Here is a 144179-nt window from a genome sequence, read left to right on the forward strand (position 1 = left end):
GGGGAGGGGAAAGAAGCAGGGGGGTAATTGTCATTCCAGTGAATCAGCTACTCTGGGAATTTCCAAAAGGTGCGGTTAGCTCGGAAGACTGTGGTGTTTGCCACATTTTTCCTTCCTAAGGCTAATCTTTGTAATTCGAATTAATTTGCAACCATTTAGTTTTGAATCTAGAGTTAATATAGTTGATTAAGCCCTATTATTCATAAATCCACCAAAGGCACAGACAATGGCAACAACTATAGAAAAAGACTAGGTATTAAGTGGAATCCATTTATTACGAATTCTGAGATTTGCCAGACAGTTCAACACTCCACATTTATCCAGCAAGAAAATGAGACTATCCAGATCATGGGTAGAAGATGAAGCCAGCACATCTGCAACTTGAGGGTGCCACCAGGCAGTGGGGAGAACACAGAAAAGGGACTGACCAGATGAGTCCCTGAAGCGAACACCACTCGGGAAAGGAAAATTTAAGGGAACTAGTCACATGGAATACATGCAAAGAGTAACTTCAAATAGCCAGAGATTGCAGTGGCTTGTTCACCTCCCAAGTGGGAAGAAGTCATACAGAAAATGGCAGTATTTTTCTTTCTACTGTGAATGTCTAACTTTTAAGAAAGAAATTGTCTTCAGAAGTGTAGCAGGAGCAACATTTTAACTATTACCCATATATATTTGACTAAGAAACTACTATTGTTAGTGTCCAAGAAACATGGCAAATTCTTCCCAGCTGTATTATTGTATTATAATAATTTTCCATTACAGAGGTGACTGTTGCTCCAAGCCAGAGTATGTAAAGCAGCCAAGATTTGACTCTCCAGGCTCTGCCATGCCAACGCTAAGCACCTCATGCATGATGCTGACGTCTCTCCATACTTATAGACGTCCCTGGGAGTTGAAGGCGCTCAATACTGCCTGGGAGGAAGAGATCTGTGTGTGGCAGAAAATGTTAGCGTATTAGGAAAGTAAATGGAGATGATTTAATGATGAGACTACTGCTTCTCATGCTGACCAGCATTGTTTCATTGTTTCCTTGTTCCCTCATCAGTCGGCATCTATCTTGTGCCTCATGGTGAGTGCAGTCTGCAAGGTCTCTGGGGCAAGCACTGACCTTCGGCGTGGTGGTTGTACGGAGCAATAGCTAGGTGCCTCAATCACAGCAACCACAAGCTCCTGCAATCACGCAACGGCTGCTTCCTTCCTTCGTGTGATTGCTCAGCCTGTTTACATCTGTCAAGCCTTTTATAAAAGCTGTGCTGCTAGCAAGGGCTGTTTTGGGGCTGTTGGGTTTTTTTTGATTTTTTTTTTTTAAATTGTTTTGAAGGCTCTTTTTAGCTAAAAAGTGTTTGCCACCACAGTTAAGACATGGACTGGATTAAAGTTCAAAACCAGCTCACGTCAGCAAGTAGATGGAAATTGTTACCATCTGACAGCTGGTGGCCTGGAAGGAAAATGTAAAAGTCATTGCATGAAGGATTGGTTCAGGGCAGTGCCACAAGAAGTGACATGGCTTTGTTTTATATCCTAGGAGCACAGCGCTCAGTTCTGCCTGAGTTGTGCTCAGAGGAAGTAGGCATGGAGACTAGCGAAACTTGCTGCACCTCTCTGACTGCAGTGGCTGAGCCTTACAACGTATTAAACCTGTGCAGGAGAAGTTGTAGATTGTGCCACTGGTCATATGTGGCAAGACAGCAGGGTGGCAGGCCTGGTTCAGGCCACCAAGATTTCTCTGCTGCTTTTCAACCCCCTAAGTCCTCCTCCCAGCCCTTGTCTCATCAACTTTGACCAGCAAACAACTGAATTAAAGAGGAAAAATTATTTTCTTTTCACCTCTGGCTGCTTTAATAATGGACCAGTTTTTATTATTTAAGAATACCCAAGAAATGTTAACTGCCAGAATGTCTCATACTAACTAGAGTGCATTTAAATACCTGTTAGACTCCATTACAGAGTGCGTAGTACAGATAAGACAGACCAGACAAAGGCTGCAGGATTAACCCACCCACCTGAGGTCACCCAGGGAATAAATGACAACACTAGGAATGGCACTGGGATTGCAGATTGCACATTGCAGATGCATGCCTTCTGGCCCCAGCATGCCAGCTAAAGAAATGACTGCTTTGAACTTCTGATGTGCCAGAGGGTCGTGCTGCCATCCAGAGGGACCCCCCAACAGGCTGGAGAAATAGGCTGACAGGAACATCATCGAGTTCAACAAGGGGAAGTGCAAAGTCCTGCACCTGGGGAGGAATAACCCAGGTTACTCCCAGGCACCAGTACATGCTGGGAGCTGACCAGCTGGAAAACAGCTTTGCAGAGCAAAGGCCCTGGTGGACACCAAGTTGAACATGAGCCAGCAATGTCACATTACAGAAAAGAAGGCAAACTCTGTCCTGGGCTGCATTAGGAGAAGTGTTGCCAGCAGGTCGAGGGAGGTGATCCTTCCCCTCCATTCAGCACTGCTGAGGCTACACCCAGAGTACTGTCTCCAGTTCTGGGATCCTCAGTACAAAAGAGAGACGAACATACTGGAGAGAGGCCAGTGAAGGGCCACTAAGATGATTAAGGGTCTGGAGCAAGAAATGGCAAAGGCTCAAACAGCACATCTTTACTGCTGCTAAAGACATCTCAAAGCAAAAGCGGGGACCAGACCAGCTCTCGTGTAAGGAAAGGCTGAGAGAGCTGGGACTGTTCAGCCTGGAGAAGAGAAGACTTGGGGGCCATCTCATCAATGTATATAAATACCTGAAGGGAGGGTGCAAAGATGATGGGGCCAGGCCCTTTTCAGTGACAGGACCAGAGGCAACAGGCACAAACTGGAACGCAGGAGGTTCTGTCTGAACATCAGGAAACACTTTTTTATTGTTAGGGTGACTGAGCACTGGCCTAGGTTGCCCAGAAAGGTTGTGGAGCCTCCCTCCTTGGCAATATTCAAAAGTCATCTGGACATGGTCCTGGGCAACCTTGCTCTAGGTGACCCTGCTTCAGCAAGGGGTTAGACCAGATGACCTCCAGAGGTGCCTTCCAACCTCAGCCACCCTGTGATTATGTGTTTCTGTGAACCCACACCTAGAAGCTATGCAGCACCTTTCACCCTGCCAGCACACATTACTGCCTTCCCAAAATGTACAAGCAAGCTGCAGATGTGAAGACCTCCCAATGAATATCAATCATAGTGAGCTGCATTATCTTAAGCAGCAATTTTTTGTTGACCCAGGTTATTTTCACTGAAACCGTTTAAGTAGCAAACATAAAAGCATTTGAAGAGGCTGACAGAACAAGAGGTGACTTCCGGATGGAGGATGGTGGCCAGTGGCCAGGGCTAGGCTGGGTCCAGTTACCTGTTACCTCTGTAACCAGCACATTTTCATTAGAAAGGCGTATATGGGCTCAGTGCCCTCACCTGAGGTGCTGTGTTAAACACGTACTAGGAAATGGAAGCCAGAAGAACAAGAGAACCAACAAACTACTGCAAAACTCAAGAACTTTCCAAATGAGCTAAGGAAAACAAACTTCAAGACAATAAACTGTAGTGACAGCATTTACTCCTGATTTAAGACGTTTGGGGATGGAAGGGGTGAAATAAATCATTGCCTGTGGCTTCCTTACTGCAAAGGATGTGTTGAAATGTTCAAGAGTGAAGGTATAGGCAGCCTGCTTATGTAATCAGGCAGACTACATGAAGTTAGAAAGCACATCCATGTATTTCAGGAGGAAATATGTTTTCTTAGAGGAAAAGAGATTGACATGATAACTGACAAAAACACTTCATCCCGGATGAACCCTGAAATAAAGTTCTTTGGAATGCAGATCACCTTTTAATGATGAAATAAGAAATATCATAGACTATTTGATCTGGTAACTGGCATATAGGGCGACTGTTTTATCATTGCTGTCCATGCTCTGCCCACAAGTGTCTACAGGGTACATGTTTCCGTAAGTCATATTTGCATTGAGAAAAGTAATCCCTGATTTTTGTGTGTGATCCACTCCTATAGAGGTTTGCATTCTGCATTGTTTACATATTTTGGGATACCCAGTGTTTTAAAAGGCAGCTCTCAGAATCTTAATCCTAAAGCAGACATAGCTTGTTGTGAGGTTTTTCTAATGAGGTGGACAAAAATATCTGGCATCTCTTCCTTTGGATTTTAAATAATAAATTCATAATAAATACAGGTTAACTTACTCTCCTTGTGCTACCTTGCCTTCTGCAAAACCTAATCTGTTGTTTCCAGATTTGTGTCAGTGTCAGTCAGTAATGCTAGATAGGAAAAGCAGGTTTGTTGTCCAAAAAAAAAGGACAAGACAGGACTTGTAACAGACACCAAAAAACAAAGCACGTGATTTCTTCTCCGTGTATGATTTACTTTGTGGTAACTGGAGGTCATTACTACCTGTAGGCTGCCTGCTGTTTTCATTCCATTTCCTAATGGGAAAAAAGTCTTAGAAAAGTCAACATTCAACTTAATCTTAATAATCACTTTTGTCTCCAGAAAGGCTGGAAAATTATCTCAAAGATTGTGGTTTTTTTTCTCTGGGACAGATATAAAACATCCCAGGCAGGGAAAAGGGGTCTTTCCCTCTGATGTGCCTTCTTGGTATGTAAAGCAGGAGTCAGCACCTTTGAACACTCATAAATGCACCAAGAATGATATTTAAAAATAAAGAAATAGTTGAATGTGACCTGCTATGTATGTTTCTAGTCCAGAGGTGTAGTGAACATACAATGCAAAAATCCATTGCTTTGTCTTGTTATTCTTATATGTACCATGGTAGAACCCAGGGGTAGTGATGCCTTGGCAGTGGGTGCAGAGCAGTGCCTGTGAGTATATAAAAATTACCCTTCACAACATTCTAAAATAGTACTGCAGGGTTCATGTCTACTAAGGCTCTGAGGTGAGCTAGAGTGCAAGGCCACAATCAGTTCTCTTTTTGAAAACATGGCCTAAGTAATGGGAGAAAAAAATTATGTTGCCATGCCTCTTCTTTTACCCAGTAGCTCATTGTTGAGGACAGTCTCTCAGGACGAGCGATTTAGGTGGTGAAGTCTCATCTGTTTGAGGACCTAAATCCACATCAGCTACCACTCAAACAGCCCTAAATGTGAGACTACTGGGGGGGGTGGGGGGGTGGGGAGGAAGAGGGGTGATGGAGAAGTCTGCCATTTCATTTTATGGAAGCTGTTCCTTGAAGTAAATGTTCATTCAGCAAGATGTGACTATAGCACACCTCCATTACCCAGTGCACTCACATGCAAAATGAGAGCCCTTAGCTTCATTCTTTGTTCCATTGCTGTCTTACCGTTGTATACATTGTGATGAGCGGAACAGGCATAGAGGCCACCTTCCCATATTAAATGTCCCTCCTCCAGGCTGGGGAGTCATACTCACATGTTTGTTCTCTCTCCTTTTCTCCCTCTTTTATAGAATTGAAGTGTGGGAAAGGTTGAGGACCTGTGCTAAAGATAAAGGTCACCAGCATCAGCAGTTGGGAACAGTCACAGAATCATAGAATCACGGAATCACTAAGGTTGGAAAAGACCTGTAAGATCATCAAGTCCAACCATCAACCAAAAAAACACCACCATGTCCATTAAACCATGTCCCACAATGCCACGTCCACATGTTCCTTGAATACCTCCAGGGAGGGCGACTCCACCACTTCCCTGGGCAGTTTATTCCAGTGTGTCGTGGGAGGGCACCTGCTTGAATTTCCTTAGAAGATTGACTCTAACCTCTTACACCATTGCTCACCAGTGACTAGCCATAGTCGGGGGAAGGCATAACCCTTCTTTTGTTGGCCACATTTCGGGTGGTGAGTGATATTTCAGGTATTTTCTAAAAGGCTGCTGGGGTGAGGATCTCAGAAGACACTCTCCCTATCAATACCAAGGAAGCATAACATAGATAAGATCAGGGCTCTTACTGCTGGAGCACATGGGCATCTGAGGAATTCACTGCTGAAAACCTAGGCATTTAGAAGGCCTTCAGGATTAGGTGGTGGCTTACCAAGGGTGTTGGAGGTTGGCAATTTTAGACTCGGGTGTTTAAAGCCAAAGTTGAATATAGAAATGACCCTTCTCTTGCAGATTTAGCCTTCAGCTCTTCAGATTGGTTCAAAAGCCTGACCCAATGCATTCATGTTACTGAGACTTATTTTCTTATTTATTTCTATTTTTAAAAAGGGGATGTAAAATGCACATACAGGATGATAGTATTAATTTTCTTTTGGATTTTAAAAAAGTGACTAAGACAACTTCACAAATGATGAAGATAAAATAATAGAGTGTCACTAATGGTATTAATTACAGTGAATGCCACAGGAGGATCCCCCGTGCAGAGTTCATTTTCTTTTGTTGTTAAATGAGTCTCAATGCTAGTTATTGTTAAACTGTGGGAATCAACATGGACTGTTGGCAAAACAGGCAGTCTGCACTTTCTGCATAGTAGTGTTGCCCCTTTTTATAAGCCCTTGACCTCACCTAATTCTGCTCTGTTCTGCCATTTGAAAACTCTAGAAGACGTTAACTCACTATTTAAAGAGCTTTTGGTATATGCAACTGTAAGGGGCTGTAGAAGTGTAAACAAGGATGTTGCTATTGTTGTCGCAGAGGTGGTAAATGTTAACCACAGTCCAAATTAATATTTTAATTCTTCTTTGTAAGCAATTCGCCTTACTCTTTCAAAGAAAACATCATCTTTTCTAAGTATTTCTATTATTCCTGGTCAGACTGGAAATTCTTCACCAGGGAACACTGTGTTCACTTCATAAAGCCAAAAGACCAGCCACTTTAAGGGGCATTTTCTAATGCCCTTGACTATACAGTGGAGACAAGAGATATACCCTTCAGCAAAGCCACAATTCTCTCCCTACATTTCTGTCTTTACTAGTCACTTCCACTGTCAGTGCTCTCAGAGGAAGGGGGGTGTACAAGCAGGATCTGAAGTGCTCACGCCAAGCACCAGCACTGGAACCTCCATGCAAACACAAACAGTACCTGGGCACCCGCATGCAGCCCTGGAAACAAACAGGCACTAAAAATGTCAGTGCATCAGTAATACAGTAGTGCACATTTTATGGAGCTCTGTTAAGACCTGCCACTGGCGCAAGGCCATTGTTCCACCTTTTACTTCCTCCCTAATTACTTGTATTGTGCAATAACTTTCGTGGGGCTTTCTCTTTGAAGGCAGTTATGGATAGACTCAGTAGGAATTTATCCACCATAATGTTCCTAATATTGATTTAACCTAATAGTTTCATTGCAAATACTGAAACCTGTTATCTGGGCTCTACACTTGAGTATGACTACATGTGTCAGCAGACAGCTCTTCTGCCTCCTTATTCTGTGCTGAATGTAGTCCTTGTACTATAGCTTTATTTTTGCTACTCTTCTCTGAATCCTTTCCAATGAGCCTGCACATATTTTGTTCAAATGTGGTGCCCAGAACAAAATCCAATGCCCTCTATGAAGCTAGCCTACTGTATGATCTAGATACTGCTAAACGTTGGACTTGACTGTGAGTTTTTGCACTTACAACAAATTACAGGAAAGACTCAGAAATGTGGTAAGAAGATAAAAACAAGGGTAGAATTAGAACACTCTCCACCTCCCACCTGCTTTGTAATTGGCTAAGCAAGATAGGAAAAATCAAGACGTCTCAGATTCACTTAATTTCCATGCCCAGTCAAGGGCATTAGTGTTGCTGTCCTGCACAGCACAGGAATCCATTAATTGCTAAATCAATCAGTCAGTCAGTTCATCCCTCTGCCCTCATGAGCCAGAGAGGGATGAAAATTAACTGGGATAGTCTCAACATCTGATTCTACATTGATAGTGATGCTCAGATCACAGACTTCTGAGTTTACAGGGGTCAGAGACATGAAGAAAATGTTTTCCTCAGCGTAAAGGTTGTCTAGGTGTATTTGGGAGCCTAGAGAAGAGCGAAGAGAAATCTAGTCTTCACTGTGGCATCGATGACTGGCTGCTGGCATTAACTGGGGTAGCAGGTGGCCACGGTTGGCTGATGTTTCTCACTGTTTGGAAGTAGGGAGAGATTTCTTTTCCCTTATCAGAGGGGCAAGGGTTGCAAGGTTTTTCATCTTCCTTATTAGCATGTTTGCTAGGATGATGAGGATCTTTGGACATTGGTGGCACCTCAGTCTTTCTTGTCCTCTGCCTGAGGCATGTAGCACTTCAAAGAAGAGAATGCTTCAAGAAATCGTTCTGCTCAGAACAGACCTACATCTATTATAGAGATATATAACAACTCTACTATAGAGACTGAAGAAAGGATTTCACCAGCCCTCTGGGCTCTAGTGAAAAATAAAAGTGGGGTACAGTGTAATGTTACCCATGCTACTACCAATGTCTTGCTCCCATCTAGATCTCTTTAAAGAAGGCCTCCTGAGTTGTTACAGGAGTATGTGGTAAAAGTAAGAGATTATTAAAAGGTAGGTATGCTTAGGGAGGCTACTAAAAATGAGTGGGAAATCTAGTCTTTTGTTTAGTATATTTTCATAGACAAAAAGAGGAGCTGTACTTTTTAACCTTTGGACCTAGCTTAATTAGTATTGCACTGTATATTTAAAATGTTAGACTTCCAATAGAGAAAGACCAATTCCATCAGCCAACATTTGTTTCAACCAGCGCAGAACCAACACAATTGTGTGCTCACAGCATAAAACCCAACTCATGGCTTTAGCATTAGACAACTGACTGAATGAGAGCAGAGCGGTGCCATTACTTAGCTTCCAAGTTGTAGTAACGTCTGAGTTTCATTCATGTATTTACTGTTGCCTTGATCATCTCTTTTAATAGAAAGAACTGCAGGAGGAGGAAATATACTCCAAAAGTACTGTGAGTAGCTGTTTGTGGTTATCTCACATCATCATCCCCGACTCAAAAAGTCACTCAGACAGAGGATCTGAAAGAAACTTAATTTTAAACCACATGGACCCTTTGACCACACAACTAGAGCAGCTGACTCACATAACATGAGAGCAACCCTACCTTGGCTCACCAGCAGGTCTTTGTCCTCTCCTACTGCCAATGGCATTCCCATCCCAGCTGAGAGGACAACATCAGACACACAGATTCATTGCTAATGTAGAGAAGTTCACCTGGTTGGGACCAGGTTTCAACTACAGAGCAACCTGTCCCTGCCTTTAAGGTGCATGCCAGGTTATAATGGTTATACCCCTATTCTGCCAGGCTGTGAAACCACAGCCTTTGTACGCTCCAAAGAATCAAGTGTAGGAGGAATATGAAAACACAAACTCTGTGTCCTGATGCTGCTCTTGCTCCTGTCTTCTCAGGCAGTGAAACGAGTATCCAAGGATCCATGAAAGGATAGATCCAATGATCTATCCATAACAAATGGTGCTACCGGCAGTGCGAGCATTTTATGACTGTACCACAAGCACCAGCCACAGAGTGATTTCCACTCTTGTCCATATTAAGTTGGCCACATATGGTCTGTCTGCTGTGAGGACAGTCTCTTGCTTTCCCTCTGGTCCTGCAGCAACCCCAGCATGTAGGAGTGGTGAAAGAATTATGACTTTGGTGCTGCTGCAACATTCTTCCTTAGGGCAGATGTATACTGTACACTAAGAAAAAAGGCTCTATCTATGATAGCCAGAGTCTGCAAAGTTGCTCGGGAAGTGAGGCTGGTGAGAGATTTCCAGAGGCTAGTAGGGCGAGAGAGGCAAAATAGTGACAGGATATGCTGGTGCCGCCATCCAGCCGGCTGGTGCACAGGAGGCGGCATGGCTCTGGCATCCTGAGGCTTTTGCAGCCTATCAAGAGCCATAAGGATATTCCTGCCTTCTCCCTCTCTGTGGCCCCAGGCCCACAGTCACACTGTTATTGCCCCACACCAAGCTCACCTTCCCCTCCTGAGCTGGCCAGCACCTCCCTGTGCCCTGGCAGCTGGTCTTGTGGTAACGTTGCTACACAGGGGCTGCTCAGCTCACTGCTCCCTGAGACTCATCCATGGCTCAGCCTCAGTCAGCTCTTTTGATTTATTTTCCCTTCAGTCAAATACTTCTGCCATGAGCATTAGCATAACATTAACAAAATTTCTATTTCCATTCAGTTCTGTGTTGTTGTGAACTGCATTTCTCTGGTAGGTATTTGTTTTTGCAATCATAGTGATGAAACACATTTACTGGCTGTAGCAGTTACAGGAATTCTAAATAAATATCTGTCTTTGTTTAATTTCAGTAAATCGGGACATTTCACTAGCATCATAATAATAGGGATTTGGGGAATACTATGTGTCCATGAAATAATTCTTGAAGCCATTTATTCTTGCATCAGCACAAAACCCTCTTCAATTTGGGCTATTCCCAGAAGATAAGGGACTAGTTTTCTAAACTAGAGGATTTTTTTTTCCCAGATTTTGCTCTGGGTTTTGTACCTGTTTTGTTTTTGCAACTTTGGAGTGTGAAAATATACAATTGCAGTTTTCCACTGGATGTAAGTGATACTATTTATAGCAGTTAGCCCTCCTAACCTTCAGGTTAGTTTTCATCTCCAAAAGGTATCAATACTGCCGGTGTGATCAATATCACCTTATCACTCCCTAGAAAAACATACAGATGTTGAACACAGTGTAAGTGAGCTTGGTTTTGGTAATATTGTTACCCTGGCTTCCCTTTTGAATTTACTTTTTATGTATTTCCAGACAGTAGGCTGATGCTGTCCAGATTTATACCTTGTTAACCCTTACCAGCTGAATGGGAATGAATACATGTAACTGAGAGGTGAATTTAGGAGGATATGAAGGGGACTGCAAACTGGTGAAAACATAGGTAATGTTTGCTCAGTGTTTTCTCTTTAAAAAATTACCCTCTTTGTTTGTGCTTCTTGTTGCAGTGGTACGAATGATGTTGATTTTATTCCATCGTTTGGCGCAGTCTTTCTTAACTTTAAAAAAAATATATATATTATTTAAAAAGTAATTTCAAATTACATTGCAAATGTAGAAAAGCTATGCAGTTGTGAAATATTGTTTGGCAATGCTGACCATTTTCATAGATTGAGGCATTTCATTGATTTCATACATCTGAAATCCAGGGATTAGTTTCTGAGAAATTATTTCCCCACCACTCCCACTTTGATGGAAGGGATCTATTGTTTTGGGGGCATGTCTGAACACATGGGATGCCTGTTTCTGGGAGAACTCTATCATTGAAATGAGATGATATGAAAGGCAGAGTGTGAAAAATACATCTGTGGAGAAGCAGATTACAGCTAATGGATCCAGATTTTGCCGGGACTCATCTGGATAACTTGACTTTGCATTGGGCTGCTGCAAACAACAATAACAACAAACGCCTTGCCATGTACTCTTGATTTGGAGTGTTTCTTAAATCTGCCTATGGAAATGTGTCCACCAAACTCTTCTCAAAAGCACCTAAATTAATTATGTAATTTTTTTCAGGACAATTAGGATCCATAACAGTAGAGAATATGGGCTTTATTATGTTGCTTTTTTTAGGTATGGGTATCTACCAGTGAAATCTATGAGGATTGTTCTGCAAGAAAACTCCTCAGGACCCTGCCTAAAAAGTTGCATGTTTTAGGGTTGCAAATGGTGTATATTAATAGGAAAATTCAATTTGTTTTTCTTTTCATCCTTCAATAACATGAGAAGAAAACAACATGGTCTAAACCTAAGTACAGTATTCGTGCTGGCCAACAACCCGCTATTGCGCCACACACTCAATTCCCATTGAGGTCAATGGAAGTGCCCTGAGCAGAGTGTCTCTTGGACTGAGCCCGTTTTTGTGTGCGTGTATATGTGCGTGCATGTGTGTGTGTGTGTGTGTGTGTTGAGTAATAATTTTCCACACCAGAAAAAAAAACCCAAATCCAAAACTTTGTTGTCATGCTATCTTACAAGGAAGCTAGTTTCACCCACACAGAGTTGAAAGCACATACCACTCTGTTACAGCACATAAACACTGTTATCACGCTAGTTGCAGAAAGAGCACTGTCACTGGGACATTTTATAGGCATGGGCTTTTATACTATTCAGCAAGCTATTGAAAATTAAAATGTAATTAGTGTAGCAAAACAATAGTTTGCATCTTTTAATTACTGCTCCATTTTTTTGACAGAATGTTTTAATTATTGTTTTTTCTTCTGTTCTGTTTTTATTGATTTGGTGCCAGTTCAATTGTGTTACCAAGACCTCCCAGTACTCAATGAGTTTACCTCAGGGGATTCTGCCTTCTTCATTGTTTTAAAATAAACCAGATCTCCAACTACCTACAAAACAGAATTAGAAGTGGAGGAGGAAAGAAAGAAAGGCAGAAAGAATGGGAGAAAGATGGAAAGAGGGGCAGGAAGGGAAGGAGGGAAAGAGGGAGGGCAAGAGGGTAGAAAGAAGGACAGAAAGAAAGAAAGAAAGAGGAAAGAAAGGAAAGAAGAAAGAGAAAAATGGAGAAAAAGCAAGAAGGAGCAAGAGGAAGGAAACGAGAGAAAGGAATGAAACAGAGGAAAAGAGAGAAGGAAAGAAAGGGAGCAAACGAGAAAAATATCTGCTATTATTATATGCTTGATTTTTTCATTCATATGTGTGCTAGTATAAAACTGTCATTTAGCTATAGTATCAGGTTTGTTTCAATTATTTTAGTTTAAAATATTGTTCTGATTTTTTGAAAAGTAGTAGGAAAACTCAACTTACAAACAAATTACATCGATCAAAATTTTAACATTAAAATCACAGTAAAAAACACCAAAAATACCCCACTTTGATATCTTTTCGATATAGTCCCTTGGGGAAGAAAATACACGTCCTGAGAGGCTAGGTTATGGTAGTACTGTCATTCTCTGTGGGTGTGCATGCACTCAATTTATTGAAGCCTTTCAGCTGTCAGAAAAGTGCAAAGTAAGTGGGAAATGACACAGAGCACTGATTTAGAACACTTTCATCTCTATATGGTCTGTTTTTGTTAGTGATCAAGAGAGAGGAAAGTAGTGGTTAGGCACTATCTGTACTACAAAGCAAACGCTGCAGAGGCTATATAGCACATGGTCTTTTGAATGACTGTATACCTCTAACTAGAAACAAACAAACACAGAAGGCACTGTATTTATTTGAGAGACTTTAATAGCTCCTTTGCAGCCATTTTGTACATAACAGGAAGCAAACCATTCCAATTTCCAGTGTGCTTTATCCTGAAGTATTTTCACCCAAGGGGTTAGTCACCATGTATTTTGTCTTACTTTTTACTTACTACATATTTGTAAAATGTAACAAGTCTTACTTACTTCTTGCATATTTGAGCCTTTATGAGACAAGACATTATTTATTTACTATGCTGTTATTTGATTACTTAATAAACAGCTCACGGAGGCAAATAACAAGAAACCCAAACCCAAGAAGACCAACACTGCATTTTTCAATAGCAAGATCCCTTGGGAGCCAGGCTCTGGAATGTTCATAGCAGAAAAATGTGGTCATGCCACTCAGAGGCATTGGCAGTGGCTGGGAGGCACTGGGTGGTGGTAGACGTAAGCCCAAACAAGGAGGAACTAGTGGAGAACCTGATGAAGTCAGGAGGATTAACACTGTATGTCTCCTGGGGATTCATAGTTTTGAGTTCCCTCCCTTACATGAAACACCTGGTTGCCTTTCTTCAGGGAGGATGGCCTCCAGTTGCCTCCCTCCAAGTAAGCAAAGGAAGTCCACTTTGCCACTTCTACTCTTTCAGGGAAAGAAAGACAGGGGTCTTGCAGTTCATTGCTACTCCTCAGCACTGTCAGCCACTCCTGGGTGCAGGGTTTGGTACTGGACATGCCTTTTATTCCAAAGGTGTGAAACACTACCTTCAGTCAATTTGACAAGCATTTTTCTTCCAGAATTTAGCCTTCGAAACAACAAATAGCAGCAGCAAGTACCACACAAATCTTTACAATTGGGCAGTGGGTAGGACCTGCTGCTTTTAATTCTTTTTTAACCTTTCCTAAGCTGCTGTTCTTTAAATTGCTGCTTAATGTCCCTCTTCAGCATTATCAGTTATTGGGGTTTTGCATGTTTGTTTGTTTCTTCTCACTGAAATGGTAGAATAGCTATGTCACAGTGATGCACCAGCTCTGGTGATGTCATGGTTATGTCACAGCAGGCAGCCACCAGCTCCTGGCATTAGCCCTGGTGATGTTGTGGCCGTGTCGCAGCAGGTAGAATGTTGGAGGCTGGTGACACAGTCAGCCCTGGAAGGGTATAAAAGGGCTGCACCAGCCCAGGCTGGCAGACAATGAGCTGGGTGAGCGAGGGCAGGGAGGAGAGGGCAGGGAGGCAGGGGCTGCCCATGGCGATGGAAGGTGGCTGCTCCTCCTTTGTTGCTTCTCCTGTGTATTACATCTGTATGCTGAGACAGGGATGTTACCTGATCATGTCACTGTGCCTGTGCTCTACCTCCTCTGTCACTCAGGTGGAGGATTGTTAGTGCTCTACAGCACAGATAAGATAGCCCCAGCCTGTGCCCCATCACATTTTTGCAGGGAGCTGGAAGCTCCCCACAGCTGTGGGCTAAGGGAGCTCCCCAGCTTTTCTGTGGGTTAGTCGAGGGCTGGGCCCCACATGAACTACTGGCACCAGCCCTAGTGAAGCAGTGGGCAGAACACTGGTGGTGGCACATGTCACACTGGGGTTGGTGGCATGGTTGGTCCAGGACAGGTGTCTCCTGGCTGCAAGGGACTTGTGGGATGGACAGCCTTGGTGTGAGGCTGGGGGAGCCCTGTGCAGGGGGGCAGGGGCTGCCCTGTACTAACAGAGGGGGGGGTGCTCCTGTTGTTGGGTCTCCTGTCTTTGACAGCCATAGCCCTGGATAGGGACATGACCAAGTCATAACACACTCCTCTGTTTCCTCTGCCACTCAGCTGGAAAGCGTAGCAGCTTTCTGCAAGGACATTGACCTAAGGATAAGGAAGCACACGTGGCCCCAGTCTGTACTCTGTCATGATCCTACAGGCAGCTGGAAGGTCCCCCCAGCTGTGGACAACGGCAGTTCCACACCACCCACCTTCTCTGTGTGAAACTTCCCTGTGTGCAACCTCCTTACAAAAATGTGAGGGAAAACTGCAATTTACTTCACCAGGAAGACAAATCCTAAACTTCTTCAGCATTGTTTGTAATAAATAAATACTTAAATAAATAAACTTCATCAGCATTAAACATATGTATTGAGAGTCATTGTGAACGACATACTAGCACTAAAATTTTGACCTTAGCTGTTTCCTGATATTTTCTAGATGTTCTCCCAGAGAGTGCAATCAAAATTTATTAATACCCATTTTTCAACCCTGGGGACATATTTACACTTCCCATCTTTTCTATGCATAAAATATTGAAGTATAAACTTGGAGGCTGCTTCTGCACATACGTCTGGAGTGAATATCTTTCTGAAGAACTCCCAACACCTCACTCTAGACATTTGTAATATAGAGGTCTACATCTGAGGCCAGGCTTCCTTTATAGTCAGTGGAAAGAAATACTCACAGGAGATGATTCATCTGACCTATTTTAGATATCTACATGAGGACAAGATTAACCATGCCCTAGAAGTATCTATTTCCACTTTATTGTCTGTGGAGAACTCACTGCACTGCAAATATCTCAAGTTGGATGCAGTGAATCCTCCTCTAAATGCAAAGACCAATTATCCTGAGAAATCCCATGCTACTGTCTGCCTTTTCTCCCTACCAGCACCACAAGCTTATAACCACTGTGAAGCTCAAAAGTTGTAGATGAACATCTTAATAGCAACATGTCTGGATTTCTATTAATGCGTGAGGCCTGGCTCCCATCTCTTCCAAGAGCTTGAGATACAAAAGCTGTGGGTGTGGAGCTCCATGTAGGAGAGCTTTTACAGCGCAGGACAATGGAGCAGCTCCTCCACTGCTGGCATAGCTTTAGAGCTCAGCCACATGTGTGTGTACAACCTTTGGCTCCATGTATCACCCCTCCACAGGCCATGAGATCACACTGATAAGCTTGTTTCCTTTCTCCCTTCAATTCGCAGCTCCAGGGACTGTAGCTTTAAGCATTGGCATGCTGCTTATGTCACCCTTCTATGCAGAGTCCTTGCATTTTGCATCCCTTGCTTCAGTCCACTGGGACCATGAACTCCCTCAGAAGCCAGAACTTATATTGCTGTCTCGAGGTACTTCTGAAGAGTATGAATTTTGTACACGTACAGTCCCTGCACCAAATGCTTTATGTGCTAAGAAGTCAGAGAAGGTGGAGTAAAAGAAATCATGGCATGCCAACATTTCAATATTAATTTGCAGGTGTGAGGAGGGCAAAACTGGAGTGAAGGAGGAAAAAAAAGAAAGAAATATGATTAGAAATAATCCATTAGCTGTCATTTTTGCATACAAGACCCACCCATGCTTATCAGAGTAAAAGCAACTGTTCAACAATATTAAGCCTCACAATACTATCTTTGTTTTCATATCATTAGCAAGACAGCCTAAGTGGCTCCCTCCAACAAAGTGTGGTGTTTCTGCCTGGAGCTTTGCTCAGCCGGCTCACATCAGCTCTGATGTTTACTTACATGCACACTGTTGTGAAATTGTTATGCTGTGAACAGAAGTGCTGGAGAAACTGTGGAACATTAATCTGCCCAATACTGTTGTCATAAGTAGGCCCCAACCTTGTGGTCTGCTCAAGATGGGCAGACCCCTGTGCTGGGGCAAAACATGATGCAGGCTGGAGGTCTTACACAAGTGGTACAGCAAGGATGAGCTTTCATTTCCGATTATGATTTCACAAATGTTTGTTGTACTCTTTCCCAGAGAGCTGTGTTTGGCAATCCATGGACCAGCATGCCAGGACTCCAACAAGATGGTGTGATAGTGGCCAGGCTTTTTTTTTTTGAGAAATGGAAGCTGTGGTGTAGGACACTCCTCCTTCGCCAGAAGCTTCAGCATAGTTGTTTTTCCTCTCAAGAATGTTAGTCTGGCAGCACCCACTGCCTTGCCAGCAGCAGGTAAGGCTCTACTTGCCTAGAAAGGACGGCCATTGTATTATCTTTCTTCCTCTGTCCTGTACAATGTTCCCAGGGTGGGTTGTGTCAGCAGCATCTCAGGACAGTAAAACTTGGAGTAAATACCTCCTGGAGATGGAGGGAAAGAGCTGCATCTCTGGAATGATTGTTTTAGGCTATCTGCTGACTCAAGAAAGCATATCTACATCTATATCATAGGCTGTTCACAGCTCCAAAGTATTTTATTGAGCAGTAAAAGGTAGAAAAGCATTCAGAAACAAGGTTGAGCCTGATGTAATTGGATGGCTCCAAAGCTGGAGCCCTGAACAAGAGCAGCTTGCTTAAATTCAGCCCCAGTTTCCCCTTCACATGAAATCAATCATATCCTTGCTATACTACAATAAAGCTTATATGTCTTCATGCATGTACATCTGAAGCCTCTTGCATCTTCCCCCCTACCTCCACCTATTCCTATGCCTCTGGTCCTTCATATTTTCTACAGAGGGAGTGCCTGATGTTTGGGAAATATTGGAATAAACTAACATGGGGTTTGTATAATGCTTATTCTTGTCATGTGTGTTTTTTCCTTCTCCAAGTTTATGAAGGCCAGACCAGGATTAAAAGACTTAGCTTCACATTCCTAAGAGCAGTGCAAAACTTTCCACCCAAATTAGCTGGCAACTCCTCTTTGGATATCATGAACATAAAAATGTGTTTTAAAAGATGAATCATCTCTGGACAGCTCAGGTGAGGAGTAGCAACTTGGTAGCAGGAGTCGCAACTTGGTAGCAGCACAGAGAGCTCTCAAGCTCGTTTAATTTATTGGAAACATAAGAGACAAACTCTCACCAGGCAGAGCTGCCTGCTTTTGGACAAAAAAACAGCCTGTCTTTTTTGCATTCTCCTTATATTTGTTATTTGGACTCTGTCATGGCATTCAAATAGATATCAAATACTTGGTGTCAACAGGAAGGACACAAAAAAGCAATTATGTGCGTGTACCATCTAACTTCTCCTAGAACCGAACAGCGATGTGGAATGAAATCTGCAATTCTGGGCTGTGCAGTCATTTAAAAGGAGTGAACACATTATTACATTGTATTAGTAAGTTAGCAAGAGTCCTGGATGCACAGGTGGCATTTCCTCTGCTCACTACCAAGCTATCTCACAGCTCTTCCCCAGATGCCTTACTCTAAGGACAATATTACCATCCCTTGTAAGTGTTCTCACGACTCCCACTACTGCAGGCTATGAGGAACCTACCCATGAGGAACTGAGACACACAAGGCTGGAGCCAACAGTCTACCTGAGGCGTGATCCAGGCACTCAGGCACCCAACACAAGGCAGGCAGGGGTGTGTTACAGTGAGTTTGAAACCCACCCGCACACCAAACAGGGAGCACCTGAGAGCTGCCCCGTAGGAAACACCGGGGCACAGGGCGAGTCTGTAACTCTACCCGGCACCGTCCTGCAGAAGACGGGCCCCAAGCTGCCACAGAAATTTGCAAAATCTGCTTTAAAGCATAAGCCCTGAGCTCCTAAAATTCTTGAAAGTGCGGTCCCCGGTGTCTGTCTTCAGGGCAGAAGGAAGATGTGAGCCGCAACAAGAAATTGGCCCGAACGGCTGAAGAGCCTTCCTGTGCCTTGCAGCAACCCCGTGCCGCTGGGTGTCCGAGCGGTCCCAGGAGGATGGAGCCTGCTGCGGCGCTCAGCTTTTTTTTCCACGTATTTGCATGTGGCAGTCATTTAAATCTTTGATTGAAACAATCAGCTTGTCCAGGGCCGAGCTGTGATCCTCTGCCTCCACAAACAGCTCCGGTACTTCAAAGGGATGGCTGACATGAGTCAATTGCTTGTGGGCCCAAAATCTTAAAGAGCTGCTTGCTCCTTTTTTTTTCCCCCTTCTTTCACATGGAGAAGGCAGAAACTGAGGAGTGAACCCAGCGCGGGAGGCAGGGAGGAGAGGCCCGGCGTTACGAGCCAGGTGACCCGTTGGCCGTCTCCCACCAGTGGCAGCCCAGCCCGTGCACCTCACGAGCCGCCCGCTGCGTCTCCCTCTCCTGAAAGGTGCGCGGCACAGAGCGGCTCTTTATAGTGACCCGAGCCCAGAGGGACGGGGAGGCCACAGACCCCACTTCCCCTGAGGCCCTCCGTGTGGCATCCCAGAGGGCCCGTGGCCCTCCAGCAGCTAAAACGCTGGCGATCCCAGGCGGTGTTTCACCATTGCTAATCCTTACGAAGTGCCCGAACCTGAGCCTCGTCCCATGTGGGCACATCTCTGCATTTCCATCAAATTAAGCTAAGCACGTGATATCACATTCATGCTGTTTTATGCTGGCTTTCTCCTGGCTGTGAGAGCACAGATAATGCCAAGTCTGGAGCAAGACCTGCTGATAAAAAGTCAAGCCATCAAAAAATGTTACCGCATTTAGGCTGGAGCCCTAAGGCGGTATTTGCTGTACAGCTGAACTGCAGCCTTGGCCTAACCTTATCACCCCAAGCCGCGTCCTCATTTGGCAGAGAGAAATATGTGTTTCTGGAAAGCTGTTCTCATCCTAAAAGATGTTTCTGAGAGAGGAGAGCCAAACGGCCTCCTGAAGGTGCTGCTATTTATGAAGAAGCCCCAGGTCATTAGCTCAGCCTGGGACAACCAACTTTCAGACAGCTGAAGCCAGCTGAGGTGGGGTCCCCTGGAATGCTAAACAAACGCGTTATACTGCAGGGCAGTCTTTTTACCTGGCTTGATGGGTTTGCTTTTCGTTGTTACCAGATTCTTGGATGACTGCTGAAGACAATATCAAAACCAAATACATTATCATGCACTGCTGATTTCTGAAACAGAAAGTGTTTTTTCTTCACTTTAAGTGATCTATTTGGACTCATTTTTAGTCTTCCATTACTGGTGGGATTTGTAAAGATTGTTTCCAAAGCGAGTAATGAGGAAAACAGTCCTTACCAGTATCCCTTGTGGGAGCCGTTGGCATAAATTATTCTGTTCATGAGCAAATTAAATAGCCACTGTTCCTCTGTGTTCTGAACATCTTCTGCATTCAGTATCATGAACGAAATGTATGAGTACAGGTTGTACTTCCCATCGTCAAGATAAATGTGTTTGGTTTTTTTTCCCTTCTGGTGAGGACACGGCAGAAATTGGTTGTAATTAAGGAGAGAGAAATTGGCAGCAGCCTCAGCTCTTGCTTGGATCCATTTTCAATAATTCGAAGCTTGTCAAGATCTGTTTTCAACTCAAAGGATGATCTGAGAGTGCTTGAAATGCCTCCTTTGCCATCTATTCTGTGGGTTTCAATACTTGCTTTTTTTTTTTTTTTTTTTTTTTTTTTTGCAGTAGGGTGCCAGTATCAAGACAGCTTGTCTCCTTTTGCTGAGTTGTGGGGCAGGAATTTGAGTGGGTGAGGTCTGAGGAGACATTGTTTAGCCTTGCAGTTTTGAAACTCTGTCTTCCTTAGATCTTTACTTTTCCCTTCATGTGTTTCCATTCACACCTGAATCATTCATTATACTGGCAAGCTGGGAAGATCCCTCTCTTCTTCAAGGTAACCACACATTTCTGAAGTAAATTATAGGTGTGGAGATTATAGAAATTTGTCGTCTAAGCACACACCCTGGCTCCTTTCCTTTTCCAAAGCATGTAATAATGATTTGTTTTTCTTTTTTTCCCCATAGCTAATGTATGCCTAATGTGGGAACAGTTGTTTTCTTTGGTTTGATGCAACATTAAAGCAGGCTGTGTAACTAGGGAGGAAGTCTAAGAAGTGGCATTTTGCTTTTAAACACAGCTTTGAAAGTAAGTGGCAAGTCAGTGATGGTGCTGCATTGGTGTAATCGCCTTTGTGATTTTCTGCTGGACTGTCAGCTTAGACATAGATTAAGCTTCGGACAAAAGCCCAGAAGTCCCTTTTGAATTTTGGGCTTGAATGCAAATGTTCAAGGTCACCTCTCCATTCCCACCCTGTGATGTTTTCAACCCAGGTTCTGAGTCCTCTCTAAGAAAGGACAAATTAACCATTGCCATGTTATTTTGACCCAAAGCAATAGCAAAAATAATTAACTAGCCACTTTTATGATGCTGAAGCCATGAAATACATTCTACTACTCAAACACACTATGGACGGATTCTGGAGACTGAAAACATGATGCCTTATTGGGAAATATTCATGTTCACGGTTATCATTCTCTTATACTTCCCAGACTTTAGTGTTCTATGCATAAAGAAATGGAAAAGATCCAACCCACTAAATTAAGTACAATATGAAGCACAGAAGGCAAAGCACCTGTTGGAGATGTTTCCACAGAAGTAGATGAGCTGTAGAACTGCCAGATAATGAGAAACTGGGGTGTAGTGGCAGGAGTACTTAGATCTTGAGAAAATATTCAGTGTTTGCAACCAAGTCTTGCTCATAGTCACTTGCAAGCAACAGCAGAAGGAATTGGTCTGGCAGCTCTCTCTCAGCCCTGTCTGTCAGATCTGACCTTAGCAGATAGGAGTATTACATAAAGGATGAGGGCCAGGGCAACGAGAGAGGGAAACAAAACATGAGAATGAGGAGAACCCTTGACACAGAAAGTTTCAGAGGAAAAGTTTTGTCTCATTTTGTTCTCCACAGAAGAAAAAAAAATCAAAAAATGGGGAAAAGGGAAATAGAAAAGTGAAAGGAAGTGTCCAAGTCAGACATAGGAAAGAGCAGTTCTCTTCTACAATTTTTTTCTGATCAAATTTACTAAGCGAATAAAAATGCTTAGGTGCACTTTTATTTGGGGAAAAACATTGTCTCTTGAAAAAAGAAATATTTTCCCAAAGAAAAATTTGAAGATAATCACACGTTTTGTTAAAGAATATGGTAGAAAATGGTGAATGCACTGAGGTTGAAAGAGGCAGCTGAAAAAGGCAGAGACAAAATAGTCTCTGACCAGGACATTCAGGAAGAAAGGCACTGCTACGCCATGAGGCTGGTGCTGAAAATCATGTATATGAGCCACATCCTCTGCAGCTATGTTTCTGGAAACCCCAAACTGTGATACCTGGGAACAGGCAAACTCAGAACAGCCAGCAGCAAAAGCTTTGCAAGCAAATTAGTCCCAAACCTTTGTTGTAACAAACTTAAATGGGATATTTGAAGCCTAGAGGTAAAAGGGCATACAACATTAGGCACACTTCAGTTCTTTACTTAAGCAAATAATTATTTCAAATCCTTTATTCCAGAAAAGGGACCTTTCAAGTCCTTCCTTTGGAGCATCTGTGATGACCTAGATGCATTTGCTAATTGCTATGTAATGGACTAAATGTGTTTATTAGGTTAAGTTCGTTTAACAGGGGGGAAATAAAGGTTGTTAAAGTTTGTTGTAGCGAGGAATGAAAATTGCAGTTCTTTTTTCCCCCTGCTCTCCCTACAGTGATAAATTCCAGAAAATACATCTCGGTTCCCTCCAGTCTGAGCCATCTACAGATGCATGTTTTCTTTCTATAACCAGCTGTAGCTAATTGCATCAGTGCCGCCTTTACTGTTGCACATGAAAAAGAAACCTGTAATTTATTGCAACAGACCATACTATTTCTGCTGTACATCTTGCCCATTCTGTCATTCCAGTGAACGGATTTCTCATGGTAAATTGGCAGTTCAGAAGTGGAAAACAACCTTGCTCAGAAGAAAGCTTTCAAAAACTCCTCCATATGTTCTATCCAGATATTGATAAAAGAACAAACAGAAAACATATTGTTTATCTGTAGACCATGATTTCCCCATCAGCCAAAGAAATACTGAGTCAAATTCATGCCTCATGTACCTTTGTTGTAGCCAACACATGTACAGCGCTCACAATAATGATCCCTTCATTTTATTATTGCTTGAATGACAACATGGTGCCTTGAAAAACATGCACAGGTGAGGTGGTGCAAATTAGTGTCAAAATCAGTGGAGCTGTGCCAGTTTATACCAGCAACAGATCTGGCTCCAGTCTCTGCCTCGGGGAATTTATGAATCATAATGTAACCCTAAGTAGATCTAGTGGCTGTAAAATTCAATCCTGTCTTTAATAGCAGTGAGGCAGGAGAAGGCGAAAGGTGAGCCCTAACCTACTTTTGAAAGGGTCATGTCAAGGGCATGGAAAAAAGCCTTTTAATTGTTCTTACAACTCTGGGGAATAAAACAGTAATGAAAGGCAGTAAAATCTTAATCACAACTGCATTGCTGGAGTTCGGAATTAAATGTAATTTTGCCTAAACCTGTGGTTTAACAATATGAAGGCTTCAGGGACTGCACTGCTGCAAAGACCTCCCTTCCCTTTCCTCTGTTATCGACACCATCAACATCTAGGTACTAACGCTCATGTAACTATGTGTGGGGCTATGTTGTGAGCTGGATGAAGGAACTGCTCCAGGTTAAAAATAACCCAGAAAAAATAAACTAATTAATAAGCTCACGGGATGCACACTTAATAGCAGAGGTTAGCTTTTGCAAAATGCTGGGAGAGCCTCGTATGACTGGCATTATATAAGTGTAAAGCACTTAGTAATTCCCAGCTATTATTATGTAGTGTTGCTATTTATTACTGAGGGTTCAGCCTCTTGTCTGCATCTAGGTGTACATCAAAAAGACATCACGCACAGGCTGTGCAGCCAGGCGGTTGGCTCACAGCTCTGCCTCCTTCACTCACCCAGGTTGGCTCAGCTCAGACTTCCCTATGGCCCAGCCGCAACTGCTCACTCCAGTTTAGCAGGCGTAGAGGCTGAAGCCTCAAGTGTTAATTGCTCTATTACGTTAATGTGAAACTAGAGGGATGGAGCGGAAAATCACAGCCATTGTCTTTTCATTTACCCTAATTGACCAAGCGACAGTAAAAGAGTGGCCTGGAGAAAGCTGCTTCTTATAATACATTGGCACTAATTAGGATTTTTAACAGAGGGATTTTTAAAATTCTTTACATCCCCTTATTAATGTAGCTTCAAAGCTGTCACTGAGAGAGGGGTTTGTGCCATTTAGGTAGTTAGCAGCGAAAGGCAGAGATCGCAGCTGTACAGCTCAACGTCGGCAGCAGGTCTGCAGCTGACCCTGGAGAAGGCCCAGCACTGTTGATGGCCACAGTCATGCCCAAACCATGAGGGCGTTCTCCCTTCGTATGCTGTATCTGGATCAAAGAGCAGAGGGAAAACAGATTTCCTATGGGATGGAGCAAATTTTGTGGCTTGTATTACGTCACCGTAGCCCAGAGAGTTGCTCTGTGACACATCCAAGGACTGCCCTTCAGACCAGAGGTATGTTCTTCCTCTGAACATAGGTCACCAGAGAATAGTTTTGCATTTAAAGAAAGAATCACGAAAAATGTGGTATGTGGCTTCATTATTGTTTGTCTTCCTCTGTGTATATGTATTCTTTTCCCCATATTACCTTAGGATTAGACCCTGTAAGTTTACTGCGGCAAGACCCCATTAGCTTCAATGGGAAGGGTTTTCTTTCAAATAAAGTCTGAGGGCTTCTATTTCGGTTCCTGCAGCGAGGAGTAACTGGGCACAGGGCACTCCATCACTTTGTCGTGATCCATTACTGTCCCCGTTCTCCAGCCACACAGCTTGGTGAAGGAAAAGCGGGGAGAAAGAGACTTCACTTTCTCCGATGCAAAACGTTTAAGAGCAAAAATGGCTGTGTAAAGCTGACAGCTACTTGTCTCATGGAGCAATGGGAAGGCAGCACCAGTGGCCTGGGGCTTTGGGCTGGGAATGACATTTGCAGACAGGATGAGCTGTTGAGCTTGCAGCCCTCAGTTTCAAGGTGGCCTTAAACACACGAAATTATTCCCTTCTAAAGTGTTACGCCTCAGAAAATACAACCACTAATGTGACTCATTGAGTAGAGTGTCAAAGCAGCATATAAGCGAAGAGACTATATACTAGTAGAAACTAAGTTAGATGTTGTTCCAGCTATGTATTTTGTGCTGTTGCTAATGTATTTTATGCCCTGGTGCATGTCCATGACTTGTGCGTGCCACAATTAAATAAGCAGTTCTGCCATGCAACTTTTGCTCCCCTAAGAAAATGTGAAGAGGATAATATAAGGGCTATGTTTACAGCCTATAGCACAGCAGACTGTCTACTTACTGCATACTAGGCTTTTCAAATAACCCCTAGGGACAGGCTGCAATTACAGCTCTTCCTTTGCAGTAACATATTGCACATTTTGTTGCTTAACAGATTTCTTTCTTTTAAGGAGGTTTGTAACAGGGAAGGTTGAATTGAAAGCTGCTGATTTAACCAAGGCAGAATGGGCCATAGTACATTCTTAGGTTATGTCAGCTAAAAGCCGAACTCAGCTGGTCTCAAGTCAAGGCCTTGAGCATTCTTGACTATTTTCAGGGTGTAGTTACATGAATATTTTCTTCAGCATTCTGTCCAGCACAGGAAGTTCCCACTCTCTTCTCCTACCCCACCTGTTTGTCCCGTCCCTATGCTGCTCTTTTCTGTCTCCTCAGTGCCAACTGGCAATGAAAGTGCCGATGCAACTTTCTGGGGGCCGATGCTGTAGAATGAATCCTAGCAATGACCCTGATTGATTAAAAAATGAAATCCTCCATACACTGTGTTCTCAGGAGTGTGTGCAGGCCAAACTGAAATATCTCTGGATACAAAGGGCCTGAATGAGATGGAATTCTAGTAGACGTTCATGTTCTTACTGATAGCATCAAGATGGATGAGAGAGAAGCGCGACCAATGGCACATTTAGAGATGCTGAATTTGGTTCTACATAAGCACAAAGCTAGTGCTTTTCATTTGACCTCGTCCTGGCATTAAACCAATTAATGTGACTTGGAAACACACAGGTTTTTAAGATAGCCACTCTCTCAAATTTACATTTCAGATGGCTATTAATTTTGCTGTGTGGATGTAACGCTGCATATGCAGGGAACATAGAGAATAGAAGAAAGCTTGTAGGATAAAGCAAGGTCCTGGGTCAGCCTGGTCACGGACACCTTCTCGGTTTGTGCTGTGACTAGGTGCGTGAGTCTAGATACACCTGTATATGCCTGGCTTAACAAATGATCTAGCTAAAAGCAAGCCAGCAATAGTGAGGATGCAGCGGGTCAGTCTCTTGAAGGGAGGGCAGGTTTCTGTTGAATCCCATCCTCTAGATGATTCACTGCTGATTATCTTCAAGCCATCTACATATATGCAAGCTACAGTCCTATCTTAAATTTGAGTGCTCGTGCAGCCTCAGACCCCATCACTTCTTTTTCACAGGGATGAGCTGGAACAAACACAAATACACCGTGACTTCTGTAAGGGTCCTCTTTACTCTGCAGTATATTCACACCAAGGAAGAATTTATATATCTTTTATCCTTTAAGGAATTCTTTTTACAACTTGTAAAATAACTAATGTTTTGTAAAGATAGCAAAAACAATGTAAAAAGGTGGCTAAAAGTTGATGTGACCCAGGGTAAATATGGTGATGATTATGCATGGTATATAAATAACCTATATAAAGGGTACCAATACATAAAATGCATATTTCTCTTTAAAGAGAGATGAAGAAAATATTTACCACCTTATTAAATCAAAAGAAATATGTAATTAAAAAGCAATCACTAGCTTCAGAGCTGTAATAAGCCTCTTTATTAGGTATTAATAATTTTACTAGGTACTGGATTGCTGGAGGGCTGGGACCATATGAGTTGGTAATAAACCATCTTGATACATCATGTTCTTTCAATCTTGCCAATGTGACATTTGCTGTGCAGGCACCAGGAATGTTATACATCTGAAGAAAGCAAGTGAAAAGACCCTACCGATCCTGAAATCCTCTTACAGGCCTGGGCAAATTAATATCGAGGGCAATGACTTAAGAATAAAAGATGCATTTTGATGTGTATTCATATGAGAAAAAATGTAGCACACAGTAAAATTTACTCTTGGTCAAAAATTAGAGAGGTATTCCTAAAACCTTCTAAATACAAGAGGGTTTATGGGGCCCTGTGTTCTCTATTGGTCAGTATAGCCATTCCTGCTGGACAATACTTATCAGGTGGTATCAGTGTCGTATGCCGTATGAAAACTGTTGAGATTTTGTATTAAGCTCTAATTCTGACCAAAAAATGAGTCACAAACTAAAACCAGTCTGATGCTAGATCCAAACATGTTCTGTGTAGTTCATTATTGCTGATGACTCCTGGGAAGAAAAATGGCCATTAAGAATTGATCCCACACATCCCATTTCCCCCACTCCCTCCAACCATGAAAACAGATCTGGACATGTGGGCCCTCCTCGTTCTGGAAAAAACAGCTCTTGGCTTTCAGTGGGATTATGGCCCATGTATCCAAATCTGTTAGCAAGATGACATCAATGAATTTGAAATGTTGTTCTTATGTTAATGCTTCTCTAATTAGCAATGTTTGAAGTAGCTCTGCTAAACTAAGAACATATCCTAACCTCAAGCCAAAACCCAATCCAATCCCTCTTTTGAAAAAATTCAGTTTACCATTATTTTCTTTGTCAACATTATCTTCCAGAGCACAACCCACAACTCCCAAGAAAGAAGACAAATCATCTATAAGCATCTTCTGCTTTAACATAAAATAATCATGTATACATTAGGCCATCAAAACATTTCTGCAAGCATTTTCATCTATGACTCAGTAGTTTCAAAAACATTTTCAGCTTCTACAAGTGACTTACCAATATCTCAATGCAATAAAAAGTACTAAAGAGCAAAGGAGTTCAGCAACAACTCCTGTACCTGCAAATCATTTTTTGTCTGTGGGAGGACTGTAACTGAAACAGCAGCAGTGACATAAAAGAATCAAAAAACTGCAGTTTGGACTTTCCATTATGGCAGCAGTTGTGGAGGTGGGGCACTCTAGAAACATCCTCTCTTGGGCTTGTTCATACAGACATGTTTACTTTCAAGCTGATGTATTTCAGTATCTGTGTTACTAATACATCTTTCCAGGAGTGTACTCATAATCTGTTCAAGGTTAGCAATAAAAACTCACTCAGAAAGATAGAGATGCAGAATAGACATAGTAGCTGAGTTTTTATAATAGCAAATCAAGCAGAAACCTACACATATATGCAAAAATTATACAGCTAAGCAAATCTGCCTGACAGAAGGGTAAGAAAGTGACAATCTGCTTGCTGTGCTGTCGCGGAAAGCCGCTTTTGATGGGAGTAGCTAAGGGTAATACGAATTATCGACAGGTTGATGTATACTTTTTCTCCCCTTTGCTGTGGCGTGCTACCCTAGTAGTTCAACTACCCTAGTAGTTCAACTTTGATAGAAACGTTATGTGTTTTAGAACCATTTTGTCATGTAGACTTCATTTGCTTTCTTGTATATTTTAAGAACTGTGTGTTTATTCTCTTTGTATCTATTGTTTTTACAGAGAGTGTCTTGTTCTTTTTTTCTTCAGAAATTTGACATGGATGTGGCAGTCTTGATTAGAGATAAAAATAAAGCAATGAAGTGTGTTCAAGAGAGAGTGACCCACTATCCATTATGTGAGATATGCATAATAGGAAGATTTTTATCTTAAAACATGGATTGCCAGTAATCTTGAATCAGCTAGATTCCACATTGTTGTACAAAGGGCATCAGCTCCTGGTAAGCCCACCTTATTATTACTAATAGTTTCTTGGCCTAGATAGGGTTTTGATCGCCGTCTAAGTGAATATTCAAATCAGGTATATGTGGAGATGAACATCTTAGGCAATTAGTCACTTAACCAGGTTACAAAGCCATGTATGAATGTGTATGAAGACGTGCTCTGCAAGTAACCAAACCACTTGTCTAATTATATGACAATCATTGTGGCAAACCATACACAATTGTTCAAACCACTGCATATGTTTTTTCTATAAAAAGAAATACAAAGGAAAATACATTTTATGACACTGCCTTTTACAATATTATGTCATGCTGCATAAGCACTCATTTGATGTCTAGAAGTAAGTCATAACATCTCTCCTCATCTTTGGTTGGTTTTAGCCATTATTCATTTCAATCCTGAAGAGTCACAAAGTATTACTAATATTAAAAGATACTGAAAAGCTAGGCCAGGGGCAGGGTTTTTTTCCAAAATCGTAAAAAGTAGTTTCCTTTTACTTTCTGAATTCTGGAGTTCATTATGATCCTTTCTTTTTGTCCAGAGACTCTCACAGAACTGCAGTAGCTCTTCACCATAGCCCCATTTTGAAAAATGCATGTGTTTTAAAATTTGTCTGTTAGGGAACAGGCAGGTGAGTTACTACTTCTGCTATCGCCTGCAATCCCAGTGATTATACACTTGCCTCAGCTGGACGATTCAAAGAGGTTCCCTAAGCTTGTCGGGCCCCTGTATCTTCCGAGAAGAGAAGGGCCTTCAGATTTGCCTCCAAAGGGTCTGAATAAAGTACCTTCACTCTCAGATAGGCACTCTTCATCTGATCTGTTTTAGCTACTTACTTCAGGATGAGAGGAGGTGTACTGTAAGCCTGCCTCTCCCTTGACTGATAAGGACGCCTGGACAAGTAGTTCACATGTAGAAGTCTATACTGCAGACATCTGCACACGGTCAGACAAAGCTCTCTCTGAATTAGAGATTCACAGAAATTATGGTAAGATGCATATACATTCTTGAGACCAAAGCCACACACAGTTGGATCACATGTATTGGATCACAGTCTGGGATACAAGAAAAGATAGAGCTGGGCTTTTGCGTTCTGTGCTATGTAATCCAGGGAACAAGGAAAGAAACTGAAGAGATTCTGATATTTTATTACAATTATGCTCTCTTTCTGGTGTCATTATGACAGTATTGGCACAGCTTAGTTCCTTAGTGGGGCATGACAAATAATATTTGCTGATAATTACACAAAACTGTAAATCTTATTGGAGCTTTCATATTTCCTGATACTAAATGTATGCAACTAATTTGACTCATGGCACTGTGCAGATGTGGAGACACTTATTCAAGTGATACCTGTCTTATTCACATTCTGATAAGCATGCTTACGACTGAAACCATGTAGCAACTCAGTCACACCACAAACTATCACTTAGTCTCAAATAAACTGTAGCATTTGACACAGTAATTCCTGCTGTGGAGCAAATTAATCCTTTCTAGTTTACCAGAAATTACTTTTTTCCCTATTTATTATTTGGCTGATCATACCACATGTTAGAAAGAACAAGAGAAAAGTTACATAGTTCTTTTCCTACGTGTTGACAAGTGAAAAGTTTCAGAGGTTCTCCTCAGTCATGGTTCACATTTAAGCATCCACAGAAATTCTTCCCTGAGCATCAGAGACATGTCCTTGATAAACAGGAACAAATAAACAAACTGAGTCACATGTAATTGGAAACAAAGGTTACAATCCTCAATTAAAGCTGATTAGAGTTTGTAAATCCCAATTCTCATCCTTACCCTGCTTTCTGCATTTTTTTTTCTTCCAAGTCCTCACAACAGTTTTACCGCTTTAAAAAACAGTGCTGTTAAGCAAAGTGAAATGTTCATTCATTGTTTAGATAGCATATGTAAAGCCCTTTCTCCTGGGTAATGATTGAAATCATTGCAGGCTGATCACCTGCCTGCCAATGGGAAGTAGTGGATGAATTCTGGATTTTGCTTTGCTTGCACATGCAGCTTTTTCTTTACCTATTAAACTGTCTTTATCTTAACCCATGAGTTTTCCCACTTTTACACTTCTGATTCTCTCCTCCATCCTGCTGGGGGTGGGGGACTGATGGTGGGCAAGCGGCTGTGAGGTATTTAGCTGCCAACTAGGGTTAAACCACAACAGATAGGCATGGTCATGGGCAAACAAAATGTGAGGATATAGCAAGACATTGCTAGCCTAGGATGGTTCTGGTGAAGACACAGGAGCAAACAGTTTCCAGAAGCTTGCCCTCGGAAATATCATTAAATAGATTCCAGTGGTATTTTGATGGAGATCCTTCTTCAGCATGGGCTGACCAGAAGCCCAAGTTATACTTGGGCTTATATATCAAGTTATACTACGTGAGACAGAAACTTGCTTACAAGCATGCACTTGCTGCTGGAAGTGGGAACACCCTTAGAATAGTTTTTTCCTTTTAACTTTTTCCTTTTTCAATGTGTAATGGACAAGGGACAATTATGGCAAGTAGTAACCAAAGTAACTGAGGTCAGGAAATGTGTCAGTAAACATTAGCTGACCAGGGGACAGCAATTCTGCTACATGACTACTTTGAGGTTTAAGAATTTGTTTTTGTTCTATGTTGAAATGAAACCGGAAATGTTCCATTGGTTGTGTGTGCTGGAGGGATGAATGTGTCACTTTAATAGCTGGGTGGTGAAGGGACAAGGCAGGCAGACGGAAGACCCAGGTGCAGCTTCCGGCTCTACCTGATTCAGGACAGGGATTTTCCATTCTACATCAGGGATTTGAACATGCTTCTCCCACATACTCACTCGGCACCATAGTCAACCAGCTCTGGAGTTTTTCTTTTGCATCTTCTCTCTTACTGTGAAACTGGATAGTTCAGTGCAAATATTTTGAGAAGATGTGAAGAAGGTTTTTGTATAAGATTTTATGTTCCTCTGCCTTTACAGCCTGCAAGATAAATGATGCTCTCATGATTATTGCAAATCAGGAAAATGCTGAGAATGGCAGACATCTTACCATCCTAAGAGCATGGCTCTATAGGTAGCAGTTGCAGAGTGTGTTTTCTGTAGAGGGCACATTTGCACAAAATTGTGGCCATGTTGCAGAAGTTCGTGCAAATTCAGGACACAGCTGCTGATAAACTGGAGAGGGAACAACAGAATTTTGCCAAGAGAGTTAGGAGCACATGACCTGCAAGGAGAAACTGAGGGAGCTGGACTGGTTTACCCTGGGGAAGAGGAGGCTAAGAGGCAATCCTGTAGTAGCCTACACTTGCCTAGAGAGGACATGCAACCGAGCCAAACTCATCTTGGCAACCTCAGACATAAGCAAGAGGTGACAGCCCCAAGTTGCAGGTTGCAAAATTCAGGTCAGATATTAGAAAAAAATGTTTGTTTTTTTTCATTAGGAAGGTGATGCAACACTTGAGCAGGTCACCAGAGAAGCTACATCCTTCCACGAGTTGTTCAAGACTCAAAGAGACAAAACCAAGGGTGACCTGATGCTGAGTGGGAGGTAGTCTTAGACTGCATGGGAGGCTGGACTAGACTGTCTATAGAAGTCCATTCTAATAAACATTTCTCTGATTCTGTTAATATGGCAGTGGAAATGCCCGGCATGGTAAAGAATAGAGAAAACTCTCTTGTAGAGAGAATGAAAAGAAGCAGCTGGACACCACCTAAACATAGTTAAACTACCCTGAATCACCATCCTGAACCTGCCCAGTGGCAAAATAAAGGACAGGTGGCCTCTTGGTACAGAAAAGCTGGTTTAAGTGCCCTCTTGGATTGCTGTATACTATGTATATTGGGTTCGTCCAGTGTCACAGATGTAGTTAAAAATCTCCAGGTAATTCTCTACAGCGACACAGCTTGGAGGACAGGAATATGCCTTGTGCTTCTCTCTCTGAGACCTCCCATGACCTAAACAGTTCATCCAGCAACCTGAATGATCTCTGCCATTCACGGTACAGAATGTTGTGAGACTCACAAGGTGTCAGCTGAGATGGATAAGCAACATAAATGGTTGACCAGGAAAGAATAGGACTACTAACACCACTTATTAGATTAAAGGAATAGAAGATGCATGATGAGAAACTCTAAGTTGGTTTGGATAGCCTGATGTTCAGCCAAGCCTTGACAACATCTCTATTATTTCACAAAGGCGTGTCTGGTCTCTCCTGAGTCTGAGTGCTGCTGGCATCCCCTCTTCATAGTGAGATAAGACCAGTGTAGTACGTCCTTCCCCTGCATCCAACTCTCACACAACATATGCTTAAATTCCTGGAATTTAAGATCAAAAAAAGTAGTCCACACAACGAAGCGAGCAGAGATGGACTGGGCACTTAGCTACCTTATGTGAGGACACTGGTCTGTAAGAAACTGGGACACTACAAGAGACAAATGAGACTATAAGATGTGCCTCCAGTGCACACCATGCTGGACCTGGGAAGCGCAGTGATGGGTCTTATCTCAGCAGCAACACAGTCATGTCAGCAGAGCTATAACTGATCATGCCACTGAACTCATAAGAAGAGCCAAGCTGATAAGGGATTTCCCCATTCTCTGATATCTCACAGAATGACATTTCTGACCACCAGATGACATATAATTCATTGTTTGGATTTTCTATCACAGGGTTAAGATTGAACCATCCCATCTTCAAGCTTAGGTGTCTAGATAAGCCTACGTGTCAGGAAGGTGTCTAGATGGTAGGGGGAACTTTCAACAGCCTGTGAAATCACTTCAGGGCTATTGCCTCAGACTATTCAAGATCATTCCAAAGTGTAATTTCTCCAGCAGAGCTGGAGAACGCAGGGCATCCAGGCAGCATGGGTGATCCTAGCTGTCCTTTTCTCTGACTTGAACGGTATTTCCTCCTGCTCATGAAACTACGTATGTGTTGATACCTATCATCCTGTACAATTGCACCTATATCTAAGTACGCATTTATTTTATCAGCATTGATAGTTATTTATTTACAATTTATTTGCTGTCACTGAGATGGCTGCTGTGTCGTGGGTTGGTCTCTATGTGGTTAGGTGAATTACCACCTGAGGATTTTATCTGAGTTTCTGAATGTTGAGAGTAAATGTCATGAGAAATAAAGTCACAAGGTTATCCTTCCTTCGTGTTATTGTAGTTTGAAATGGGTTGTGACTGTGGCAAGTGTCTGCGACTTTCTGTAAGAATGAACCACATCTGATAAAGACGACAATCACTATGGTGTTAGAAAGTTAACTGAAAAGTAGGATGGTCAGCATGAGTCATGCTGTCAGGGGAAATAGTTCTACCCATTTATTTTGTTTTATTATTTGGTGCATCAGCTTCTCAAAGGATATTCCAAGATAGTATACAACTTGAAAGATGACTAAGTGCATTCTGCATGCTGCTGAGTGCTCTTCAGCCCCCAGTGATGGCAGTTATTATTGAGGAAGCACAGTACTTTTCCAAATTTGGCTATAAATCCACAGCGGCAGGCTGACAGAGGGGCTCTTCCCTTTTGATACAACAGCAGGAAATACAGCACAGAAACTGCCTTTTTCTTCTCCTAGCTGCCAGTAGGACTAACCCCTTTAGGAACTTCTTGTCTGTCTTTTTGTTGCTGATGCTTTAAATCAGACAAGCAGCTTCAAACCTGAGTGGCCATTTCACAAATAGCAGCCACTTGCTCCATGTTTTTCCATTGGAAGTCAACATATCCCAACTTTCTCTTACTTCTGCCCAGGTATATGGCCTGCATACTTGCTACCTTCTTGTACAGATGGAAGGCAAAATCAATAGCACATGTTTTTCTCAAGGCAAGCAAGCAAGCAAATGAGGAAAACCTACTAATCTTGCTTAATTTGCAACTGGATTCCATCTTGTGTTTTAAGGTCAGGATCCCATGGTCTTCAGAGAAGCTACAATGATGTATGTCACTGATGTATGACAATTTAGTCCACTACAGTTACTACTGTCTTTTCTAATGTGCTTGAACTTTCCATGTTTTATTTAAGCTTTTTCCTGCCTTTACCTTGCAGCAAGCTCTAGAGCTTGCTAAACCTCGGTGTCTGTGCAAAACTATAATGGATTTGGGGGGAGGTTATGGATGCCTCACCCTAGAGTTTGTAGCTATTAGCACAACTTCTTTTGGAGCGTATTATAGAGGAGCAAAACAGGATGAACCAGAATAAGAATGGTGTTTGTAGCAGATTTTGTCATCTCCACTTGTAACACATTTTAGTTCCTTGAAAATTTGTAAGGCAGGAAAACTAGTGTCAAATAAGACTCCTGAACTTCTGAACATAGTTGCCTTGTTATTATTATTATTTTTTCCTGAAGTGTGATAGAATCTCATAAAATTAGTCTGGAATATTTATTCCTCATCAATTAAAATAATGTCTTTTCAGAAAGAAAAAAAGGTGCTGGCCACATTCTAACCCATCAATGCAAGTGGTATGCTTGCAGAGGGCAGCTTGCATATACCATATAGACTTTGTTTCCTCTCTGAACTAACTGAGATTTACTCCAAACTGGGTCAGTAGAATCTGTGTAAATTCAACTCCATTTGGACTCAGTGAACTGCAGAGGTTAGTCAAAGACAGAGTTAGTTATAATCGGTCTGAAGGAGTGGCAGCTAGGTTGGATGATCTTCCCCAGTGAAAATTCCCACAGGTCCATGTTGGTATTCATGTAGTGCTGACGGTGCGTGACGCACCATAAAGCCTTGCCACCTGTGATAAGTACACTCACCCTCACTTCAGAATGCGCCATTCTGTGCAAAGAATTGCTATGCCAGGTCTAAACAGTGAGTTAGCTTCAGTCATGTATGCACCCCTCATGAAACACAGCAGCAGTCATTTCCATACTGACTAAACAGACTCCTAATAGATGGGTCTGCTTTTTTCTGTTGAAACTGTGATACAAAGCATACTAATCATCCCACACACAGGGCCAGTGGAGGAAGGAGGTTTTCCATGGAAAGCAGTAACTGGATATCTTAATACTCTTGGGCTTTCAAAGCTATTAAATCATAAAACTAACACCATATAGCTTCACACTCTTTTTAATAAGAAATAAGCTTCACTAGCTAAAATAAACCACTAAAGACCCTTTGTTCATTCTTTGCAAGCTTGCAAGTGTACATGTGATATTAACAGAATCTCTTTGGGGTAAACGTGCCTGGGTTTTACGATAAGAACTCATATAGGTGACATGTCCTGTTTTGTTAACCAGCCTGATTAGCACTCAGTAGTAAGTAGACAAGCAGAGAAAATAGAGTAACATAATATTACTGATTCTGTAAGAAAAAACTCAATGGCTGTATAAGATATGTGACCTGAATGGTCAACAACCAAGGAGTGTTTGTTCGGAGTACCTCATAAATCCTTGCAGCAGTACTTACAGTTTTATGTCTTTCTGAACTAATTTCTAGAACTGGATAGTAAATCACTGCCGAACAATTGTCTTCTTCTTCATTGTGTAAAAATAGATCTTACTGGTCTATGCAGCAAAGAAACTGGTGCATAAGGAAGTACTGATGTCTCCCATATAAACTTAGAATATAACTGGGCATGGAGGATAGTCACCTTATGAGCTAGAGTCTGTGGTGGCTTTGAGTGACCAGCTCTAAAATGGGTAGTCTATGTACAGCTCATACATAAAAATTCAAGTAGAAATGTTTGACATGGGAGGTTGCAAGAGATAATGACATTTCTCATTTTTCAGTCTGAGAAAGCCATAAGTTTTGTTCACTAAAGTGCGTAGGGAGCTCATTTTTAGAAAGTTTACAAATATTTGGCTGCTAAGATGCCTTTTATCTGCACCAACCTAGGATAGATTTCGCTCTGAAGAATAGAAGAATAAAACCACCTTCGTTTGGAAACATCAGAGTATTGGTGAGGTCTGAATCTAGCTTGTAACAGAGCCAGTAAGCACTGGCATATCTCACTCCTACTTTGCTGTTAGTATTCATTCGATGCCAACACTGTTTTACAAAAGATGTTGAAAGGGTTACCTACTGTCCCAAAGAACCCACTGTTTTTAAAAAGTAGGCATGTGATGGTTACATCCACATCAGTCTTAAAATACTGACATAAAGTTACCCTGTGGCTAGCAATCATCCAGAGAGAAAAGGTGTGCATCACCAAAATCGTGAAAAGGAGACTTACAATTTTCCTTCCCTGTGATAAAGAAGATCTAAACTGAGATGAACCTGCCCTTGGTAAGAAAATAAGCCCTCTTGCTGGCAGAAGGTCTAGACAGAGATGACTTCAGACAGTGTAGGGTCCCAGCTCATGTGCTGCAGAGGCAAGCCAGCTCTGTCCTCTGCACTCTGGAAAACATTGTACAATGAACAGGAGTAAGGATTCAGAAAGGGACCTCATTGTTCCTTTTCTTTTGCACCAGGACTCAGGCAAAGTAAATGCATGATACGCAATGAAAGAAGAATGGCCTGGGTAGTCCAGAAAAAGGAGGAGCTTCATTACTGCCTTTTATTTTTGGACTTAAAATTTTGTAACATAGTATTTTTTCTAAGATCAACATACTAACTTCAGTAGAGACAATAGCAAGAACGGGAACACTAAATCAGTTTGAACATTCATTAAATTGTGCTACAAAAAGAATAAAAGATCTTCATCAGTGACAACTACCTATTAAAACACATCCTCTATGTTCTGTTTTCTTAAAAACCTTGCAAGAAAGCCCAAAAGATTGCATGATATGCTGGCATGTCTATTTCTGTAAATGTTGTTTTGTTTTCCCAGCCCCAACTTTGCCAATGGGAAATGATGATTCCCCAAGGGAAAGTTAGCGTGCATTGGGACGTGCCAGAAGATGGGTGAGTAAAACCTCTGTGCTTGTCCACTACGTATGTGTGTAAGTCATTGCTTTTCTGGAGCTCCAGATAGCTTGCACAACCTCCTCTTCGGTGGTTTTATTTTCTTAATAAAAACTTATTGGAACAAGCACAACATTTTAACTGGGGACTGGATCACATTAGAAACGAATGCAGAGATGAGAGACTAGCACTCAACCTTGCTCTCTGAGCACCTCCTTTCTGGCCTGCCTCCCTCCCCTTCATCTTGGATACCTCAGCTGCCTACAAATTATCTCAAAACCAGAAAGCCACTCTATTATGATATCTTTTCAGATAATGTATCGTTAATAGTGTCTTGGGGGGACGCAGCATCCTCATGCCCAGGGTTAATTGTTAAACCTTTCAAGTGCTCTTTGGGATACATTTTGGGTCTGAACCTTGTATCCAATGCCAAGTGTACAGCGATTTATAACAAAGCACTCAAACCAAATAGAAATGGAGCAATTCCATGAAAATTTCTCTGCATATCTTCTTGTTCTTTTCCTTTTTTCTCTGTCTCAGAAGTGCTGGTTATTGAATGCTCATACTGTAGCCACCAGTTTTGTCCCATCCATCTCCTAGGTAAACATGGTAGTGTCCGTGGACGAAGGTCAGCACTTGTAACACTGCCTGGAAATACTTCTTCATAGCAGCATGTTTTATGTAATACAGAAAGTGTGATCTTTGTTCATGCTAGAGAGTGTTATGAGTAGTGACCTGTAACAGATCTGAAAAAGCAATGCTGGCTGCTTTAACAAGAGTAAATCCTGATTATGCCAATAGGCTGTGTCACAACAGGACTTTCTCAATGCCTTAATCCAAGTTTGTGGAATCACCTCTTACAGAATTTCAGCTCCCCAAGGTGCTCTTACCTCTGCTCTTAGAGGAAGCGAACTTCTTTGACCCAGCTTTTAATAATAAAATCACACAGTAAAGAAGCTATAAATACACATTTTAAAAACCCACAATTTTCCCCTGGGAGGAGAAAGAACTTAACATGACAGATATTAGTCACCTTGCTCACATAACTATTAGAAGGTGGTCTGGTATCATAGTGATGGGTACCATATAAAAACAGAACACGAAATCTGAAAACTTTCAAAACATATTTAGACTTTTTCAAACCTACCTTTTGTCTCACCCCTCATCTTTCTCTATCTATTCTTAGAGGCAGGATTATTTTTCTCTACAAGTCTCAACACCATGGTATTTGAACACTTACCAGGAATGGGAGAGTGGGGAGAATCCTGTAGCAACCTGTTAACGGAAGTGCTTCTTCATCCCTGATTGACAGATGGAGAACCAGTAACACGGAGAGGTTATCTGTCCCTCACAAATTCACGTAGTACATTTGTGGCAGTCCTGGGAGAAAACTCAGTGATTGATTTCTTGCCCAGTGAGAAACCGTAAGAGCTTAACCATAACCATCTCAACATCCATTCTTGCCTTCTGTTAAATCTCTGTATTCCTCCTTCCATCACTCAGCATGTTCTCATTTAACTGACAGTACCATTTCCTTCTCTGCTCCCAAGCATCTTGCCAAATATCATAGCGGCTGTTCTTTACCAAAGCCCATTTCACACAAATTCTTTCCCTACTAAGTTGTTCTCCTGTATGTGAAAGGAGGAGTAGGGTGTTCACATCTATCACAGTCCCTGTAGGGCTCTGTTCTCATCAGCCCTTGTGGTTCAGGTTTTCCACAAGTTTAATTTATTCTTAATGGATCACTTTATAATGTTTTGCCCCTTCATTTTCTACTATTGCCACTCAGCAAATTGCTAGTAGAAAATAGCCACTCAGTATCAGCACTCTCTTGAATTGATTATTGAATTAAACCAGCCTTTTGAAAAATGTTATAGATTCAGTCTGCATCACACAGAAGTCAGAAGTTAATGTAACTTTCATTAATAAGTCTCCTAAATTATTGCACAGGAAAGAGAAAAGATTAAAGAGGAGCTGCTCAGTAAATATGGCTGTTCTTAAACATTGTCTAGTGGGAAAGATGCTCCAAGCTTCCATGAGCAAAGCTTCATCTAAGCTAAGGTCAGAGATACAGTTGCAGAATTGAACTGATGCAGAAGAACCAGCTGTGAGGTTCAGCTGTTCCTCAAGTGAGCTGTTTCTATACGGTGCATGAGCCATAGGAAACACCTAACAACTTGTTAGCCGCCTTAAGGAAGTGGATGGTCTTGACTGCTTTTTGTTTGAGGGTTTTATATCTAGTTTGGCCAGAAGGGATAATTTTGTGGAATTCATAATTTGTATCAACTTTGCCTTTTTCTTTTTCCTTTTTTAAAGATTTTCCACTAGGTTTTCGTGGACTGCAGGGATAAAAAAGTGCACTATTCAATATTGTTATTTAAAGTTTTGGCTGTAACTAGCTATACAAATCACAAGGATTCCTTTCTGTTCCTGCATTGTTTTAGCACTACTGCTGTCATAAAAACCCAAAAAACTTCATAATCAGGCCTAAGGAAATCTCTAATCTCTAAATAACAGAGAAAAGGTTATATTTTTAGCGGAAAAAATGAACTTAATTTTTGCACTTTTTTTCCATAGGACTTTTTTTCCATCTTGACTTTTTTTCACTGCATAGATTAGAAATTAGGGAAAAAAATTGGTTTTGGAAGAAATACTGCCTGAGTACATAATTCATAGCTCTGATTTTGTTGTTACTTTAGTGAAGGGAATGGTCTTGATGATCGCTTAAAATACTTAGCAGCCCTTCTCCTCTCTGAGACTATGAATCTGTAATTTCCACTGATGATATTCCAGTGTATAAGCCTACCATTGATTTTCTGTGAAGATACGTACAAATAAAAGTTGACCACTCAAATGTTTGAAGGGAAGTGAAGACAAGACATAAAAATACAGGTGGAGGGAGTGGGTTTTTCCATACAGTTAGACAGGATACACTGCTAGTTTATTATGCATCCAGATCCCGAGGCAATTTGTTGTATGGGACTCTCGGTCTGTGTTTTTAATGACCAATTTACATTTCTAACCTTCATTGGTGCAGAGGAAAGCCAGAAAGTGTGGAGGGAGTGCACCCTAATGGCTCAGAAATCAGAAAACAAATAAAAGAACGTCAGGTTTTCTTCAAGCCATTCCCTAGATTTCCCTGACTCATGTTTTTTTAACATTTGGGAGTGACTGTAATGTCAGCTCATCAAACTGTTTTGCTCCTAACAATGCGTAAGTCAGAATTTTAGGAGACTGTAATGAAATGAACTACATCCAAAAAATCCAGACAGTTGTGCAACTGCAAACCAGTGACCTGTTTGAATCTGTCTTATCTTAAATATATCATTTGGAATGTCGATTCTCTGAGGTATTCTCCATCCTTTTAATAGTTTCATTGACAGTCATCCCTCTCCCCGTTTATGAGCGCAAGGAAAAATAGGAATTAGTGAATCACTGGCACATGATTTTTACATGGGAAAAAAACCAAGTTGTTGCCCAGTGCACTCTTTTTTTTTTCCCATAAAGAAAAAAACATTGGGAAATGTGAACATGTGGGTACTGCCCACAAAAATGCAGTGAATTATCCCTCATTCTGCTTTCTGTCTGAACACTTTAAAAGGTAATAAAGAGCTCTACCACTTAAATCTTGCAGTGTATCACATTATACATTTTAGTAATAAAATCTAAGTACACTTAAATGTATATACATCTCTTTAACTAATATATTTTATTGTTACACTTAGCTTTGCAGCTGTTAACTGCTTTAAGTAGGAGATTTTCATGTTATTTCTGGCATCTGTGGCTTTTTTCCATCAAATGTTACTTCTCTGAGCCACTTTATTAACATCAAAGGCAGGTGAATTATTTAAGGATTAGAATGAAACACCCCGTAGTAACAATTGTTAATTGACTTCAGGTTAGTGCTTTGGCACTGCTTAATATAGCTGCTGTAATATAACTTGACAGTGGATGCTAGTTGGTAATATACTATGGACCTGTAAACCTACAATGGTCAAAACCAGATTCTCCATGCAGTTGAAAACTCGCACATGATGTCTTGCTCTTTTCCTAAAATGAGGACAAGAGGAAGGAAGATGATAGACAATTTTTAGTGGAATAGAATCACAAGCCAGTGATTCATTAAATCCTGTTTTATCTTGTGCTCATAAATGGATAGAGAGACAATTCTCTGTGAAATGGTGAGTATCTCCATAAGTTTCCTTTTCAAGTGATAATTCAAGTTAATATAAAGTCCAACAGGTTCCCATTTGTCAAAATTTCTGAGAAACAGTTCATTCCAGAGTTAAAAATGTCAATATTTGCAATAGAAACAGAACACTTCTTTTAAGTGGCAGTATCACAAGTTGGGCATCTTCAACATTTCACAATCTCAACCTGCACTACCATGTAGTTTTATGTTTGTCCTTTGAAAGCACTGAAATTTTCATCAAAACTGACATTACAGCAACATGTTTTAGAACCTTGGAATTTTTCAGGAAATCTTTTCCCTTGAATATTTTGACTGCTGCATTTTCAAATATGGCCATGACACAATTAAACCAGCCTCACAAAAGATGTTGATCTCTAAATCAGACTGGTGGCAGTAGTAGCTATGGAGGGTCACAATTTCCATGCTGCTTTAGTTGAAGTCAGTTGTGTGGTCTTTTTGTGTTGCTTTGCAGTGAAATTCATCCTATGGCTTGAACCAGTACAAAAACTCTACATCACCTAAATCCCACTTTATTTCAATGAGGTATGTATGGCACACAGGCAGCATAAGCCTCTGTTGAGGGCTCTCTGGAGTGTTTAATGAGGACGTTATTCGAGCTGCCTCCTGTGTCAGAGGAGTGCAAGGTGGAGTTTTTGAGGCTAGATGACCAGTCACTTATTGCAACCCTGCGGGAAGCTTGAGCTCATAACTGTAAAATGTGCTAGCTGGCTTTGTAGCATGATTTACCAGGTAAGGCTGTGCAAAACCCAGCAACTGCAATTTGCATAGGTTTTGGAAAATGGAGCTGGTGTGCTCACTTTGCAGTGCTTTGGGACATCCCCTCCACTATTTGTACTTTGAGTTCAGTATTGTGTGAACCTGAAAACTCAAAGTGAAACGGGCCATAGCCATGCAGACGTCATCGCTCTGTTGTGAGCAATGGATCTGTTACTGCTGGTACAGACTGAAGTGTCTCCGATCCCAGCCAGAAGCTCTGCAGGAGCCATTTCCAGCCTCTGCAAAGAGGCTTTGGCCAGGGATAGTGCTACAGGTCAGCTGCCTTCCCTCTGCACCATGTACTCACAGGTACACCCCGTGTCTTTTGCAGCGTTCCCGCGTGTATGTCTGACTTGTTTAAAGACGGGAGCTGTGTGGAGGAAGAGAATAGATAGACTGGGTGAAAAAAAACTTTGCTAGAGTCTTCCTTCAAGTCATTATAAACATCAAGGATTTTTTGTCCAGAGATAAAATCAAGGTAGATTTACCAGCTTTGTGATCTGAAGTATTTTTATAACTCAGCTAAACACAGAGATACTTTTCATTTTGCGGAAGACTCATTTTCGGTTCGTATCAAAAAGCTTGAATTGCTTTAAACTGAACTTAAGTTAATCTACAACTTTAGCAGGTTTAAAAAGCAAGGAGATGACTTTGTACTAGTTTTGACTAGTTTTGAATCAGGAATTTCTGCTAAAGATATAAAGATGTGTATAAGACAGACACAGGCATTGAGGAAGGTAGTTTTCTTCATAAAAATTCAATGAATATTAAATGAATAAGAGAAAAACTCACTTAAATTAGATTTCACTACATTTTGTTTAAAGTTTTCCCTAATTTCTAGCAAAACAGCAGAGCAACTATTCTGATTTTCAGTTTTGTAACAAATGCTTGAGAACTGCTAACAAACGAAAGGCAATGAATGAAAATGTATGTTTTGATGAAAAGTTAAATAGAAATCATGTCATAGTAATCCACAAAATTCTGATGTTTTCACCCAGCACTAATTTATTACCCTAAATAAAGAATCCCAATTTACAGATAACACTAAAACAAGTCAGTATGCCCCATTATTAAAATTCCTCTACTGCTGCTTCACATTTTCCCTACTTCAGTTCCTCAGCAGTTGCCATCACTGTTTTTCTGTCTTACCCATGAAAAAAAGGCAGAGAAGGAAAAGGAAGTTTCACAAGTAGAGAAGAATACCAACTTTTCCCAGCCTGTTAAAGCACGATATTCCATAATTGCAAAGCAAACCAACTTATAACTAAATGTCATTTAGGTAGAGTAGCTATTTTTATTAGAGAGGACCCCAACCCACAGTTTTAAGAATAAAATACCAAATTTCTAGTAAATAGATGTGTGCAGTTGCTCTGAATTTTGGTTCTGTAGAGATCAGATGTGGAGTGTAGCTCTTGGACTGAGTATTCCCCATATTTGTAGATGTGAATATGTGAGACCTGCCTTTCGAATCAAGACAGAATAGTTCATCCTGCTGAATCATTTAAATCAGCTGAGGAAATCTGACCCGTTAACCCTCACCTGCAAGATACAACAAATATTGAACAATTCTGCCTTCTCAAACACTTTTCAGAAGTTACCACATTTACTGCTATGTGGTCGGTGGAAACAAGTCCAAATTCTTTTGATCCCTAGCACCTTATCTGAAGAAAATGACATTTCCTGCTTGCATTTCACTCAGTTATTAGTGACTAACTAAACACGTCTCTGGTTCTTTAGCTGATTGCAGAACTTTGGGGTCCTGTAAGCAACTCTTGCTGTATTTGTTCTTTCCAGAATTGCCCTCAACTAAGTCTTTCACAGGGCAATCACATCTCAGGACTGATTTCAGGTAGAATGAGTACATTGTTGACCACAAGAGGCATCCAGACTCCACCCCGGAAACAAAGCAAGAGGGACCTTGTGCACACACACACACAGAGGTATGAGCAAACACATGGAGTACTAACAGAGCCCTTGGGAGCTTCATTTCTTTTCAAACGGCCAGGAAGTCAAAAGGAGAAACAGCCTCTAATTCTCAGCCAACCAGGCAAGAAGGAAGAGAGAGTGGGTGGAGGGGTGGGAAATGTCTGAGATGGAGTCAGACTCACAAGACAGTCCAAGAATCAGGGTAGTCATGGGGAGGTCTCACTTTGACATTAATAGGTAAATCTGGTTCAGAATGATCAGCTGAGTTTGCCATCACCACTATTGGTAGGTATCAATGCACAATGCAAATCCCAGCCTATGGTGCTATACAAAGGAAGACAAGAGTGTAGTTTGGAGGGGGAAACTTCACATGTCTGTACTTGTATGACCTCAACCATTTCACATGTTATGGGAGTACAACCTTCTCAGGCCCTGTTAATAAGAGGACTAAAACCTGGCAGATTTGCATGTGATATAACCCTGTCCATCTCCTGACCTTTCTGCCTGATTGCACAGGCCAACTGGTTTTGAACACGTGGAGAGAATCTTTGCCATGTGATTGCTACTCAGACACTGTCTCTGTAATTTAGATTATGAAAGGCTTGTGGTGACTTTCAGGTTTTGTCATCAATAGCATGTTTTCGGCGTGGGTGGCGTAGCTGTGCCAAGCCCAGTCCATCACGATGAGAGCGTGAGCTATGTCAGGTACTCTGCTATAATAACTTTGCCGTGCTTAATTAAGTCACAGATTAAACCAGTAGGAAGAACAATCTGGAGTGTATCTCTATTGCCATATCTGAAGTCTATCAAAACGATAAGTCATCAGGTGCAGAAGTTCCACACATGGAGGCCTGACCTGATGGGGAAAAGGAGGAGATAAGGTACCCCTGGCAGTCCTGCCACAAGGGGCACGCTCCTCAGAATCTCATGGAAGACTAGGTGCATAAATGCCCTGCTTGTTCTGGTTGTTTGCTGGCAGCTGGTGTTACTATTCACACACAGCAAATGTACAACCTCCCCCCCCTTCTTCTCTGAGGTACAGGTTTGTGGGGATGTTAAAACCCTCCTGAACCTTTATTTCACCCATAGGCCTGACTTACATTTGTCCTCTCTGCAGATTTACAAAGGACCCTTCTCCAGCCCACCCTTCCTCCCATCACCCTGCCTCTACTAGGCTTTACAATAGCTTTCCAGGCTGTTCCACCTGATGGTCTTTAGGCATCTGGATGAGTGTACAGAGATGCTCTTGGTTTGCATATATCACTGAAATCTTGGCTGGTTTTCCTACTCTCTTTTCTTCTTCCCCTAATTGCCAGTGCTTACTTTAATTTATAATGATAGAAAGTGCTTTAGTGGTCGGGCAGCGAAGACCAGTCAGATCATACCGGAGAGCTGTGCATCATTAATTTAAGTGGAGGGTACAAATTCAATGCCATAATAAACTGGAGCTTGAAGATCACTCTTTTTTCTCTGGAGAGGTAACATATCACAGGACAGAACTGCTAAGCCCCACTCCCCACTTTGAATGGCCATTAACTGTGGTGTATCAGAGTAGGAAAGACTGGATGACTCAGTTTCCTGCAAGTACAAACTTAATGATACTACACAGTGCAGCCCAGAGAAATGGGAGGTGGTGAAATGCTCCATGCTAGACCCTAATGGGCAGTGTTCAGGATGTTGGTCAATGCTTTTCAAACAACAACAAGCTCCAGTTTGTTCTATAAAATGAGGAATGCAGCACAGAAAACTGGGTCTGTGCCACCGAAAGTCCAGTGATAGCGGTGACTAAGAATTTTATACTGTGTTGAGTAATACCACTCAGCAAGGCGATGCAGGAGAAGGAACAATTTAGCACAGTGTATACTCAGATTTATAGAAAATCAGCTTCATGGAAACTGCCAGTAGAGCAGTACTGATGGGTTTGCATTATGTGAGCACAGCAGCAAGCAAAACAATGCTGGGAAACAGATTGGTTTTGTTCTCAGCTACTATACACAGAGGAAACTTTTATTAAGACGTGTTGGCTTGCTCTGGCAGCAGCTTGAAAACTACCTTCTAAAATTCTGATGACCTAGGACCTGCTCCCTCTCCCATTGCAAATATTTGTAAGTCAAGTGTACAGTAAATTGGTACACCAAAGCTTTTGGGGCTTAGAACAGACTGCCCACGTGCAAACTAAAGACAGATTTATTATGCTTTTTCTTTCCAGTGAAGCTGCATGCATGGAGTGGAGAAATATGTAATCACTACCAGTTACTTGGCAGTTACTTCTGCAAGTTAAGAAGATAATTGCCAAATTGGGCCATGCAGTCCTGGCAGTCCTCATGTACACAGCTCTCACTGAATTCATGTAGATTTGCCTGGAAGGAGCAAGGGCAGTGTAGGATCACCCTTACACTTTCTCAGAAGTAGAGAAGGGAGAAGAAATCATGCTTTTACCTTTGCAAATTGAAAGTCTCCCTCTTTCCCCAGCTGACAGCTGTGCTGTGTTTCTAGGCGCAGCTGTGCCATAGCTTGGTTTTTCACCTATGAGCTTTGTCTGAAAAGCAACGGATTGGTGAGGAATCTGTTCTGAAAAACTGCAGTTAAGGAGACATTACATACTAAGACCACATGTCTTGAAACAGATATTTTTTTTAGGCCAGACTTTCACTCTGGCCATTTCAATAATTAAATATACTTTTACAAATAAAGCAAGGGAAAATTGGTGGGGAAAGGTAGTATCTTTTATTACACAAGCCGGGGAAAACCAGACAAACTTCAAGACAGACCAGTTCTTCCCTAGATGCAAGCAAGCACATTCATAAAATCTGGTTTATCATACGGCTGGCTGCATTCGGGTCTCCTTTGCTTCATTTTTCCACAAGCACTTTCTTTTCATCTAAATGCCTGCAGTGATGCCAGTTTTATGATCTTTTTAGACATACATGAACTAACACATTTTGTGCCATTCTCAATTCTACATTTTAAAGGAAATTACTCCAGAACTTACCTCAGGAAAAGAAAAATACAAGGCAAACAAAACCACTATTGATTTCTAGTTCATCCATTAAGAAAAGAAAGAGCATAGTATTACAAATGTTGTCCTTTTACCACACTTACATGCATACTCACACTACACATTGTGGCTTCTAAGTTACTTCCAAAATGTACTGCAGATTGTGTCTTTAAAATTCAGAAAGATAGTGTGTTTGGAAAATAATTCCAGATAACTTACGTCTGTTTTGTAAAACATTTAAATACAATATATGTACAAATATGACAGTATGTACTACAGGAAAATACTGATCCTACCTACCTTGCTGTAAAATTAATTATGTCTCAGTATTTTCAGATTGTGGCATACAGTCATACAGATTTCCAACAGCACTGTTGTTATCCACTTCCACCATGATAATATCATGTGGCTCCAGTTAATATGAGAGCCTGTAATTACAAATTACAATGGTAAATGCTATAACTACACAGTAAGAAACTTGTCCTGAAAATCCTAAACAGCTGGCGGGAGTGCATTTAATACAATTTACGCTAATAATTGTTGAAGAACTTGCATGCATAGGCTGGAGCTGTGGTCAAACCTCACTTTCAGGTCTGGAGCTTAACCGTCTGTATCTGCGTGACAGCAAACAATCTGTATTTCTGTCTGCACTTTACATCTTATCACACTCTAAGACCATGCATGTAGCAGATGTTAGTTTCGGTGCTAAAACTCATTTTGGACTTAGCTGGCATGCAGAATGAAAATGCCCATGGCTGCATTTTATTGTGCCTTTTTTGACAGATAGCATAAGGTTTATTTTAAGTTATGCCAGTGCAATCTGACAGGAGGGTCCTACTGAATTTTTGTGTGAATCCGTGACTGAAAAATTACCATCTGACAGCTGAGTTTTCTACTGACCTCTGTCCCATATCAATTTTGAATGCACACTTGCAGAAAGATGTCCTGAACATACTTGTGAAGATGTATGAAAATCATCAATGAAATACTAATTTTATTTTCACTTCTGCTGCCATTCACAGCAGTCTGCAGGATCTTAAATTTGTGGATTTGTGGAATAACAGAAGGCTTTTAAATTAATCAAAAAAACCTTCTTTGCACTGGCTGAGTACAGCAAACAATTTTGTTCAGTTTACTTCACCATGTACTTACTTTTGCTGGTTCATTTTCTGTAACCTATAGACCTTTCTGATCTGATACCTCATATATTCACATGAATAGAAATGCCAGTAAAATTGAGAGACCAGAAATGAGCAGCAGGGTGAAGGGAGAAAGAGAGGGGAGGGCTGACAGACATAATTTATGTGAAATAAACTGTGTGCTGTATCTATATCCAGATATATGCCATCAACTATGCTAATCAGACTGACTATGCCCTGACATGGACTAACCCTTCATCGTCTGAAGCTTCTGGAGATACCTTGACCTTCAACATGTTAAAAGGACCCTGGATGAATGAAGCTTTATTTTCAATCATAAATAATTTTTCAGAGTTAACATACTGCAATTTACGTTATTGAAAGGAACCAGATTAACAAGCAAGCAAACCTCAACCCACTGTAAACTGCATTGGTTCTTCAGTTCGCATGGCTAGAAGGGACCAGCACGCAGCATGAAAGAATAGCTCAGTCCCTGTTCCCATCAAACCCTTGACCTCTCTGTGAGACTGCCAACATGGATACCAGTTATGGAAGTAATTTAGTGCACAAACAAGTACTTACCAGGAATTAAACTGAGACCACCAAATACATTTCACAGTGGAGACCAAACAGTCATTAGGCTGAGGCAATTTTAGGTCACTACCAACTTGGGTCTAATTCAAGAAAGCAACCTCAAGATAAAAGTCTCTACATCCCATCATCCAAGTCCCTGAGGCATTCAGTCCCTGAGTTCTTTTTCTATTATAAACATAATTCCTGCACAAGATAAGAAGTTTCACTGTACATTCAGTAATCCACAAAAAGATTAGAAACAGAAAGGAAGAGAAAAAAAAAAGGTATTTGAAACATTTTGCAGAGACAGAGAAAGTGCAGTGTTTGTGTAAAGAAGTGGGAAGAAGCTCCAGCACTCCTCTCTAATTCAAGAGTGGTTAATTACTCTATGGGGCAAGCAGGGATCTGTCCTCCAGGAGCTCATTGCTGACATGAGGCACTTTGTTACTCCACAATGCTCCCTTAATAACATTCCTATATTGAGTTATCTTAATTATCTTTATGTATTTGTCATCTTTAAATAACTCCTGCTTTGTTTCTGTCTTCATTTTTTTGTTCCTTCTGTGAGTCCAAAAGTAAGGGTGAATTGCCTCTTCACAGAGAGTTCAACCTCCATGATCATGGGCGAGTGCTTTTAAGAGCACACTTTTTGTAACATACATGCAGCTGTTGTTAGAAGGAGCAGCAATGAAGAGTACAATCCTGTCTGTAAGCAACACATACTATGTTGGTAATAGAAAAGTGCACAGTATATTTGCTATCTATTTGCATAGCGTGTTTCAGCTTTTACAGGGAGCTGGTTTCTTTTCCTCACTTTTTTGCACTCACAAATGAAAACTCCACACCCCCCCAATTATTTGCTTTCTAGGCAAGGAGGCAGTGGCCAGGCAACATTATAACCTCCTGCCAAGAATGGGACACAGAGTGAATATGTTTCTGACTAGGAATGCAGTGGTGCACTCTTATACACTGTTCAGTACTAGAGTGCAGCCCTTCCTATGGATGTAATTAAATGTGTCAGCTGTCAGAAATATTAAAAAAATTACTCACCTGGTTTTGTGCCTGTAGATGAGCACACCCCAGCATTTCATTTTAGCTGTCCTCTCATCACTCCTGGAGAAAGTGTCTTCATTGTCACTGGTGCTACCACGCAACGGATGATAGAAAAGACACTCTCAGTCAAATCTACCTACCTACTTTACCACTGAGGACAGAATTGTCAGGGACTATCCCGCATAGCATGGCTCAGTCCTTTACACACAGTTATTACTGGTAATAAGCTGGCTCATCTCTAGATGAGACTTTAAAGCAAAAGAAGTTTCCTAGTTCATTTAACCCAAGTATAAAGCAGTAAGTATGATAAGGAGGTTTAGTGATAATAGTCAAACCCAGCTCTTCAGTAGAGTTTTTTCATTCAGAAGAAGTTAATGTTCATCAAGTAAATGTGTACATTAGGTGATTTAGAGAGATGGGACAGAACCCTGAATCTGAACCTAAATAAGATTGTTGTAAAATAGTGAGAACTAAGATGATTAGTATTCTTTAGTGTGGGGTTCAAAATCTAGAGTGCATTAAGTTGTGCTCATTAATAGAGGTAAGTTTGAAGCCTGATTAGTATGTAAATCCAAAACAGGAGTTGAAATCCAAAGTTCGAAATCAGGCCCATCTTTTGCTGTTGCACTGAGATAATATGGATAATTTGATTAGGTAATATTCTGTGTTATTTAATCCAGAAGAAGGTACTCAGTGACTAATGACTATAAGTGACTAGTTAGTTCACAGTAAAAGGCTTCTATTCAGCTCCTCTTCTGGTCTCAGACATGTTATATCACCAACGAGAGAAATGTCCAACATGTGTAGGACTAATGAGGAAACAAATAAGTCATACATGAAGCTAGTTCTTGGCCACAACGGTGGGGAGAAGTAGTTGGCTGTCCCTCACTAGAATGAGGTCAGACTGGGAGAAAAAAAAAGAGACTAAGTGGACTTACAGAGAACAGCAATATAATCTCAGTATCATATTTTGTGATGTCTCAACAGACGATGATCATGGTGATATGACATGTTCTTTCTGAAAGAAACCAAGCTCCAGAGTGCTCATGTTCTGCCAGAGCTATTCCGTTCACAGTAGTTACCTCTAACTTTTTTTCAGAATGAAGTCATAAAATAGACCATCTTGCATAAAACAATTTAGAAACTCTCTTCCTTCCTAGAAAATGCCTCTTGCCATTCTTGTAACTTGAATAAGTCACTGAAAGCATTTTTTTAAACAGCACTTCCTTCCATTTGCTTGCTCATTTGTGGTTGAAGTATATTTATTCACTTCGTAGCTCTCATCCTGCCAAGGAGCAAACATGCAACACAGGCCTCTGAAATAAACGACAGAGCTACAAAAGGCAATATCTGCTATCCCCATTTTAAATCTGGAGGGAGGCCCAGATCCACAAGTTGTTTCGGCTCTGGGGTCCTTGCTGGATGACCTCAATGGACAACAAGGAACCTGAACTGGAGCGAGGCCCCTAAACCTCTCTTTGGATATTACCTCCACTAATGAATACAGACTCACACTAATATAAATAAGAATAGTAAGGAATTCAAAACCTTGATAAAGCGGGCTACAAGATATTTTGCTGTTGTCAGTATTTTCAGTGTCACAGTTAAGCCTGTTTGGTAGAATAGATGGACCAGAAAGACTGAGCATGGTCTCTGTGCATAGCCACAAGGCCAGGGATTTAGCTTTTCAGGGACAAGGAATGATTTTCTATGGCAAGCACTTATTCTTCACGCAAAAAAGCTTGAAAATTTTAGTTGGAAAAAAATTTTAATGGAAAATTTCTCACTTGCTAGAACCTACATTTGATGATGTGGAGTTGCAAAAGTTAGAACATCTCCGTTTTCAGAGATTAGCATCCCAGTTGTTGGAGTAACAAAAGGTTTCTCAAGCAGCTTTGGCGCATGAAATGCCTGTGGCAATGGGAACGTTTCCCATCACTTGCCCTGCCTTTCTCTAAGGATTTTTAGTGGAAGTGCTGAAGGTGATGCCACCTGGCCCATCGAAGTGTTTCCTTCCTCCCATGACTGTTGGATGTATGCTGCAGTAAAGCTCAACTTTACAAACATGCATAACAGGTTCTGCCTCTGGAGAATGGCCAGTGCCAAGCAATGGCTTGGCCTGAACACACCTGTGGTGATAGAGTTGGTCTGGAGGAGTGTTTTGGTGCCCCACACCTCCCCGGATATAACACCCTCTGCCCTTTCCATCTGGCAGCATCACGCTTTGATGAGCAAAAAGCAGACATATCTCTGCGGCAGGTGGACCCAAAATTACACAAGAAAGAGTGTGACAAGACATTTCCACCTTGCACTTCTGTGGAAATCTTGTTTGCTATGGTCAGTTTTGCCGTGTATACAACCCGCGCCCTTCATGGGGTGATGAAGTGCAAGGCCCAGCGTCCGAGCAGGGGCCATCATTGCAAGACCATCACAAGACAATTGAAAAAGACCAGTCCTTAAACATTACAGGGCCTTTTCTTCAGCGACACAGGCAGTAGTCTATCTGTTTTAGGTTGTGGTTCACTGGCTTTCCTGTTGGCAGGTTTTCTTGTCCTTCCAACATTGCCTGCTGCACCAACAGGCAGAGCCACCATGGGCTTGGAATAGGTGGTTAGCGTAAGAGGAACACAGGCCCAAGGATACACAAGAACAATGTCTGAGTCCTTTGGTGAACACCTGGGATGAAAAAGGAAGGCTTCTCTTTGTGTGCTTGCCCAGGCACACTACCAAGTATATGCAGTTCAGCGTTCTGACTAAGAGAAAGTTAAACATATCAGTAGGCCTGGTCATGAAAATGTGACACTTCCAGAGTCGCTTTTGCAAGAATGAGAAAACTTATGGGAATGCGGGTAGGAATTTCTTCCTGAAGTGGGGTAATAGTGCCAGGGTGATGAGGAGCCCATGAGGAATGCTGTCCTTGCCTGGGAAGGAACAGTCTGTACTCTGATTACAACAAGAACAGAAAGACCAATATTGAGCATGTAGCTGAGGTTTCAGAAGTTACAGCCCCATCACATGCACCCAACTGGATCCAAAATCCCAAAACCCAGCCCCCTTCACCAACACAGAATTTGGCAAAGAGTGGCAGGAATGCTCATGCCAGGAATGGCCATTAGAAGGTTAAAAGGACCCGATGTACTCTTGCCTGGTCCCTTTGCTTTCATCTTTTTCTCCTTTTCTCTAACTGCTTCTGGCATGGGTAATGCCAGCTCTCTGCATACTCTCACATCTTCTCTTTCCCTCCTCAGATCATTATAGTAACCCAGTTCTTGCTCCTTTTACAAGCTGCTCATCAAGCTGAGCTATTTTAATGGGCCAGAACAGGTACAGTCCCTCATAATTACACACCACCTCCTCACTCTGAGTGGTAGCCAAGCCTCTGTGCTGTGCTGCTTATCACAGCAAGATTAAAAATAGCTTTATAACGATATGCAAAATGCTGCTAAATCCCATTCTTCCCACATTAAAATCAGATGCTCAGACAGACTGAATCAGATTGAGGGAATTTATTGAGTTAATTTAGATGTACAAAAGCTTCACAAGGACCAACTTAAGTCTGTGTTTAAATAGGACTGGCAGTATTTCCAGATTTAAGAAAATACTGTTTCAGTGTAGACCAAACATTCTTCTTTGGGATTACAATGGCCTCCAGGTCCAGCCCTGATACCAGTGAAACCAGTGGAGATCTGGATGGATAAGGAAGAGTTCAGACCCATTTTAGGGCATCTCTTCCAATCTGAAGAGTATACGCGTAAAGAACCACAACTTGTTATAGTAACAGGAGTTACTATAAATATCTCTAAAAAAATCTAATAAATTAAGGCTTTAAAAGTGTTAAAAGTCAGAGAAAAGAAAATGTTCTGACTATTCATGAGGTTTTAGGTAAGCCTTGTTTTCCCCCCTTTCACTGCTGCTCCCTGAAGTCTAAATCAAGAGACTCTCAAAGTCAGGAAGCCAGACAGACTTCCAAAATATGTGGTGACGCTAAGGGGCCTGTGAACCGGAAACAGACATTTACTGTCTTCTTTCCCAACCCAATTGGCTCCAAATATCTGTAGCTGATGTTCTGGGACTTTGGGTTGTGGCCAGAAGACCTAACCTGAGAGACTGGGAGCGCACAGATCATGGAGGTCATGAGCCGCTTCATCTCCACCCACTTCTTTTGCAGGGAGAGTTTACAACACTGGCACTTTCACAACAGGAGAGGGAAACACAAAAAAAAGAGGATGTTTTTAATCCATTAGACTGCCGCTGATTCAGTAATAATAAACATGAGTCTGTTTCCTTGATTATTCTGTACACAGCAAACATTTGTGTAATGTGTCAGTTAAGTACGTGCGCTGCAAGGATCTCTCATTGAAATGTGTCTGCGTCAATAAAAAATATATGAAAATGTGCCTTTGTATGCATTTCTGCGTGCCTGCATGAGCAAGAAAGAGAGCAAGAACTCAATTCCCAAGACCCTTAGTCATCCTCTGATCTTTGTTTCTGAGGGTGATCAAAGTACCAGCTTTTGAGAAGATGATTTCTCTCTGCTAGGCTAAAGATATTAAGGTCAGAAGATAGCGCACTTCCCAACAGCCTGCTAGGAATGAAGGCTGTAAAAGTTTGGGATGTTTGCAGACAGCGAGAGGGGAGTTTGTTGTTGCTGCTGCTGCTGCTTTTGCTGTGCCTCTTGCTGTGTTACAGACATCTTGACTGGCCTCACTGATTTAATGATGAGTGTTTGTTGGCCTGCAAAATGCAAACACATTGTAGGACTGTTTGTACGCTAGCTAAACTTTTGCAGACAGTTTACATGCTAGAATGCGTTCTTTGCACACATTGATCTGTATTCCCAAAGTGTATCTTCCTCTTAATGCAGAGACTTTCTTTTGCTCTTATTTCACCTTCATGTTGCAAAACACATTAACGTTGCCTAACTTCTGATCACATGAGTACCATAAGGTCATTTATATGACAGCTATGCTACTTTACAGTTTGTTGAAAAACTGCAACTGCATTCAGAAACAAAATGGAGAGGACAATTATACAGAACGGTCAACGTTCCATTTTGAAACAGTCCTTATGTTTCAGTATTAAATTCATGTTTTTTGGAAAGAGCTAATTAAGGCCAATACTAAATGCTTTATTTCATATAAAACATTTCAGCTCAAAGAAAAATGAAATATTATAGGTTTTCCATTTTCCTTCCCCTCTCCCAAAATCCCATCCCTCATTTTTTCCAGTTCAGTCATGGCCTGAAACATTTATCATTTACACAACTGTATCTCATAGACTCACAGAAGGGGAAGCACTTAGGGACTTTGCTGAATCATGACTTACATTTATTATTGGTATTAAAGTGACAATAAATAGGAAAACATAAAATTTGAAAGTTTAAACTGAAATACATGTGGTAGCTGATATTGTATCATTACAGTGTATTGATATGAAATTGGGAGTAACCAGATATAAAAAGAAAGACAAGGGAAAAACAACTGCTAGTTTTTCTTGATAATTTTCTTCAGAAATTTTTTTACCTCCTCTATTTTAAATAACATCTGATTCACACTTAGGGTGATGATCTGTGTCTTGTATCTCAGCCTCAGGCTAGGCCAGAGCTCCAGGACTGGACTACTTCTAGCTGAAAGCTTTTAACATTCAATCTGACTGTGCTGTTGTTCAATCCGTCACCGCCCTGTGTTTTGCCTTGGTTCTTTGAGTCAGGTAAAGTAGGAATGTAGATCTGAATCTGGATCCAGAGCTTTAATACCAGCCTATCTGTATTTTGACATTTTCTGAAGCCACCCTCCCACACCAAAACAATTAATGAAACACAAAGAGTGAAATTTTAGCCCTGCTGAAGTTGATGGTGAAACTCTTACAGACTTTAGTGGAGCCTGAACTCCATTCAAAATATTTATGTTCTGGCAATCAACCAAAGCGTCTTCGCAGTAGCTCGAGAAGCCATATCCCCTTCTATCTCAGTTTATCTTTCCATCGATGCTTTGCCCAATAATGCATCTCACCCAGACATAGTGTGTGATTCCTGCTAATGTTATGTTTCTCACTCCTGCCACTCATCCACTAGTGGCTGCAGTTTCCATTGCCTCCTACCACAAAAAATTTCTGCCTTCCTTCCCCCTATGGATTTCCTATGCCAGAAAAGGACACATGAGACCCAGTCTCCTCTTCCAAATCTCTCCTCAGGACTCCTCTTTTTTGGTCTGCTGTCTCTTGAAATCCCTTTTATTCCCTCATTTATAACATTACTCATAAACTTTAATTACTGAAATGTCTTCATGAATAAACAAAAAGCAATGAGTTAAAAATGCAGTAAGGAAGTGTCAGGTTAGACGCTAGGCAAAAATAGTAATCTGGAAATCACTAACATATCTAATAAATATTTGGGAGGCATTTTCTACTTCCAGATGTCATTGACTCTGCTAAGAGTACTCTGGGCTAAGCTTTACGTTGCAAGATGATCCTCAGTCATACCAAAAATAAAAGAGGGGAGGTACATGCAAAGCCTGAAGAGGGGACAACATTGTCCTATCTGTGCCAACTTGCAGAGCCACACAGGAGGCAACATGCTGTGTGCCCTGAAGGTGTGCAGGATGGTCATGCTGCCATCGTGTCCCCGGGAGCATGGGGGCTTCCAGTAGAGCGATCAGCTCTGCACACCCCCATCTCTTCAAAACCCTGCTGACCTTAAGGCAACCCTTACAGTATATTTCCTACACATTGTTTAGGATTGGCGCAGAAGGTTTGCATGTGTTTCACGGAAGGTGTATGAGTTTGGGAGACCAGGCACCAGCTGAGACGGGAATTTCCACGCAGCCCAGCAATCCTGCGACTTTTTGTAACTTACGCATTGTGTCTTTTCAGCCAGCTGGACAACAGTCCCGGCTCCTTGGCACTTATGGCACATTTTTCCAGTAAGCTCTAATAAAATGCTTCCTATCATCCCATTTCATTGGAATGAGGAGGGTTCCCACAGAAAGTGTGCAAACTTGGCAAAACACAGTAAAACCAATGTTATCCCAGCACAGCAAACATGAAATAAACCTTCCTTATCATGTAATAATCAAAGGGCTTTTCAGATGACTCTGACACTCCTTTTAGGTACTGTGGGATAATATGTTAGGTGCCAGACTGCCACATTTATCCTCAGTTCTCCTCTGAACTGGAAATAAGGCTAAAAACTTTAATGACACTGTCCTTAGACATGGCTTCGCAATATGCTACATGTCTAGACTGCTGTAAAATTAGGAGGATTTTGTTTGAATGACTTGTTTATATGACTCCCATAATAAATAGCCTGAGTCTCTCTAGCTGTATTAAAAACACATTGGAGCAAATTCTATGCCTGATTACACCACTGCAAGTCCACCATCAGCTATCAGGAGTTAGTGCTTGAGAACAGAATTTGTTTTGCCATGTTTGTAGTCACTGCACTGACGAGACGTATGACTCCAGGGTGTTGTATCCATTGGAGTATCAAGGGGTGTAAAGCTGGAGGAAGCCTAAGGCTTTTAAACTAAGAGGAGAGAATTAAATCAGCTTTTGACTTCATATAGTCCCATACTTAATCTGCAATAGAGGTGATGCACAGGAAATGCAGAATATTAAAAGATTCATCAACCAGTGCCTGGCCCAAAGGAGAACAAAAGGAAACATCATTCCCAAAAACTGATGTGTTTGAGACTTCAACCTAAGGAGAAGCAGGCCTTGCAGAAGTCCTGTGTCATCCTGAAGAAGATGGATGATCCGTTGAAGAAAATTCAGTGTTTCTTATGATGCTTTCTCTGTAATACTTTTGTTCTAAGCTTTGGCTGCCCAGTCCTGGCTGCACTCAGTCTTACTCAGTCCTGAAGGTTAAGCAGCTCAGATCTGTCTGGTCCTTGGATGGGAGAGTGGTTGGAGGTCCTAGTTACAAAAGTCACAGGCCAAGAAGATATAGCTGAAGAGTCGGTGGCTGAGTGTGAAGGAGCTGGGAGACTGTTCAGCCCCACTGCCCCAGCCTTGTTTAAGCAGACAGCTAACTTCTACTTTAATATTTACTTCCACATGAGGGGATTTTCCCTGAAGCTGTGTACTCAGGGCTGTGGGTGTCTCTACGCCCCTGTGTATTCATGCCAGACCCTATGCACTCTGATACAGCTTCTGCTGTGCACAGGGGGATGCCCAGAAGAATTTAACTCTAAATCACTACCTTTCACAGGCTGAGGTCAAAATCACATGATTTTTCTTTCCCTGTGCCATGATCAAGTTCCTTTGGAGTAGCTGACTCAAACACCTGAGGCTGTCATGAGCCGACTGGTTTCTGCGTTGTGAGGCTCATCCCCAGGACACCGGAGGGACTGCTGAGGAGCTGGTGGAGGTGTTGCCTTCAGACAGCAACAGTTTTGCCCCGGCATCACCTAAGCAGTTGTGGCTGTGGGTTTTCAGCAGCTGCTGTCACCCCAGCTTTGTCCCCAGCTGCCTAGAACAGCTGCAGAAGCTGCAGAGAACGAGGAGGTAAACAAGGCTGAGGAAGACAACTAGTTTGAGAAGCTGCTTCAAAAAGGGACTTTTTCTGAGCTTGAAAAACACAACTTGCTGAACTTGACAAAGGTGCACGCTGGGTTGAGGAAAGAAACCTCAGTCAGTGGCAAAAGATTGTGTTCCAGATGCAAGATGACGAACTGTCACTGCAGAAGGTCAGGATGACACAGGCTACCTTCCAGGAAATCTGCAGGAAGCACAGCACCGAGCTGCAAAGGCAACGCAGAAGAGGCAGTACAGTAAAAGAAAAACTCTCTTATCTCTTCAAAATCATGAAGCCATCACCATCCTGCCTTCTGCTAACCAGGTCAGCTTGGGCAGGTCATCTGCGAGACCACCAGCATAAATGCATACCAAGGGAGATCTCTTCTTTGCGGACGGAGGCCTGTTTGCTGCTGTAGCGGATATGCTAACATTATGGCCAGTTGGTCTGGAAATGCATCCTGCATTAAGATCCTTGGAATTACCATCTCTTTTCCTCTGATGAAAAAGCCCAACGTGTGGCTGACAATAGTGCAGCAATCTACAAAGGCTTCTTCTTGCTGTTCTCCGGTCACTGGAGGTGTGTGCTCAGTCATGGGACTAGCGTCCTGCTCCACTCCATTGACCATGCTCCTTTACAGGCACTCACTCATCTTTGGCTTCGAATGTGAGAGTACGAGTCAGGAAGCTAATATGAGCTGGAGAATTAAAAAAAGACTGCCCTTGCAGGTGCACCTTTGTAATCCCACCAGAGAGTGCCAAACAGTACAACGTTTAGCGCAGACATCCATTTGGAGCCAGGTAGGATGCCTCAAGCATTCTAGGCATGGGATCTATGGCAAGTATTTTCCTAACTGAAGCATGCTCTAATGCTTCAGTGAAGATATCAAGAACATGGGAAGGAGAGAAACCAGACTGATGGCTGCAAATTTTCTACTGAAAGAGAAGATTGTCTTAATAATAGTAAAGGCCCAGGAGCAGATTACAGCCTTGGGGGCGGATCTGGTATATAGCAGTGACAACCAATATTTTTTGCATTAGCTACAGCTTTTTGAGGGGGTCAGCTTTTGTTTCTAGGATTCTGTATCTGGATACTTAAGGGCATTTTTACTCTGCTTAATTTTGCACACCTAATTTAGTCACTGACATGACAAATCTATCTCCCCAGACTATCTTTACCATTAATGGAGAGACAGACTGGTTCTTCTAGAAAAATTTAGAGCACAAGTTTACCTTGGGTATCTCTGAATCCCTCTGAGGTACCTCCTAACTCTAGATGGAGCCTGTAGCCTCATAAATTAGGGATTTGAGTCAGTGTCTAAATTTATGTGCTGTAAATAAGCCCCTCTAGGCCCATTTCAAACACACTTTATAGATTTCACTGGAGTTACTCTGTATTTACATCACTGCTTGCGAGATCAGAACTTGATGCAGCTCTCATCTTCACTCTGGCACATCTCGGTCTTCATCAGGAGGCTGCTGGTGGGTTTGGGTTTTGTTTTAATGTCGGTGCACTCATTTGCTAGTTTTCAGTTTGAATGGATGTGAGTGTTGACTTCTCTGAGCTATCTGAGAAGCTTCTCCATCAGTGGGGCCAGCCTCAGCAGATTCTGCACTTTGCTTTCGCTTCCCATCTCCATGCCTCAGTGCAGCACCAAGCCAGTTATATGAATTCATCACGTCACATTTACGGAGGCAACCGCACGGCAATTACACTAATCCTGAAATCCCCTTGGTGGCGTAAATATGTTTAAAGTGCGTTTATGCTGTGCTACATGGCTGTATTTATATAGTCTGATCAGGTTTCCCAGTCCACTCTCAGGACCAACAGACACACTAAGGGAAAGAGGGAAATTTAAGCACAGCTGAAGTGAGGAATGGCTTGATGTGCACACACAGTGCCACATGCACCTCTGCTACAAACTCACCCAAGCTAACAGGCTTACATCAAAACCACATTTGCCCAATGCTGGTTATGTCCTATGAAAGGCCAAGGCCACACTGCAGGTGAGGAAAGCTTGGCTCTCTACAAGGTGAAGTTGGTAGCCCCAGACGGATTTACTCTGTCACAGTAATGTCCTTCTGCCAGACAGCTCTAGCCTGTGTGAACACAAGGTTGGTTTGCTTCTGGTCATGCACAATCAGAAGACAAACATGCAGCTCTGCTAGCTGGGAGTTGGTGCCTGGAGGCCCAGGGTCCTGGGCAGGGTGGCTGCCCCAAGAGCAGCACACGTTGAAGCTCTGAGTTCAACCAGCAACCACCAAATCATGGCTTGGATCCTCAGCCTTTAGAGGAGGAAAGATGAGTACTGCCATGCTGCTGGTACCCATTTGACTTTCCCAGCTACTGGAGAGGCATCCATATAATCATAGGATCTAGGTAGGTGAGTGCCCCCAGATTTTCTGGAGGTCCACATTGGCATCTCCTAGGCGTTATTCATAATACATAGAGAGGATCAGAAGTTCTGCACTCTTTCTGCGCTCCTCCCCATGGCATATTTATGCAAAATCTCCATAAAATGAATGGATGCAGAGAGAAATGGCCCACCTGGAGCAGGTTAAAACAGTGAGAAGCAAGCACTAAATGGTGATGAACATCCAGTTAAACCCAGAGACACATGCCTGGGTACCCACAACTCCTTCTCCATGAGAACAAATACTGCAAGTGTCAGCTGACACTGCATTTAGTGCTGAACATTAATCACAGAAACAATCAGTAGTTGTTAATAATGACACCTATTTCAAATAAAGTAAAGATTTTGAACACAGACTGAGGTGAATTTTGTGAATTTATTAGAACGTGGATCAGTGTTCATCTTAATGGAGCTGACAAACTAGGAAAACTGCATTACTCAAAATTTCTTCGAAGAACTCGTTGGTTAAATGCAGATGTCAGAACTTACAAGGTTAGCTATCTGGTGGGCTTTCACAATAATATGTGAATTGGTCATGGAAAAAACATCCAATAAAACTGTTTTTCTTAAAATAATTACTAGTTTGTAAAGCAGTGTATGCCAAGTAATCAGTGAGTTTTATGGTAAGCTTGAAAACCCACAGTAGTGTAGGAAGTCCGCTCCTTTGTGGACGGTGCCGTTATATCACACTGCAAATCATTACACTGCAGACACTTGCAAAAATCGGCAAGAAATTACGAGTAAGACACTGAATGATATCTGGGAGGCTTGGCATTTCCTCCTGGTTCAGCCACAGGCTTTCTGTGTGACCTAAAAAACATTATTGATTTTTTTATTGCCACAGTTTTTCCTCAGTAAAATGGAGATAACAATATTTCCTTTATTTCCAACTTCTTTTTTGCCTTTCTTTTCTGTTTAGATTGGAAACTTCTTTAAGCTGGGAATATCTCTAACTGTATATTCATCACAACAAGCAAGGGAGCTCTAGCAACCACAGTAGAAAGACCAAAATGAAGAAACAAACAAGAAAAGGGTGAAAAAGCAGGGTGGCTGTAAACAAAGAAGAATGAAAACGTGTCCTGAGTTTAAAAAAAAAAAAGGAGAGAGGTAGGGGAAGTAAAAGGGAAGCATGAGTTAGACAAATTGAAGAAACAAAAGACAGAAAGCAGACAAAAATAGAAAAATCAAAACCCCAGAATCAGAAAAACAGAGCGAGGAGGAAGAAAAGAGGGAGCAAGACAGAAGACCCAAGGCATTACAGACTAGAAAAAGGAGGGAAGGCAGAAATACAGTTTTAAATATATTTTTAGTATGGTCTTAGACTGCACTAAAATCCTAATAATGAGGGAGAAAGTTCAGTAGAGCCTGACCTCCTGGTTTCAGTCCCCTCTTGCATATTCTGAATATCTAGAACATCAGTGAGTCAGTTGCAGTTTGGGTGTCTGGGAATATAGGGTTGGGCCCTTACGGTGCAGTTGGGAAAAACACACAGAACCATGCCCAGAGCAATCTGATGGAGGAGTGGTGTGATGTCAGCATTGCCTGGGGAAAGAACAATTTATTGCAGATCACTGAAAATCAAAAGTGCTTTCCAGGAAGGAAAAACCTGGCCATCGAAAAAGAACACAATCATGCATGAATGATAAGCAAATATAATTCACTTTCAGACATGTAGCTTTAAGTCACGGAGGAGCGTATGCACCCTGTCTATTCTGTGACTCAAAATACGATGGGGTTTTTGCAACGTGACAGAAAGTCTTGTGTCCATCTTGTATGTCACCTTACCCATGAGGTTTCAAACAAGTCAGACCTTTTCCTCTGATGGCAAGATACAGTCCAAATATAAAGGCCAGATATTTTTAAAACTCAAATCATATTGGTCTTGTGATTTTGCTCTTGGGACCTGTGCCTTTCTCTCTTGAGGAGTGGTAAAAGGGACCAAATATCTATGGGGTGTGTGTATATATGAAAGAAAAAGAGGGATGGAAGAAGACCAAGATTGCTTAACAGCAAGGATATGCCAAGAACGACTCAGGAAATCCCCTATCCCATGTTCCCATTTCTTATTTTACATCAGAAACTTTGCATTCCAGCTTGCTGGGGCTTGGAGCTGTGCATTATATGGATGCCCTTTTCCAGACAAGTTAAAAGAACAAGTGAAACAGGCCCCAGTAGCTGTGATTTTCTATGTTTAATTTGTGACCAATTCACGGCTAAAATAAATATAACAGCAATACTATATTTACAGACCTCAAGTGCCGGTATTGTCTCATGAATGAATCCAATGACACTTCTTCACAAGACTGAAGTATTTGTTCCACATACATACAATTTAAACACCACATATATTAAGAAACACTTTCCTACAAAGCAGAACAAAGGAATCATGAAATCCATCAAATGAAGCATAGCTGTATCATGCCCATAAAGAGTTCAGCACAAGGAATTCTTGTTGCTTGACATGCTACTGAAATAAAATCTTCTCTGTCTCTGGAAGAGCTTTATGACTCAGCTATACTGACTTGTAAAATACTCATCTTATTCATCTATTACCTTTTTTTAACTGAAATATCATGGCCCTTTTTTTGCATCTTGATACATTGGCAAAATCACCAAAGAACAGATCACAATTATCTCCCATATTAATGTAAGAGAAAGGTTATTTTTGAGTTAGAAAATGTGAGAGCAATGTAAGAGATAGGACTTTCTGAGAAAGGAAGCACTCACACTAGAGTGAGTACTTTTATCCTGATGTACAACAAAACAGAAGTACCAGTAATAGCTAAATCAGTTTTCAACCTCATTTATATTGTAATTACAATTAAGATAAATTGATGTAACTGAGGTTTCAGTCATTCTGAATGGTGCTTAAACAAAGTTTCATCGTAAGTAGACTGGCTTTAAGTAAATCTAATTACACCTCTGCCAGTTTTTAAGCATAAACAAGTCCTTGGTGATGACACTAGTGCATCTGCTTCTCAATTATGCTAGTGAGCACCACTACTGCTCACTCCTAAGTCAACATACCAGCCCATCTCAGTGTTAGAGAAATAATCCATGAAGTTGAGGTTGCAGCTGGAGGCCAAGATGTTTCACTCAAGGCTCTGGAGAGATGTGATGTTCCACTGAAATGCTGGGAAATGGCCATATGATAAAGTCTTCTGCTCCATTGAAAGGGCTAAATCCAGCATGGATGTCTGAGAAACAGTTCTGCCTGACTTGCTGAGATGTCTCTTCTTGAATGTGGTTTCCACTTGAGAGGTGTTTTACTTATTTTACTCTCAGTTTATCATGCTTCATATTTTGGGAGTGAATTACTGAGATCCAGCAAAGTACAATTTTTACTAGCATTGCCTGAACCTCAGATCGTCAGCTAAGGTCCACATGCCTGAGCAGGCACAAACAGTCATCTAAGGGTTAATTCTCAGACTCTAAACTCATCAGATTCATGACTTATGCAAATAAAATATATTAAAATATGGATAAATAACATGTATACACATTCTCATTATTGCAGACTGGAAGTTTTTGTTTAAGACTGCAACCCAAAATGTACAGAGAGAAACTATGCTTTGGAAGGGCAGTAAACAGTTTGGCAATCCACTCGGCATCAACTTTCAGATTTATAAAGGTTCAAATTACTGGTCTTCTCTACATGCCATTGGAGAGGGAGAAATGATCAATGATGTGGTTCTATTCCTTCTGAAGACTCCAGGACATGTACACAGATTTGGCCACAGACCATTTTGCATGATGCAGGTGCTTATAAATCACCCAGGGTTGCTTCCCATAGACCAGAAAGGAACAGCTTTTCTGAAAAACAGAAAGTTAAGTGAACATTGGGCTCTAAGTGAGCTCATTTCCAGACCTGCAGGACCATATAGCAATGCATGCCCTTATAATTGAAATATTTAGCAGTAGGAGAGCCAACAAGGACACAGGGCCTCAGAAGAAAAGTCCCAGTCAGGTTTCTGAAGGAATGTCAAAGTCTTAGAGAAAGGGCTGAGAGCTAGAAAAGGTGCTTGAGGCTAATCACTACAGCTGTGGGAGAGAGTACTAAAATGTATAAGAACAGGTACCAATTAACGTTTGGTAGGGAAGCAGAAAAGCCTCAGGAATATGCCAGAGGATTTCATCAGGATAAACTTGAACAAGAACTAGAAAGTTCAAGAGCATCAGATGGCATTTCCAGAGGTACTCCCTGTTATAGGCAAAGATAAGGTTCATTGTCTTGCACGTGGGAGAGGGGACAATACTGTACTACAATTTTCTGGGAAGACAATTCTCCCATACCCTTTTGATGACAAAGAAGATAAATCCATGATGTGTGGGTGAAGTGTGAAGTTCTGCAAGCTTCCCTTTGAGTTTCACAATGAAATTAGTATTTAGTCCCAGCATTGAAAAAATACTCTTAAAAGCTTGTCTCTAATGACTACTTGTCATAAATACATTGAGCAGCTACATACCAAGGTAAAAAGCTCTCCCATAACCTAAAGGACAAGTGAGTGCACTGCAGTGATACTTAAATTACATTGCCATAACTAATGTACCTAGATTCAGCAGGGCTGGAACTGACTTGGCTGACCTGAGCTGGTTACACATAGCCAGCTGGTTTACCACTCCATCCCACGTTGCCCATACAAGATTTTCCATTGTCTAGGTAAAATTCTGCCTCCCATTATCCTAAATAACGATAGCTGGCTGTATGTGGAGCCCTCAACATGACACGGCACAAAGTGTCATCCTGCTATAACTCTGGATCAGACAATCAACAGTCCCAAAATATGACTTAAAGCAGAAGCACTAACAGTCTGGAGACTGAGTACTTAGGTGGGAGGTTTTAAAGCAACTCCCTAGACTGATCCAGTATGACTATACTAGTAAATTACAGAGCGTCAGTGCCATGGCCTTGGGTGCTGGGACATGGTCCATGCTATTAAAATGTTAGAAAGGTCCCTAGAGCAATTTTAGCCCAGGCCTGCTAGCATGGCTCAGGAGCATGCAACAGGGTGTCCCTGGCGGAGAAGGTGCCGCAGAACTGGGGAGTACCCCAGCACTGCTCCACTCTTGGTTACAGATGTAGCTGTTTGGTCCTTCTTGAGGCTTCTACATCTCCTGTGTCTTGGGTGCTAAGACTTCACACTCTCTGTGAGAAAGGTGCTTAAAGGCTTTTGATTCATCTTAATGGTTTTGAGGGAGAGAAAACATTGTTTCCTGCCTGCTTTAGCCTCAAGTCCTTATAGAATGGAAGTTGCATTTATGCTCTATTAGATATGGGTGCAGCATACAGATAAGAGATCTGTGTCTCTTCCAAGACAAAAATATGCTGGCTTCAGCCCTGTACATTTTAGCTCTTACGGTAGATCAAAAGTAAATTAAAGTAGGGCCAATGGCTTTCCAACAGCACAGACCAAACCTCCAGACTCTTTTTATTAGTCCAACAGTTCTGAGCCACTTCAGGCCAAAGAGACACCAAGACCATCTTTTCTCTACAGCAGGCTTGGGGAGAACCAACTTCTTACCTAACATAATAGGAGGCAACTTTTCACAGCTATGCACTGAAGCTGTACTCAGATTTCAGGGATTTGCTTATTGCTTCATGTGCTGAAGTACATAAAAGGATCGGATGTTCTTGGTGAACCAGGTTCCTGTTTTGAAAGAAAGAGGAAAATACACAGCAAGACATAGATAACTTATCTGTGTTTGTAACAAATTTTCTTTTTTTCTTTTATACTATATAAGCAATAAAAAACTATTTACAAGGCATACAGACTTCAGTTTATAGCTAGAAAGATGTTTCTCTCTGTCTGCGTTGTCTCTGCAAGTGTCAAAACAGACTTGTATTTCATACCAATAAAACATGAATTTCATGCCAAGAACAGCAAGAAACAAAACAAAATGAAGCTATTTCCTCAGAAAAAAAAATAACAAAAAAATCCAACTCTCACAAATCTGCCTCTGATCCTGTAATTGGGCTGGTGGTAGCAGACACCATGGGAATCCGTATAGCAGCCTGCCTGTGCAGATCCATTCCAGTAGGCCCCCCTGTAGTCTCCAAACCATACTGGGAGGGTGCTTCTTTCCCCTGATTAGTTCCTTACTTCTCAAGTGTTCCAGTTAATTTCAGAGGGTGAAGGGTTGCGAATTTAGCCCAGAGTGTGAAATCCAGAGTTATTGCTAGAGCTGGTTAAAAATTTTTCCAATGGAATGCTTTTTTTCCATTAGAAAATGCCATTTTGTCAAACCAAAACTGCTCTCTGAGGCATGTTGATTTTCACAACCTTTTGTTTTGGGGAAAAAAATTGGGAAGAAGTATTGTGAGAAGGTCAAAATATTCCATTTCAACATTTTCGGTATGGAAGCTAAGGGGGAGGAGGTGTTTTTTGAAAGCTACTTTTAGTTTCAAACTGTAATTTGCTTTCTATCACAGAAAGAAAAGTATTGCGATACAAGGGGTTTTTTCAGTCATGGCCATTCATTTGTTTTCATTCTGGTTCAGAGCAAAGTAAATATAGATCTCCTAGAAGTCTTTTGGAAATTCAAATTTCTTGTGCTTTCACAGCATTAGTTAGGGCTACGTTATAGTTGTGAATATATTGGAGATCCGTTTTATCCATCAATCTTAGCAACAAGTGCTTAGGTGGTTATTTGAGCCTAGCAATTTTCTCTGTTAAATGAAAACCAACATTCATAGCAACAGCACTTGGCTTGAATAAATGTTCACAGATAGTGAACAATGAAGACATAAAACAGGCAAATGTGCCAGCTGATTGTGATTTGTCATAGTATTCTTGTACAGATTTTTAGCCAGTGAGACAGATTTCATGCTTGTTAACTCTGAAATGAAAGTACGTATTAGACCTTAATATATTTTGACCAATGTTTTTAAATGCGGCCCTGCTTCAGCTAGAAAATTAAACTTATCTTTAAGTTCATCCCAGTTCAATTAGAGTGTGCTTAATTAAAGCAGGGCTAATTTTTCCTAGGTGATAATTAAATATTTTGTCTTGCTTGTATTTCCTTAGTGCGCTCATTTTATTTTCATCATTTGATGTACTAGGTCTGGTAGATCACACACAGCACATAGGCCTGGCACAAATGAATAAAAGGTTTAAACACTGAGTTTGTTATCTGTGCTTAGCTCTGAAATAATACCTTACAGAAATCTCCTTATATTTATACTTTCCTAGCTATGCTCCATACCTTGACCAGTTAAATAATCCAGAACTGTGCTAACTTACACCACATTTGCACATCTCAAAAGGGTGTTAAAAAACTAAGGGATCAAAGGTGTTAGAGCATATTGTGGATCTAAAACAAAGAGTAACACTATTTGTTTGATCCTGTTAAATTTCTAAAAATATCTTCCTCTTTAATAAGAGAGTAGGGTGACTTATAGGAATCTAGAAACTTGGCATTGCTAGAGATATATTGCCAGTACCTCGTGGGCAGAACAGACATGTCCAACGCTCCAAGAGAGGAGGTGTCATCATCACGAGGAATGGCCTCTCCTTCCACCGCTCCTGCTTGCCCAGTACAAGTCAACAACTTCCAGGCCTGCCAAGTTAGTCCCGCAAAATCATGAGAGTGGCTTAAAAACTTCAGGGTCCTAAAAAATTATGAATGTCAGGTCCTTTTTTATTGCCTTTGGACGTTTGAATGTTTTGGTTTCATGTCCTGAAGACATGTCTGCAGCCTTAAAGGCCAGAAACTTAATTCTTAAAGACAGGCTGAGATTTCCAGTTACTCACCTGACGCCAACAGATGGGATTTTGATGTGGGAGGAAAGAACATCGGAAAACATCAAACATACCCACTTCTTCAGACCTACACAGGGTGCGTCATTTGCAGATGCAGAGGTGGTGAATCCTGTTATATGTATCTTGGAAAAGAAGAGCAGTAAATCTTGACTGTGATCAGCAAAGTATTACTCTCTCTTAAGGGAGTTACACTAGATCTCCAGCTAGCATAAGGTATCCTGGGCATAGCTAGTCCTTTAAAGGTTACAAAGACAAAAAATGAGAACATTATAATTCAACGCAACTGAAGTAAGATTGGGCCCTCAGTACATCTACGTTATTTGGCCTTTCATTTTCATGTGTGTACAGTAAATCATAAGAAAACAGATCAAATCCAAAGTGTGTGTATTGATGGATGAATTAGAGTATCCATGTGTACATATAAATTCAGTACACTAATTTATAGAAAATTTATGTGTGTATATCCTTCTTGGAAGTATTCACAGGATGAAATAATCAACTATCATAGTTACAGAAAAAACTTCTTTATCGTATGATCTCTGTTACAGTTTTTAAAGAGCGTAATGTGAGGTTCTGCCTTCATCAGGCGTTTATGGAGACAATAAAAACTACAGGAAAAAAGTTTTACTCAGAGCTTAAACACACACTCCCTGGCTCTTTCAGGTTGCTTTCAGCATCTTCTTGCTTGTGCAGTCACTACACCCTCATATTCCCTCTTCCTGTGGCAGGGCATCAGCACAAATTCCTTGTTTATACTTCCATTTCATGCCTACCTCAGAAAATTACTTCTTCACCCCTCCTTAGTTTAGCTAGAATCTGAATGCAGACATTGTTCAGAGGTGCAAGTGCAGAGACGTAATCCTAGCAAGCAGCAAGGGGTCCATATAAATTGTAGTTGCTTTGTCTGACAATTTCCTGGACTCGGGTGTTAGTTCCTCAGATGACCTTCTGCAATTTTTTTTCTTTCTTTGCTTGTTTTTGACTTAGAAGAACAGGCTAGAGTGACCCTTTCCCTCTCTCTTTTATATGGCCTATTGCCATTTGGATTCCTAGACAATAGATCAAGTTCTGGGCTCTGTTAGAAACAATATTTTTTAAATACCATTGTCTCTTCTGACTCGACCATCTATGTCAAATGCACAGTCCCAGTGGTCTGCTGCAGATAAATGGAGAAGATGGTGGTGTCAATTGCTTGAGATGTTCTACCTTATTTACAAGGAATGTGCTTTTAAAAATTATGTATTCTCTGAACAAAGCAAGGATTAAAATAAAAATAATAATAATAAAAATGGAAGCAACTCAGAGGCTGTCTAGACATGCCTTCGATCAGTTGCGGACAGGCTGCTCCGCGTGGGCTCCAAGGTGGCTGGCCCCCGGCCAGCTGGGCACAATAGCATCTTCTGAGGGGTGGCACAGATGAGCTCAAGCTCTCCTCTCCGGCTGGCTCAGTGCGGAATGGTGGAATGGCACCAGCCAGGGGCACCAGGCTGCATAGACGTGCCCAGAGTCTTCTCCTGCCATTCAGGCTTCTTTTCCAGTCAGCGTTTTGCCACAGGCACTCTCTCAGATTTTCTCAAGACACACTCACGGTGCTGCTCTGACTGTGTCCTTGGTAATTCCGTCTCTCTGAGACTCTCCTCTGCTGCTCCAGCAAGCGCTGGCACAGATGGCTGTATCCATCCGTGCCACTGCTTCATTTCCCAGTGACGTCTCTGAGCTGCAGCGAGAGCAGGGCTTGCAGGCAGTGTTCTCCTCCCTTCCCTCTGCTTCCAGACAGAGCGATTACCCTCTCCCTCCTTAGGCCCTGATGGAAGAGTCGTTTCTACACACACCCGCTTAACAAGGCCTGACCCAGCTCGCTATAGCAATAATAACTGACACAGCCGTGAAGTACCTTTTATTCCCCAAGTGCTTACTGCTCCCAGCTCATCACCTGGATCCTCTTTTATCAGATGCTCCTGACCTAAGTCCTGGGTCCTCTTGTCATGTTAACAGGGGTCTGTGTGAGGTGAGATGACTTTTGGGGAGCACCTATAGGGGATACAGGTAGAGGACCCCTGAAATGTAGCCAGGACTCTATCAGCTGCCTAATGATAAGATCAGTGGTAGTAGGTGAGACCAAGGACAAGAAGTAGAGGGAATATTGTGTTTAATAGAAACATTAGGGATAAAAAACTTGGTCTATTTGTCTAAATGGGTTTTATCCTACTGAAGAAAACAACACACCTTTCTTAGACCGCTCATTTTTTTTGCAGTTGTTATAGGCCCACGGTGCAATTTAACGCACAAATTCGTGTACTTGTGACCTTTAGAAAAGGTACCACTTTCAGTCTCCTGCACTGAAGTTCCCTTCCCCGCCCACGCTCACATACAAGTCTTCCGCAAACAACGTGGCATGCAGCAGGAATCTTCTGTTTGGTAGAAAGTTTTCCACAATTACATAAGTGCAGCCTGAGAGCTGGTGCGGAGGTAGCCGAAAATGTGAGAGTGAGATTTACAGTAATATAATTAGATCATTTACAGTAAGAGGGAATGCTCTTTCCCGCGTTAGGACGAATGCCATAGGAGCCTCCCGCTACTCCTCCTCTGAGTCATCTTCCCAGAGGCACTTCTGAGAGCCAGCCACCCTCAGGTGTTGAGCAGCATTTGTTTGTGCTGTGGGTGAAAAAAAGTGTACGCGGGCACACAACCTGAATTTGATTAAGCAAACAAGGGCAAAGAAACCAGAGGGCTGTGGTTTCTTTGAACGTCTGTCTGTCTGCTTGGTGACAGAGCCAATGCTTGCAGCCTCAGCCACAATACCTTGACTCATCACGCAGTCTAGAAGCAGTACTCATCCCCGGGGGGGGGCAGGAGCCGAACCACACAGGCACACCGGAGAGCGGCTGGGAGAGCACTGACAGACTTATCAGCCCTTCTTGAGGCTCCTCTTCCACACTCGGCCGCACTGTGGTAAACCAGGAGTCCAGGATTTATCACAGTGGCATAAGCCAGTGCCTTAACTTTTGCCAGGTTAAATAACTTTGAAAGCACTGATTTGGCCTAGGGATTGAAACACATGGTTTGGAACAAACCTAAGTTCCCTTCCAGGCTCTGCCTGGGCAAGTCGTTTATCTTTGGTGTACCAGCAATAGAGTACTGTCTCTTGGTTCACAATAAATAATGGCTTGTGTGCATAATAAACCTTATCTACCTCCGAGGCATGCTGTGAGAATGGATGGATGTTTTTAAGGAGTTTTGTAAGCGGCCAATGAAAAGAGTTACAAGCGTGCAGCATGTAATTATTGCCCTTATCTTACACAACCATCCAGGTACTGAAGGATCTCTGGCTTGATACATACAAGGCAGTAAGGGCATACTACAACACCAGACTTGCAGGAAGAAGAAGGAGAAGACGTTTCCACTCCACAGCAGCTCCAGGTGAGCCTCAGTACTTATTCCAAGTGGAGCTAGGTATGGGACTGATGTGATTTCTAATTCTATGTCAGCTGGGTGAATTATAGGTACTGGGTAAACCACAAAAGCCTGGAAGCAGGGAGCAGAAGCCACAATAGCTTTGTTCCATCTGACTGCTACAGCCACTGGGTTACAAAGTCATGCCTCTGCTTCTTCCCCACTTTGGTCCTGTTAGCTCCTTTTGGCAATGCAGCACAGCTTTAATTTGACCAGTGGAAAACTTCCAAACTGAAGGGATTTAGCATTGATGATGAAAGGCATCTGAAATCGCAGGTAAGATCCATAGAAATGGCCTGCGCTATTCACCTCTGAGTCATAAAGAGAAAGAGACATTTTTTAAGCAACGCACTGCCAGGCTTGAGCACAGCTGCATATAGAGAGCAAGACAACTTTTGAGGCAAGCATTACGTTCTGACATAACAGACTGACGTGAGTCATTACAGGCTTGAGCCAAGCCTTCTTTTTACAATTAGGAGATGCAGTTAGAGAATTTCCTGTAAGGACAGTCACATGAGACCCAGGTTCTTGTACCCACTGCAAGGGAGTTATATCCTCTGTGAGCAAAAGAAGCCCCCAAAAACCTTGGAGTGGGGCAACTACAGACTATGCCAGGTGCCCTGCACTTTATATGACATGGGGCCCTATGTGTAAAATTCTGAGTAATCCTGAGATGGGTGGTCAAGGGAGGTTGTAGCAGATCTCTGGCACTGAGACATATACAAGACGGTGCCTAAGCTCAAGATTTTTTCAGTTTATGTAAATGAGGTAAGAGAAAAGAAGTAATATCATCTTATTTTATAGGTAAAAGAGCCAAAGACCACAACTAACTTTTGGAGGTCATCCAGGAGCTTGTCGCAGAGGCAAGACCTGACTAGTGCCTCTCCTTGGGATACCTGTCCTCAGCTTTGAATATAAACGTGCTGATTCCTAAGCTAAAGTGGCCCAGCAACAGAAGTGCTTCTGTGGACTATGAACTCAAAAGGAGAATGGGAAGGAGGTATGCTCTCTGTGTGTGTGTGTGTGTGAGATCTGAAAGTGTCTATAGATAAAATGAGGATGTGAATTCCTATAGCTCGGAATAAGGAAATAACACTGATGCTTTCTCTGGGAGTGGTAAAGTGGTTTTTGCAGTGCTCGTGTGTCAGCTTCTGTGTAAGTGAACTTCATCTCCCTGCCTTCCCAGGTAAATTCCTGCTGCATTTGACAAAACACATAGTCCATAGAAAGAGGGGAAAATCCCTGTTATTGGCAAAATCTTAAGCAGACACAGGATGATTACATGAAAAAGCCCTTATACAGCCCTTGTGGGACAACCATTTTAACACTGAGCTTTTACTGTAGTTTTTATGGTTGGTCTTTCAGTAGATACACATGGCTCCATCAAAAAATACTAAATTTTTGGTTATTCTTTAGACTTAGGAATCTCCCTTGGGGCTAAACTGTCATTCCACCTTTATGATGGAGATATTTTCCTCATCAGTTCTGGTCTAGAGCCATGCTGCATAGTCAAGGGCAAAGCTCTTTGAAATGAGAGTGTAATTCTGCCATCCCACCTCAGAGGCTCCTGAGATCTTGTCCCGTCTATTCACAGCATACAAACAGCCATGCCAATTTATGGATACAAACCCCCAAAATATTTGCTCTGAACATCTGAAAAGCAGTCTGAAACCACTCTCCCTAAGGCTAATGACAATGAGATCCTTGATTTCAGTGGCAACAGGATCCATTTTAAGCAGGGCAACATGAAATTATGTGCAATTTGAATGTTTAGACTTTGCAAGTAGCTAATAGTCTCATGCACCTCATTTCACCATTATTTTAAGAATAAAGTACACTCCTGTTATCCTCAATATGGCAGAGTAGCTTGCCAAGGAGGGGCATATTCAGATACAGGCAGAGTTAAATTAATGATTTTGCCCTTCACTATTACAATATAAACAGCTCAATATTAATGGAATACTTTCATATTGATTTTGTTTTATTATTTTATTTTATTGTATTGTATTTCTTTTGATTTATGTTTTTATTTTATTTTCATTTCTTCAGATTTTACTCTACTTCTATATGTTGTTGGGGAACAGAAGAGGAAGAAAGAGCAAGGGTCTGATTTGAAGCCACTGCAATCAGGCAGCAGACTTTCCTTTGCTTCAGTGTTGGATCATATCTCAAGCACGGTTGTGTGTTGGTAACCAATACTTTGAAAAGTTTTAATTTAATCCCTGACACAAAAACACCCTGCTGTTGCCTTGTCAAAAAAATAAAAAATACAGGCAATTCATACCGCTTAAGCAGTGGAACATATTATTAGGAAAAGTTATACCAACCACAATGATACTTTGCATGCCAAAGGTTGGCTTTTCACTCAAGTCAGTGGTATTGGTGGTAAAATCCAAGCCCAAGCTGAGTGATTTTTCCGGAGAACTCAAAGACAAGTGTGTGGAGTTCTTGTTTTTCACTGCAGATGTGGTCTGAGTGAAAGACTCTATTATTTGCTGGGAAGTAGCATAGAAAGTAGGCTGCATGTTGTCCTCTTGATCCCAGCAGGCTAAACAGTGGCTTGTAGAGAAGGTCCAGTAGTTCTTAGAAGTGGGTCTGTCCTCTTTGAGGTGAGACTGTTGTGTTTTCTGAACTCTGGCAAAGAGCAGCTGATTTTGCAGAAGGGGAATATGCAGAGTGAAACCACTACAAATGTTGATCCTACCAGAAATAACCAGCTCTCCCTTCCCACTGTTTAGAAATGGAGAGTACAAAAATTCCAGTGATTCATTCTCTTATCTACCAGAATGGGGAGAAAAAACCCACCTAAATAAAAGTGAAATGTTTCACTCAGACATATGGCTTTCCATGAAATTCTGTTAACCTCTGACTTTGTGGTAGTTTATAGAAGACAACAAATCCTGAAATTTCATATTCAGTTCCTTCCTAAGAATTCCTCTGAAGCGTGTGGGCTGGCAGGCTCTCCCTGACCAACTTGGTCTCATGGGTTTCCCAATGATCTTCTCTCTAGATAAGAAGAAAACTTAGATGGCTTATCCTGTCTGGGTTTTTTTCTTGAGAAGAGACCTGTCTGGCAGAGTGAGCCCTCCTTACGCCCTCAGCTATCTGGCAGCGAGCAGACAACTTCCTCTTGTCCTGAGAGTCCCGAGCTCTTCTTTGTACCAGCATGGTTACGAATAGAGGCAGAAGGAAAAGTGCCAATATTCAAAAAGTGCCTTTATATAATCAGTTTAAAAAATTGATACATATTGAATACATCAAGGGAAGGGAGAACCTGATCCTGTTTTTTTGATCTTTTCCTGCTCCACTAGTTACTGATCATCAGTTAACTTATAATATTAAAGTCTTGATGTTTCTAACCTGATTACAGTCATTCATTCCTTGCCCTTTCGATAGCTGAGTTCCTTCATTCATCAATCTGAAGTCAAATGGAATTGTTTTGTGCAAGAAGAAAAAAGGCCAAGCGTTTAAAGTGAATCATATCAGTTTGTGTGTGTGTGTGTGAAACAGATAACCACAAACCACTTATGCCAACACTGCCACTCATGGGATTTTATTTCAGATGAAATGTGTCCTGACTTCTAAGTATTTCGCATCTTTGCGTTTTGTTTTTTTTTGAGGTTGAGAGAGGTCTGATTCTGCTGTAATTCATCAAGGAAAAGAAAGGGCTACAAACATATGATTTCATAATGCATCAGAGGATTTGTGGCTATTATGCCAGAACTACAAAGCGAATGCTGTGCACTAGTTGGATGTGAATGCAGATGAAAACAGATTTGAACATATGTATGCAATGGGTAGACACCATAGTTGAACCATCAGAAGCTTGCTTAATGAGCCAGGATTTTTATGAGTCAAGAGAAAGCACAATGCAGTCGAGCAAAGCAACTGAGAGCTGCAGCAGCTGATGCAGTGACCACATTTCAGACATAAAAAGTCAGTGTGATCAAGATGGCCAGTGAAGTTCCCAAGCAACCAGATGCTGTGGTAAAAGTATCTCAAATTCAGTGTTTGGTCTAGACATGAGTGAGAAGTGAGGAGGAGTGGGAATAAGATTTAGTAATTTTAATGCACAACGCATTGTCATACCAGGTCAAACAGATTCAGTAGTCCATTTTGCCCCTTCTCCTGCTTGTGCATATTAAGACCTTTTTAATGCTTCTGTTCAGCTCTCCTGCTCTTCTTCCTACATCAGCTGAGAACTCACTAGTGAAGTGATGACTTAGCATACAGGAATGGTGAATTTGTGGCTGTCAGTCACACAAAGTGCTCTTAACTCCTTCAAAGATCTGTAGTATTTGTATACCCAGTCCTCAAAGTTTCCTCTCCACCTCTAATGACAATTCCACCATGGTTTTTGGTAATGGCATTTTTCAGGATATTTTATTGTATTTCATCATTCAGGAAAAAAAAAAGAAACATGTAGAAGATGCATCTATATCTCTCTCTGTGTTGTTCACATCAGTTTTTTGTATGCTAAAAAAAGTTTCATTTAATTGACAGCTTGTACATCCACATCTACAGTGGAAGAAATACATGTAGTTATTTGGTGCTGATTGCCTAACTGCTTAGGTGGCCACTTGCTAAAACTCATTCAGCATTGAAATTAATTGGCACACCCACTGGTAGCCTCAGCAGAGAAGTCTAGGAGTAATAATAAAATATCCTCTAACTTCCCGGGAAGGTTCTTCCAGGCTCGACTGACTTAAGCACATGGACTGCTCTGCTTGAGCACACCTGTGGGACTGTTGTCTTTCTCCCTCTTGTACATAGCTTAGAGACTTTGGTTTTGACCTTTAAAAGCTTTGTTTTTCACTCATTTTTAGGTGTATGCTGCCCTGCAGTCTCTAAACCTCTGATACAAGTCCCCAGACTCTATAGAGATTAAAGAGGGTCAGCTCTGCATGCCTAACTAATAGCATTACTCCTTTGTTTACTAAATGGCTCAGTAATTACGTCTGTACCAAGGGACAGGCATCTGCCCATTAAGATTTATTCAAGGAGATTTCATATTACTCTTGAAATGCTTTCCACTCTCCATGGAACTGATTGATACCTCTAGGTCTGCTCAGCAAAATAAATTAGGCAATACAGAGCTCAAGGCCATGACGGCTGCCGCGCTTCTGGCAGAGGGGAAAGATCAGTTCCCTGGAAGCCAAAGCCAAGCTTAGTCAGTGCTGCTGCCGTTTTACCCTTCCCCAGATCGTTCTGGGCAGGGAGCCAGCTCTCAGGGCTGAACTAGGTAGAGACTAACCCTACAAAGAAAAACAGTGAATTTCCAGCCAGCTTGGCTCCCTGGCTGGGTTCGTGGTAGGGAGGGAGCAGAAACAGGCAGCTGGGGTAGGAGACTTGCAGGTCCTCACTAGGACCGACTTCCCTCTGGATCTGGACCTTCAGGCACATGAAAGTTTGGGGAGGGGAAGATACCGTTAAGCGGGGTTTTGAAGATCTTCCTTTTAGAGCAGAGAATGTAACCTTTGGGTTTTTACCCTTCATTCTCCAGAGCCCTTGACTCTTGTTTCGGCTCTACATTTCAAATAGAAAAGTAGTATGGAGCCAGCCAGGTTCAGCACAAAAGAAAATCTTGCTCTGGTTGCAAAGCTGCTCATGTATTTGTTCTTCTTGCTTTCGAAAGTCCAAGTCTCCAGCTGTGATGTGCTTTATGCTATGAATCTGACTATTCGCAATGGTCTTTGTTAAGGAAGTGGCACAAAAGCTTCGTTTGTACAAAACTTCTTATGCATTTTGACCTAAGAGATGCCTACCAGTTGGATGGGCCAGCCATGGAGAAACGTAAGGAAACTTTCTCCACTTACATCCTCCATGAAAAAGCAGGACACAACAGCAGGGCCTCTGCAATGGGCCTGTTTTTTCTTAATACCCTTCATGACGCAGACCACTTTAAAGGGGGCTGGAAGGCACTCTTTGTCAAATTTCTAGTAACACATCATGGATCAAGTTTAATTTTTTTTCTCTTCTTTTTCTGAACCAGAGTTACCAACACTAATTGAAACCTGACAATGTTGCTGAGGCCAAATTTCATGAGAACAACAAAGTTACTTAAAAAAAAATAAAATGATTCATTCCCCACTCAGTGCACTGTCAGTTACTGGTACTCCCCACGCTTAATGCCTGAGGTAGCTAATGGCATTAACACATGAAAGAAATCATCAACATGCTTTTGACTCCCATTGGAATCCTTTATTAAAATAGTCCTGACACTTTTTTCTCTGTTTGTAGAGCTGGTATGCCAGCAGCCACACGACCAGTACTCTGACCAACGGAGTGATAATTCCCAGAAATACAGAATTTGTTTAGACTGCTCCAGACACAGCCACCTTGACTGGATAGCCTCTTCTGGGTTTTGGAATGCTAAATGAGTATCTGTTCTGGCAAGGCAGGGCCACGCTCCAGCAAGGAGCATGGCTCTCCCAGAGCTGCATTTGGCAGGCAAGAGGAAACAAAAATGTCTCCTGCTTACAGCCATCCTGTGCAGCTGCTCTGGAGACTTTTCCATTCTTTTCCTCCTGCCCCAGGGTGCACACATTGGCATCGCTTTGCCATGCTCAGTGGCCGGGGAGTCGCGGGGACTCCATGGAGCATGTCATGGGAACCCACTGGTGCCGGAGGGACTCCCACGGCTGACAAGCAACCCACCAGCCATTAGAAAAACACATGCATGGAACAGTGGAAAATATAGAGAGTGGTGGTAATACTGTCTTCTGTGGAGTAAAAGTGGTGGTGACCTATCGCCAGAAAACAGTTCCAACAACTAAGTGTCCTTTCATCTAGAGAGAAAGGAGGACAAGTCAGGAGCTTTAGACTTCCCCTACACTGTCCTTGTGCGGGGGCCACTGCAGCCATGCTGCTTGCTTTCCCTTCCTACCCTCCTCCACCGGCCCCACACCAGTCCTTTTCACCCAAAAAAGCGTATGTGTGTGTGTAAGGACGAGTGAGTCAATGGGGAATGAGCAGGTCTTGCTGCAGGAGGTACTTTACCCTAATTATCCGAGCTGCGGATTCACCTCCAGACCATAGGCAAGTGGTATTTATCTAGATTCTGATCAGAAGAGTTGAGAAGGGAAGCGAGCTTTAACCAGAAAAAGAAATCACTTTGGAAAGATGCAGACGTTTAGATAAAAGGTTATGGTTTTAAACAACAAAAGCATTCATCCTTATGCTCATCAGATAGAAGTAAAAGCAGTGAATTATAATCTAAAATTATAGCACGCATTTGTACATGACGTCAACATTAAACAAGTGTTTACCTGCTAACATATTGCCTTCCTATCTCTTGGACTACAACATAACATTTTGCTACTTTCAGAACTGTAGTTCCCGAGCTCCATTTATGGCATTGGCCAGGTCTTTGTTTAAAATGAACCCAAGAAAATCTATTACCAGGAAAATAAAAAACAGTAATCCAAAGGCTGATAAAAGCCAACTAAGTCAGTGGAAGTGTGTCTAAATCCAGGACATAAATAGTCCAACTCTCAGATGACCTGCTATTTTGGGACAACTTCAAACTCCAAATAATTGCAAAATCTTACAATGGTGAATCTTCCCCATAGCTTGTCTGCTGAACTGAAATCCCTAATGATTTGTGGGAGTGATATATTTCGGAATTGGATTTTTTTTTGGTTTTGGGTGGAATAAAAAGTCACATTTCCTGCAAAGCAAAAATTCAAAAAATTTCAATTTGCAACCACAGAAGCATTTTGTTAGTGTCTTACAGCTAATTTGCAGAGACTTGTACAATCCAGAAAATATTAGACAGACATCACATATGCAGCTTATTAAAGTTATATTATAGTAGTAATATTCTAACGTGATATTTTCATGCATATAGGCTAACACAGCAATTTACCTTAAAAAAACCCAAAATAATGCCACCGTCATTCTCCCCCTGTCATGCAGCAGCAGTAAACTGGCCATGTTAACAAAAGTATACTCTGAGTTGTCTCCTCTTGAATAATTCCTCCTCCTCTGTTTCCCTCCCATCTCTTCTTTTCAATGGCCTCTCTGCGGTTGTGCCGTGCCTCCTGTGTCTTCCAGAGGCAGCTCAGAGTAGCCCCAACAAGAAGAAGTGGTTACTTCTATGGGGAAAGAATACTTGACTTTCCAGTGGCCCGAATAACTTGTTTTAATTTCAGCAATTGACTTCTGCACACTAAACTTCAGCATACAGATCCTTCCTGTGGCCATGACTCTAGCTTGCAGACACAGGAAAGTATAATTTTACTGTCTGGCTGTGGTTTGCGCTTTCTGTATAGCAGTGAGAAACGTTTCACCTACACAAAAGCCTGGTCTGGCTGGACTTTCAGTGCTATTTAGAAGGGGATTTGTCAGGAGCACGGGGCAGTATCTAAGTTCGGCACTGCTCTGATTTTTAAATTCAGCTTCTTTAACAGTAATACCAAGATTACCCATCCCTTGAGTGTTTGCATGTCCAGTTTTAGTGATGCTGTGCCCTTGTGAGAGTGGCTACCTGTGGGCAAATGGCAGAGCCTGAGACATATGTCACTTGCCCTTCTACAGACCTTTTCTTTTGCATTGTTTTGTGTTTGACCTGGTTTTGAACATGAGACCTATTTTTACCAGGCTGCATAGGCAGTGCCTATGTACTCTGAATTAGCTCATGAAGTAATTAGCCACTCATTTGGGATATTAAGCAACCGCAGCCTGGACTACTATTTGTGCGTGTGTGAGCCTGGCTGGGGTAGGTTTGTCTCAGCATGTATTTATTGTTGCAGCTGCCACGGCTAGCAGTGAGCATGGAAGACTTTCTCTTGTTTTTCCTTCAGTCTTCAGATAAGGCAAGTGGTTCATTCCAGGACTCTGCATGGAGGTAATTAAAATGTCCATCTACCTCAGAGGTAAATCTCTTGAGGTAGCACTGTGCATCCTTAGCTAGGAGATGGGGTCCACAGCTGCAGACCAGAGCTGGAGCTAATTGCTAACTCGTCTTTAACCTACATCACCCCAGGTGCACTCTGGGCGCTGCTCATCAGGAGCAGCAGGAACTGCTCTTTTGCCATGGCCCCTCTTTCCTGTGACTCCAGCTCTGATTTTGTGCTTTCCCTTACTCAGCTGCCTCTCTGCTACATGGGAGAGTTGTGCCCTTCCTCAGGTCGCTTGCGCAGGACTGCACCATGCCGTGGAAGGCCCCGTCCTGCACACCACCACTCCTAGCACAGCAAGACCTAACGTACAAAGACAAAGTGTGGTTTTGGTTTTGGACATGCAAAACACAGCTGCTGGGGTTTAGCCAAAACCACCTTTCCCCCTGCCTGCTTTAGCCTCCACTTTCATCTTGGTGTTCAAAATCGTGTCCCCTCTGGGATTTATTTAGAGACATGCTATTGGACTAAAAAAGACACAAAAGTCCTCTCACTTTCTTACTGGAGTATTGACAGAATAACAACCATAAGCAGTCCAAAATGTTCTTCTCGTCCTTTTCTTCTCTCCTGTCGTGTTACTTTTGGTGGTGGTTGTTGTTTATTAACCCCGCAAGCCTCAATTACAAAGTCTTGAGGAAAAAAACCAACAGTTGCGAAATTTCCAGAGCTGGCATTGTGTCCTTCTTGCCCACAGCACGTAGTGTTGTTGCTTAACAATCAACCTAAATACTCCTTGTCCCTTCGCTGCTGAATACATTACACCCGTCTGACGCCTCCTCTCCTAGACCAGCTGTGAGGTTTAATTAACTCTATACTTAGGCAAATGCCATTGCAAAAAGTCAGGAAGGACGAGCTTAGGTGGACCTGGTGCTACCTCTGAGATTATCGCTGATCTGCTCAGGGTAACATCCACTGGGTGAAACTCAAGTGTCTCCTCTTCCATGGTTAAGTAGGCGCCTGGGCCTGATGGATGGTGGCTCTTTGTGGACGCTAATTCCAGTGATTTATGAAAACAGCAAAACTTTAGAAACCTGGCTGTGAATGTCCACCTTTCTCCTCCAAATTTGAGTGGTCCCATAGCGGGCTCTGCTGGTAGTACTGGCAGTGCCTGAAATGGAGCCTCTAAAAAGAAAATCCAAACCCAAACAAACTGAAAAAAATATATATATTCCTCATTCCTTTGTCACTTTCCTCTTTTTGCTTTAAAAAAACCCAAAAACCCAACTTATTCTTTGCTTAGTAATGCACTTAATTCCCATAAAAGAAACAAATGATTCATTACAGCTCAATGCTTTACCTCCTGGACTAATGTTCTTCAGAGTAGGAATGGGTAATTTCTATGAGGCTAAATAACTGAGTATTTCTGAGAATAAACAGCCTTCTGAGATACATGAAATATTTCTTTCCAGATTTTCCATCACCAGATATTGGAAAAAACATGCAATCTCTTGCAAAGCTGCTGACACAGTGTCGTTATGTTCAGGATCTGAGTAGATATAAGTGGAAAATCCACACTTGCTCACAGGAAACAAATGCAGATTCCTCATACAGAACATGAGTTGGATGGAAATAATCTTTCATCCTTCTGATCAGAAAAAAAAATCAAATACTTCCCAAAACAGTGTTTAAAAAGAAGAGTGAAGAGGAAATTTGGCTAACAATGTAAAAGAAAATTAATCCAAGTCTGTCTGAGATCATCTTTCCTTCCATGATTCCCAGATTACAACTTTTTTAACAGAATTCTAACCAAAAGGTTTATCTGTAACCTGTCTTCTTAGAAGCATAAGTAGACAAATGTAAGGACACGAATCTGGAAAGGGAAGGAGGATCTTTTTTTTATTAAATTATATTTTATCAGATATAATAACCTTTTTGCTGTCTTCCCTGGTCAGTACTTCAGGGAAGGAAATGTAGTACTCACAACAGCTAGTTTTTGTTTCAAGTATTTTAAGGATTAAAATAAATCTAAGGTATCTAATAAGAAGGAAATGTAAAAAATTATTTGTTTTCCAAAGCATTGAGCTGGGAGATTGCAATTGTTCTTAGTAGCATTGTTCTCCCAGGCACTGAATCTCAATATTCCATTTTTACACAAAAATTTTCACTGACTTATTTCAGAGAGAATAACTTTTTTTTTCCCAGGAATAAAACTAGTTTATGAGAAGATAAAAATAACCTTCATCCTTAATGTTTTCCTTTTGTGCACAAAAAGCAGGCTGTAGGGTACTAGATTTCATGATACATTTTAAAATGTTTTTTAAAAATCCATATACTATACTATTACAGCATTATTTCATTTTGAAATAATTCCACTTAAAAAATGTGGTGTTGCAGTGACCCACATTTAGAGTCAGTGTAGTGAATCAATACACACATTTATAATTTAACATTCACCCCTGGATTTTCTAAGTTTGTTTAAAAATATCTCCTTTTGTCTCGCAAGCTCGGTACTTTTTAAGCCTGCGTGGCCCTTTAATAATGAGGAACAAGGATGTCAGCAGTTACTGCATCTCAGTTTAGCTTTGTTTATTAGTTAAGAATTAGCTTCTTTTGTATTCAGTGTTTCTTTTTTTAGTATCGCCACCACCTGCTTAACAACTTCGGACCTTCCCTGTTCTTACACCTTGCATATATTTAGACATTACCAGGTATCCTAAGAGTTAAAATTTCTCCTGAAAAAATTTCCTATTTTGTGTTAACCCGAAAGTTGGTGCAGAAACTCTTGATGCCCTCTCCTATGATGCTCTGCTGATCTGCCTGAAAAATTGATGTTTTCTCTTGAAAAAGGTGAACACAAAAGAAAACTAAAACAAATGCGTAGAAATTAGACTTTTTTTCCTGGCACACTTCTCAGAGAACACGTGGATTCAAGTTATCACTCCGAAAGGCAAATGAGGCTAGCATAAAACTACAAAATGTGCCCAGGTGGCCAAGAAGGCCAACGGCATCCTGGCCTGTATCAGAAAGAGTGTGGCCAGCAGGAGTAGGGAGGTGATCGTGCCCCTGTACTCAGCACTGGTGAGGCGGCACCACAAATACTGTGCTCAGTTTTGGGCCCCTCACTACAAGAAGGACATTGAGGTGCTGGAATGTGTCCAGAGAAGAGCAATGAAGCTGGTGAGGGGTCTGGAGCACAAGTCTTATGAGGAGCGGCTGAGGGAACTGGGGTTGTTCAGTGTGGAGAAGAGGAGGCTGAGGGGAGACCTCATCACTCTCTACAACTACCTGAAAGGGGGTTGCAGAGAGGTGGGTGTTGGTCTCCTCTCCCAAGTGACGAGTGACAGGACAAGAGGAAATGGCCTCAAGTTGCGCCAGGGGAGGTTCAGGCTGGATATTAGGAAAAATTTCTCTACTGAGAGAGTGGTGACACACTGGAACAGGCTGCCCAGGGAGGTGGTGGAGTCACCCTCCCTGGAGGTATTCAAGGCACGTGTGGACGTGGCATTGTGGGACATGGTTTAGTCGGTATGGTGGTGTTGGGTTGATGGTTGGACTTGATGATCTTACAGGTCTTTTCCAACCGTAGTGATTCTGTGATTCTGTAATTCTGTGATTCTGTGAAAATGAAATATTTTTTATTTGAAAATGTGGCTGTAATACCTCCTTGGGGTTTAGTTTGGGTGTTCTCCATCTCCCAGGTTTTTAAATCTGATCCACAGTTGTCTTCTGCAGGTCCTTGGACAATTGAGATACTAAGAAAAAAGTATTCAGTTTAAGTTGGCCACCCAGGAGTCTGTGCTTCCACCAGGAGATTTGGGGGTGACCACACTGATGAAGCTTGAAAACTGCGGATCAACCTCCGCCTAGGATGGAGGTGATGGGCAGTTGCCCCTCTGGACATCACCTTCCACTGCAGGGCTAAAAAGGTCAATACCATTCTCAGATGTGCAAGCAGGAACCTGGCCAGGACAAATGCTGACGTTCTTCCTTTTTCCCCTTTTTTGCAAGCTAAGTGTGGAGAGCCAGCTCAGTGGAGGCTGCTGGCTGGCCAGGAAATTTCATCCATGGAGGCTGCAGAGGCCAGGCGGTTCATGGGGGGTCCCCTGCTCCTCGCTTTGGTGGGCGACACAAACCCGCATGCATGAAACCCTCCGGGAAGGGAGACAGGGTTTCCAGTTTGAGGCCATCTCACCGCTTGTCTGGAAGCCGGGTAATTCTTACCTGGCAGCTTGGGAGCGGCTGGCATGGCGCTCGCTCCTGCTAGTTTTCCAGGAAGGTGATGAGAGGAAACTCCCTGTAGCCTTCCCCAAGGGCAGGTGTGAGTCATGGGATCCTACAGCGGGGGTCAGATCCTTACAGACCGTCTGTCTGCCTACAAGCATACTATAACCCAGTCTGCTGCAACCGTACCGTCACCCTGGGGGAAGCTAGCCTGTCCCAAAATAATACGGACCTGAAGCAGGAGTCAGATATGGGTGGGAAAATCCTTTGCAATAGATCTGGAAGGACACTGCAGAGAGATGCGAGCCTGCCGGAGAGGATCAGAGGGTAGGTATAGGAGCAATGGCCACCCACCCGAGAAAGAAATAGGAAGCAGCCTTCGGAGCTTCCCTCTCACGTTGCATTTGCCCACACTGTTCTGGAAAACATCCTCAGAGAAATCCAAACGGGCTTGAAATGCAAAGCCTTTTAGTTGATAGCCTTTAAACTGCTCTTCAAGCATTTAAGTGTGAATTGAAAACCCTCGGGTTTTTTTCTTTTGAAAAACTTGCTTGAACTTTTGCTCTGTACAAAAAGTGTCTGAGGCAGAAGTGCCAAAAGTTTTGTGGAAAAAAAAATCGTTAAAATGTTCACAACTTCACATACCCAGTGCTGAATCATTGTTTTGAATTACAGGCAGTTACTGTGGGTTGAGACATGAGCATGACTTGTTTTCTCAGCAAAGTATTCATATATGAACAGAAAATGTATTATGTTTTCAACTTCTGTTGTGATAGTTCAAAAATCATATAATGTTTTCTCCACACTGCTTTGGTTGGAGTAATTAAAAACTGCTATTATCTTTGGTGGTAGCAAAGCTGTGAACATACTCAAAATACATGTTCCCATGGAAAGTCACACTGACTGCAAAAAGAAGAAGAAGAATGGATTTTTCTCTGGACTACATATTTGTTTGTCATTGACTTAAAAAGGGCATCAATCTTCTCAGAGGTCTTTTGCTGTTTTTAAAATGTAGCAATGACAGAACATCAGATGCAATGTTTTACTGAAATTTCCAAGCCCTTTCCCCTGGAAAATCTAGCGATTATGCGCTAGGGATAAAAGCTGTATCACTGAGTTAGGGCTTACAAAGGGAACGGAGGAAATCACACTTTACCCCTCCCCACCAATATCCTTTCTTAACATTATAACCTAAATTTTAATAAGAATTTATGTTTAAATTCTTTTGGTAATTTATAGAGTGTACTCTGCATCACTCATTTTTCATTACATTTTTCTCAATAAGAGAGTTTATAGCTGGAAATGCAAATATATTTGTGGAGTGTGATTCCTGGGCTATGGACTCCAGCTGTGACTCGAGAAGGTGCTTTCGTCAAGCGGGATGCTCCTCTCTCTACCTCAGCTGTTTCATTGCTGGCACCCCATGTGTAATCAGTAGCCAGCAGTCACTGTGGGCCAAAAAGAGACCTTGTCATCATTCACATAACTATATTCGCACAGCTTACAGGCGCTAAAGACAGAAGAGACTAACGGGATCATTTCATATGATCAACTGCAATCACAGGCTATAGAGTTACCTCCAGTAATTCCTGCATCAAGTCTCATAACCTGAGGCTGAATTAGAACATATCTTTTTGAGAGAGCTGTAATCTTGATTTATTAGTTTGATTTTATTTCTTTACTTTATTCCCTTGTGGTTTGAATTAGTTCCAGCTATGTATTTTTGTTTGAAATGGAATTCCTAAATTCCCAAGTGAAGTCAGTCAGACAGCAAGATGTACTATCAGGCATATCTTGCACTACTGGTCCTGGGCACAGACACTGTGTGAATTCTTGGCCCTGTCTATAATTTTTCCAGTATGCCCCAAAATTGAAATATAAATGGATGACATGGCTGGCGGGGAACATAGTACCTGGAACAGTCCACTGTGGTCCAAATACACCTGAGCTGTGCTTTAAATTGTCTCTGGTTTCAAACAGTCATAGTTGTAGGGTGCCTCGGTACTGTAGGGTATCACAACAGGATAGATCATCACAGTTTACCTGTAGGCTCTTGAGATAGCATGGGCCAAGTAGAAATCTCTTACTATGTGCCCTTAGGGATGAACGCTGGTGCCAGGACTGCTGTACCCCAGGTTCTCTAGCTCTGAAATTTGCTCCCATTGGAAACCTGCCCTGGCTTCTACGGGATGGGGTTCCTGGCAGTAGGTAAGGCATGTTTTTTTGATTTAGTTTTTCAGCTAATCTTTGCTGTTGATTGATTGACTCCTGCCATGGAGAAAAGGAGTATGGTGATGGTGGTGCTACTCCCTCTGCGTGATTTTACACAAGATACGTCTTTTAAAACTCCTAGGTGGCCAGCTTTCCATTACAGCTGTAAACCAGCTAAGGTTACTTTACCATCCTGCTCCACTCATCCTTGTCCCCTTTCCAGCCAGCAGTATAGATGGAGGGGATGCATTAGTAATGCAGGTACCTACTGTTATGCTGTGTTTTCTCTTTATATACTAGTCTCAGAGAAAGAATAATTTTTACATATTCTTACTAGAGTCATATTTCTCATGATCCGATGTGTAATATTTTACCAATATGTCTTTATTTGGCTGTAAGAGGACAAAGCAGAATAAAGCCAAGAAAGCGGTAAGCAGCATATACTACAGAAATATTGAGAAACGCTGAGTGGGTGGGGGAAGGAAATTATTTCAGAGACTGAAGGGATGAAAAGAGGAAATGACTTCATTCCCCACGTTGCCGTGCAATGTCTCAGCATCCAATCACAGAGAATGAGGCAGGTAAACAGGAAAGGAGAAGAAGAAGTAGGTCATTCCCCAGTGCGGTGGGAAAGGAGCGCAGTAAATAACTGCTCAGGGTGGCTTCAGGAGATGTCCTGAATAGTTAAAGCAAGAAAGGGTGCTTGCAGCGTACTTGAGGTCGGTTGTAGCAGCAGCCTGGCCTTCCTAGCAAGCTATCTAGGGGAATGGAAAAGCTGTGGAGACTTCTTACTGTTAAGTTTAGTCTTAATAATGTGATTTTGGTTTAGTTTTTGAGACTTTATTTCATTATTGCGAAAGTATATGCTTCAAGTAAACCCATTCTTCCATACATAAATCTTCCGCTAAAGGTGACTCTGAATAGGTTAACAAGCAACACATATCCTTCCTAAGAACACAGTAATCTTTAAAACCAGAATTACGGGCAGTGTCTTGCGTGCCCAGTGCCCAGTACAGCTGAAGTATTCCCAGCAGGTAGATTAAGCATGACCAGGACTGCTGTCTGCCAGGGAGGCCACCAGCACAGCGATGCCCGAGTCCGTTTGTCTCCAAAGCAGGACAGCTGTATGCAAACTGCCCATCAGCTGTGGTCTCTGGCCCAGCTAACTTTCAAGCTGTGCCCGGCAATGGTTTGGCATAAGCCAACACCATATAGCAGAGGCCGTTCAAACAATTTAAGAGAGGTTCAATTTCCAGTGCCTGGGAACGTTTCCCATTTTATTTGCTTGCGCAGACAGAGACGAAGTGCTCCTGCGCTAAGCTGCGTGATGTGGTTTAGGGGTTTAAAACCCAGGGTCTGCGTGCATGTAATCTCTTCCAATACCTAACATAATCTAGGGAAGTTTCTTTGGCAGACAGTAGTACAGTGGATTAGAGCCTGAACCACAAGAGTCTCCAGGGAATAGGTAGCACATTTGCAAGACTCTCTTCTGACCTAGCCCAGCTAGTGGCAGAGATCTCAAAGGCTGATAGGGAGGCTGTTGTGCCTCCGCTCACTGCTCCGCTCACCCGCTCGGTGACTTCTGCCTGAACCAGCCATCAGGAAGCAGCAGTCTCTGGCTTTGGTTCTGCGCCAGCTTCTGCAGCCTTGTCCCATCCTGGCAGTGCGGCGTCCCTCATGCTGCTGCAGTCTTGTTTGTAAAGCATGGAGGTTTATTATTTTTTTGATTTTTACTTTTTTTTTTTAAACATTCTGAGTCTTCCCTCATTTCCTCCGGGGAATTTCACAATAGCTGGATCAGCTGAATGACTTGGCTCGAAGATGCTCCATTTTGTACTGATTTCTGTGATTACAATGATAAAAGTTGTGGTATCAGACAGTGTTTCACTAAGGTCCAGAGAGCTATATAAAAGAATAGTTCTTTGGGGGCTTCCAGTGCATGCGATATATAATGCTGATGACCGCGGATCAGACCTGTTCTGGCTGCTTTATATGGCTCCACAGACAGTCCAGGTTTATGACTGTTTTGTATCACCAAGATGATGCAAAGCATCCTAAGCATACCGGTGAATGTGGCCCATTGTATATACTGTATTTCGTGATACCTGGGGGAGATCATTGTTCTTCAGACCGGAACGGTCTTTGTGATCTTGAGTCCTTTTTGATTGCAAACATAGGAGCCAGTACAGGAAAAGCATCCTTAAGCCAAGTTATCCCATTCATCCAGCTGCTAAAAAATCCCCAAAGGAAATGAGGGAAAAGCCAGACTTCAGGAAAGCCTGAAGCTTTGTATTAGGGCTGTATTAGTAATTGATTTACTGTCCCCTTTTGGCCAGTTCTGTGTTAACTTTCGTTTGTTTTCTGACCCTAAGGCTATAATGCTCCTAGGCCTAAGCAGTAGGGCTTATGTGGCTCAGGTCTGGATAAGCATCTGATCTTTGGAGAAGGGGGCCTTATCCTCACTGAACCACTCTACTTTTTGATATGCATGTACCTCTGATCAACACCTTCTCAGAAGAAAACAGTTTGGAAGGTACATGAAGCAACTTGCTTTGGTATTTTAGAAGATCAGCTTTAAAATGAGTGAAAGTTACATCAAATAAGCTGTGAAGAAAAGAATGAATGTACTTCCCCAAATCAACTGAATGAATAATTTGCTGTAATCACCTGGCACATTCTCCTTGTGTCCACATGCTGAGGAACAAAAATCCTGTTTAAACCACTCCATTGTTTAAGGAGGGTGTTTTATGAGGAAAACCAAGAACACGCTGAATCATATTAAACCCTTGACAATTGTATTCTGGCTGCACGTTAGTTAAATATGCTCCTGGATCTTGTATTTGAGCAGTCATGCTTTTGACTGTGTTTGCTTGATCTCATTCCTGTTAGCTACATAATGAGGAGGAAGCTGTAATGACTGGCTCCAGCTAAGCAATATTTTTCTGGAAAAGACTGAGCCTTTGATATTTGAGACGTAGGTCCCGGTGATGCCTACGGCGCATGGCAGCAAAGGGAGGCCATGACAGCATGGGGGCTCAAGAAGAAGAACTAGGCCTATGATAAGGCCTGCTTTACTAAAATGCTGGTTTTGCTGACTAAAAGTCACATATTTTCAATTAAACACTCCCGTTCAGAAGATTTGCAAGGCTACGTTCCCTTCCTCAGTGGCAGCAGAGGCATAAGACCTCTTTAGCACCCTTCCTTTTTCCAAGTCCACAGCCCTGAATGTATCCCAGAGTTTTCTTGCTGACATATGGGAGCTGATTTTCTCTGAATAACCTACTCAAAACAAAAGCACATTTGGAAAAAGGATTTAGGGTGCTACAGTCCTAAATATAGGACATGTTCGTAACAACAGCTTAGGCCATGAGGCAATTCTCTGGTGTAAATCTGTAAAAACATACATGTAAAACTCCTGTGAGAAAAATGATGACCTGCCCAGGAAATTCAAAGAGACCTTAGCCCATCCGGGGAAAAAGATTCAGTTTGTCTGATGCTTTGGTGTCATCCTGACAACTGCCAAGGCAATAATGAAGTCATTAGTGCCGTGGCTTTTTTGCACTAATTTCCCATGCAGAAGCATACTGCACTGAGTGTGCTTGTTATGTTGCTTTTAGTGTGTGTCCTGTTTCAACCAATTTTTATGGATGTTTGGAGTGTTTCCCTCAAACCACTGAAAAAAATTGAGTAGTTTACCATAATAAATGGATAGTGATGATTTCACTACACTCCGTGTTTTAACAGTTGTCAAACGTAATTATTAAATGAAAAAACTTGCAGATGCTGATCTCTCTGGACATCTGCTCCATCCTGGTTCACAAACATATGGAAAAAGTAAGACATTTCTAAAAAAAAAAAAAAAAAAGGTTTAAGGAAGTAAATTTTATAAATATCACTGCTGGGAAAAAAAAAAAGAATCTTTCTCCCTTGATTGTCCAGCTGAATCAAAACCAGGCTTGATCACACAGTAGTAGCTGGCCTCTGTCTTTATCCAAGGGATCCTCGCCCGTTCCACCAGAGTCCCCTTGGACAGCATTTCCCAACAGGGTTTCCCACCAGCTGCCTCCCCCAGGCTCCCCTCCAGTGGCAGTAACTCTCCCCGTGGAGCATGCGCCAGGAATTTCGGCCGTCTGAATGTAGCCCCGAGGCGATCAATAAAAGGCTATGTTACTTTGATCTCCACATCCAGAAGAGTTAATTGTGAGCAGCTTCATTGAAGTAGGCAGGGTGTTTCGCCATAGAAAGATACCCTGGGATATGTTCTGAACTCTGGCTGCAGAAGGGTTGCGATCCCCTAACTGAGAGCAGATTTGCTGTTCTACTTGGAAAAAATCAACAGTAGAAGCAATAAACTAATGGAGCTATTATCTTTAAAATAAAGGAAGGATTTCCAGTTGGCTGATTTTCCCTTATAAAACTATTTATGGTGTACATTTTTGTATATGGAATATTAACATACAAATAAATCACTTCTCTGAAGAATGGTGGAAAAAACTTTGCTGATCATGTAATCAGTAGGTATTTTTTTCTGTTCTAAGTGGAAAGGACAACAAAAAAATGGGTTGGAAAGTAGTGGGGAAGGTGAACAGTCTAAAGAAATTAAGTGACCATATATATTACAACTGTCTTAATATATAGCTCTCTAGCAATATGAAATCCGTATACCATGGTCTTCTTTAGAGTATGATGGCCCCTAAGACTCTCAATCCTATTTTCAGCTATGTGAGAGCCCAGGCCTGGTTCTGGACTTCCCTGAGGCAGTAAAACTGCCATGGCCTGAGGTTTTATTTTGCCTTTGCCATAGCCTTCCAGATCTGTACTGGCAAGTGCTGCCATCACTTTCAGAGGGACTTAATCCAAAGACAGTTACTACTAACAGGAAGGAAAAGCCCACCTCATCCTTGGGGTCATTCTGCTGTTGACTATAAATGAGCTGAAAACAAGTGTAAGCTGGTTCTACTCTCATTTTCAAATTAGTTCTTCAAATTCCTGGTTCTTTCCAACAAATAGGTTTCTGGAGAAAACTGGGAAGAGAGTGAACCCCTCTCTGTCCTCTTTACCAGTGAGAAGATGGATGGGCTGTGTAAGGTCATGGTGCCTTTGCCATCTGCAGCTCTCCCCAACGCATCTGAATGCACCAGGTCACACGTTCCTCGGCAGCTCTCTGGCCTCCTCACCCTGCTTGGGGCTTTTAATTTTGTTTCTTTGTTTTAAGGTACCTAATTTCAGCCTTTCTTCTTAGCTGTACTAACAGTTGCTTCTGTGGCATCCTCAAGCGTCTGACAATCTTGAAGTCTTAGGAAAGAAAAACTGGGTGGTTTTCGCCCTATTTTACATCAACCCTAGGTTAGCCACTTTTGTGCTAGATACAACTTTACCTGCTGCTGCAATCTGACTGAACTGTACTTTGCATTGCTGGCTTAGCTACCCACAGGTTAAACCCTGTGTGTGGATAGGAATACTAGCACAAAAATAAGAACTCTTTTTAACCTCCCACAAATTCCCCTCAGTGTTTGCTAGAGAAAGTGAATCAAAGCTCTTTTCAGATCTCACTGGCTCCATGGTGTATGCAGTTCTTCTGTCATTCTCATTTCTTGCTTCTGTTTGGTTTCTAACTTGTCCTGCAAATGATATTTTCGTTGAGTTGCTGAGTCTTTGAGTTCATAATTTTTGTTTGGACATGTATCTGGACATGTACTTGGGACATGCATCTGTTTTACAGCATCCTTGACAGAATCACAGAACAGCTGAGGTTGGAAGGGACCTCTAGAAACGGTATAGTCCAACCTTCCTGCTTAGAGCAGTGTCAACAAAAGCAGGTTGCTCAGGGCCATACCTGTCGGTCTTTGAATATCTCCAAGAATGGAGGCTCCAAAACCTCTCCAGGCAACTTGTTCCAGCATTTGATCACCCTCACAGTAAAAAAGGTTTTTCCTTATATTTAAATGGAATCTCCTGTATTTCATTTTGTGCCTGTTGCCTCTTTTCCTGTCACTGGATACCACTTTACTGCCCCCAGTCAGGTATTCATGCACATTGATCAGATCCCTCCTGAGCTTTCTTATGTCCAGGCTGAACAGTCCTAGCTAGTTGCATAGTTGGATACCTTTCCATAAGTAAATATAAATACAGGACCTGGCATTCTTAAATATTAGCAAAGAATAGTTAGTGGAAAGCATTGCCAGTGGATGAGCTAAAGATAAAACAAGAAACCGTTTGGACAGCTATTTCAAAGTGATGATATAAACCACATTCTGGTTTACTCTCCTGATTATGCATGTATAGAAACTGTGATGCCCTTACAGAAAGTGAAAGTGCTTTTACATCAAAGATCCGAGAACGATGCAATTGTTCGTTCCAAGACCCAGGTGGCAAATAACTGAAGGTTTGGAGCTACACACCCAGTTCCCATGTGAGTTAGTTCAATCCTTTCCCTTCCTAAGTGAGATTAGTAGCAAAGTACCCTCCCATATGAGGAGGTTCGTCAAAAAAGGATTGAAAAATCGAGATCTGGCCTTTGAGGACAATAACTGTTAGGAGAATAATTGAGAAGTAGACAGCAGATGGCTGAAAGGAAAAGAGCAGTTAAGGAGCTAAGTTAATCCCAGAGGAGAAGGAACCTCCTCCAGTGTCCTCTCCTATAGACTTGGACAGGTAAAGCTAAAAGATTCCTACCAGAATACTGTCCAACCAGACACAGGGGTAATGAACTACCAGTTCCTCCAGCTGATATGATGACCTTTATAATAAAGCACACCCTTTACGGAGCAGAGACCTCTTCATACAACAGACCCAAGATTCAGCTGCTCAGCCCACAGTCTCTTAAATGAACTTGCCAAATCCCATCATTTGCCTGGGGTTGGTTTGTTTGTAAACAGGGAAACAAGCAATAGTCCATGCTCCCTTCCCAGGCCTCACGAGTTCTGGTACATAACCTTTCATTGCTGTCACCCAAATACTCGTGTGACTTAATTTTATCACCTGAAGCATTTGGTGAATGTTTCTTGTGGCATTGCCTTGCTTTAGCATGAACATGTAGTGCATGTCAGATATTTCCCTCTTCCTACATATTCTGTGGAACCTTACTGGAAACTGCTCCCTCTTCAACTTTATAGGAAAAGGAGATTTTACAATCTTCTGTTTGTTCACTGTGCCAAATGTGCTTGAAGAGCTCCATCACTCTGAATAAGTGCCAAATGTGATAATGAACTTCTTCACCCTTCAAAGATCGCACACTCTGGGGATTCTGCAGCAACAAGTCCCTCTGAGCAATCCTCTTGCAGACTAATGATAAAAGTTTCACGAGCACAGACATCACGTACTGATGTTGACACTTGCTAGTGACTAAAAGATAAATGACATGCAGTGCAGTTGCCTTGATATCCTGTATTCTGACCAGATTTAGCTCATCTTCCTGCCTAATTTCCTTTGTCTTGTTTGTAGTGCTTTTTCTCCTTAATTGCTGCTCTAGCCTGTCTTTATAAATTGCATTCCCGCATGTTTACTTGCCAGGGGCACACAGTCACCATGTGACAGGACGTGTGTGCTCAAAACTGACAACGTGTGTGGATCAAAGCCAGCAAGGCAAAGAAAAAGCTTCATAAACAATGCTGTAAATAACATCTGGGCTGTCCAAATATGGAAGAACGTGGTAGTTTTCCCTCTTTGTTGTTATTTTGTTTTGTCGTGGACATCTCCCTATAGACACAAACAAGTCTGAAGTCAGTAATTATGGCACAGATTATTTTAAGCTAATTCTCCTCAGCAAATGCATATAACAACATGCTGCAGACGGAAAAACCAGACAAGGTGAAGTGAAACTTCAGGAAATGAATGAACCAGTGTTGGAGAACAAAGCCAGAAAAACCAGAAACCAAGCCAATTAAGAAACACATGGAAAATGATTAAAAGAAACTCAGTTTGAATGTCCTCATCTCATCTTACTACATAAGATATTGACACACAATTTTTCCAGCTTATCTGAATGAATATCAGCAATTGGAATACAAACAAAGGAGAAATGTCCAAACCCATGAAAGAGTGGAGTTCAGACAAAATCAGTCCTGGGTCTGAAAACGCTCCTACTTTTGTTTTGTTTTCTAAGTCAAGGTTGGACTGCACACTACTTTGCTAGGATTCCTGGCTGTGGGTGTTGAACCTAAGTTGTTGCTGTTGCTTTGGCAAGTTGGATAAAGAGGTGGATGAGAAATTCATTCGCCCACAGCCCCAAGGTTATCAGACACCAGGTTTTTTCTGGAATCAGTGGAGAGAGATGTGACGTGCAAATTAAGCCCCTCCAGTGGGCAGTGGGCATGTGGTAATACTATAAAATGGGAATTATCATTCCTTCCTTCATTCCATTTAAATTTTTAGGGTTTTTTATTGGGGACTTTCCTTTTCTTTGTACAAGATCCAGATCTATAGAGCCTGCTTTTTGTTGGAATCTCATAAAGGTAATGTTAAAGCCAACTGACTTTATAAATGGATAAATTCATTTGAAAGCCTGGATCTATGAATTCAAGAAGGCTTTAGTCTCCATTAAGATTTTTTAATGTGAAAACAAGCTAGATGATACTGAAATGTGCTCTGATTTTCAGTGTTGTCTCTTCAGAGAGATAAATGGATGCCTCTTGGACTATTTTAGCTATAACCTGGGGTGGTGACAAAAAACCTAGAGGCTTTTCCTGTACCTTTCCGCAGTCTTTGTGGTCTTATATAAAGGGGAAACATAATTAAACCTCTTTGTGTATGAATATAAGATCTCATGCATATTCAGAACAACCTACTCTTTTAGGACCTGATTAAACATGTCATTAAGTCTTCCCAGAAATTTAAACAGAGTTGTGCTGAGTTCAGATAGAGCTGCCAAAATTTCATGGTTTCCAGGAGAATGCAAGTCACTCATGACTTCGGTTCATTGCATAGATGCAGAGAGAAATTCCAGTTGTCACACAGTTCCGCCTACAGCAGGCAGTATTTTTTTATATCAAAATCTCTTCACTGCAAGCTGGCAATAAGCTGCATACAAAAGCCCCACTGAGGCTGCTAAAAGCTCTGCATAACTCTGGGGATCTGATGCCCATCCCAGCTTCAGCATAGAACAAGGACTTACAGGTACTCAAACTGATAATGAAAAGGTTAAAATTACTGGTTCCTGTTATAACCTGATCCAAATCTCAGTGAACTCCAATGGAGGATAGTTTTACACTAGGTCTCAATGAATCCCCTCATCTCCTCTGAATCCAGTAGATGATTAGGAGTCCAGCAAAGATAATCTGTGATTCTGGGAACGTCTCATGCTTTGTGTTGGTGATTTTTATGCAGTTAATGCATGTGTTTGTAAATAATCCTCCAACCATTAAAAACAGCTTTTTCTGCAGGCTATCAACACGTTTGCAAGATACCAATATGTATATAAATATGGATCTTAAACCACATGGTCAATCCAGCCTAGACTTCTTGAGCAGCATTTCTAACATTGTCAAGACAAAAGTGTGTGCCATTTAGACCATATTCATGCTAATAAAGTAACACATATATACTATCCCCTTAAATCTGCAGGCAAGCACTGTTTCAAAATTTATTTCTACCATAGTACAGATGCTGACCCTTGTAAAGTACAGTTATATTAAAACCAGGCACAAGGGAGTAAGTGGGACATTTTAGAAGTGCAAAGTCTGCCTGAGGACAACCCACTGTGCTCTTCACAGATAGTTAAAAGTTGTTAGAAGACTGTGTAAGAAGGGTATTTGCCTGTTCATAAAATCAGATGGATGCAGCTCAACAACTCTTTCTGGAACATTTGATGCTACTAGATGCTGACTAGGACGATGAGTGTTTGTATCATGTATTATTTATCTAAAAGCATCTGGACAGGACAGGTATTTATTACCAAAATGACTCTATAATGTCGATTGTTCTGTCATACCACCTACATACAGAAATAGTGAATGTATACACCAAAGCTTGCAGCAGCTCCTGAAGTTTTCCCATTGTGTTCTGAACATTTTGCTTTCTTCCCTGCTCTGGTCAGAGTAAACCAGTTCTCAAGTAAACAACAATGTACATGAGTCTTCAAAGAGAAGCAGAGTTAGGGAGAAATTCCGCACAGCGTCTTTTAAGAGGTGCAGACAAGAACTTGAAAGCTAAGGAGGAGATGATGTTCCTATCATTTGAAGCCCCATGGTGCCTTCCCAACCATGAGCTGTTCCAGGTCTTCCTGGCACAGAATCATCTTGGCAGAGAATTGAGAGAGACCTGTGAGCAGCCAAAGCTGTGAGAGCCTCCCCCAGCCATCTGACAACCTCCGGCGCTCCCTGAGGCAATGTTGGGCTGCTCTGCGGCCCAAAAAAACCTGCCTCTACCAAGGGCCTGGGCTTGGCCTGCTGCAGATGCCAAAGCAAGAGATGAAGCTGTCAGGAGGCAGCCTCAGAGCTGTCTGTCAGAGCCTGCACAAAGGAATTGTTTTTGGGGGGAGACTTTGGCATTACAGCTCTCCGGCATGACTCCAGCTGGTGTGGAGGAATTAGAAGCGGACGGATAAGGGGTTTTGGGGGAGAGAACTCAGCCTGGGGATTTAGCATTCAGACACTGGATTTGCACTTTTTAACTCAGTTTAGTTTATCTGCCCTATGGTGTTTTCGGAGGATCTGTCACCAGGAGAGAAGTTTCCAAGGAGTGTTGGAGGGAGATGGCTGGATTTGAGAGTTTGGGCGGGGGAATGATCAGATGCAAAGAGGTCATCCCCATCCTTTCTTCACGTCAGTGGCACAATTTTAATAAGAGGACTTTTCCTTCTTCCTCCAACTTTAAACTGATCATGAGGGAGCTATGATACGTCACAAGGCAGGAACAGTGTTTGGAACTGTCAGTGATCAAACTCACCTTAACATTAACATAAAAATAATTATTATTGGCATCACATAACAAGAAACACTATAATCAGAGTAATTATGTTTATTTTTAAACTGAGAAACAGTAAATTTCCAGTGTTGGTAGAAAAGCACTGATGAATGAGAATGATAAAATCTTTTTTTGCAAGACTTTTGTTTTATTTGTTAAGGGCAGCCTGATGTTGGCATATATCTTAACTAGGGCATTATTTTTGTTCATTTTCTTTAATTCTTGAGCCCAAATGACACATCCCTGGAAATATATAATGAAGACAAAACAGGAGGGTACCGTCCCATGTTACACTTACAATATCTATCTTATTTGGTGACTCCATAGGTGCTTCCCCATATGGATGCTTCCCTACATGAGAACAGTGATGGCTTTCAATAAAGATTTAAATAAGAAAAGCTATAAAGAGGAAAAAAAAAGATTTAGTTTTCATTAACAAACCAGAAAACTTTAACATTAACAAAATTTTTCCTCCCAAAAAGAGACTTAAAATTATGTGCCTGATAATCTTGCTGTCTGTTTCAGTTTCCCTTTTGGAGGAAAGCCAATGGGAAGCTTGTGGCAGGACAGTTATTCCCCTGAAATATTGATTTCCTTAAATCTGTTGTTTTAGCTTATGAGCCTGACTATTAGACCAAAGTGTAATGACTCATATTCTGTGTGCAGGAGACCAAAATGTCCACAAAGTTCTTTAGTTTTGTTCTAATCTTTGATATCAGTGTTTTGAAGATTTATTGATCTGCCTACACTAGAAGTGGAGAATCTAGTTGATGTTAAGTAGCTTAGTTCCTGTTTTCTCTAAGGAAATGACCAGAAAGGTACAGTTTTGTCCCAGAGTATTTCAGGCAGCTGTTTATTAGGTTTCCTACATGGCATGTGCAGATGATCTCTGAACAAGTGAGGAGGAGATACATTTTCTAAGTTAGTCTGCTGATAACCTCCAAATAAGTTTTTCTACATATTTTATCGGGTGATGTGGCAGGTAGAAAGCAGGTAGCTTCAGTGAGAGTTATTAAGACTGAGTCTTAGTCAACTGAGAGAAGACTTTTATGTTTAGAAGTGTATGCCCCACTTGCGTTGCACCCACAAAATCTAAGTGTATCCCCAGGCTTGACAGTGAGGGGCTTCCTGGCCCATTTTTTTCTGAACACCTGTACAGGGATATCTATTAGGATAAGGAGAAGAGTGTTTTCCTTAAAAAGCCCCTATGCACGCACTCTCGCTCTCTCTCCTCACTGTAGGGTTGCTGCTGTAGACTCTTTCCCCATCCCCATCCTGCCTGGTTTCCTGCTACGTGTTTAAAGAAACAGAATATATATCCTCATAAAAATAATACCAAGTCATTGGTTCAGAAGAAAGAATGTCACCATTTGAGTTAGCAAGAATATTTCCTTCTGCATCAAGAGGCCTGACTGAGACAGACATGTCTGACTTGCGATTCAATGTTATCCAAGCAGATGTAGTTTTGACTTTAGGATGTTAAAAATAAGCCAGTGATAACCGGATAACTGTGTATTTTGAAACAATTATTTCCTTGGATACAGAGAGAGAGTGTGTGTGTGCTTCTAACATCTGCACTTTTTCTTATTCGTGAGTGCATGAAAACAGGAAAATGGCATGAAAGACCCGAAGTGGAATTTTTGTTGTATCACAATTCTGCCAATGAACTTCCACTGGAAAGAAATTGACAGTTTTAATTGTGTTTTTTAAGCATGTAATATACAATTCATTATTGTGTCATGTATCCTATGATTGTGAGATACTCTTTATTACTCATTGTTATATCAGGCAACATTTCTCTCCTGCATACATCTGGTTTTATGTAGTTCCTAGCAATGGAAAAAACTATAGCACATGCTTTGTGGCATCTCCTCACAGCTGAGCTTCCTTTGCTTGCTTTTTAGAGGGTACTTAGCATTTGCTTGGAACTTGGTATTTTTGAAGCAAATCTTTATTTACAAGTGATGACATTAAAGATGAATAACACAAAGCAAATCAGTTCAGCAATATAATTTTGAAGTCAATCAAGAAACTCATAGTAATTAACAGATACTTCATTTTAATCTCTTGCAACAGATGCATGTGCTTCTCAGCAGTTAACTGCTTTCAGGCACTAATTTGACACCATATGGGTGTCAGGTTTCTGATCTCAACAACTGCTTAATTAATTAATGTCTCTATCTTTGAATGGGTTGTGTCAGCTCAGATCAAAAACCTAAAACCATGCTATAAACACTAACTGAAATAGAGAGAGCTTTCCTTAGAGGCTAATGCAGCATAACACCAAAAATTGGGGTAAGTTATGTTTATGATTGATTTCACTCGGATATCATGTTGCCATAAGTGTGAGAAAGAGAGAGGAGCCAGAAACCAAAGACAGTGCTGGGAAGCACATATGTAAAGTACTGCTAACCCCCCAAATCATGAATCATTCTCCCTAATAAAAACAACTAAACAAAAACAAAACCCAGAGATGGTCCTGAAACTGGTATGCTGTAGAAACAGATACACAGAAACTTCAGATTTTAAAATTTTCTCTAGTCCATTCCAACAAATGGAGCTTAGCCTGGCATTTGGGGAAACTTACAATGTAAGTATGTGATTTGACGTTAGGTGCTCCAAGACTGTTTCCACAGCTGTCACAGTCCACTGCCGTTCTGCTCACTCTATCTTTAGTAGAGGTGGAAAAGATACAGACAAAAGGTTGACAAAGATGTTGAGAGGTATGGAACCAGCAAAAGAATTACAACTCTTCAGTTTGTAAAAGAGATGACTAATACAGCAAATCTGCTGTATTGACTTATGTAAGGCCATAGGTGAATAGGCACCATTTATTCACTATTCCTTACCATGTAAGAGGGCACACTAACTGAAATTTTGAGGTATGGGGTTTAAAAAAAAGAAGCAAGTGATTTTTTTCACCCAAAGCATAATTAAGTCACTGTCACAGGATGTCGTGGAAGCCAAGAGATATAAATGGATTCAAAATAGGAATACATAATTTTCAAAGAATAGGTCCATTGATGAACATCAAAAACAATAGCCCAGATGCAACCTCTGGCTCAAAAATTCTCTGAACTGTTGATTGCTGGCAGTTATGTGGCCTTGCCCAAGGAAGGGTCATTTAAGTTTGCCTGTTTTCTTCTGTTCTTTGCTCAGCCAACCTCAGCTGGGCAGTGTCAAAGAAAGGCTACTGAGCTAGATGGATTTGGTTGGCCCCATCATGGTCTTTCCATTTTAAAAAGAAGGTGTTAATAAAAAAGTGGAGTTTTGCAAAAGTTCCACATATTTCACATCTGTCAGTCATGTCCTGTTTCTACTGCAATCACAAAAGGACACAGAAAAATGTAAGGGTCTGGGGTGGGGAGAAGAATCTTACTGGGAAAAAGACTGTCATTTTACACAAACTCTGCACGTTCACAACAAAGAAATACTAAATCCATCAGGAGAACCAGAAGAACTATGCCTTGGACCCTGATCAGGAATTGTAGCAAATGCTTTTGAAAACGTTGCATTTCAAAAACAATTCTTCCTTAAAAAAAAAAAAAAAAGGCAAAGATTATGTTGTTTCTTGTAACTGTAAAAATTAAAAGACTGTTGTTTCTTGCAGCTGTATCAGAAAGGGAATTCCCTGACTCTGTGAGGAACGTTGAGATTTCTTCTAAGTCAGGCATGTTTCTTATACCGCAGTCTGATGACAGTAAAATTCAACTTGTGCTTTCAAGTATGGTTTTAGTTCCATTTTGAAAGGGATTTTCTGGATTCAGAGTCTGAGTTCTTGGCTGACCTCTACCAAAAATTTCAAGCCAATACTTGGTATCACCTCCCCTCCTACCCTGCTGAGGAATGTCCATCTCTGCTTGCCTATTGTACCACTGTCCCATGGACCCGCAGGCTACACTGCAGCCATAGTTAGCTAATTGCAAATAACATCTTGAGTTAGCAGCCGCATCCTGCTCACTATAAACTTAATCTTGCTCTTTGCCAACAGCTCACTCCCATAGAGGACGGAGATCACTGGAAGCATCCTACACTGTTTGTTTGGCTACTGCCATTTCTCCACCGGATGGAATTTATGAGCTTCCAGAGATGTCCCGTTGCCAGAGGATGAGCCTTGCCTGAGGCAGGTAATCCACTGTGGTGCTAGTGTGTGACACTGCTGGGAGGTGTACTCCCAGTATTGTACAGCTACAATATTCTCAGTGTATCCTGAAGTTCAGGTCGGGAGTGACAGGACTACAACAGAAAGACATGGAGATCATCAGCCCACATCCTTGGGCAGAGGGAGAAAAGGAATGATGTCATCTGTAGTTTTCAGATTCTCTTTTACTGGAGATATGATGTGGAAGCATGGAAGGCAACTTTTTTAATGAAACTGAGTAACTCAAATGTAGCTTGTCTTATAAAGTGTCACCAGAAGTCTGTGTGGGCCAAGGGGGTGTGTTAGGTCAACTATTCAGGCTCCTTAGTATGACCTTCCTTATGAGTTACTGCTTTAGAAAATACTGGCTTAACTTTATGCTCAAACAGTCAGGTGATCTTTACCACATAAGGAGTAGTACAAAAAATGAAAATGAAAATTTATTTGGGGTTGTGAGAAAAAGGAACATCCAAATTAAACGCCAATTACCATCAAGTACTGAGTTACTCCAAATGATGCATGACTAACATTTGCTGAAGTCTGAACTCTTCAGGTTTGTGGTTTTGTCTGTATTAGCTATCAGTAATGCAAAAAAAAAGCAGAAGTGTTTTCTTAAAGTAAGACTTTCTTACTGACACTTGTCAGTGAGAACTGAACTCTAGCTGACACAAGTCATGAATCATAATTATTGGAAAGTGCTAGAAATACGCTTGTCTTTTCCTCTACTCTTTCTCCTGGAAGAATGCTTCCTTTATGGTTCTCATCAAGTTAAATGGCAGTAACTGGTCAGGTGTAGACTACCGGCTGTTGTCATGCAAGCTCTAACTGGAAATCTAAAAATGCACCGCCAAAACCTAATAGTGAAACTGCGGGCTCAGACAAGTGATGAAGCAGAATGGGTAGGTGTGAGTTTCTCGCGCAGGCTGTCTGCTGACCTCAGTCCATTTCCTCCTCACCTTACTCACATGAGTAGCCCAACTGAGATCAGCTAAATCAATCGTGTAAGCAAAACAGCTTTTGGACCTCTTGCGTCTCTGGAGAGATCTCCTAAAATGAAAGAAGCTGGGTAGTGATTTTGTGTACAAAGATGTTTTCTACCACCCCTTATAGCATCTTACTCCCCTTTTTAGAAGTCAGGTTTTTTCCCCTTCATGCAGCTTTCCCCATCTCACTCTCTCTTTCATCCCTCTGTCTGGTGAGTACCAGTAGAACAGCGATTTCTGGCCCCCAAATTAAGCAATATGCTAAAAATGGGTGCTTATACAGTGTAAGCAACCAAATATGATACAACTACTTAAAGGTGGAAAACAGAATTCAGAACAACCAAAGTAGGCATATATTGCAATGGCTGCACAGGAAACATTAGTACACAGCACCAGCAAACACAGATGACTGATTGCATTTGGCCTTTTGCTTGGACTTGTTCCAGGTATCCAGCCACACACATTCTGCTCAGTATGTCAGTATGGGATCTTAAAAAGATGCTGCAGAAATTGCAAAATTGGTGTCCAGTCTGATGCAATCTCATCTAATTATTTTCCTACAGCCATACATTGCAGCTCATGTTTCTTGAGTCCCATGATCACGTCTCTCCTTCCCTTCCCCTTTTATCTCCATCCTTCTCCCCCTTGCTTCCTTTTGCTATTTGACTAACTCTTCTGCACCATCACCCTATCCTCCCGTTCTCCCAGACGCGTATTCATCAGCTGGTGTAAATCAGCGTTCGTGCATTGATGTCAATAGGAGCGATGTCAGCTAAAAACCTGTCTGACAGCACTTGTTTGAAATGCAGAAATCCAGTCTTGCACCCCTGCCTCTCCTCACTGTGAATGCTTTGCCTCTGTGCTGGATGTCGGTGCCTGGCACAGCCCCTCCTCACCACCTCATCCCATTAAAGTGTGACCCATTCACAGGGCTCTCTCTGATGGCAAGAGTTAAGGCGCTGAGGCAAAATGGAGCTGACATTCCGACAAGAATAACTTTGTGCTGCTGTAATGCTGCTACTAGAAATAACAAATGACAACAAAATAGCAGTGACACAGTGGCTATATCAGGGACTTTAAACCCTCACTGCTATTCAGCAAGAAGCCCAAGCTCTAAACATTTCTGCTAATCTTTCCATAATTTTTGAGGTCCCTAGCAGCCCTTTCACACATGCGCATCAAACACTGATGGCAGGCTGGCGGTCTTGTTGTGTTAAGAAAACAATGGCTTAGGTCCAAGCTACAGTGTTTTTCTTTCTGTGGGATGATCAAAGGGCTAGGAACAAAGGCACAGAGAAGGTCTCCCAAACAAGTTTCTGCAGTGATTGCACCGAGGTTGCAGACAATGGGCAAAGTACAGTAAAGTCAGTGAAAGTGAAAAGGACTGATAGGGAAAACTACATTTTCAGAGGCTCAGAGAGCCCAGTCAGCTGATGAAAAGGTGATTTAGTCATGTGTAACTGGCCCCCTCCGATTTCTGATTAACTCAGTGACAGGTCTCATCAAGAGAGTTTGGGTTAGCTGGTTTCATTTTGATTTTTTATCTCTTTTACCTTATGACACTATTGTTCCAGCCTGTGGCCCCGGAGAGATCTCACTCGCTTCCCCCTGAACCATTGTGAGAAGAATGGTGGATCCAAGGGTGTTGGAAAAGCCTGTGGCATTGTTTTGCTGTCATGCAAACCTGGCTACATTATCATTATTATCATAGACTGACATCTTTCATTGCCTTTTCTGTTTTCCAAGACAAAAGAGCCAGCTGAGACTGGAACAAAGGAGAATACAGGGAAAAGGAGAGAATATGTCAAGCAAGAATAGTTTGGAAAGGGCCAAAAGTGGAAAAGGAAGTCTAATTCTAGCCTCATCCAGGGGAAAAAGGTTTTTTGAGAAATGTAAACAAATCAGGAAATCCTGGCACTTACTCCAGTTCCGATTTGGCGAAGCACACCAGCCCTTTCCCTGTGTGTGAGCTGCTGTTTGTGAATGAAATCCAGATTAGGTTATTCATTGAGCCCTGCCAGTCCCACAGTTTCCAGGTTTCCTTTTGCCTATGGCATAGCTTAAACCTTAAAATAATAATAATAAAAAAAACATATGCATGTTATTAACTCTCCATATTCAAATGGAAATACAATGCTATCATAAATCTCTTTTTTTTTCCTAATGTAAATTCCTTTCTCCAGCATGAAGCTGCAGGAAAGCCATTGTATCTGCGAAATCTAAACTTGAAAGGGAATTTTTGTTAAACTAGTTATGATAGGGGAAACATGTTTTTCACTGAGTTGAAAGATTAAAGTTGGTCATAAAAAGGGGTGGAGGGGCTGGGGGAGGATTATTGGTTGCTCAACTAATGATTAGATACAGGACTTCAAGGACAAATTAAGGAGCAGAAAAAGAAAGATTTCTGAAGATAAGTGAAACCAGTTCCAATAATATCAAATAAAAGATGCCTTGTTTATCACGGATTTTAATCTCCCCCAGTTCTATTCTACCCCTATTAGTCTAATTAGACAAAGAGAGTGTAAACCTCAAAAGAGACAACTAATCTTTTGTAGACCTTGAAGTCTGCCCAGCATATCTGTCTTCCAACTTGCCCTTCTTTTGCCTGTCTCCCAGTGCAGGTAATTTCCCTCTCTCTTGTGATTCCAGCTTAAGCGGCTTCTTTGTAACACTTTTCTCCCCCTGATTTTATTTTTGATTCCTTACAGAAATACGGCACCGGTTGCCAAAATTCCCTTTTTCCTGATTCAAAACAGTTTCTGGCTCATTAACGCAGTCTGTTTAGGGCTGGGAGGGGGCGCAGGAAGAGGAGAGGGGATTGAATACGGCTGCTCTTACCTCAGGCAGGGTTTATCTGTGCTGTAGTACGGGGACTGTTTGGGGCTAAACTGAAGGATACATCAGAACCCATAAAAATAAGGTACCTGGGAGAGGTGGAATGCATCGTGTAGCTCTAAACGGCCGAAAGAAAGAAGTGTACCTTGTCCATGGAGAAATGAGAAGTTGTTTCATAAATACCAACTGGTAGCGATGGCGAGCTCTCATTAAAAGTCTGTCTGCAGAGTGAACTGCAAGGAGTCAAGGAAAAGACCCCAATCTGCCCCGACTGATCTGGGCCTTCTGGGTGGCTGTGGCTAAGGACTGAGGAAGTCAGGAGCAATTTCAGCCCTGCTCTGAGGTGGGCACGCATGTAATGATGCAATTGAGTTGTTGCCTTTGTGCCTTTCATGCTCTCAGTCAAATCCTTGTGAAATTAAAACATCCGAAGAGTGGCTTGAATTGCTGAAGAGCTGGAGCTGTTCTTGTTTCCAGCAGGAGCCTTGCTTGCGTATTTATTTCTCTGTGTGTGTGTTGTGTGCGCTCATGTGTGAGCACGTGCACTGGTTGAGAGAGGAAAGACAGAGAAGGTAGTATTTGCACAGTCATCTTTACTGCATAAAAATGGTTGCATCTTCTACCTGGAGATAATCAATGGCTGTGAGCCATCCTGAGCTAAAATCACAGTGAAAGCGAGGTGTTTTCATTTTACTGTGATATTAGCATAGCATCATGAGCATCTTTTCCTTGTGGAAGCTGGACCTTACTGTGATTTACATGGTGGTGAAACTAAAGTGACATTGTTTGGTTTTGCTTTCTTTTTTTAGGTAGACGTATTTTTTAGTGGTTGGAGCTAGAGCTCCATTTTTAAACATGACATGGCCTAAAATACAATTCTGCAAAGTTTTTCAAATTTTACTGTTCCTGCAGTTTTTTTCAAATACTTACATTTTCTTAACAGAAATAATTCTGTGGCGAGCATTTTCGGAAACTGGAAAATGTTGCCACCCATCCAGATTTCCCTAAATTTAAAAAAAAGAAAATGCTATCAAGCAGTTGGTGTTCTTACATTCCCCATTGGTTTTAAACCTGTTTTGTTTCTTCATTTAAAGACTGACTACAGTCCACAGCACAGCACAAACGGGGGTTACAGCTGCTGTGTCGGACACAGTCTTCCTGCCTGCGAAAAATAGGTCCTTTCCGTATGGTTTGTCACCCACCTGGATCCACAAAGGCTGCAGCCGAACGCCTGCTCTTCTTCCCTCTCTGAAGGGTGCTGCTTTTGGGGAACGGGAGGTGGGAAGGGGCAGAGGAAGGTGGGCTGAGGGCAGGGAGGGCTCGTTACATGCCACCACGCTGCAGCCTGGAGTTCCTGGCTCAGGTCCTGCTTCCCAGCCATGCAAGCCATGGGAACTGTCAGACAGAGAAAGGAGAGCTTAGTTAGGGCCATCATTTTGGGGACCTTTCAGTATAGGTAGGATCCTGACTCCTTTCACATCAGCAGAGGGCTTTCCATCGCCTGCAGAGGCAGTAGCAGTGAGTCAGCTGTCCTGAACATGGCACTGGAACTGCGTTTCTGCATCCAAAAGAGACATTTGTAGAACCTGTAAAAATAGATATAAAATATACATTAATTCCTTGGTTTAACTTTACTGCTGTCAGGGCTATAAAAACGATCAACTTTTTTTCATGCCAGGGCACAGTTAACGATGAATAAAATAATCTGGAGAGAAATGAAGTTACAGACCCATCTCTGACTGCTTTCTGTTGGTCTGGAAAAAAAATAAATCCGGCACATGTGTATGAGCACTCAGAGGAGTGCTTGCAAAAGCCGTAGATGGTACATCTCTGTTACCCTGTCAAGGGAAAACTGCAGCAGCGTTATTAATTTCAGGCTGTTTCTGTAGCCTACATACTGCTGTGTTCTCCAGTGTGGAAAAGAAGGGAAACAGGTGCTCCAACTCCTCAGCATCTGGTTTGGATGACCACAATACTCCAAACACCTGCACTTTGCAGTCCCGCCAAGCCTTGCCTGCTATTGTATTAGGCGGGACTGGCTGCCTATAGCAATAAAAGACATTGTTTATCATTTGTACCAGAGGAACATGGGTTGTGAGGAGGCGACAGAACAAACAAACCTGAAAAAAAAATCTAATAGGAAAGAAAATCTGTTCTGTAGCTTGACTGCTTTTGACCATGAAAGGCCTTTTTTTTTTTTTTTTTTGCAGAGACTGGAAAAGGGAGATCAGCTTTGTGGCAGGTTTTCCTGTCTGGACAGACAGTTGGCACTTGTATTAAGAGGGTGATAGTTTTTTAGTATCAGGTATCAGGTTTTAGGCCTTGAAGAGGAACTGTAGTTTCACATTTTAATACAGAATTGCTTTTACAGACTATGCCGAGTTTTATCTATGTAGCCCTGACTGTAAACATGATGATTCACATCTTACTAAGAATGGATTTAGGGCTATTTAGGATTTGCCCAGAACCTTAGATACTGCAGTTTATTCTATTTTAGGTTTCCTCTTTAGGGCTGGCAAAGCCATCTGCCTGAACGTGAAACAACTGATACATTCAGGAAACCAAGTCAGGGCAACACATTTGAGAAGATGCTGTAACGTGAACAGTCCTAGTGAAGTCAACGGTATCGCTTACATCCTTAAAAATCACGCACCGACTTTAGGACCTTTGTAAGATGACAAATTATTCGGTACTAAAACAAAGGATCGGCAGATGGTCTACCTAGATCCTCTTCTGCAACCTGCAATAGTCTTATTTTCTGCCCTTGTGGAAGCTGCTTAATTTAGGGGCCTTTTACTTTTCCTTACCTGCAAAACCGGGATGGCAATGGTTAGCTAGCTCCTGTGTTCGCTTTTCTGTGGAGGCGCACCGAGCCTTTGAGCTCCTCACAGGACGGCCTTTCCAGGAGCGGCAGGCCCTTCTGCCACGGCAGGAGGTGCAGCACCTCTCTCCAATTCGTTCGCAGCCGGCGGGGAGGCCGGTGCGCCTGAGCGCAGCGCAGCGCCGGCGCCGGGGCGCGCCCCCCCGGGACAGCACCGCCCGGCACCGGGCGCCGGGGCCGGGCTCGTCCCTTTGCCCTGAGCCCCAACTAGCGACAGACCCGAGGAACTGCAGCAGCGCCGCACGGCGCGGGCGGCTGAAGCGAGGAGGGCTGTCTTCAGGCAAAGCCGCGTCTGTGGTGAGGAAAACGCTTGCCTTGCCCCCGTGAGCCGGGGCCGTTCCACTGGCCTTGAAATATCTGCGACATTGGACTCAGATGCCAAGGAGGATGGATATCTTGGCTCTCGGCTTTTTGAAAAATGTTTCGGGGGGGGGGGGGGGGGGGGAGTTCATATTCGCAATGATGCCTTTGCTGAGAAAAGCCATCCTCCGAGAAAAATCCATCCTGCTGAGAAAAGCTCTCCTCCGACTGGCATGAGGAGCACTTCGCTGGCAGGAAATCCTTTTGTGGAGTGGTGGACATGGCAACATAAACAGGTAAAGAAAACCTGACAGCGCTTATGCAAAAAGTAGAGCCATTAAGTGCTCAGCTTGAGAACATAAAGGGACACCTGCAAGACAACATATGGAACACTGGATTTTGTTAGATAACAGCTTTTTTCTCTTTGTCTGCAATGATCCATCTAACTTCCCAGTTTGCTATGTCTCACACATAAATGCCAGTGTTTAAGATCCACAGCTACCCGTTCAGATGAATGATGGCGTAAGACATAAAGCTGAAATAGGCTAAAACATAGAGTGGAAAAATGGGAATAGATGGGAACTATTGTTATACTCGTCGAAGGGTTGATATATAGCATGTACATGCACCCACTACTACACTCCATGGACATGGTTAAAGAGAGAAACTCATGTTCAGAGAACTTTGATGTTGCTACATTAGTGAAATTACATGAGAAAGTAAGTACTTCCAGTTCCTTGGGACTTTTTTTTTCTGTCTAAGCAGATGCATCTTCTCAGATTCACTCTGTTTTTACAGTAACCGCTATGACTAACTGCATATTTGGACAAAGAATGGGGAATCTTATTTCCAGCATGTGAAGCATGGTGATTAGCCATCACTGAATTCAGTCCCAATCCTGGATTAAGTTATGCTCTTGTTGACCCCTATGTACAAATTAATAAATTTAAGGCTAAGAAGATACACATCCATATATTAGACATGGAGAGAGAGAGAGAGAAAGAAAGATATGAGAAGATGTACATTTAACTGGTAGGAGCTCACATTTTAAGCTCAGCAGTTTGCGGAATGCTCCTGATAATAAAGCTGTGACTGGAGGCTGGTAAATCTGCAGCATCATTTTTCAAACTGGTTAAATGATGCAGTTGGACTCAAAAAAGTTGTCAAACCAACTTCTGATCCCTAGGGATTGAGCACACCAACTATCGCCCGTGCAGCCAGGAAAATCCAGTTCTTAGCAATGACCACTTGTTTCTGGTAATGATTAAATAGGTTCCACAAGACCATTTGAAAAGTAGTTTGTTTAAATACCATTTATTTGAAGGCCATTAAGTCTCCGGAGTTCAAGGGTAGCAAGGGAGATAATGTCAAGGCAATGATATCACATCTCTATTTTATGACACCAACTGTGCCATAGATCATACTTTGTACATGATTCAGGTGTGGAGAAAAGCTATTCTATTAATCCATCTTATCCTTCACCTTCTATCAAGACAGTTCATATTAAGAAGGGAGGTTGGGAGGAGAAGGAAGTTAGGACATTAGCCATAAGCAGTCTCTTTGTCAAAAGCTGCAGTCACTGCACTGCAAGATCTTTTCTGCAAAGTGCACTTTCTTGTCACAGTGCCATTATGTCACACACCCTTGATTCACCATCTCCTGAAAAACAATTTTGTGTATTTGCTTAGAATCAGTCACCTGCTGTCTGGTGATAGTTGGGTGCTGCTTCAAGGCTCACTGCAGAGATGCTGTTCTCAGAGGTACCACAACTTGTTTGTCTAGTAAAAAGCAGAACGGGTGGAAGCCCAGCTCCGTGGAAGTGGGTGGCAGAGCTCCAGTTGTATGAATTGAGGCCAGAATCTTTTTCCCATGATGTTCCCATGAAGTGAATTTAAAAAAAAAATGTGAAAGTAGGACGCAGCAGAGCTCTCCGTGATCGTAAATTTGCACCATATCCTGCCATTCATACACAGGCACCAGTGCCTTTGAAATCACTGAGTCAATGGGAGACTTGCCTGACAAAGAATTACAGGATTACATCCTCAAATTGTTGTAGTTTCATGTGAGTAACTGAACAGAATTTCCTTTGAAATGAAGACAAAAACCCTTGTAAGGTTAAAAAGTGAATCTGAATTTTGTATTTTTCTGAGTCTGTAGTTCTTGCCCTGGGTCTCATTTTCGGAAGCACAGACTTGGATGTGACCCAAAACTTTTTCAGCACCTCATCATTATTAACTCGGCATTTCTGCGTGAATGTAAATTTTCCAGTCCTCACTGACTAGACAGGCAGACAAAGCTAAATCAGTCAGGGCATGCTTGACACATCTACTACAGCAATGGAAGAAGAGTGGAGGAGCTTTAAAATTGGGCATCAAAACACAAAGCAGTTAAAATGAATGCACTCACCCTACCAGGGCAGTATCAGAGAATCGATTAAAACGATGCCTGATAAGAAGTCTATAGGAAGCAGTAGTGAAAATAAGGTGTTTAAAAGCAATGGGACTTACTGTAAAACAGCATTTGAGTTTACCAGAAGCCATGTGAACTAAAACAGCTGCTATGTATGAGGATGATACTCATCTAAATAGAAGGTTTACCATGGGTTTCCTTAGCTTGCCAGGATTTTACTGTGTTTATAGTTTCTCTGTGGTGGCCATATCATTTCTGACCAGAGCATCATACAGAGTAAACTTTAATCCACAAAAAGAAACGTTCACCACCAGCTACCTATTTCTGACACACTGACTCAGGCAGGCATAAATCAGTGTCTGTTTCTCTTCACCTTCATGTCTTGCCCAGATCTTGAGCCTGGGGGACCAAGGCACAAAGAGGCCCAGCAATTTAGGCAATAGCATGGCAAGTCGGTAGTTCAGGTGGGATTATGGCCTGAAATTCTCCCAGTTCCCACCAGTTTGCTGCAACCACAAGGCTTTACAGCCTGCCCTTGGGACAAAGTGTATGGAGCTGAGTGGGGAGTGAGAGCAGCAGTTAGTGAAATCCTTTTCAACACTTCACTATCCTTCTTGCAACTCCTGACATTTAGATTTCCATTCACTTAAAGGTGCCTTTATCTGAGAAGAAAGCAATGACTTAAATGTCCATAAGGAAAGGTCCTCTGTGCTTACTATGCTCCAGCTCTGGCAAGGATGTTCTTTCTATCAGGGAAACAACCCCTGCCCCAGCCCAATCCTCATACCTAGCAGGTAGCCACAGGCTTGCCCATGAATACGTGTGAACACACGTTGCCTGAATTCAGCCAGTGAACCCTGTTCGGGTACTACTTTTTAACTCTTCCAGGCAGGCTCATCCCTGGCTGCCAGAAGGCAGCCCTGCAGCTGGAGGAAGCCACTGAGCTCCCTTCCTGCCCCAGACCTCCTTCATGCCCTGGGCCTGCCCCCCGTCTTCTGTTGGCATGAGCATTTGGGGGGGACCTGGTTCAGGGAGCTGGGTCACGTCATAGTTGATCTGGTCCACTCAAGAGCTTTTTTAATTCATTTTTTCCGGACAGCTGAGCTCTCTGCTGCAGTCCCACAAAAGCCTCCAGAGAGGGATGAATATGGGGTGGGAGGGAATGGTTGGGGCCCACGTGCAACTGATCTAAACCAAATTTGTTAGCAGTAGAGACGTCTCAAAGGGTCTGTGTGTTTGTCTATAGGTATCAAGAAAACAGGGGAGATATTAAAGAAAAGAGAGCCTATTTGTGCCAGTTCCAAGAAATCAATGCGGCATGAGTTCACCCTTCTTGAAGCATCAGAGAATTCGCGTGGGAGACAAAAATGGTGAATGAATGCTCCTCTTGCATGTAAAGTTTCAAGCAAAACTCACACCTTATTAGACACCAGAGAACCCAACCACAAGACACAATTCCTCGCAGACCAGGCTCCATCGGCTCTGCTGTTCACAGACCTACTCATTTCTTTTTATTCTTTGATAAGATCTGGTGGTTCACTGCAGTCTAACCTCTGTGCAGCGGATGAGTGAAAAGGAACCAGATGATCGGAGTATTTTCTCCTCTTGCGTAAGGAAGCACAGCAATTCCTGCCAAGATGTCAGGACTGGTAACCCTACCTGTCAGGCCGCCACACTGGCAGTTTAGGAAAAATCCTGATAGCACCTCCCACCTTTGTTTTCACCTATTTCTAACATGTCTGTGTCAGATCTGCAGTGCTGGTTCCCTTGCTTTATTTTGAAAACAAAATGAGCTCTTTATGACAGGAAATTTCATGAAAGAAATAAACCAGGTTGATCATGATGATCAATTATTATGAAAATGCAGGGTTGCCCTTGGGTCTGGTGTTTGGTCAGATCTCATAAAAAAGACTGTGTTTTTTCACCAGCTCCTGTGGGAGACAATTCCACAGGGAATTGTGGATCTAACTGTAAAGGGATTTTTCTGTTTATTTCTTCCCTGTTTTTTTTACATATCTATCTGCACTACCTAAAGTTCTCAATTATTAGAAATGGTCCTCCTTCTAAAAATACATTTAGCACCTCTGATCTGAATCTTCTCTCATAAATTAATCCTTTAAGACCCCATATAATTTTTCATGTAGTTTAATCCAATCACAGTATGTATTTTTGGTTAGCAGAGAAAGGAACTATTTCAATGACATCTGTTTGTGCCCTATGGCCAAAAATTGTGTTGGTCCTTTCTTGTGACCCCATTCTTGCAAAATCATGTTTAACATTTTGTCCGTAAAAGCTGGCCAAAAATGGTAGTAATGCTTCATGGTAATTTTGGGGAAGACACAGTGACAAATCTCTGAGCTTTTAATCATCCCAGACTGAATTTTAGAAAAGACTTGGTTTAGGATTTTCTTCCTGTCATCTCTTCTCCTTTCCATCTCATGCTTTTTTCCAGAGAACTGAAAAAGAAGAAAAGCTAGAAAGGGAAGAAAACTTGCTGAATTACTTACATGTAGTGTTGTTGCCCTTTCCTGCCTCAGAGGGACTCCTCAGAGGGGTCCAGAAGCTATACTAGAGTCTTCTTTTTCCCCACAGACGTAGTAGTAACTAAACCAAATAAATTTTACCTCTACAGCCTCTTTAAAACTAGTTTATTATTCTCCATGCTCACTAAGAAAACTTTTCACAAGACCAGACTATTTTTCTCCCTAGTTACTACAGTCCTTTCCTCTCAGATCTTCCTGACATTCACCTTGGCCTGTTTCATATTACCCAAAATGCATCCACAGGACACATCAAAAAGTAAATGGGGAACTGAAAAGCTAATTTGTAAGTATGACAAGTTTACTTAATACTACCTGGAAATGACTGGCTCCTGTTCAAATCGGCAAAAGAGATGAGAGAGATGTTATCAGGATGCTAGAAAGCTGATGGAGAAGTAAGCAAAACTGATGCTGGCCTGCCTCATGAAACAGGCTAAAGCTGACACTGCCTTGAGACCTTCTTTAGTTAGTGACAGATTTGTACCATTTCAATTAAGCCTCAACTATACAACTGAAATACAAAGAAGCTATACATTGGGCATGCTGAGTTCAAGACATGGATTTGGATTACATCTCTATTAAAACACCCGTTGAGATTGCTGATTCCCATTATGGTCTCCAGAACTTGGCTCTTAATCTGGCAAATTAACTTAGTTCAGCCCTGCCTTGTTTTTGGTATTTGAGTTGTCAGTCACTGGCTGGGAGATTTCCAAGGAGTACCTGTAGCTACTGTAAATTTTGCTCATGTCATTGTTCCCTCCTGTCTGCACCTACATCGTGGGCTAGCGTGGGGTCAGAAATGGCTATTCTGCTGGAGCTTGCACCGCCCTGGCCATTTCTGACAGTAAAAGCATTTTGTGCAAAACATAGGTGTTAGCCAAGATTCCCAGCCAGACGCTTACTTCACTTTGTAAGTACTCCTATTCCCCTTCTTTCAGGATATTCCTCCTGACCTTTCATTTCAGTTATTGACAGAGAGGGAAAAAAAGAAAAAAAAACCACAAAATCAAAACACCTACAGTCCCCAGGAGAAATGCAGCAGACCACATAAGCACCGCCTGACTCACAAAGTTATCCAGTGCTATCTTCTAGCAAAAGCAGGGGATAGGGAAAAATGCAGGCCAGACAAGAGAGCTCTGGGCCAGCAGCCTTCTGCACCCTTTCCCCAGGGCCGTCTGTGCATCTGTCCAGCAGCCCACGGAGGACACAGCAGCCAGACTCCCACCTACACGAAGCTGGCCCGTCTGGTTGCCTACATGCACTGAGAAAGCTTCTCCCCTTTCTTCCCTCCAGGATTTTGGAGCCAGGACGCAGAGCATATGAAATGAATGAGCGTGGTCTCTCTTTTGTCATCACCCAGCGGTGGTGGAAGCCCTTGCTGGGACTGTGCACATCTTGGTGTGAGAGGAATTGCGACTCGTCCTTTCCCACGTCACCAAGTCGGGAGACGAGACGCAGGTCAGTAATCGGACATAGCCTCACAACCCGGAGGCAAAGCCTGTTAATATTGCCTGGGATAGAACACACGTGTTCTCCCAAGTCACGTGGGCTATGAGCGACGAACTGGCTCTGTAGCTTGTCCCCATGGGACAGGACATTTATGAGTGATGTCTTGCAGTCTCAGGATTCACAAAAATACTCAGAAATAAGGGAACTGCCCTCAGCTCCCGGGAGCCTCATGGGAGAGCTCCACAGAGGACAGGCATTTGCGAGGAAAACTGTTCTGCCACGCTGCAATGTGCCAACTGTGTCAACAGCATTTAGTCCAGCACTAACTCTCACTCTTTCCTTTCAGGCCAGCCTTCAAATCAGGACTGGCAACTTAGCCAACAGACCTGGAAAAAATGCATTAGTCTATGCATCTTTGAATAGGAAAACCCTCTTCAAAGAATAGTATCCCCATGCCCTCCCCACAGCCTGTGTTGTTGGACATGCTCTCTTGACCGGCTCGAGCTCCCAGCCCATTGAAGAACTGGGGTGAGCAAAGAAACTTGCTTTGCAGATGGTCTGAGGCAGCTCTGGAAACATTTCAGACACACTGCAGAACAAAATCAGTAATCATTTAAATTATTCCCAGGACTCCCTGAGCAACATTTGTTCCAAATAGGAGAAGCAATGGCAGAAGGGATGGGACTCCCAGGCTGTTCCCTGGTCCCAGGCTCTCCCTCTGAGACAACTTCCCAAGGCATGTCTCAGGACGTCTCCCAAGAGGCATTTGTTAGAAACCAGGAAAGCACAGAAGTGTCTCTCCTTCTCTTGCCAACACAGCAGCCTGAGCGGTGCTGAGCTTAGAGGCCCTGGGACAGGGCGGTTCAGATGAAGGTATTAGTAACAGGCATCTGGGGAGTGTTTTGGCTGTAATTTTAAGAAGTGGAAGAAGTGAGGAGAAAGGTGAGGCCAGCAAGAGAGCAAAAAATAGGTCTGAACCAACTGCCTACAAAGGTCACAGCACTTCTGGAGCCTATTTCTCAGTCTTTTTAGACCCTCCTCACCCTCTGAGCACCAGGTGTGTGTCCCAGCATGCTACTCCTGGGAGTTTCTAGGAGGAGCTGAGACCAGCCCCACCACGCTGGTGGCGGGAGGCCAGCCGGCTTGCAGCTTACCTCTCTGAGATGCGCCTCACACCTGCTTCAGCCCCAGCAGGGCCTTTCCAGAAACATCAGCACCACTTTTACCTCCTCAAGACCTTCCAGCCTTGGTGAGGTGGACGCCTGTGCTATGCCTACCCAGGTGCAAGCGGTGCAAGTCAGCATCTGCAGCACCCTGCCCCGCTCCCTGGAAGATGTTCTCCTGGCCAGCCCTCTGTGTCTCTGCAGCACAAGACAGCCAGCTTCACAGCCTGCTTTTCCCTAAGCAGTGGTCACTGTCTGAACCGAGACAGCCGGGCTTGACTGGCTTGTGGAGGACACTGGAGGCAGGAAGGAGGGACTGCTTCCTAAGAGCATTTGGCCCGACCTGGAGGAAAAGGAGTGCAAAGGTGCCATTCTGTCTGGTGAGGAGTGATGGTGTCAGGCCGGGCTGCTCTGCCATGTGTTTGTGACGAATGGTTGACCCCCAGGAGCCAGACGGGCAGGCTGGAGCGCATGTATGTGGCCACACATTGTCTCACCCCCTTCCATACCATCTTCCTGCCACTCTGGAGGTGAGCTGAAGGGAAGGCAACCAGCAAGTCAGGACACACACGTCCTGAAATCCATGCCTCATGGGCAGTATTTTGCATCCAAAGAAAGACCACACCTATTCATGCTTTTTTTTTCTTGCTGCCTGCTTGTGCATGGTGGCTGTACACAGTGCTTTTGCCCATTCAAAATGCCAGGCTGATGGGACCTGCTTCTGCTGGCGAGTGAGCAGGAGATGGAGGAGGGTTCCTGAGCAGCCCATGCTGGTGCAGCTGCACCAATGCATGCTCACCAAATGTGAGCCCCAACAAATAAAACTCCTTTCACTTAAGGGAGAAGCTCTTTTGTTTTCTAGCCTGTGCATCAGAAAGCCAGAGGCTGAAAATCTGTCTATAGCTAAGGCCAAATAAATGTGCATTGACTTTTTGCTTTTTTAAAAAGACATTTCAAAAATCACGTTTGAAAATACCAAAGAACTTGCGCTAAGAAATTTCCGTGGGGAAAAAAATCGCTTCACTCATTCTTTTAAATTCTAATAAGAAATGTGCCATAAGTTTAATTTAGGAATACAACTGCTGAAAACATAAAATGATGTGAACTTTGGCATATATCTGTTGGAGAGGTGGAATTTAGTTCCTCACGCTAGGGATGAGTGGATGGGTAAAACATTTAGGAATATCCCTCCTTACTTCACACTGTTACAGAACTCCTGCCTGGATTACCGGCTAATAGAATACTCTAATTGCTCTGATGACTAGCATTTGAGTAAGGATTTGCCTGTTGGGGGAGAGAGCAGAGGCTGACAACTGACTCATCAGAAAAGGTCCCTTTTCTAGGCAAGTATTTATCTTGTTCTCCCGTGACTAATTGCCCACTGAGATCAGGTTCCAGAAATAGTAGATCCAAGTGTAACAGCACCATTTCATTTTCGTGTGGATACGCTCAGATCAGGAAAGCTCCTGTGCACCCACCAAAGCTCCCCACTACCCTCTTGGCGACAGCTGAGCCCAGTCTGGCCTTTGACCAAAGAGATAGCAAATGGTTTCCAGCATTCTGGACAGAAAAGGAAAGCTAAAGTTATGAAATAATTGGCTGATAACGGTTCATGTTGACCTTATCCTGATTTGAGTCCTTATAAGGCCTTTTGAACAAAGGTCTAAGTCCACTTTGGTGCCCAAGCTCAATCTAATGTTTTGATGATGGCATAGGGTTCCTGTGAGAGCCCTGAGCAAAGCCATGCTGGGAGGCAGAGGAGGCTGCGCCCCATGTGCCCCCCTTGCAGCCATTGCGGCGGCAGCACAAGCGAGGCCAAGTGGGCTTGGCGCGGGTTTCCACCGCCAGCCCCAGAGTGCCTTACAGCACTATCAAACAACCCTGCTTGGGCAAGGCAGCTGGTGCACGCTCCTTGATGAAAAGGCCCATGTCGTAGGCAACCAGATCCTCTGGGGAAGGCAGGGCACCTGGATGCTGAGTTACCCTGAGAACAACGTGGGTGCGTGACACCAACACCTTGGCATTCCAGGGCCAGACATGCAGCCTTTAATCATTCCCTGACCTGTGTCTCACCTTACAGCGTGCATTTACCCTAAGAAACTTTGGTTTGATCAGCTAGGACATACTACACCTGGCTAAACAATGGGTGTCAAAATAAATGCAACCTCTTCTGAAGGATTTGGGGAAATCAGGGGTGAAATTTGTTGCGAACCTGTCAAACAAGGAGTAAACACTAGCTTATTTGTATGTGGCTGGGTCAACGATTCGTTAGTTTAGCCCCCGGGGCTATGTTGCTAACTGTTCTTTCAAAGCAGGGTGAACAAATGTGTGAAGGCTAGAAATTGCCCGCATGGATCCGAACTGGGAGGTTATGGACAGTCTGAAGAAGAACAGTATGGAGAGTTACACCATCTTAAATGACATGGAATTGTAGCCTTTGACTTATGTATCCCTATTTTTAGTGATCCCTACGACATTTACTTGCTACACTGATGAAAAGTTGTTCAACAACTGCAAGACTTAAAGCTCTGGTATGAAAAAGTTGGGTATGTCCAGGGACATAAAAAAAAATGGCCTTAGGAGGGAGACTCAATGAAGGGAAAAAATGTCTCCTACACAGAAGAGGAAATCGTCTCTGACAAGTAGCCTTTGGTGAAGGTGTAGATGTAGCATCTAGAGCTTAGAGTCCTTCTTGCTATGCATTGCCAGTCTGAAAAGCCTGGGTTGTTTAATCATGTAGCTGTATCCCTCTTCAGCAGGAAAATTAATCTGTTGTTTCCGTTGAAAGGCTGAACTTGCGATAGTTTTGAAAAGTCCTTCCACAGGTGAATGAAATAAATCACAGATGGAGGCAGGCTGCTGATTTGGATTCAAATACTTTTATGTGCACGTACTGTGGTGGTGGTAATCCAGGAAGCCAAAGAAGACAGGAGAGACTGTGGAATAATACACCTCTTTTAAATGTATTTGAATAACCTTCTTTGATCTCTATATGTTTGTAATGAGAGAGATTTGTTAAGCAGACTTTAACACTGACAGAGAAAAAAAACCCAACTTTGAAATACGATGGGTATTAGGATTATCTGGTCACCAGCGAGCATGAAGGATTCAACATAAAAGCTCCGTTTTCCATGTAAAGTGAGATAGGAGGTGCCTTTACGCCATGAAGATTTATCTAAAAATCAAATACACACCAAAAGCTGTATGGCTGCTGCTGGCACCTTCTAAACCCACCTATTTGTTCATTTCTGTGCAGCTGAGATCTGTTAAAGGTATTCCTTCAAAATAAAGTAAACCCCTCTTTCAGCAGATTTAGTCCTTGAAGATGCACTGGGTTAACTTGTCTGAACCATTGATGTAAACTGCTGCAGATCGCATGCGTTTACTTAACAGGGTGTTTCACAGAAGAATTGTGCTAATTACCAGATCAGACCTATGGAACTATGCTGTGTGAACAGGGTTTTTTTTAAATGTTTTTCTTTCAAACTCGGTGAGAAGCGTCTGACACACCACAATTAGTTTATTCATTTGGAAGATTTAAGTCTCATTCGGGATGGCTGCTGAAAGCCTGCAACAGTTTTCTAACCTAAGGCTGGGCTGGCCGTTTTCATGCAAATGATCTGATTAAGTAGGACATATTGGACGCTGATACAGCCATCCTCCATTGCGTTGGAGCTCCAAGCAGGGAGGAGACCTCTGTGTCCAAGACCTCTTCATCACTAGGAAGATACTTCTGTTTTGCAATTTAGGAGGAATTAACACCGTTGGCTTGTTCAATACCATGTCAGTATATGCTGGTTTACTCTGTCCCCTTTTAGCATATAAACATAAGGCAAACAAGCATAAATCAAGCTTAGGCCAGTGAATTTGCGGGACTGTCCTTCTGGCCTCTGAAGGTCTCTGGAGCTGTATTTGCAGCCCCAGGGTGGCGATTGCTGAGCTGGTGATACATGAAGCCTCTCCAGGAGCTGAGACCTGTGCTCAGGGCACAGTGGCTGGGCTCGTCCAGTGCCACTGAGAAGCAAGACTGGCACTGTACCACCCTGCCATCTGCAGGTACCCGTTTACTTGCAGATAGCTTGAGAGGTAGCTCAAACACAGGATTATAGCTTATAGTCTCACCATCTGAAAGCAGCCAGCAAACCAGCCCCTAACTACTACTAACCTAGTTACTCCTGTGCAGACTCAGCACTGCTCTCCCCACTCAGCCCAAGGGCAGCAGCACCAAAATAAAATTAAGGATTTATTTAGAACAAAGGCAATACAGAAAAGAAACCCCCCACATTTATCTCAAAATAAGACAACTATCTGCAAGCTTACTGGCTGTCTAGTCACCTTCCTCATGGGCATCTTCGTGGATTGTGCCTTCCCACCCAGATCAGTAAATCTTGTCTTACGGTCCCTTCTTTAAATTGAAAATCCACCTCCCGCTCCAGCTTCACAAACAGTGTCTTTTAAAGGCCACTTAGACTACTTAATCTCCCTCATTGTTTTTCAAGTTTGTTTGGAGATACTCTTATCTGGGACAGCGTTGTATTATATTCCTGGTTGTTCTTCCGGCAGCCCCCAATAAATTAGTGCAGGAGAGGCATACAGCAAATACTAGACAACATAAATGATTTGATCTGTCTCCAAAACAGGATTTTGCAATAATGTCCTTGAAAGTACTAGGCTTTACCATCCATAGGCACACATGTCCACTTCATACCATGGCCGTGGCTCCATGTGGCACTCATTTCATTGACATGCTATAGCGTCTCACTTTTACTTAAACCAGCGCAGCTTCCATGTGTTATCAAGCCCAAGCTGCAGCCATTTATGAAGGTGATTGGAAATCACCCCACCTAAGTTTACACACCTGCACATATAATTCCTTTGGCCTATTTTAGACACGTACCTCTGATTGAGATGACTTGAACCCCAGATGTGCCCGTTTCTCTTCTCTGCTTCTAAAAAGAGCCTTGAGAACTAACTCAGACATGGTACATGGTAGACATCTAATGTCTACATGGTAGACATCTAATTTTGGACCAGAAGTCCCACCCAGTGTAGCAATGCAGCAGATTCCTGCATGGCTCCATTCTGAGCTAGCCAGACATACACCAGGTCCACTCTGAAAGTCATGTAGCTGTGCTATCATGGCAGCAAGCCCAGGCTAATAAACTGTATTGCTGGAGGAGTACGTGGCAATAATAAAGTGGCTACCTGACTTCTGGAAGGGAGTGAGCTAGGTAGGGTACAGCCTGCTCTAATTATAAACAGAGTGAAAAGGCAGCTGTCTGCACTTGTTTGTCTACCTTTTCTGCATTGTTTAGTCTTTATAAAAACTTGTGATTGGCATGGATCTGTTCTGGATTCAGGATTTTGATTTAAGAGTCTGAATCATGTGCCTTCTCCAATGTGCTCATTAGGTAAATTCTACTGTATCACATTAGTGCAGAGCAAGTCAAGAAGCTTACATCTTGCCAACTAAAATGTTATCCAGCCTACGACTTAATAACTCTTAAAAGTCTTGCCAGTTTTGCTATGAAGTGCGAAAAATTCACCTGAAGCACATAGTCATGCCAAAAGAACTCTAATGTAGATATAATTATATCAGCAAAAATATCCTTCAGCTAGTGTAGTTTATTTACGTCAATAAAAATTATAGTTGCTTATAGCTATATTAATATGCATCCTTGTGTACACAGACACTCTTTTATATATCATACATATATCAGCTGCTGTGGTATAGGTAGACATACAGCAAACTATCATTAGTGAATACAAAGACTCTGCTGGAGGAAGATTTCTGGGTATGCTTTTTGCAATGTTTGAAATGTACATTGTGCCTATGGAAAGACTGTACACTTTTCCCATTCTTTCTTAACAGCATATAGGTATAGTGTTCCCAGGGTAGGTTTTTAACTTGTTGGGGTCTTTTTATACAAACTAATTTAGTTAAATTTTCCTAAATTAAGAGACGTAAGCTATTCATAGCTTTTCTAGTAAACTTAGAATGAAAACAGAGTATGGTTTGAGACTTAACATGCAACAATTTAAGTATTTGAGTTTATTGGTTTGCCCAAGGCTAATTAGGGCCTGATCCAAAGCCCATTTCAAGACAGTGGGAGTATTTCCACTGGCTTTACTAGATTTTGGATCAGGCTTAGAGGGCAATAGGGGAAAAAAAAAAAAATGAGAATTTTGTCACTATTCAGCCAAATAAATGAAAGCATCTGCCACTTATCATGATTTGAAACTAATTGCATGGAAAATTATATTTATGCCCCTAGAGATCTGATGGAATCTGCATTCTAACACTTTCTTTCTCCTGTAGTTGAAAATATTTCATTTTCACTTTGTTAGCTCATTTTCAAGAAATAATCACAGCCCCTCCCTGTAAAAAGAATAGCCTTGTCCTATAAGACCCAAACTCGGAACTGATATTCATGGTTTTCCAGAAAAGAAATTCAATTCCAGCTTTGTTATTGTGATAATCGCAAGCTTGGTTTTGTGTGTGAAAAGAGATACAGTGAAAGCTGAGTACGATAAACATGGATCCTTTCTTGCTGCTTTTGTGTGCAGCGGCAAAGCGCTGGCCCTTCTGGCTGCCTGCACCTGAACCCCCTGCGCCCCCCCTGCCCAGGGCTTGGGGTGCTGCAGGCAGGGACCCCTCCAGCCCTGGCACCCGCTGCTGCTCCCCACCACCTGGGAGCCCCCACATCGAGTGCTGCCTACAGCCCTGCCACTCGGGGGGCACAGGGGCAAGTACCTCCTCCTTATGTCTCAGACCCCAGTGCCCCGGCTCTGCTCTTACTCACAGTGTTTGAATGACTTGCTAATTAAATAAAATACATTTTTAACCCAGCTTGGAAGTGATTATTGAAGAAAATAAGGAGATTGCACATGCCTGCCTTAGGCAGCCTTAGGAAATGGTTTATAAAAAGCAGGAAAGTGAAAATGAGGGACTCCTTTCGATCTTGTTTTCTTGCTCAAGCAAACAAAACTCTATTCGGTTGTTTGGGACAGACTTTCAACTTGGGCCAAGCAGATTTGGTGACGAGTCTATTCACTACCCTAAAAAATTACTCCACTTAAGCAATCAACAAGACTCATCCTGCCATTTCCATGTGCTCATTATCAAAGAAGGTGAGCTGAAAAGCCCTGTATATGAGATGCATGTGGGGGATCCAGGGTGTCCTTCTAACAAACCGTGTTACGACAGGCTTTTTGGTACACGGCCACATTCCAGCGTTTCCCTTATGAAAGGGAGACATGCAGCAGCACATCCTCCTGCACACTAACCCGGGAGCTGCAGCAAGCTGTTCGTCAGGGCCCTAAACAAGGGGTGGGTGAAATTGTTTTGTCTAATTTCCAACCCACTTGAATGTCATGGGTTTTAAAGTTCATCAGCCTTGAATGGTTATTTGGTTTGCATTCCTCTGAGGTGAGGCTGCAAGGGTGGGGTGAAGCAGAGAGAGGTCCTGGATGAAAAATGGGGCAGAGGAGACAAACAAAAACAGAGAGACAATGAAAACAGTAGCAGAGAGGAGGAAGGAAAACAGTTAAAAAAACCGAAGCATGGCCTGTAGGTATCCTCTGTAGGGCATCTTACTGTGTGGGACTGACATGTGCTTCAAAGCCAAATGCAATTGTATTTATGTTTGTAAGACTCAGGGCCAGTTAGGGGATGAGAGAGGGAAAGAAAAGAGGGGAAAAAGTTAGACTTTGTAGAAACCTGGAATAATGGGCTTTCCCCACATCAACAGATTTTTTTTAGTGTGTGTAAACAAGCTAGACATGGGATAAGGGAAAATTAAAACATTAAAAGCAGGGACAGTAGTGATTAATTGAGACGGGAGTTTACTTCTTGGGATGGGATTTAATTAGGGGGAGATTAGTTACACAGAAAGACAAGGAAGGGAGAGGAATCAGAGGAGAAACTCCAATGGCAAGGGAAAGAAGGGGAGGGAAGAGAGAAGGGAGGTAAAAATAGTGAGGGTACTGGCTGGAAGGAGCTGCGGTGAATTGCCTGCCAGTCATTACAGTGTCCCCATTTCTCCTGCAAATTCTGCTCTCATGTAGAAGTGTGGCCAGCTTGGGGGCATCATAAGGACTCTTCCATGGAAGCTTTTTTCCTCTAAATCCCCATCTTTCTCAGGAGGAACAAAAGTTTGTGCTTAACTAGATGAAGGAGCAAGGTCAATCTGTGCTTGCAGAAATGTGTTTTCGAATCGAAGAAAAGGAAAGCTCTAACTCGCTCTCTTGAACGGGCCCCGAAAATTACCTCCTGGTGGCTCTTGTTCCCCCTCCACTGTGACCTGGATTCTCCAGGGAGCAGCCCTTGGAGAGCAGCAAAATGGCTCACTCCTGTTCCTGGGGGACTCCCGGAGCCCCCACCGGAGGAGGGCAGAGACGGCAGAGCCATCCTTCTGTCTTCTTCCCCTTCGACTTTCCCGCTAGGGAAGCCCAGTGCGGCGGGAGCGAAGGGACATTGCTGCAGACCCTGCCGGGTCACCCTTGGCCCCCTCCTGCAGCCTGGGAGCCGCGGGAGGATCTCCACCTCTCCTGCCTCCCTTCCCCGAGCTGCCCCAGGGCCAGTGTAGCTCTGCACCACCCTCGTTGCCAGCCTGTATTTAGAAAGTACATTGAGTTCCTAGCTATTGAAGAAGGGCCCGGAGGTGTTGTGTGTGCTGTGGGACACGTGCATCGTGTATTGTACTAGATCACTTTTCAATAGAAGGAGTGCCATTAGCAGCTGAATGGGTGGCGTGAGGTAATGAAACACTGAAGGAGCTTTTTGGCACTTTTCGGCAGGCTCTGAGCAGAGCTCTTGCATCACCGACAGCATTTGGCTTTGCTGAGAAGGGCAGATCAGGCACCTTGATGCTCTCTGCAGCCTCACCTGCAGCTTGCACTTTTCCTTGGCGTATGACTGCCCTGACTGACGTCGAGCTGTCAGCACCTTCCTTCGCTCTGCAGGAGTGGCAGGCTACACTTTTTGGGCTATAGTTACCAGCTAGTCTGTAGCTTTCTGGTAGGATGCTAATGAGAAATGACAGCAAAGTGGGTGCAGTAACAGAACAGAGGTATGGCAGCAGGAATACGCCCAACAGAAATGTTAATGGGATAATATCCTACTTTCGTTATCTCCTCCTGCTTTCTATATTCACTTACCTTCAGAGATAATCCCTAACACTTAATTTAATGAGCTTTTGTGTAGGCTTGCAAGCAGAATGCTTTCAGTTGTATTTTTAAAGCAGAAAAGCACGCTTATCAGGCAGGATTTTTCAGTCTTTTGCAGCTGCAATTAAAACATTTGCAGAAAAAAAGAATAACTATGTGGTAAGTTTCTGATGACATGCTTGTGGTCTGCATTGTTTTCTGGATTCAAAAAAACCACCACTCTCCCCTGACATGATAAAGCCTGACAGACAAGAGTATCTACACACGATGCATCCCACAAATTCTCCAGAGCAGAGGTTTGAAAGCACTTCTTTTTTTTTTATTTAGCCTTTTGAAGGAAAGTTTTTAAATTACCTTCACTTACTAGAAATTTTTTGGGAGGGCAGAAAAAAATGAAATTGCAGAGAAACGCCCCCTTTTCTTTGTCCTGCTTGATTAATGGATATTTGCATAATGTTGGGCTTTTGGCACTTTCCATTTCTGACATTTCCGTGCCTTCAACAAAGGAAGCACAACTTTTTTTTTATTTTTAATCACTAACTTTTAATTAGAAATCAGAGAGCCTGGCTCATGTCTGTCATTAAAAATGAAACAATGATTATTGTACAGATCTATAGTTTGATAGATAAATTCATTAAGTAGCAGTAAGGCAGATGGACTCAGGAATCTCTCTCTGGTATTGCTATGGCAGCCTGAAACCTGGCATCGCTGCTCCGTGCACAGTATTTATACCCAGTGTGAGACAGTGCCTGCCACAAACCCCATGCAGCTGAAATGTATCATTCAAAGGATGAAGAGAAAGGAAGCAATGGTAGTCACAGGTGCAAAGCCGAGAGGTCCAAGGATGCAGTGTAAGTCTGTGTCAGCACAAAAACTAGGACATGTTCTCCGAGTTCCTGGTCAGTGCATTCGGCTTAGGTTGTGTCTCTTTTTTCCCCACCAGTTAATATCACTTCAATGATTTGGAGGTATGGCAGCAGGAATACGCCCAAACAGTTTGACATCTTAAAAGCAGACCTGAGAAATCATGCAGGTTATCTGATGATGCTTTCTGCAGCCCATGATACCTCCTGGAGTTATTTTTTGACCAAAGGCGTTGCCTCAGACGACCCAGGGAGACGAAAGTACTCACTGCTCGGCTCCTCAAACAAGCAGACGTCGCTTACACTGCTGCCCTCTCTGCCCGCTTCCTATTTCTCACAGCAATCGCTGAGAATCACTCCTAACCTATCAGGATGTGTCTGTGGCATCGTTCCAGGCAAGTAAACAACACTGGACAGTTTGGGAATACCAGACCAGGAAGGGTTTAGAAGCACCATCGTGGGCTGTCTCCTTCATTGTGTTAGCGACTGAACCACCCAGTGCTTGTTTCCTCCAAATCGCAGCCCTGTAATTGTTTCCTCTTGTCTAGTTCATTTTTAGAACTGTTTTAATTTTGCCTATTGTTGACCCTGCTAGTTTAGTCTATTAAGCTTTACACACACATGGAAAAAAAAAACAGCACGTAACTTCCTGCCTTCCATTAGCCTCAAGAGTAACTCTCAGGGCAACACACATAAGGAACCAAGAAAGATATATTTTAAGCTGTGATACTACCACTGTGGCAATTTAGAAGGTTAAGCTGGGCAGGATTTAACGTACAAAAGGTCAGCTCATCCCGAGCGTTGTTCATTCATGTCACATGCTCTGCGGCGCAATGAGTCTGGGCTCACTAGCGGCAGTTTGAGATGCCGGCCAAGGACTGGCTTGTTGCAGCATTATATTACAGATGTGTTAGTTTGCTCTGGTTTTATTTCACACTTCCTTTTTCCCCCAGACAAAAAATCCAGGCTCTTGGTGAAATTCTTGGGAGATGGTGCCTATTTCAAGATAATACTTAATGTTTTGATCTAAGCTCTCTGATAATTTCCCTTAATATGTGTTCTTATCTCTATGTTTAGTGTAGTGTAGTGTAGTGTCTCCACCCCAAGCCATTTCAAAAGATTTTCATCTGATTTCCCAACAATCTTCATGTTAGTCTGTTACAAAGCTTTAACAGTGTACTGGCTTAACGTTGCTTTCTAATAACTGGCCTGTGCTGGAAAGAAGAGCCCATTTTTTTTCACGCAATTAATGGAGTAGGTTCTTCACGTGGAAAGACAGCCACTTCTATTTTGACTCCTATAGCCTTTGGATTGTGTCCTGGTTACTGAAGATCTGAGAGTCTCTCACTAGAGCTCTGTGGCCATCCATATTCATACCTGGATTTATTCATACCCAAATGCCCTCCTAGGTGACCTCCTGGCAACCTTCAGTTCTTGATGGCATGTGTTCATGACAGACCAAGAATGTATTGAAGCAGCTGGCTCACACCAATGCTAAGAGTCTATTACTTAAGCAGAACAGTGTTAAGGCCAAGGTGCCAGAAGGAATTTCAGCCTTGCAATAACCCCGACCACAGGCTGGAGCACCTGGCTGTGGATGGGGGACTTCACAATGCTAGGTGAGGTACCTAGGAGGCTGAATGGAGAGAGGTGAGCACTGAAAAATGAATTCCCAGATGAGTGCTCGACTCAGCATGACAGGACTTCCAGATCAGACTATAATAAGCACTGAAAAAAGAGGAATCAGGAATATTTTTCTCTTGCTTGGATTTGGCACCCTTGTGAAACTGGGCTTCAGAACCTCAAATGCTTTTCTACTCTTAGGGAAGCAATGTTATGCCCTGTATTTCCATAAGCTTGGATGAAGAAGAAAGTACCAGTGCTCACCTTGTGCATGATGCCATAGTCCCTTCATCCAGCAAGCAGGAAATCTGGCTTGTATCTTCAGCATCAGAGGGCTTGACTCCAGAATTCCCACATCCCAGAAGAGCCCTGTAACCACCAGATCGGTTCTTCTGGGAGAGATAACTCTCCACTCTTCCTGCTGGAGACGAGTCAGGGTAAACTACGACAGGTCAAGCCAAAGGTCCAAAAGGAGAGTAAATAAGAAAACACCTGATGCTGTGCTCTCCTGAGGATGACGTGCAGCAGGGGAGATGGGGTATTCCCATCTGCCAAAGAGCCTTGGGTTCCGCAGCGTAGAGCTCCAGCGTAGAGCCCCAGCAGCAGCGGTTCACTGAGAACCTTCCTTCTCTGTTCAGAGAACTGACTTCAAAGTTGAAGATTTTGGTTGCAAACACTGTAGTGGGTTTTGTTTTCTTTTTCCAAGTAAAATATGTTTTCAGTTAACTTTACATAAAAATCCTGGAAGAAGCTGTAAATTTTAGGGGTTTATTATACTTAGATGAGCAAGCATGTAATATATAGATAGAAAGAGCAGAAGATGATATATGATACCTTTATATACTCAGCCCTTTTGTTGACAAAGCAATTTTATCATCAAGAAGAACTGTCATGACTCATAAGCTTAATGACTTTCCCTTGTATACAGTAGGGTGACAAGAAATACACACAAACCCCTGTCTTTGGTTTTCTATACATATTTCTTTTTTTATCTTTTCATGTCTTATTGCTTTCCAAGACCAGAAAGTGAACTGAGGTCTCCAGTTCTTTTCAACCACATTTTCCTGATTCCAATTTAATTTCTATTTTTGTATGTAAAAAGCAAGACAAAAAAGGCCATGAATGTATAAGAATAATGAAGGTCAAATTGGGGTGCTCTCTGAGAGCAAAGGCATGGGCAGAAAAGAGGGACCCACGTCTCTCTTCCATCTAATGCACCTACTGCTGGAAGCGCAGTTCAGTTGCAGTGGGAGGGATGCTTAGCACCATTAGCTGGGAACAGAAAAGATTGTGTCACTGCTTTGATTAGGAAATGCAGCAAGTTTCATTCATGCCTATATAGGCTAGCTAGCACTGTTCGGTTTGCTGCGACTACAAGCTATACGGTATTTTCAAAAGACAGTTCCAAAAATGTCCTCGTAGAAGACAAAAGGACACTTCTTTCATGTGTGCCAATGGTGGTGTTGCCAAGCTCTGATTCAACAGTAATGCACGCACATTCCTGAAAACTTGAGACTTATTTATTTCTCTTTCAGGGTGCTGCATTAATTTATCATAAAGTATGAATCATATGACACCAACATTTACTTGAAGTACAAGACGAAATCTTATAGTTCCCAAATGCACTGAGCTTTCTTCTCTTTTTCCGTGTTTATCTCACAAAATACTTCTAAATACTAGTGTATAATTCTTCCAGTATTTATACTTGAATGAAACATAGCATTCAAGATAGCAATGAATTCTAAGTCAACTCTGAACATAGATTTTGCTATTATCAAACAATATGCTAGCAACAATAACAGAGCGTCCCAACAATGAAATAAAAATCTGGAAGCTTTCAAGTATTTTGAAACCAAATTCACGAGGCCTCATATTAAAACAGGGCCATATGGTTTCTCTGCTCACCAGGCATGCTTTTACCTTCATTGTAACTACATAGCTCTTAAGAAAACAAGGCCTCTTGAGCTCTTCATAAAGGCAATTGATAACAGGTAGATATTTCAGCTGTTTGAAAAATGGCAAGCATTAACTGAACTGCAACTCTTTAAGCACTCCCGAAACTCTAGTGCTTTATCTATTATCCTGAACAATGTGAGTGATGTATCATGTAGAGCAGAGTGACAGTGTTTACTAACATTCCTATTTGTAGAAAGCAAGAGGAAACCTAATCCTAAAAGGTTCCTGACAACGCTAGTTGCCAGACTTCTTAATTTTCAAGGAAGGGAGAGCTACCGGGTGTTAAATTGCATATGCCTGCATGCTGCTCCTTAGAGAGCAATGTATGAGAGAAAATCCATTTATCAAGACTCTGGTTGCATGTTAGTGTGCCCTAAAAGTAAATACATGACAGCTTCTCTTTGCTCTCTGTGCCAGTTGGTATGACTACAATACTGTTTACCCATCTGCACGTGCCTCAGGATGTTATATAGCCTATGCCATGATATCATAGCTAGTGCTGTGTCACTTGAATGCCTTTCAGTGCATTAAATGACACAATGAAACGAAGCAGAAAGACTGATGTGACATTTCTCAATAGGAAGTGTTTATCTCTGTTCCATCAGTGCTTAATTGACTTGCAAACCACTCAGGACTCTACAAACATCAAGTGAAGAGATCTTTAGCAGGCAGTAACACTTTACACTAAGTATCTTTTAAGTACACTTGTTCATATTACAAATGTTCAATAAATAACACATTTTAGATATACACACACTGTGAATATTGACAATGACATTTACCTATGGGTTCACATAGCTATATAATCAAAGGAAATTTATGCTTAACATGCTAAAAATACTTATGGTGTTACACAGTGAAATCTCTACTTGCCCATATTACTTTGCCTTAGTTTATGCCAATCTGTGCTTTGAAGTCTTACAGCTCAATCATCAGAAGTTTGCAAGTAATTGTCATTAATGCATTAAGTAGCACCGTTAGTGTCTATCATATGCTGTTTGTTTTCTCATCCGCTCCCCAGGAGGAGAGGCACACAGTGAATTGTTTAGTTTTGGTACACAGTTCTGGCCTTCTTTTGCCCTCCATTTGTTTTTTTAATATACACATAACTATGTGGAATCTCAGACTATCCCACAGACTGGGATATGGAGAACAGGCCTAAAAGGATGTCGAGCACATGTATTCCACATGCCTCCATCTACCACAAGCCATATATTTCCCGGCATACCACAGAAAAAAGATTTGTGAAGATTCTTGAGGGACTATGTAGTGCCACAAGAAGGGAGCAAGAGAAATCAAGATCACTGACAATGTCCTGTTTATGTTTGCTGTTTGGCTTGCTCACAGGGTCACAGGAAATAATTTATTTGTCCCTCTGTAAAGAAGCCCCCACTGCCTCCCAAACACCCATGGGCCTCACCAATATGGTCTGAGGGAGAATGTGTTCCTGATCCCAAATCTGGTGATTACTTTATGCACCAGGTTGGACACGCAGCACATCCTGCATGATAGCCTTGGTCTTACTATAGACAACATTTATTGCTGCAGAGGGAAGCAAGAAGAAATTATTTTAACACCAAAACAAACTGGGAGCCAAGTTTAATATCAAAGAAGAGAGAAAAAATCTTTGGTTTCTGCAGGTGGCCAGGAGAAATATGAAGCCTTACGTTAATGTGACACATCTCACGAACAACAGAGATCACATCTACTTTCTGTGCTGATCAGAAGGTCCAAAAATGAAACAGCTAAAAACTGATGGCTCAAACTTTAATCTGTGTGCTGCATTCATCGTGTCTTGCTGTATAATCCCATCCATAAATTTATCTTAAAAGTAATTTTGGATTCTTTCTTCCACAATTCTGTTAGGAAGGCCATTTCAGAACTGACTGTTTCAATGGTTGGAAAACATTTTCTAATTTCTGTTCTAAATATAAGTGATTACTGTAGGGCAGGCAAGGTCCAAGAAATGGGCTCCAATGTGCCAGACACTTGGAAGGGAAGTTGGTGGAATTTATGATAACCCTCAGACCCCACAGGAGTTCGTTCATGAGTCTGACTGTTTGTCTTCTGCAAAGATTGTTGTCCTTATTACACAGTTTCACTAAAGCAGAGGAAAGTTTTTGCTTACCATGGTCTTCACCCAAGAGCATGAGGAGCTCTTGGGTTGTGCACGTAATGGTTTGCAGAGGCTGGAAAAGAATTTCAATCGCTTCAGATAACCTATGTGCTGTGGTGTCCTGTGCCTTTTGAAGTTGCTTCAGCATTGAAAGCCTGTGTACATCATATTGCTGTACCCCAGCTATAGGACATAAATAAGCGAGATCAGGTCATCATCTACTGAGATGAGATGGAAACTCTTTGCTGGCCAGAGATGACAGAAAAGCGGCTGTGTTGTCATTTAGGGTGAGCACGACTTCAACGATATTTCTAGATTGTAGCCCGAATCAACCTATTAAAGCTAAGAAAATTATTCACTGTGGCTACAAAGTCATCAAATTACTTTCCACCATCCACTCACACAATTTCTGTCACGGCTTTATTTCAGATCAGTCTTTACTCATAATTTGACCTGTCCAATAAATGGGCTATTCGGCAGTAATAGTGTAAAAGGAAGGTGGACAAGATGTAAAAATTAGGACTTCCTCCAGTGAGATATCAGTTTAATTCATTGACCTGAAATCCTACCACTTTTCTCAGTGGAGACAACAATGTCTTGGTCATAATTTTTAAATGCTAAACACAGGATCTGGGGGACAGAAACGCATGCATACCCCTATAAGCACACCTATTCACTGGAGTTATGGAATAATAAATAATTTTAACAAATTAACATTTGAAAAAGTAGGTTTTTCTGGATCCAAAGTATTACTTTCAAGCAGACGAGCTGCTAAATGGCATATAAGTCCTCCAGATTTACAAGTGGGGTGTTTATCTCATGGTATTTGCATATGGTATAGTCAGCTGTCTTCAGTGCTGACCATCAAACTATGCATTTCTTAAGGGCAAGGAATATTTGTTCTCTGAGTGAAATATTGGCAATTTCAGTTCAGCGGTCTCACAGTGGAACTTTCTTTCACAAGTCAGGAAGGACACACCACGTCTGTAAGTCTTGAGCTAAATTAAACTAAATTAAAGAACAAGCAATGCAAATGAGCTGCTGATTAATAGGTACCAGGCTGTTTGAGAAGGCAACTTGTATATGTACAGTATTTTTTACAAAGGTGCATAGTATGTGTTCAGAGCACTCAGAATCACAGAATCATTAAGGTTAGAAAAGACCTGTAAGATCATCAACCCAACACCACCATGCCCACTAAACCATGTCCCGCAATGCCACATCTACATGTTCCTTGAACACCTCCAGTGATGGTGACTCCACCACCTCCCTGGGCAGCCTGTTCCAATGCTTGACCACTCTCTCAGCAAAGAAATTTTTCATAATATCCAGTCTAAATGTCCCCTGGTGCAACTTGAGGACATTTCCTCTTGTCCTATCACTTGTCTGTTGGGAGAAGAGACTCCTTACATCCTCAGTCCTGAAGTAGGCTTCAGACACTCAGGGTTGAGAAAGGTGCTTGGGTAAGATTTGGTATCTTTAGTAGAGTGGATATAAGGATGGTCCTAAATTGCAGTGTAGCTTCAGCATAGATTTTTGAGAGTTTATTGTGATTCATCTCTCTGTACAAGCTTACATGTCTTTTTGGATACATGAACAGCATTGTGGCAAATTGCATGGAAGTTTTTAGAACTAATCTGTCAGTCCTAGAGACATTTTCCAGTTATGTTACTACAAATACCTTCCTTTTAAATAGTCTTCTACTGTCTTCTTTATATAAACTAATCATAACTGAATTTCCTTTGAGACCCTGGTCAAATATTTCAGTAGGCACTGGGGAACAGCTAATGACAAAGTCTGTAAAATTCTGTGCACTGCTCATCATATTTCTATTATGTTAATAATCTTCACCTGTTTTTGCTTTCTTGTTTTTTTTCAAAATGTGAAATATTCTTTGAGTAGGCACATGATTTGAATGCCACAGATTTTTCCCTGTGTTTGTGCCGTACTGCAGTAAAATGATTTAGCAAAGCAAGAGAGAGAAGAGGTTGTTACTACACCTCAGCCATCTCTGTGTGCTGGTGTGACAGTGCACATGGCCCTCTCCCTGCTACATGCACAGTCGAGTCAAGGAACTCAGGTTCTTACCCCAACGCACGTATCTCTCTGAAGACAGCCATTTAATTTGCCCAGGACTGGTGTCTGTGAACAGCAAAGCCTGTCTCCCCTTCACCTGCCAGTTACCAGGCTGGTCCCCCTTATCTGAGTAGGTGTCAAGGAGGCCTTGCTAGCAGCAAATACTCTCCCAGAGGCTAAAACCTACTGCTCGCAGGTCTGTGACAAAACCCATGGGAAAAGGAGCTGCATGTGGCCCCACAGCCCCAGGCAGAGCTCTTGCAGCAGAGACAGTTCCCTCACGTAGGAAGGGAATTTGAGCAGGACTTTGTGTCCTAAAAACTTGTAGCAAATTGCTTTTCTACCCTAAGTTCCAGCTCCAAGTTAGTGAAGTTTCTTAGTACTGTACATATTTTTAGTACCTGATATATCACATATTAGTATGTTATAGCAGTAATGTGAATTCTCATTCTATCAGCTACACAGGCCCTTCTGAAATAATTTGCACTGCAAACATAAACAGCTACTTTTTTATTACTTAAAACACCCCTTTCAATTTTCATTGTCACCAAGACAAAATGGCTTCAAACAAAAAAATCCCTCTAAAACAAACAAACAAATGAAGGGTCACGAAACCTCACAAATAACAATGCTGCAGGTCTATTTTCGTAATTCTCTTGGCAGAGTAATATGGAAGCTTCTCTCAAATGAACTAATTCCAAGTTTCAAGGGAACAGGTCATAAATAGATTGTTCAGGAAATTCACAAAGTTTGGGTACGATAATGAGAAAGTAGCTGATTAATGGCAAACTTTGAATTTACCTATCTGACAAAGTTACAGCGGCAGTGGACTTGTCCCCCAAACAGGGCACCAGTGTGTTTCTTTTTCTTAACCCTTTATGGTTTTTTTTCTAAATTAAATCTCCATCCTTTTCTTAGAGGAGACATTATCTCCGGAGCCAGAGATAGCCTTTGAGCCAGGCAAGGAGAGGACACAGTACAATAAAGGACACAGAGGTCTTTCTGATGACAACAGGAAAAGCTCAAGGAAGAAAAGAGAGTAGCGTTGAAGGATGTGTGCCAGAGAGGGACAGGGAGGGAGGGGATGCCGGGGCCAGAGAGGGAAGAAGGTGAAGGAGTCCTGGAAGTCACTGTTATTTCAAGAGATGGCACAGATAGGCAGAGAGCAGACTACAGAGCACGGCCGCTGACCTTTCGTGAGCTTCATGTTACAGCAGCCATCGGCTGCAAGCACCGACAGAGCTGGTCCATCTTCAGCGGTACTCCAAGATGCTGCCTTTGCTGAGACTCCTCTCTCCCTTACGGACAATACTCACTTTCCTCAGCTTCCTATTTTAAACCCCTGTGAACCTCCCGATTATTCAAGCAGGCTGCGCTCGCTCAGTGTAGAGCTGGCAAAAATTTGACACCGCAGGATAGCGGGAGGAAAGGACGTTTTGATTTCTTCACCAAAACACGCCAGTTTATCTTTAATCATTGTGAAAGAAATCAAAATGGAAGTCTGAAGCATTTCCAACTTTCCTTTTCTTATCAAGGGGAAAGTACACATAGGAATGATTCCATCACTGGGAAAATTTAAAAGGGACAGAAATTATGTGGGAAGACTTTCTCTTCTTTTCAAAACCTTTTCTTTTTACTGAAGAAAATAAGTCTACAGATTTTATACTGTTTTTTTGTAAAAATATGGAAAAAGATACATTTCTCGGTTATTTTTCTATTTTAAATTTTATCTGAGCAAGAAAGATTAACTTTCTTCTGGCCATCTCTCCCTATGTATGCTATTAAACTGGGAAAAGACACAAAATGATTGGCATTGTAAAGATTTTTACATTAGTCATAAAAAGAAAACAGCACATTCAAACTTGCCATATTATTGATAGCAAAAAATTTACATCAACCAGGATGCTTTCTCCCAAAGGATCCTAAAGCGTTTTAGAAAAAAACTCTAAAGGATACAGTGATGTATTATTGACAGTCAGTCATTCTTCTGTTGAAACTCAGCACCTTGTTGGCAGCAGCACCACCTGGTTATTTAAGACAGGAAGTGAAATGTATTTCATTTAATTGCAGGAATAATGTATGTGGCTAGAGCAGTACTCTGATACGGCATTTGGTCACGTCACACATTTAATAGCTGTGTTATTGTGACAAGTGCTATGCAATTCTCCACAGCCCAAGTGGCCAACATAATTTCATCTGAATGATGGCATCTTCAATGGCATAGCACTACCCTAAACATCAGTTCGGACACTGATTCAGTGCTGACTCAGAGGGGATAAGCTAACATGCTAAATTACAAACATTGTTCTCTATACAACATGTTACCTGGACATTTTCTTCTCAAAGCAGGATCCTTGTTAAACTTACTAGTTTTGAGAACTGAAGGACAGCTAGTACGTAGGGTGTGAAAGCCTTCTTCTGAGAACTGGAGTTACTGTTCATTCTTAGCCTGCTATTCTGATCTAGGTAGGCTGCAAAACAAAAACAAAATAGAAAAACAGTGCAAGTTCTGCGAGATTTAAGCACACATTTTATTGTAGTCTGGATAGAACCTCAAAGCAACTTTCACTGAAATCCACTCCGTTTTCCAGCAAATCTTAACAGAGTTTCTTTGAAAGTGGGATAAATAGCAAGTTAAATCTTGCAGCTAGACTTGTTCAAACTTGTATGCGACTGATCATCTCCAGTAAATACACACACATGCACTGCAGAAGGTATCACATCAAGAAGGTGCAGCACAGCTTCTTGTGATCTCAATAAAAAGCCTGTTGTGTTTGTTGTTTGGAAGCTTTTTGTACCTTTTGGCTGTCCCCTTGTCCCGGAACTGTTTTCTGAGGTATGTGAAGAGGTACGGCCTCTTAGTTACCTGCCCGCCCCCCCCCCGCCCCCGGCCCTGGTTTGTGAGAGTAAGACAAGTTAATTGTGCCTGACGATATGGATGACCCTTTCAAGTCATGTAAAATGATACTGCTCTGCTTATCACAGGTAGATTACCGTTAATATTACGTGTACTGTCTATGGGAAGAGAAAGGGTCTTGTTTGTTTTGAATGTTTTCAAAGGTAGGAAACAAAGGATCCTGTGGGGACACCAGCACACAGCAGACAGTGCAGCCATACAAAATGAAGTTAAAAGACAGGAATCTGAAATAAAAACAGGTGAAAGACAAAAACCTGGCTGTTTCTTTACAATAAGGCTAAGCTGTTTCACTGAGGTGTACAGCAATACAGAAGTAGAATAATGTAACGTTTAACTCAAGCATTGCTCCTGGCCGGAGCTCCCTCTTGGTCACTCACTATTTTTATGGAATGAAATCCTCAATTCTTACTCATTTATAACCAGGCTCATGGATAATAAAATCTCTTAAAATAATCGGCATCTCTCAGAATCTGGACCAGAAATATTTTGTTCTGATAAGATCCAAAGAAAAGGGGGTCTAGAGACTGAAACTTTTGCATTGTTGTAACATTAATTATTACAGCTTAGGAGCACAGATCACAGTCCTTAAATCTAACTATAAACAACACATCTCAGTGCAAGGGTCTGTCTTTGCAACCATGGGTACCACTCAGTTTATATTCACTAGAGGGGCAAGGCAGGATGAGGAAGAAACTAGTCAGCTGGGTAAGTGATGGGAGGATTTATGAGTTTACTTTCACCTTGGTGAAATACTTTATAGCCACAGAGCAGAATTTTCAGCTTGATTCAGCCTTCTGAGACCAGTGGACTTTGGATCTAGCCTTTAAACTGCTTGTTTAAAAAAAACCCCAAACAACACAGCTCCCTAAAAAGCCTGAAAGTAAAATACACCTATGTCTTTGTAACATGCAACATGTATTGCACTCTGAGGGATCACATTTTTAAGTCAGTGGAAAATGTCTCATTAACTTGAACTGGCTTTGGTTCAAGCTCCAGAAGGTTTTGAAAAGACATGGCCAGTGACTAAGGGCTTCAGGCAGCCTCATTTTTGGAAGCCGAATATAATAGTTTCTAGCGCTATTTTAAAATTGTGTAAACTGCACCACATCATTTGTGGTAAAACAGTATGATAACAAATATCAAGTTATATTTCATTTGACAGATTTTGTGCTATCTGTAAAACAAGAATGTAAAGTATAGAATTGCCGGGCAGGCAAAGAGCTGATTGAGGAAAGGGATCTCTCAACAGAGCTTGGTGGAAACACCGTGTTTCAGAGAATAATTAAGACCCCAGCTCCCCAGTGCCTCAGTCTTTTGGAATAATTAGGGGTTCACTTACTAAGGGTCAGATCATCTCGTTGACCTGTAAACTTTCTGATCTTTAGGAACCTCCTCAAAACAGGCAATAATCAAACAAGAGGGTACTATCTGCCTTTTTCAGTGAGTTTTCAGGAAATCAAAAAGATACAATTTCTCTGAAGTTAATTAAAACTTTCTAAAGGTTTCATTTTTGAAACCTTTCAAAAAGGCAACTATTGTCTTGGTTGAGTGAAAATATAACATATTTCTTACATCTAAAGAGGAGAAATGCATTTTTTAAATTGCTAAAGGAAAATTACCATTGCTAGTTATAAAACAGCACTTTTTTTAGGGCAAATATTTTTACATTTTGACATTTTGGTTGCCAGAAACATCATGAAATCCCCTCAACCTTGCTACTGCTCTTGATTTTAGGTAGAGGGCACTAAGATTTCAAAGATGCTCATGCACCCAGTTCCTCTGAAATCATGATACTTCTTAGGTACTTAAATACCTTGAAGTATTTAAGCTTTACATTGCAGTGATAGGCTGTAGCGTGCAATTCTTAGGCAGACAGCAGTGCTCTTCCAAATTCATTTTTGCAACAGTAATAGGAATACTTATTCACTTTGGTATTCTGAAGCAAATCTCCTCTTTAAAGCAGTTTTCGTGGAAGGTTTCATTTTATCTATATGAAAATCCTCAGATATTTTTGCTGAATCCTTTAGGAAAGGCTCTATTGACCTACATGGAAAATAATTTGCAAGAAAACACTGTGAGCATAAATTTTAGACCTCTCATAAAACATTATGCATGCGACAAGTGAGCCCATATTACATAGAAAAATGGACTCTGTCCATAGAGTTATCAGTTAGGTTAGTGGTTAATATGTAATCTTCAATCTACAAACCCTGAAAAATGAACTCTCCACACTCCATATCATCTCGAAAAATGTGTGGGTATAGTCACTTTCCATGATCTCATAACTTTATCACTGATTTTGTTAATTTCACACTATTAAGCTGAACAAGAATTCTCCTTCCATCTACTTTTCTGCCACACAGAAGCTTTTAATGCTAAAAAGCTACTTTAATTGTTCTCCTGCTACATGCAGTTTTTATTAGAGCATTTTGACCTAGATAGTCCATTGAAACTATTTTATGTTTTCCTAAATTATATGGTCCAAAACTGTAACACGGAAATATATGAGCATCTAGAAGATGTATTTTACTCAGCTTATTCAAGGATCTAATATACCATTTTATATAAGATCCTTATCATTTTAACAAAATTTATCAAGCAGGATGCCACTAACCTTAAAATTTGGTATGGTTTTTTTTTTTTTTAATATCTTTTTAAAAGGCTAAGCTGTATTATACCAGCCAAGCCTCTATGCCAAGCCTGATTTAAATGCTGACTGCATTCACTTCTCCTCACAAATCATGGGATAGATACGCATAGTGCAGAGTTATGCAGATACCTTTATAACTATTTTGTTACTTGCTACTGCACACTAGAACTAGAAGTCCCAGAGAAATACTATTTGTGCTAGGCAAGAACGGATTTGGCTACACTATTTTCCTTTAGTATCATCCATACCCAGAGGAAACTGTTACTCAAATAGAAACGAGAACACATACTCCAAGCTTCAGGGGGACATTGTGTTCCCTAAAAACCCTATATAAAGAACTTTTCCCTAAATTAAGACCCTATTCCCTAAATAAAGACCCAACAAATCCTGCCTAAGAAACTGCGGAAGTGACTGAACTTTTATTGAACCTCGAAGTTTTGGCTTATCTCTTGGGCAATGGCTAGGCTGGTTCTTATTTATATCCCTATTTAAAACAAGCAGATTAATTCTTGGGTTTGCTTTCAAATTTAGTCACACATGGAATGTCTTAATTGTTTGTTAAAGGAACAGCAGGTTGTGGTCAGGGTCAAATGCCCTTGTGCTCAACAGATTTTAACTTTGCATAGTGCTAACTCTCGAGACTATGATAAGCAAGCAAAGCAAACCTAGAGGAAGATCTTCAAGCTGTATGTGAGGGAAGCGCTGAGTGTGCAGGTATGCAAGGGCAGGGGAAAGGGAGGAGGAGACCTGAGTCCATGGGCATTTTTTATCACGTTGGACAGCGTGGTATGTACTGGTAAATGGACTTTCGGTGCATGCATGTCGGGGAGGACAGGATTCTGCAAGATTAGTAGTAAAGCAATACAAGATGTCTCTGCTGCAGAGTTAAATTGAGTGTTGGCAGAAGGATTTAGGTACATGGGCTGGAAACCTGGTTCTGTGTTCACTCCTGCTAGTAACTCATCACCCGCTTTATAGTGGAGGCACAAGCTGGACTAAGGACCTGCTGATGGTCCTCCAGTGGTGCCATTCCAGAATTTCCTGTTTTCCTAGAACCCATGGGCTCCTCCCTGAGTCACTGGGGAAGGATCTTCAAGTGGGTTGCTCTAACACAGCACAAGCTATCATGAGATTTCTGCTCACAGATGGTGAAAATGTCTTTCAGATGTATGTGAGGAAAGGTGAGGGCCTGGTGGAGTGGCAGAACCATGAGGTACTGTAGAAGAGCTGCCCATAGGCATGAGCCCCCTGGTTGGTTGGACTAGCGCAGTTGTGAAAAGTCATGGGCTGGCTGAGTGGTTTTTAAGGCAGAGCCCTAGGGAGGTGGGGGATGAAGGCTCTCCTCATCATTTCTTCACTGTCCTTCCAAACCTGATCCTGCCCGTTCAGGGACGGATTATGAGGGTGACTGGAGTGGTTGGATTGTAACAGGTAACACAGATAAATAGTTTTTTACATGACCTATGAAGTGTCAGTCTCAGGTGTCGTGCTCCCTGTGATCACTAAGTCCCTCTCCCCGCTATTGAGCAAATCCTCCCAAAAAGGAGAAATTAGCAGGACTAAATAAGGGGGACTCAACCTCCCCTGGCTGCAGTGGGCTGGAGGAAGTGGATGGCTCAGCAGGCAAACTGCCTGTTCCAGCCCGGTGGATGGCACAGCGTCATACTTGCGTATCAGGAAACCTCCAGGGAACAAAAAAAGGGTTATTTTAACTCAGTCAAACACGGTTTCAGCTCTGTGCTCCTCTGTGAGGAGAAAAGGGAGGGATCTCTTGTGTTTGGGACGAAGGCACTGGTTCTGTTTGTTTTCCCTTGGAGAAGACCGATTGCCAACTTTTCCTCTCCCTGGAACGAGGCAGACTGGCTTCATTTATTTTCAGCACCCTCCAGGAAATGAGGCTGTTAGGTTTATTATACTGAAACTAGAAGGCCAGTTCAGTTTCTTTAGTAGGTGTAGGGGCATGGTTACTAAATTTACTGTGCTTTTTCCAAAGGGTTGAGCCTTGGAGCAAACCTGTTATTCCCACTAATTACCTGATGCCCCAATGTCTCTTTGGCCGAAACTTGCCAGCTTGAATCATGACCTGCCAAGCACGAACAAATACCTTACATAGGCAACAACCTTCAGTTAGCGCTGGTAAAAGAGAAATCCTGACAGCTGGGTAGAAATGTGTCTATTTCCATGTGCCTGTGGTTGTGTCTGCATGATATCGGTGGTATCAGTTATCGGTTAAGGGCAGTGAGTGCACAAGTGATTAAGAAGGCTGCTTTACAGCAACATGCCAGTCTCCTACAAGACAAAAAGAAAATCCAGGTAGCATTACACAAGAGAAAGGTACATTTCTTTCTCTGATCTCTTTAGTGCTTACAAGATTTAGATAACGTGCTTATCACCAGGCAAATGGAGATATTTTGCAAGTTTTACTTGGTGTGGTAACAACTATTACCCTTTATGCCTTTGTAAATACCCTGAAGTTTGCAAGAGTAAGGGCATAAATAGAGCGAACAAACACAGCCTAACTCCAAATACCTCTTGGCTTTTCACATACATCTCTAATTAAATGATGAGGATGAATTTTTGTGAGGTTGTAATAAAATAAAATTATTTAAATAAATATCTGAACAAAATAGTCATACGACCAGAATAAATTACCATCATGTTTTTAATTACTGAAGTAAGTTTTGGTAGGAGGGAATGAATAATATTAAAAGATTTAATTAGCGAATTCAGAGAGGGGTTATATACAGCAATAACATCAACAACATAACATCTAACATAATTAGGGATCAAAAAAAGCCTACTACAACACTAACATCTAACATAATTAGAGATCAAAGAAAGTCTACCAGGCAAGCAAGACCCTTCTTGCAGAAGAAGATGTGGTCTCCCAGTCTTTAATTCTTGCTTTTCTCTCCTTTAAGTTTGTTTCCCAAGTACTTTTATTTCCTCTAGAATATTTAACCATGGATAATTAAATAATTTTTGTAAGGGATCAAATAACCTGCAGCAGTAGCCTGTTGTTTCTACAGAAGCAGATGTCAGAAATGGCTGCTGAATGCTGACTTCACAATACCACTACATATGAGAGGAATGGGGCACGGGGAAGCAGGACATGTCACTGTTATTTAGCACAAATGCTGATTTAACATTTTTCCGCAAGATGCATAAAAGGTCCTTCTGACCTAGGTAATTTCAGCAGAGCTTTGGAACAGTAGGTCTATAAAGTTATAGTGCAGAGGCCTTGTTCTACCTTGGCCTTGTCCTCTGCCTTTTGATGACTCCCAGGCATGTGCAGCCTTTAGAATAGGACTCCCACCAGGAGATAAAAATTAATTAGATTAACTGGATTAAATGAATTAGAGGAAAGTTCGTGAGGATTTTTTTGAGGAATTTTTTTTCACCCAAATGCGTCATACCCACTTCCGCAATTTCTCTGACTTGCTCCATGTTTCCTGGCTGTGCTTAGAAACCTGTTCCAGTCAATGAGAAGGATGCCTCCTCCGCCTAAACTGCAGGCAAAGGAAGAACATCTAATAAAAATGTTCAGAAGAGGAATTAATTTTTACAAAATTTGTCTCAACTTCTTCTTCCCCTCATTTTCTGTCAGATTTCAAAAGCCTATGGATAGAAAAATAAATAAATAAAAAAGCTTGCAAAAAACTCATTAAAATCTCCAGGTGAAGAAAAATGTT

The sequence above is a fragment of the Gavia stellata genome, chromosome 2, assembly GCF_030936135.1.
Source record: "Gavia stellata isolate bGavSte3 chromosome 2, bGavSte3.hap2, whole genome shotgun sequence".
In the NCBI taxonomy this organism is placed as follows: domain Eukaryota; kingdom Metazoa; phylum Chordata; class Aves; order Gaviiformes; family Gaviidae; genus Gavia; species Gavia stellata.